Source organism: Physcomitrium patens, chromosome 4, assembly GCF_059467195.1.
Source record: "Physcomitrium patens ecotype Gransden chromosome 4, ASM5946719v1, whole genome shotgun sequence".
Taxonomy (NCBI): domain Eukaryota; kingdom Viridiplantae; phylum Streptophyta; class Bryopsida; order Funariales; family Funariaceae; genus Physcomitrium; species Physcomitrium patens.
The window spans coordinates 2,334,808-2,478,986 of NC_143413.1; the positions used below are offsets into that span (position 1 = coordinate 2,334,808).

Below are 144,179 nucleotides of genomic sequence, written 5' to 3' on the forward strand. Positions count from 1 at the left end.
GCTTGAATGCGAAGGACTTAGCAATTTGTAGCTCAATCAGGGTTTGATCGCTGGGCTACAGAGGTCTCGCTGTGGCCGGACTAGAGATCGTACATGTCAGCTCCGAGGAAATATCATTACATTGACAAGGACAAGGTGGGGTGCTTTGTAATTTTTGATAATGTATCAGCATGTGTACCATGTGGTGGATCATCATGGTTTAAACTTTATTTTACGGAATGACTTACAGAGGTTCTTATAGCACCGCACGGCGCGCGTGCGTGAAGGCGCGTTTCGGGTTCTAGGGTTGATGCGAACGAGGGAGTTTCAGCGTATTGAATGCTGTGCTATTTATCCGAAGATACTGGAGCTGCAGGTTGACATCTGACGGAATCTGAAGGAACTGCTGCAGGCATTTTCCATTTCACACCTTATTTTCCCAGAGTTGAAAGCTCTTTGGCAACAACAATGCTTGGACCCTCTTCTTTTGAAAGGGTTCAGTCCTTGTCAGAGCAAGGACTTCTGGAAGTGCCAAGCTCCTACATCCGACCTGCGGAGGAACGCCCCAGTATAAGCGAGCTTGTAGGGGAGATTCCTGTAATTGATTTAGCAGACGGGAGTTTAGATGTTACTGCACAAATTGGGCAAGCTTGTCGTGAATGGGGCTTCTTTCAGGTCTTTTTTCCCCTCTGATTCCTCGAATGGAAAACTCAATTTCTTTTTTTGTTTTGTATTTTGTATTGTTTGTTCTGTTTTTATTTTGTTTTCAAAGTAACAAATTATGTTGATGTTTTGAAAGATCTATATGGTTCATGTGGAATTTATGACTATGTTCTAAAATATATATAGTTGAGGGATAGTAATTCATTCGTGAAAACCTACACAGGTTGTGAATCATGGAGTACCGAAGGAGCTACTTAATCGGATGCTTGAACTTGGTGCACATTTCTATGCCAAGCCGATGGAAGAGAAGCTTGCATATGCATGCAAGGATCCGGGGACAGCTCCAGAGGGGTATGGTAGCCGTATGCTTGTGAAGGAAGAGCAGGTGATGGATTGGAGGGACTATATTGATCATCACACGTTGCCACTCTCTCGTCGTAATCCCTCTCGATGGCCTTCTGATCCACCTCACTATCGGTGAGCTCGTTGAACCCTCTCGTAGTGGTATCAACACGGGATTCGTCATTGATCTTGACTTGCATCTGGTTTTGAAACTACGGATTGTTTGCAAGTTGGCATTCAATTCTGCGACCTGCTCTAGTTTCACTGCTTATCCTTCGCTTACAACGCGGATGCCCTCGTTAACTGACTCGTGGCGATATTTTGGTTTCGTCAGGAGCTCTATGGAGGAATTTAGTGACGAAACTTGCAAACTGGCGCGGAGGATATTGGGGCATATTTCAGAGAGCCTTGGATTGCCAACCCAGTTCCTCGAAGACGCTGTCGGAGAACCTGCCCAGAACATCGTTATCAACTATTATCCCACCTGCCCACAACCACAGCTCACACTCGGTCTCCAGGTACTTATATCTTGTATGTCCAACAAATGGAAGAGCCTCGCAGGCCTTGATCCTTTCTTCTTCCTCTTCTTCTTCTTCTTCTTCTTCTTCATTGTAGCCTTTCGGCGTCTATTCATCTAGCTAAACACAGTTATCCACGCTTTGTTGGCAGGCGCATTCAGACATGGGAGCCATCACACTGCTCTTGCAGGACGATGTTGCAGGATTGCAAGTAAAGAAAAACAACGAGTGGTCCACTATACAGCCAATTCGCGACACATTCGTCGTCAACCTGGGCGACATGCTCCAGGTATCCCGTTCTATTGCACTCCAGTGTGTGTGTGTGTGTGTGTTTGTTTGTTTGTTTGTTTGTTTTTTTTTGTTTTTTGTTTTTTTTGTTTTTATTTTTTATTTATTTTTGTTTTTTTGTTTTTTCTCTCTTTATCGTCTTTATAGTAGAGATTTGCTTCCATGAGAATACCATAGTTACAAGCTCAGTAGTGAAAGAACCTAGAACTTTTCTGGCACCACAGATTTTGAGCAACGACAAGTACAGAAGTGTGGAGCACCGTACAGTGGTCAACGGCGAAAGAGCAAGAAAGTCGGTGGCCGTTTTCTACGACCCAGCTAAGAACCGGCTCATCAGCCCTGCTGCTCCGCTTGTGGACAAAGACCACCCTGCATTGTTTCCAAGCATTTTGTATGGGGATCATGTTTTGAACTGGTACTCCAAAGGACCAGACGGTAAGCGAACCATCGATTCCCTCATCATCGAATGATACAGGATTTCATGAAATGGAATGCTGCCTATGTATAGCCCTTCTTGCAGCCTGAAGTGGAGCCTCTTCAGTGGATTCGAAAGTGGCCAGGAGACTGGCATCACCATAGCCTAGTTTTTTGAAGCTGAAGTAAACACAGTTTTTTTTTTTTGTTTTCAAACTTGTGTAAGTTGTAATTTTCTAACCTCATAAACATGAGAACAATTGTGTGTTCTCTGCAGTGGGATGCTCAATGTGTAGCTAGTCATGCATTGGATTTGAAACCGTGGTTTTAGTGTGTAGTTTCAGTGGTTGTGGTTTAAGGGGCACTGTATACGTAAAAGCCCTCTTTGAAAGGCCGTCATCCAAAGGTTCCATGAAGGGCCCTTGCTTACTGAACAAAAACCATCCATTGGAGGTGTCTGCCTTTGGAGATAGTGGAAAGCAGTAGAAGTAATTGAAAGGAGAACTTCAATGTTTTATTATAACTCAAAATAGATCAAATTGTGCCAGATTTTGTTATAATTGCTACCCTTCTATTTAACTTTTTCACTCATGTAAAATCCATTGTAGTTTTGGAATGGTCATTTTTCTTTTTTCTTCTATTTTCATGATTTTGTTTTGTTCTGAGAAATTCTAGCACCATAGAGAAGAATTTGTTTAAAAGAGAAAAACAGAGAATTTGTTTTTGTGATGGTTATGTATTGATGCTTGTAAATGATATAAAAACTCATTATCGATATGTAAGCAGTGTGGTATATGAAGCATAGTCAAATATGACATCACTAGTGATATACATAATTTAGACATAAGAAATTGTTGTATTAGTTGGTACTAAAGACCTTGTGGTTTTATAGGTCAATTTTTATTGGAATTGTATACAAAAAAGACCTTTAAAGAGAAAACTTGTATTTCACATCTAACTTTCAGATTTTTGAGTGAAAAGTTAGGATTTGTTTTTGAATTAAAAAGATCCAATACTTTTTTTTAAAAAAAAAATAGTTGAACCAGAGTAACAATGCCATTATGTCGACTTGCAACTAGAAATGGATTGCATGGTATATGAGGATTATTTAGGACCATCAAAAATATTTCATTAGTATTCTTATACTCTCTCTATTTATTGGTGGTGAAGATTATTATTACCATAAATTATCCTATTTAGTTTTGTTATAAGGTATTGTAGATGTACATTGTATTTTTTGGAATTCTAGATTTTGGTGGATATGTAATCTTCATAATTAGATGGTATTTCAATAAATAAATAAAAGAACTTATATAGAAGGAAACTTTTTACAATATAAATTGATTGGAGATGTAGAATATCTAGTGAGGTTTTGGATGTAAAAATTATTTAAAGGATCAAGTAAAGGTTTTTTGTTGTAAGTATAAAATTAGAATTTCATCCAATCTTCTATTCAAATATGTGTAGAAAGAGCCTTTCAAATTTTAAAAAATTGATGGAGGTTCATTTTGAAACACATAGGTTTCTTGTTAAAAATAGTGTTGAATATTGTAATGGATATATTGTATTATATAATATACTACCAAAAACTTGTATTGTTGAATATTACAATCTTTGGCACATCCTTCCATTATCTTGTCCATCCATGCTTCCTTGTTCCTATATTTCTATGGTTTCCATATGCTTTGGTTTCTTTGTTTCCATATTCCCTAGTTCTCATATTCTCTTGTTCTCTCATTTGCATGTTTGTTCTCATATTCCTTAAGTTTTCTACATTTTCCACATTTCCTTCTTCACCGCCAATCAAAAGGCTTTTTTTGTCTCTTTGTGTTATATCCAAGCTAACATGTATAATAGATCTATTGTAAGTAGAGATAAATTCAATGGAAATTAGATTTGCAAAGCTAAGAAAAATCATTAATAAAATAAAATAAATAAATAGCTAGATTGTAGTAAATTAAAGACAAAGAAAGAGAGAGAGAGAGAGAAAGAGAGAGAGAGATGCAAGAATTACAAGAAAATCATACATCAATTGCTAAAAGAAAAAGTAGGATTTAAAATTTATATCCAAGGAGAGTTTTAAAGATTGAAAAAAATTAATATTAGAAATTTTTAGTAAAGAGTATAAAACAATAATAATAATAATAATAATAATAATAATAATAATAAAAAATAAAGGATATTTAATGCAAGAAACTACAATGAGCTATTAAAAAAATCACTCAATCTTTAATTAAATGTAAAACAATATTACAATCTTAATTTAAATTTTTAGATTCTAATGATTAAAAAGACATGTATGAACACATAAAATTTTTCTAGTATTATGCCATACAACAAAATATTAATTTTATAAAAATTTGTTAATAAATTCAAAACTATAATATTTTAAAATTCTTTCAATTTTTTTTTAATTCTTATTTTTGTAGAAATTAGGTTGGATTTATTTAATTTGTGAGTTATTATGATATGTAATTACTTTATACATTACTACCATCTTTATTGTCCTTAGATGCACTTGTTGGAATTCGATTTTAAACATAAGTTTTATCAAGATTCCAAACATTTATTTGGTCAAAAACTTGCAATCTTGATGCTAATTAGATCCTAAAATCTCATTAGGTTTTTTATAATTCTTATAATCATTATACAATATCTTGTATATTATATATTGTATTTATTCTTATATAACTCATGCACCCTATTAAATCTATATAAGTTGCTATTGTACTTATGGTTTGAACCAAGTATTTACTTCTACAAAAAAATCATGTATTATAATTTGGGTAAAATATAAAGACAAAAATGGTAAAAAAAAAAAATATTGTATAGGCCATAAAATACTATTAAAAAAGAAATATTATTCAACAATATTAATGAATAGATGATTGTGTTAATTAGATGAAAAAAAGACATGAAATATCAATTAAAATAATCCTTAGGTAGAAGGTAGGATGTATGATTAGTAGGTAGAGGTTTTAAGAACAAATTTGGCAAGAACATCTTACTTATTGCAAGTATTAACCCCACCTTCAAGAGTATAGGGGATCTTTTAAGACCTTTTTGGCTCCTAGAAAAGACAACAAAAGGCAACCAACATATAAGGTTTATTTTTTATTTTTTATCTAAAGTAAGAAAATTTTAGATTTTTTAGTTTCTAAAAGAATATATATATATATATATATATATATATATATATTGGTTTTCTTAAAAGTTTTTATTCATTTCTCTTCAAATAGTAATTAAAGGCTCTACCTCAAAATCTTTCTATTTCTTAGTAGTATTTTCTTCTTTTTATCATTTTCTTTTAAAAGTAAAATCTTCATAATTTATATCAATAAATAATTTTTTTTCTTTTTTTCTTACAATCTTTGTATTATTTGCTTTAATTGAATCTTATATTTTATATATATATATATTTTAAAAATACCTTCTATAATTTCTTTTATTAAACCATCTTTTTGTCTAATAAGTAATTTTTTTGTGGTAATTAATTCTTCTTCAACCATATGTATAATTTTTTTAAAGAATATATTAGTTTAAAAAAAACTCTTTTTACCTTCTTACAAATTTAAATCACTAAAAATAGGTATTATTATTGAAGAATCAAAATCTCTTGTATTTTCTAGACCATACGAATTTGACCTTTGTATAAACATAGGTGAAGAAGAGTGTTAAAATTCACACATTTAAGGAGAATTTTTTTTCTAAATTTGAGATCTAAATTTTAATGAAGTATAGATAAAATATTTGTATTATTGACATATAGAAATAAGTAGTTGGAGCCATTTTTAGGAAGTTTTTAGAAGTTTCTAAAATTAGAGCTAAATTGGTGGTCTATACAAGTCCTACCATAAAACATTCTAAAAAGGATTTAGTGTGGTTATGTAGGTGGGATCCGCCATTAGGAGCATTCAAAAAAGTTCCATAATGGTTGAACAAAGTATAAATAGGTACTACTTTGGGACTACCATAAGTTACTTGTAAGAAATGAGTTGGAAGAAGAGAAAGCTTTACAATAGCAAAGTTCAGTAACAAAATTGTAGCAATGGAAATATGGCAAAGCAATTCCAAATAGACTCAAATACAACACCTCCTAGGCTAGATAGATACTTTGTAAAGACAAATTGAAGTCTCTAGGACAAGGTAATTGATATCTATTAGGCTAAAATTGAACAAGCCCAATACATATTCTAGAACTTTAAGGCAAGAAGATGTATGCCAATGGCTCTTCAACATTCAACAATACCTCTATCAAAGATATTATATATGTAGCCAACTATTTGATAGGTACAACAGCCATTTGGTAGCAACATCAAGTTCAAAGCTATGGAGTTCAACGTGGATTTTGTGACTAAGAGGAATTTGAGACCAAGCTTAGGAGTCAATTTTGATCCATCAATGCCGAGAAGATAGCATGCAATTAGTTGGCTAATCTTACACAATCCAAATCAGTGCAAGATTATATCTCTCGATTTGAGTTCCTAGGTCTCCAAATTAACAATGTTTTAGAAGCAAAGATGATAGATTGATTTGTATAAGGGTTGAAACTTGTGGTCTAATGAAAGGTAGAATTAAAAGATTTAAAAACATTTGAAGAAGAAATTATGATTGCAAAGAGGGTCTATGCTATAGATTTCAAAAAATATGGAACACAACCTAAAGTACAAAGTCCTATGCTACTATCCAACATAATGACATAACAACCAATGCTGATAGAGATTGATGTTGTATAAGAATTATTAATACTACAAATATGACAAATGTTGGCACAAAAGAAATTATGTTTATATTATTGAGAGCTAGGCTATCAGTTCGAAAATTATCCAAAACATCAAAATTTAGGCACTAAAAAATCAAGGTGGATTTATAATCTCAAGACTCACTAACTCGATAGCAAAATAAAGTAGGAAAACAAGGCTCTTCAATAAAGGGATCAAAGGCTAGTATTAAGAATAATTGTTGTTTCTTAGAGACAAATGGCATGGCTTCAAAAAATTATCAAAAGAGTCAACTAGTGTATTTAATGGGTCAAATAAGAAGATAGTCATATCAAATGATTATAGATTGTCTCTCTACAAAAAATTATATCTTGAGTGGGATTATTGATTGATTTGGGATTAAAAATTAGGTAATCAAAGTACAAAGTATATATCTTATAGATGACTAAGAGAATGTATTGGATGATATATCTGAAGAAGAAATCTTGAGGTTGAGTGTCATCTATGCCTGAAGAAAAAAAATGATGATAACAAAGCTTAAATATGATGTTATCCTTCATATGCTATAGTTAAAGGTGGAAAATAAGTAAGTTGATTGGCTAGCAAGGATAGTCTCTTTCAAAGTTGGTGGACGCAAGGTGACTCTTTATACCTCCATATCAAATGAGGTAGAAAAAATGAACTGCAGCTAAAGGCTTATTTGTAAAGGTGACATTTATAAAGAAGCAAAAACAACATAAGCAATCGATATAAATATATTGTCATTCCAAATCTTGCTTCAATGGTAGGAAAGATAATTGAAGGAGTAGAATAGGCAGAGCAATTCATATGTAAATATCAGGATGTCTTTCCAATCAATTTATCTAGTGGTGTCCTGCTTGATCAAAGTACCTTCTTCTAAATAGAACTATTCTTTAGGGCCAAATTAACAAGTCGGCAAATTTATTACCTAATATTAAATAAAATTGAAGAGTTGCAAAAGACATTGGACAAACTCTTAGAAAAGGGCCTCATTTGAAAAAGCATGTTGCTATGAGGAGCTCTTGTATTCTTTGTACTCAAAAAAGATGGTAGACTTTAGCTTTGTATTGACTATTGAGGCCTTAATAAGCAAGCTGTGAAGAATGCATATCTATTTCTATTCATGGATAATCTTCTTAATTAACTTCAAGGTGTGACCATCTTTAATAAATTAAATCTTTAGAGTAGCTATTAATAAACATCTATTGCAAAAGAAGATATAAAAAAGACAACATTTTGTATGTACTATAGATATTTTCAATGGCTTTTTTAACCTTTTGGCTTCATTAATGCTCCAGTCTCTTTCATAGATCACATGAATAAATTGTTTTGAGACTTTTTGAATAAGTATATAGTTGTTTTCATTGATGATATCCTAGTCTATAATAAAACATTTGAGGAGCATGAACAACATTTATAGGAAGTGTTGTGTTGGTTATGAGATAGTCACTTCTATTATAAGAAATTAAAGTATAAACTTTAGAAGTTAAAGGTTACTTTTTTAGGACATATTGTGTCTTTTGAAGGAGTGCACATGAAGCAAGATAAGGTAAAAGTGGTGGAAGATTGGCCAACCTTCAAAGATGCTTTCAAAGTTCGCTCATTCGTAGGCCTTGTTAGATATTATTACAGTTTTGTTTGGCAATTTGCACATATTATTGCCTCATTTAAAAGCCTATTAGATAAGAGTACCCTACTTGAATAAAAACTAGAGCAAAAAAGGACCTTTGATAAGTTAAAAGAGACACTCATAACTACTCTAATATTGCAATCCTATGATCCCAATATTTCGTGCATATTTGACATTGATACTTTTGACTTTATTATTGGTACAATCTTTCAACAAGACTTTGTTAGGGGCCTTCAACATATAGTATATAAATTATGCAAACTCGAAAAGATAGACCACAATTATTCTACATATAATCAAGAGCAATTAGCAATTGTACATGCCACAAAAGTATTGCGACACTATCTATTGAAAAAGCTAGTGACTCTTTGGATTAACCATTAGCCCTTGCTATTCAATTTGCATCTAAAAAATATAAAATCACAACATCATTTTTGAAAAAAACAATTGTAGCTCTTTGACATTCACCTTGAGTATAAGCAATGGCGACAACACACCATATTAGACACCTTATCGCAAAGATCAGACTTGAAGCTCAAATCAAAGGACAAGGCAAAAGTTGCTACCATTATTAGTATCATTTCAAACCTAACCAGAGGAGTGGAATAGAAAGAAGCTATGCATTAAGATTCTTATTTCAAGATGATTATTAATTGATTGATTGAAGGTAGATAATAAACAATATTAAGATTACTATCTTATTGATGGCTTGCTCTATTTCAAGAAGCGGATTTATATACCTGACAATACTATACTCTAGATATGCATATTTTAAGAAGAACATGACATTCTAATATTTAGACATCTAGGGCATGAGAAGACTCTAGAATGGATCTCAAGGATATAGTTTTGGATAGGTTTGAATCATAATGTTTAAGATTTTATGCACTCTTGCAAGTCATGCCAATGTAATAAAGCACACAACATAATATCTCTTCGGTTATTGCAGCCAATTCTACTACTTATGACACATTGTAACTAGATAACCATAGATCTCATTATGTGTTTATAGTAGACGTCTCACAATCACATTATCGTTGTTGTTTTTATAGATTGACTCTTGAAATAACTTCACTTGGTTGAGATGCACTCTAATATTGATCCTCTAGCATTTATATGGATCTTCTTTGATATTGTCTTTTGTCACAATAGATTATTTTATATCATCATTTTAAATTGAGATCTACGCTTTACAAAAAGTCTCTGCCATATTTTATTCAAGCTAGTGGATACATGACTTCTCATATCTACAGCCTTTTATTATAAAACAAATAGAAAAATGGAACATGCAAATTGAACCTTGGAAGATATAATACATACATTTATGGTGGTTCACCATAATGATTGTAATGAATATTTGACATCCTTGGAGTTTATTTATAATGATAGTATTTAAGTAAGTACCAATCTTTCAACATTCTTTTTTAACATCATTCAATATCCAAGTACGCTAATAACTCTATATTGTCACATTGACACCAACAACTTGGCAACAGAAGAATTTATACAATGGCTTACAATGGCCTTGCAAAAAGTATGGCACTGCCTCATTATTATATAGAATCGATAGAAGCAATATGCGGATAACCATCGATAATATAAGATCTTTCTAGAGAATGACTAGGTATTACTCTCTAATGCCAACTTTCCACTTGTTACATCAATGCAAGTCCGTAAGTTGGCACTTTAATAGCTTGGATCTTTCTACATTCTTATAATGATTTTTGATGTTGAATACTGCTTTGAGCTTTCACAACATATTCAAGTCCATTTAATCTTCCATGTTTTGTAATTTAAAGAGGTTCATACTAAACGAAGGTACTTTTTGGACCAATATCAACCACCACTACTACCATTGGTTGTGATTGATGACTAATAAGAATATGAAGTAGATAGCATTTGAGAGCATTGCTACATTTTCTATTGCAATGGATGTCTACAACTTCAGTACAAAGTCCTCTAGAAAGGTTATTCCATCTATGATGCAATGTAGAAATTTGCACAGAATCTCATCTATTATCAAGAAAAAATTTGGAAATACAATCGAGAACAAAACAATGACATTCTGCATTAATGAAAGAGGATTAACTATTACAGGGTATAGATAAGATATTCATATTGTTGACGCATAGAAATAAGTGGTTGGAGCCATTTTTAAGAAGTTTCTTGAAGTTTTTAGAATATGGGCTAAATTGATGATATATGTAGGACTTACTATAGAATATTCTAAAATGGGCTTATTGTAATTATCTACATGAAGCTTACTATTAAGAATATTTTAAAAAGTTCCACAATGATTGGATAAAGTATAAATAAGACTAGCGAAGGCCATTTGGATATCTAGTCAAGTATATCTTTGATCTTTTTTATTAATAAAGTTTGGTTTTGCATTTATTTTTTGTTCAATTATATTCTATTATTTTTTATTTTTTTTGTCTTTTATGTTCTATTTTGTTTAATTATATTCAATTTTGTTTTGGTCTGTGTTGTCTTATATTGTGATTGGATTTATATTGCAATGGATCCAAAGGATTTTAGATCTTAGAAAGAGTCCAATTTGGTTTTTATATTGTAATTTTTTATAGTATGTAAAAATCAACTAAAATAGATAATATATTTATAAGTATTGATGTACTCTAGAGTGATTAGTAGATTAATATAAAGAGATTTGATGTAAGAAAATTTATTTTGAGGTTTACCTATGTTGATTATAGTATTTAAATTGTATAGGATTTAGATATTTAGTATAAAATTTAAGAAAAAGATTGGGACTCAAAGATGAAGATCCAAACCTCTAAATAACTTATTTGGAGGGATGAAAGTAAGGTATGGATTTATGAAGGCTAAAAGTAAAGATCTTCATTTTTATTGGTCAAAGGCCATATCCAATAGGCATTCAACAAGTTGTCTGCAACCATAATAAGGATTTTGGTGACTTCAAAAGAAGTGTTTGAGAATTAAGAGTAAAAATTGTAAGATTTAGGATTTGAACTACAATTTGTATACAAATTTTAGAGGATTTGGAGTTAGGGTGATGAAGTTATAGCCATTTGAAGTTAAGGTATCTTTTTAAGATATGTTATTGCTATTTTAAAAATACAAGGAATTTTATGAAAAATATTGGAAATTGAAAGATACAACTACAAGGGCGATTTCAAGATCTATATCTTTTATAAAAGAATTTTTACATTTGGAGTTTTTATGAAGAAGTTATAGAGCATTGAAGACAGTGCATGTAATTTATAGGAAGTAAGTGAGTCATTTTGTTGCTAGCAATGGTTGGAGCCATATCTTAAATTTTCAGAGCAGTTTTTGGCTCAAAATTTTTAGAAGTGTGTGTTCTTAGGTTAAAAAGCTATATATTAAAGTTTTATAGTATTTTAGTACTTAATTTTTGAGATATGAAAAAAATTGCACCCAGGTATGTGTAAGTAAGGGTTTAAAGCTACTGTTAAGATCTTAGCAATATTTCAAGATCCGTAATAAATTTGCAATTGAAACTTATTTTAGTAGTTGTTAAAAGTACATCAGTACTTCATGTAAACATTTGGTTTTTTTGGACATTCCAATTGTGAGATCTAAGCTGTTGAAATTTGGAAAAAATTCACCTTAAGGATATACAAGGTTTTATAATATTTTTATCACATTTTTCGTGACCTTTGGTACTTAGGGCTTATGTATTGATGTAATTGATCCTATAGGGACAATTTTATATATTGACTTAGTATTTTTTATTTTTTTTATTTTTATTTTTTTATCTAGAAGCTTGATTGAACAATTAGTGATAGCCAGAAGCCCATTGCTTTTTTAAAATAAATTTTGTCTACCACGACACCATTTCATAAATTCTTTCAATCTTATCTTTTGAGTAGCTATTTATACTAAAATCTTTCTAAGTAAGAAAACAGATAAAACAAGAAAAAAAAATTAAAAAATCTTAGAACTTTTTATGGTAGAAAACTACATAACAAAAAAAATAAAAATAGATGTTTTTTTTTAAAGCAAGATATCTTTTTTTAAGAAGGTTGTGAATAGTAAGTAAAAATCTAATCATTTTTTTAAAGAGAATTTTTTTATTTTTTATTTTTAAGTATTTTATATTGATTTCTAAGAATGCTTTTTATTTTTTTTTAAAAACCATCTCTTTTAGATAATTCCAATATGAATATTCAAAAATAACATTATTCATATTATGTAGGAAAAAAATGTATTTTACTTTACTTTTTCCTCACTCAGACATTGGACTAATTTTTATAAATATAAATCCAATTTTAAGAGGCTTCTTGATTTCAACCAATCAAAACATTTAAAACTAAGGGCCTTTCGCCCTCTCCCTTTCATACAAAGTACTCTTAAGCCATTGTACAAATTATGGCCTCTTATTCTTTAATATTAAAAATTCAAACTATAGTATCATTTGATATTATGGAAAAAGTAATTATGTATTTTTATTTTTTTCTTCAAAGAATATACTTAATTTCACATTACAAAGATAACTTTTAGAAACCACAAATCTAGAAGAATAATACTTGAAGCATCAAATTGAACAATTTTGGGGCATATAGAGAAAATAAAAATCATGCTTGCACATAAACAAATATGTACAAATTGTCATATTACAGAGCAAATTTTTCTTTGCAACCAATTGCCTTAAAAGAATCATACCAACATCTGATGGAACCGATTTGAACTTTGATTAATACTGAATTTTCAAAACCATCATTATATAGTATATTTTACATATTAAAAATATAAATAATATAGTATCATCAATTAAACACATTATCATACAAAGTCCATCAATTTTAAAATGTTATTTCAAAAAAAATGGCATATTTGTGTATTATTTTTGTTTTTTGTTTTTTCATTTAATTTTTACTAAACAAATGTTTTGAACATAATTTAAATTTTTGTATATAAAATTTTTACATACTATAAATATAAAGTTCAAATGTGTTTACAACATTTATATTTTTTAATTAGTGTATACAAACACAATTCATTTAAATTTCCAACATTGAACAAAACAATTATTTTTTATTTATGTTTTAATCTTATTTTTGTAGAAAACTATATAAACTACAAAATACACTAGATTTCTAGCCATGTATACATGTATATGTGTGTTGTAGATATATAACGTTATAATTAGAATATTTCACAATCATCTAAATTTTCATGTAAAAATTCTGTATCATACTTTAGAGATATTCTTAATCTTCTTAATACTTTTATGATCTTCCAAGTCGTTTATATAAGGAAATGTTAAGATTTTGAATCTTCTATACTCAAAACCTCCATAGTATTCAAGGGTCTCCAAATTATTATTTTAACAATTTTCATTCTGCTTTTATGTAGAGTTTTATTTTGAAAATAGAATATTTTGTTCGAAATTGAATTACAATAAGTTATTGCAAAATATCTACCTCTCAATGTTTCTTTTAGTAGACTTTTTAATATTATTTTTTACTTGGAATGATCATACACATTATTCAGAATATGAGTTGATCAAACCTTAGAAAAAACAAGCAGACATGCATTAAGTAAAGCTCCACCAAATTTAGATTCGCAGAAACTACTGGATATTATTAAAACTAAATTATTGCACCTGGACAGTTGTAGTAGTGGACAACAAGTCACAAGATCTTCCACAGATCTTCACAATCCAACATATTGACAGTATATGCCAGAAAATTGTACCACAACAATAATAATACTTCTTTATTACACAAACCCAAAAAAACATAACATATAAAACAGAAGTTACATAGTTGAAGATACCATGACTATACCTCTCTCAACAATCAACAACAGTAACACAAGCACGTAACTTACCTCGTCAAAACTATTCCACATATGTTTCCTTTTCCCTTTCCTTTCCTTTCCTCCTCCTGACAAGAGATCACACTCCCCCATACTGGAATACATCAAGCAGAGAACTCTAGCAGATCTCGTATACACTACCCCACACCCAATGACATTTCTATAACTCTTCTATGTCATTGTTAATTCTACAACAGAGCTTTTTTTTCCTTTTTTTTTTCACACGAAACGGTGTATATTCTAGAACTCAGTTCTGACCTCAGTTTTATTTTAAACAAACCTGTAAAAGCCAAAACAGAACGTCACAGAAACAAAAGTCTAGAACCAAGCCTTAAACGAGGAGTTGCAATTTTGGGCCTCATTGTCTTCCAAAGCCATTTCAATGGTGCTGCTAGGATCACATTTCTTTGGCGCTCAGCTCGTCTGCCAAATTTCTCAGAAAATCCTGGTATGGTGATGCATGCGAGACGTAGACACCACCGAAACGAATTGCTGGGTTGGTGGAAGAATCTGTCGTCTTCAAATCGTTCAAGAGTTGATCCCAGCACCTGTCCCGGTCGTTCAGATTCAGGGGAAGCTCGTTCCTCGGAGGAAGACATTCCAAATCTTCGGCCAGCTTCCGCAACACCCTGGATAGTGGATTGGGGAGCCGAAATACACTGCCCGGCCTTAATATCTCCCAAATCGGAGCCCGCATCCGCTCCATCCAATCAATGTAGTCTTTACGGCCTCTGTTCACCGGCATGTCCGCCTTCATGAATATGTTGGAAGAAAAATCTAGAATGGCTGTCATATCATTGAATGCCCAATGTTAACGACCAGGGAGCCGACAGAGGACGTGAATTGAGAACATGCAACAGATGCACACGTGATGCGAAAAGAAGGGAAATGAGTTGACTGGAGACGGAGTCTTACGCTGCTCCGCGACCCTTACGGCTAATGCTCGTAACGCGTGAGAGTATGGCCATGTAGTCTTCACGTACACGCGGAGATCAGTGACTTCGCGACGATTGTTCTCCAAAATGTAAGTCATTTCGCTAGCCAGCTCTCTTAACCACACAGAATCCTCGACGGTGCGAGCCAGAGGAGAATCATGACCTGGTGAATAGACATTCAGTTCATCAGCAAGCTTGACCAAAAGCTTATAAGCGAAGGTCCTGTTAGGCACCTGCATGAAAGGGTCGAGATTTCCTTGTATCCATTCGATATAATGTTCGGCTGATATAAAAGGTGGAATCTCCATGTCGACGCCTAGCAAAAGAGGAACAGTTTGGGCCTCTGCTCACTCACCAGGAAAACCAACAGTTGTGTTAATTAAATGCACTAAAGCTTGGCACTTGCCATGTTGAACCACTTCACATTAAACATGATCGCAGACAAATCAGGCAAACCAGTGGGTACTAGAAAAGATAAGAAATCATTTGTATATATATATAAAAAAATATATCTTCTCAAAGAAATTTGGGTTTTTCTCCGACTCTGTATGGGTTCTTAGGAGCAGCAAAGAAGAAACGCCTCACCTATTGCGCGGAATCGATGGACCTCTTCGTGGTCTTGATCGAATTCCGGGTAAATAGCTCCGGGCAACCAGAGGGAAAAGTTTTCCGTGCCTCTCAGTACTAAATCGACAGACTCGAATTCCGTGTCCATGGCACCGCACTAGCGCACAACGGAATCCCGCCTCTAAACAAAATACAAAGCGACGGGTACGCGAGCACGAAACATACCCCCAAACACAGAAGCACGCAACCGCAACTCACAGCAGAATGGGGAGACAATCTCAGACCAGATCTCCCAGTTCCTATGAACTATGACAAACTCGTCTACAACTGATCATTCAGCCGAGACCGCTCCCCGTTCCTTCGCAAAGCTTGAGACCAACTCGACAACGAAGAGAAAAGACAGTGGGATCGTGTGTCCTTGACTCCGCAAAGGCACGTTTTCGAATAAGCACACAGTGTGGCATAGCGAGAGAGCAGCAACTAGAGTGTCGAAGGGGAGGATCACGAAATCTGAAGAGCCCTCTTCCAGAACCCAGCCTCAGGGTTCTGCAACACTCGCACGCGCACACACACACGCTCGAAGAAAGTACTAAGCAAACAAGGGAGCTCTCTTCGTCATATTTGGAGCATGGGCGTTTCTAGCGTCGCACCCTTGACCGTGGCCCGTGCCGGCCGGCCCTTCGCCCCAATTAAGCGATGCATGTGCAACGTAACAGGATAGATAGCCCATTACCATGATGTTAGTGTGTTTGGTAATTGGTAAGTGAGCGTGTATTGGCTGTTTACAAAAAGAGGGGCCATTAAAGAGGGGCTATTGCAGTTTAAATCTCAAAGATATAATTTGACATGTTTTTTATTTTTTAAAGATTTTTATGTTTCACTGATATTGTGAACAATTGGACTTGGTATGTCTAAATTATTAGTTATAACAAGGCCAATTTAAGGGCCTCTCCCATACCTACCTAAACCCCTACTTAACACACCAACTACCACTCAATTTTTAGATGGTTGTTTTGGATTTTTGGTTCACAAAAAACAATTCTCAGTAAAATGCTATAAGATAGCCAAGCCATTGTCAATCACCCTCCCCCATTTCCAACATATGGGGTGTGCTATTTCTTTGGCGACTAGATTTGACATTGATCAAAAGAGAATCTTTAGCTAAAACATTTATATAAATTTTATTTTTGGGCCAAATTGTGTAAAAACACTAAGAATCCTCCTGATTTCTATTTCCTTACACAGGAGTATTTTTTTCCATTTTTTACACATACTAGATATATGTTGAAATGATTAAGTTATTATAAATAGATTGTCTACCTAAGTTTCATTCTAAAGGATGTAGTTTGGCATGTGATTAAAGTTTCTTTTAATAGGTTTTATGATAGGGTTGATAAAGAAATATGTATGTTTAATATAACTTTTAAAATTTTAAACTACGATGTATAAATAAAATGTCTACAAAACTTTGTTTAATTTATTAGAAATCCAAAAATATTTTTTAATTTTTATACAATTTTTGATTCTCAAAAACATTCTAAGAATTTCACATGAATACTGTTGTTGAACATGAATGTTCCTATTTGGAAATATCACATATTTGGAAGGAGAATTTACATGAAAAGGTTACTTCCTTTAGAAGCATTTCACGTCAAATAGAAATAAATAATGTTTAATAGATAAATAAGAATCATGGAAAAAATTACTTTTTCTCGTTGGATAGGATTTCCCCAATCACGTTCTCTTCCCTGCCCTTCCCTGTATCGATATTAACGCACGTGTACAGACATTTAAGGATGATAATTAATATTCATTCGTCAAAACCCAATGTTCATTCATTCGACACATTCATTCAATGCACGACGCAGCATCGTAACGAACCGCTGATAAACATGTGGCACGAATAACTTGAAAATCTCCTGAAACTCGGAAGAAAGCAAAAAAAAATAATAAACGGTAAACAACGTAAACGGTGAGGCACGACGGTGAGGACCAAACCCTAACCATTGACGTCGTGGGCCTTTGGGATCTGATCCCCTGAACACTGGACTGCGACAGAGAATGTCCGCGCATTACTGGTTGCTTTTAAAAATCGATGTATGAGTCTCAGATACGACAATGTTGACCTGGCGCATTAAAGTCACCCGAAAGTCACAGATACGACAATGTTGACTCGGTGTTGATTCAACCGCCGTGACTTGTGGGTTTTCTATTCTGAGCATGGAAGAATTCAATTTCGCAGTTCATGTTTGTGGTTGCTCTTGGTTTGTGTATGTTTTGTAAGATTATTTATTTATTTATTTATTTATTCATTCAAAAATTAGATGGGTTTAGCATAAATTAGCATAAATCATATGTTAGATTTGTATATTTTGAGAATGACTGGAGTTGCTGCACCGTGTTTTGGTAACAATTGTTAGTGGATTGGCATAATCTTTGGAATCTATGAACTTTATTTAAGCAGGAGATGTTTTCAGGAAGACTTTTTCTTCAAAGCTTCAATATTAAGAATCTGGTTATTATTATATTTATCACTTGCCTTGTATCCCAAGGGATTTGGTTACAACAAATTCAATTAAAAAGAAATTGTACATGCATAAAGTTCACTAAGCACAACTAAGCTCCGTGTATGCGATTCTGAATAAATTTATTTATTTTGTTGATTGACTCTCTAAATATAAATTGCAAAGAACTAACTAAAAAAACAAATAAAAAAATAAATAAAACATTCTTTTTCTATTCAAATTTGACAAGACCTAGTCAAGTACCTTTGGTGCTGAATTGGCATCTAAAGTCAAATGGAACCACATGCCTTCCTAATTTCAAATGTCTCTCTTATTGTTGAGAATGTTTTAGAGAGAGAAAGAAGAGTAGCTAAAAATAATGTGCAGACACATGTAAAACACACACACACAAAAAAAAGAGTTTATTGATATAGTTATCTTTCATATATAAAGAGAAGGGGAGAAGATAAACAATTTCCTCCCACTACATTCCAAACACTGTAGATACAATATTTATTGTAAACTACAAAGAATATTATGGAGAGCGTCTGCTACATTAAATGCTCTCAATACTCTTCCTTGCTTATCATAATATTTATATAACATAAAATATACATAGAATTATGATCTATACTATTCATCTCAAACTCACAAATAAATAGGTTAATAGCTGCAATGCATATAGATCTAGTACCTATTAGGTTAAGATCATCAACATATACAATAATGATCACAAAACAGATTTCATCTCATTTAATAAATAAACAAGAAATTAGTGGATCACTTACAAACTTATTTGTAATTAAATAATCATAGAGACATTGATACCACATGTATTCAGATTGCTTTAGACCATATAGGGCCTTATGTAATTTAATACCACAATATTGTCTTGAAGCAGGTGCATTTGGAGTTCTTGTTTCCAAACTAGGTGGAATTTTTATATAAATATTTGCATCAAGAGAATCATATAAATATGATGTCGTATTATGTGTTGTCATGTTTAGGAATGCATTGGGCATCTAACTATGGATGGTGGGATCTCTTAACTACACCATTAGATTTTTACAAATTTTCACATACACTTAGCACACCCAATTAATCAAGCATTGTCAAATTTTAAACCATAGATGTGACACCAATTTCACAAACTAGCTGAGAGTACTAGCCTTAATTGTATTGCATAAATCTCAAGTTACCAATATAAACCCTAATTTTGAACAATAATTGCTAAGTCCAAAAAAATCCTAAAAAAATAAATCTTACGTCTTTGAAAGAAGCTCTAAGCTAGTTCTTGACTTCTAATCTCTGATCTTTGAATGAAATCCTAATTTGTCCTAGGTCATTTTTTTAGTGGCTGAAGGTCTGATTTTGACCATGTCTCATAAACGGTTGATCCTCAAGTATCAATCTAATATATTCTAGTAATTTGTTAGCCCAATCCTATCCTCAACTTAATCCTAGTATCAACCATGCTAATTATTTATCTCTTCTAACCTGATTTTACTAATTTATGGTCTTTTTAAGATAATAAAAGAGTCTCTATGGCTTAGAAGATAAAATTACTAATCAATATTTAACCTACTAATTATTAAGATAAGAAAATAAACTTAGAGGCTTTCATAAAAGCCATATTTAAATATCTTGAATAAGTATTGAACCAAGACAATTAGGTATTTATCAAAAATTTATTTACTTCTTACTTCTTGATGGTTATCTACTCAATAAAATTAAAATGACTTCTAAATGGTTATCTACTCAACAAGTCATTTTAATTTTTGATGTTTCAACTTGAGGTATATTAATTAGTGGTATTTCAATCTGAGCAGATTCATTCTGAACTTCACTAATTGAAACTCTTGTAATCTAAGGCACATCATTGAAGCCATCAGGTATTTCATCTATGATTTGTTTTAGATACAAAATCTTGGTAGCTTCAATTTCAGCCAAAGATGTTCTTGAATCAAGATTCATTGTAAATATTTCTAGTATTCCAAATAAAAGTACTATATTTCTTTGTTGTTTAAATATTCTTCCTCAAAGAGATGGAAATATGTTTTCTTCAAAATGTCAATTTTTAAAAATGTCCACGTAATAATGTGCCAGATAATGAGTCAACAATATAAATAATGCTTAATAAATCAAAACCAACATGTATGCCCTCTTGTTGATGAACTCTAATAGTATGTTGTTGATGTTTTAATATTGAAATCCAAGCATAGCAATCAAATACCCATAGGTGAGATACATTTGAAATATGACTTGAAATGAGCTATTGTGATGTAATAATTTCAAGAAAAGAAGGACAAAGGCGTATTAATGTTATAGCATGCAAAAGTGCATGACTCCACATAGATGTAGATAAATTTGCTTAAAAAAAGAGTAGTCAAGTAATGAATTATATATGCTTAATAAATAAATCTACAAGTCTATTTTGAGCATGTTCATATAGAACACAATATGTCAATTCAATCCTTATTGCAATACAATAGTCTTCAAAAGACTTTGATGCAAATTCTTTTCTATTATCCATACGTAATATTTTGATAGGATAATCAAAAAAATATAATTAAAAAAATAAGCATATATATAAGATTGATAAATACCATATTTTGGATTGATAATTAGGAAATATGTGATTTTTTGCTTAATGCATCAATATGGACCAAAAAATAACAAAATGATCCAAATATTGGATTAATGGGACCACAAATATCACCATGCAACCTTTCAAGCATTGGTAGTAACTCTCATATAAGTTTCCAAATTGAAAGCCAAGCAAACATCTTGCGTAAATACATTCTAAATACATGCATGACATAATTCTATAAAATTTGCATCTGCAAGTCTTAAATTATATCTAGTGATATATGGATTTATCTTCTAAAATAATATAGATTTTGCATGTTCTAATCATCCATGGTAGAAAAAAATGCAGCTCTTTGTAATAGATGATGCAAAATTAAATATAATAGAAAGCTAGATTGCAATCTCATATAAATCATTTGCTATAACAATTTTTTTTTTTATAACTTTATGATTTTGTGAAAGAACCAAAATCTCTTGCATATTTAGAATTGCAGTTGAGAGGTGATACCATTGACATGCATATCTTAATAGTTGATCAGACTTTGAGGTATTGAAGATACAAACATTGCATGTTTATATTTTATGATGGAGCTTACAAGTAATTTTACCATCGTTGTTTCCTCTTGGAAACAAAATGTGTTCATTCTAGCCATAGTCATCAAATTTCTAATATGTCAAGTTGAAGATTTTTCAATAAAAATTATCAATCTTGCAAGATAGTATGTATTATTAGAGAATCAATGAGTAAATCATTTGATTTATTATTAGAGGTTTTGTCATTCATATAAGCTTCTAAATCATCAATACAAATTGAATCCATAGACACATCTATGGTATGAACTTCACGAGCCTCAACTTGAAGTTTCTTATTTTTTTTGGAACATTTTAACTAAGTAATTTGAAGTACAATATACATGTACCAGATGTCCAATCATTTGTCACGGACACAAAATACAGACTTGAAATCTAACAAGAAGTTCAAGAAGAAGTGGCAGAACTAGATTAAACAGATGAGTACAAGAACAACACCAGAAAAGGTGAGCTAGAACTCCAAGAGATGTGTTGTCGAGACTGAAGAACCCTTCAGTCTCGACTCCTATATATACTACTGAATAGGAAGCTTCTCGAGCTACTTCCGCTAACTAGGACGCTTCTCCAACAACTTCTACTAATTAGGAAACTTCTCGAGCAACTTCCTAGAATCTATCAAAATATTCTAGAACCTTCTAAGAGAATCTTTAGAGAATATTCTAGAAGAATATTCAAAGAATCTTCTAATGTATGTCCATGACATCACCTCCTCTTCTAACTTCGAGGTCTCCGAGAAGCAATGTTGTTATCAGTCAATACCAACGCAAGAAAATGAAAACCTGTCGCATCACATCCGCTATGAATTCCAATTGTTATTCGCGAGGCAAATGATTCATCGGCCCTTGGAGCCAACGATAGTGACCAACACCTTCAACCTCTGACCAAGCGTGGACTTCTGTGTCTTCATTGTGAAACTGTCCTCCAAACACACCTTCTGGCTGACCGTCGTAGGCAGGCTCGACCTCAAATACAATTACTAGCGATCTGTTGCTCGATATCCTCCGATGTCGTCGTAGTGCAGGCGGTTCTTCATCTCGCGGTCGTCTTCGTGAGCTAGTCGCTTGAGATGACATAACAAGTGTAGTATCTTGACTATCCATGTCCAAAGGCTAAAATGATGAGAGCAAACTATAGTTGCTAATAAAGTTCTACACTATCGAACTATGGATTTTGGAGGTGCCCTCCTCCCTTTTTATGCTACTTGATGAGCAAGCTTCAGCAAGAAGCTATCGTTGAATCGGCTTAGGTTTATGAGGATATCGTTGATGAAATTCTTGTACCTTTTTTGGTGCATTGGCAAGATTTTTGGCACGCTCCCACGTTCGTTCATTGATGTCGTATCCACTCCAATGCACTAAATACTCCAATTTTCTCCTATTACGCCGTGAATCTAGTACCTTTTCCACCTCGTATTCCTCATGGTTTTCAATTTCGATACTTGGTGGCGGACTTTGTACTCTTTGGGGAAAAGCTGACTCTCGATAAGGTTCCAACAAAGACACATGAAAGACTGGATGTACCTTCATAGTAGCTGGTAACTCCAAACGATATGCCACCGGATTGATCTGCTTCCCGATAACAAATGGCCCTAATCTCCGATAGTCCAATTTGTCACATGGCCGCTTGGTCTTGATATTCCGTCGAAGAAGCCATACTTTACTTCCAACTTTAAAAGTAGGAGCCTCATTTCGATATTTATCTGCAGAGGCCTTGTAACTCTCTTGGGCAGATTGCAATTGAAGCTTCAACATCGCTTGAAGCTCCGATAGTTGCTTCACAAATCCTTCAGCTGCTGGGTTGTTATTTGCTGAAGAACTCAATAAATCGAGCTTGGGGTGGTATCCGTAGTTGGAGAAGAATGGTGTTTGTTGAGTTGACGCATGAAGAATGTTGTTGTATGCGAACTCAGCAAGCGGTAGATATGCAGTCCAATCATCTTGTTGATAGTTGATGCTGCATCGTAAATATTGCTCCAAAACTTGATTCACCCGCTCCGTTTGACCGTCAGTTTGAGGATAAAAAGCCGAAGAGAGCTTAATATCCACCTTCAATATCTCAAAGAGGGACCTCCAAAACTTGGATACAAACTGAGTACCTCGATCCGACACGATATCATCTAGTAGGCCATGATAACGATATATGTTATCAAGAAAGAGTCTTGCGGTGTCTTCACTTGACGATGTTTTCTTGCAAGGCACGAAATGCGCCATCTTTGTAAATCGATCGACCACAACAAAGATGCTGTCAAATGAATTCGATGGCGGTAGGTCCGTAATGAAGTCCATAGAAACTGAAGACCATGGTCGGTGCGGAATAGGCAATGGCTGGAGAAGTCCATACGGACGATGTCGAGGGAACTTGGATCTTGAACAAACATCACAAGAAAGGACAAATTCCTTCACATCCTTCCACATTTGGGGCCACCAAAAATCTCGTGAAATGAGCTCCAAAGTCTTGTTGAATCCAAAATGTCCCGCAGCTGGAAAGTCGTGGCGAGATTGAAGTACTCGGAGTCGAGTTGGTCCTTTCGGGATATACAACCGCTCCTCAAAATACAGAAGATCTCCCTCCACCTTAAACTTGTCATTATCGACACGTTGTTTGATGTCAAGAGCTATAGAATCCTCAATGGTTGTAGTACGTACCTCGCTGAGGAAGCCGTCATCGATAGTTGCAACAGTAGCAAAAATCCTGAATTTTTCTGGTTTCAACAATGTTGTACATTGTTGATCAAACGCTGCTTCTCCAGCCTTTGGCGCAAGATACGATCTCCTCGATAATGCGTCAGATAATCCTTGCTGTTTTTCAGGGCGGTAGGTGATAATGAAGTCAAATCGTGATAGAGACATATTCCATCGAGCTTGACGACGATTCAAAATTCGAGCTGTCATGAAGTACTCCAAATTCTTGTGGTCCGTATAAACAGTCACTGGATGTGCAGCTCCTTCAAGGAAGTGACGCCACTCTTGGAAGGCATCCACTATAGCAAGCAGCTCTTTGTCATGGATCTCGTAGTTGATCTCAGCAGCAGAGAACTTTCGTGAATAGAACGCAACTGGGTGAAGCTTCTTGTCTATGCCCATCTGTGAAAGCACAGCTCCCAAAGCAAAATCTGAAGCATCGGTCTCTAAATAGAAAGCCTTTGCAAAGTCAGGGTGTACCAAGATTGGAGCCGTAGTGAATGCCGTCTTGAGATCTTGAAATACTTTTGCTGCTTGTGATCCCCATTCGAGCTTGTCTTTGCTTGTTAGACGCGTGAGTGGTGCAGCAACTTGAGAATAATTCTTGATGAAGATCCGATAGAAGTTAGCAAATCCAAGAAAACACTGAACATCTCTAACCGTCTTCGGAACTTCCCAAGATATAATTGCTTCTACCTTTTTTGGATCCATCTTCAAGCCCTCTGTAGTCGCAATGAAGCCCAAAAATTCCATCTCATTCTGGTGAAATTGACACTTCTCCAACTTGACGTAGAGTCCTCGTTCGCGTAGTTTTTCAAGAACCAAACAAACGTGCTTCTCATGTTCTTCTTCATTCTTGGAAAATATCAAAATATCATCCAGATAGATGACAACAAAGTCATCGAGGTACTCCCGAAAGATGTCATTCATCATATGCTGAAAGACCGCTAGAGCATTGGTAAGACCAAAAGGCATGACATTGTACTCAAAATGGCCATACCTTGTACGAAAGGTTGTCTTCCATTCATCTCCTTCTTTGATTCGCACAAGGTTGTAGGCTCCTCTTAAATCAATCTTTGTAAAAATCCTTGCACGTCCAAGTTGATCTAAGAGGCCGGAGATCAAAGGTAAGGGATAGCGATTTTTTCTTCGTCACCTTGTTGAGTCCTCGGTAGTCCAAGCACATCCGCAGTGAGCCATCCTTTTTCTTCACGAATAGGATTGGTGTTCCAATTGGCGACTTTGAATGTCGAATAAAATTCTTGGCTAGATTCTCATCGATGTACTTCCGCAATTCTGCCAACTCCGTCTGCGATAGGTTGTATATTGGACCAAAAGGTGGTTGCGCTCCTTCCTCTAAGTCTATGGCGCAATCATATGGTCGATGTTCCGGCAGTATATCGGCGTTTTTCTTCTGAAACACATCTTCAAAATCCCTATATTGCTCTGGTATATTCGATGTTGAGATATTCTCGCCGCTAGTTGGAGCTGCATAAATGACAAATGGTGCGCCTTCCTTGGACGATCTTAGGAACGCTCTCGCTCCAATAAACATGGATTTCTTCATGTAGGTTCTACCAACAGGTTTATTATTATTTTTTTCAGGAAATGTTATCCTTCGTAGCCTCCAATCAATGGACGGATTATGATCTTCTAACCAAGAAAGACCAAGGATAACAGGGCTTGATGGGGTTCTAATAATATTAAAAATAACGTGACTACTATGGTCCTTAAACACCACTTCTATAGGTTCTGATTCGTGGGTAACGTTGCCTGACAATAAGGTTCGTCCATCTATCACCTCTACGTGAACAGGTTTGAACTTCTGTACTAAACGGATCTTGTGGCATTTAGCAAACTCTTCATCTAAAAAACAAGTAGATGCCCCCGAATCCAATAAAGCTAAAGTTTTTTGTTTTTGAGGGCCTAAAAACAAAGGAATTGTAAAACAACGGGCAGGTTGGACAGAGAAGGAGGAACCTGATTGTTGTCGTGATATTAGATTGTCCAGCCGCACGGTTCCTACTGTGGCTGGGCGTCGTCGTTTTCCGGAATCATCGCACTTCTAGTCTTGACAAGGTGCCAATTTTGCTTCTTTGGGCAATTTCCAACCTTGTGACCTTCTTCTCCACAGTACAAACATAACCCTTCCTCCATACGCCATTTCTTCTCTGTTGGAGTAAGAGATCGGATACGCGCCGTGTTGATTTACATGTTTGTTGCCTCCGAATGTGAGTTTAAGCTATTTGCAGACATAGTCACGTCGTAACGAGTCATTTGGTGTCTTGGACGTTGGTCTTGGCGACGCTGGAATAGGCGGTTGTCACACTTTACATCTTGGCTAATAGCTTTGTTGAGCGTTTGAGGATCAGGAAGAAATAACAGCAAGTCCTTCACATCATCCTTCAAGCCCCAATAAAACTGACTCACCAACGCCTCTTCACCCCAATTAATGTCACTTGCCAATTGTCTGAAATCCGAGGCATAGACTGATGCAGAGCGTGTTCCTTGTCGTAGCGATCGGATCTTTGTTGTAGCCCATCGAACTTTATCATGCTCGCCAAATGCTTCTGCAAACGCCTCCAAGAACGTTTCAAAGTTGTTCAGGATTGGCGATCGCTTCACGAACAAGGGAGTAAACCAAAACAGAGCTTGTGCTGTAAGCAAGGTTCCAACAAGCCCAACACGCGCTTCCTCCGTCGGATAACGTTCGGGCTGTAAAATTGTTATCAACCTGATTTGGTTGACAAAACCTCGAAACTTGGAATGAGTTCCATCAAACTTATCCGGAAGACTAACTCGAGGCTCCTTTCGTTGTAGGACTACTCGATCTTGTTGAAATGGAGGTAGAACTGCTTCTTCTGGCGCAGAAGTTTTGAGGCTGATATGCTTTAGATGGCGCTATCCCAGATGCTCCATTGTTATGGAGTCCTACCATGACTCCTTCGATCTCTGTTGTCCTATGTGACAACGAGGCAAGAGCATTTATGATGGCGTCTAGTTTGGATTCCAAACTTTCAGCCATTTTAACGTCTTAACCTTCGGCTAACCTTCAGAAAGAAGAAAAAAGAGTTTTGAGAAGAAAACAATATTGGTTCAGAGGAGAGTACTCCGCAACCTCTAAAACGCCTTAAGACTCCAAGATGAGAGATAATCCACTCTCTCCAAGAAGAATAAGGCTCCAATATTGAGAAAGAAGAGATATCAGTTTAGAGGAGGGTAATCCGCAACCTCTAAAACACTAGCACACCTTCAAGAAGAGGGGTAATCCACTCTCTAACAAGAAGGAACTAGCTCTGATACCAGTGAAAATGCAGTCTCGACAAACTGTCACGGACACAAAATACAGACTTGAAATCTAACAAGTTCAAGAAGAAGTGGCAGAACTAGATTAAACAGATGAGTACAAGAACAACACCAGAAAAGGTGAGCTAGAACTCCAAGAGATGTGTTGTCGAGACTGAAGAACCCTTCAGTCTCGACTCCTATATATACTACTGAATAGGAAGCTTCTCGAGCTACTTCCGCTAACTAGGACGCTTCTCCAACAACTTCTACTAATTAGGAAACTTCTCGAGCAACTTCCTAGAATCTATCAAAATATTCTAGAACCTTCTAAAAGAATCTTTAGGGAATATTCTAGAAGAATATTTGAAGAATCTTCCAATGTATGTCCATGACATCATTCCACATTTATGACAAGAATATATTTCTAATTTTTATTTTGCATTGTAATTAATTATAGAACATTTATTCTTTCTATATGGGTGAAAATGGTTACAACTTTGATTGACTTGGTGCTTATGAATACTTTTCCAATGTTTGTATAATTTTTTTTTAGACTTTGAAATATTAAATGTATGAGATTCTGGAACCATGGTTCTAATAGGATGAATTTTTGTATTACACAAGAGTAATTTGTTTGTTTCTCTGCAAGAAGTAGATAGGATATGAGATGAAGATGACTCTGAAATTTCATGTTCTCATATTGTTGTACAAGCACAACAAATGTAGGAAGAAATGTAGAGAGAGATTTTTCAATCATTTTTTCTTTAGAGATGCTTTGTCCACATAATTCTAGTTGTGAGACAATACAACATATTTCATTGTTGAAAGCATTTAAATTTGGAAAATCCAAGATACATAAATGTATCCAATCATGACAAGCATGTGGAAGGAAAATGGTCTTTTGATGATCAAACCTCAATTTAAGATTCTCCTAAAGCTTGGCTAGATCTTTGGTTTTCAAATATTGATGTTGCAATGCAAATACAAGATGACAACAAAGGAAAAAAATGCTTTTTAATAAATAGTAAGAAAAATTGAAGTACTTATAGTAAGAGATTCTTCAAATAAAATTGCATCCGAGAGTTGTTTTGGAAATAAATTTGTTTTTGCTATTTTTGTCCATAATAGATAATTTTTTCTATTAGCAGCCAATGGTAGAAATAGAAGAGCTTCAAAATATTGAGATACAATGGCGATAGTTAGAAACATAGTAGAGGCAATTAAAAATATTGAAGCACTCATTATAAATAAATTTGTGAACAAAAATATAAGAATAAGTAGAAAAGATAGAATAAAATGTACCTTGAAATGTAAAGCCAAATAAAATGATAAAGTTAAACTTGAAATCAAAAATGTTAAAAATTTGAGGAGATTTTTTTTTTTTTTTTTTTTTTGTTTACAAAAATAAGTGTATGTAGTGGATTACTGCAGGATATGGCAATTCAATGGCAGAGTACTGCAATCAGTGGCAGGATCTAACAAACAACGGCAAGGTGCAGTAGATGACAATAAGATGTGGCAATTGGTAGTAAGATGCGACAAACGGTGGTAGAATGCGGAAATTGATAGCAGGGTGTGGCAAAGTAGCAATAGCAGCAACACAATAACAACACAATATAGTACTAGCAGTAGCAATTCAACAGCAATATAGCACAACAACAATGTAGCACAACAATAATAATTTAAAAAGAACACATAATATATGTTGCAACATTAAAACTACAAATTCAATAATACAAAGTAAGTTTGCATTGAAATGAGATATAGTTCCAAATAATGTATGTACTATGAGACTTTGTACTAATTTAATAGGATATTAGTGCAAATAACATCAATTTGGTAGAGATCTTAGAAGTTGAATCCAATAACACTAAGTAAGACAACATATGACAAGAAAGTTTTTATTCATACATTGAACAAAGACAATTATTACCAAGCATATTCTTGAGCTTATTATTGTTATTAAAAAAAAAATCAATATGAAGTATCATCTTGTGGCAATTTTTATTCTATATTTATTATTACATAGAATGGCAAATATCAACAAGACCAAATTTAGTCGAAGAGTCCTATATTTATATTATCTCAACTATTATTTATCTTGGAAATGCATAGAAATATGCTTTTAGATGGAGCGGAGGTAATATATAAAACTCAAAGATACAATTCGATTCAATTCAACCAAGGTGACTTAGAATTAATATTAAAGTTTATGTTTTTTTTATATTTTATTATTCTTTTATTTCTATTTTAATTTCATTGGTTTATTTTTTACATGTATTTCTTTTAAAACGATGTAAGATACCTTCTCACAATCAACATGATGGATATATCTTAGTCGTTTCAAAACAAATAATTAAATAAATAAAAACTCTTTGGAGATACTATTTTTTTGTACTCCAATACCTTAAAAAAATAATAACTGATTCAGTCAAACATGATATACAGACAATACATGTTACATTGTGACCATAAAAATACATTAGATTCTCTATAAATTATTTGGTTTAATTGAATAATATTTCAAAATAATAATAATTTACTCAGTTTTTAAAAACACACCTTTTTTTTTAATTTAATTTAAAACTTTATTATAGTGTAAGAAACTTGACCATGTCTTATGAGCTACATTTATTAATTTTGGATTCCCTGAGAGAAATTGTGGTCCACAATCTGCAAACAAATGCTGCTCTTTCACCCACTCACCCACCCACCCATTCAATAACAACATATAATATTGTTAATAATATTATAATCTATATTACACAAAATTTATTTAATAACACTGAAGTGTACTTCAGGGCCTTTCAATCTTCATGAAAAATTGTACCACAGAGCAAATCCACCTGCGATGTACACATCACCTTCCTTTTGGTTTTTGGTCAATTGTTACATTTAACATTAAAAATTTATTTGAAACCAAACAGCTTTAGAAGGCTCTTTTTCTAATATATTGTGCAGTATCCTTGATGTTGTGTCTTATTTGATTCGCACTCCCCCTTTCATTCTTACACAGCGAAGTGAATGAAATAGTTATTATTATTATTATTATTGTAATATTTCATTGAATTTAGTTTAATCTTAAATTTTTGTTTTTTTGGGAGAAGACCCTCAAAAATGCCACCTAGAAAACCCTATTTATTGAAGAGCCGGGATGTCAACTGGACAGTTTCTAGGAGCATGATTCACATGCCACAAACAAATATTATTAAAATAATAAATTAGTGGAGGGGGGGGGGGGTGGGGTCATGAGTTTGTGATGCACAAGTCACACTTTGTGGACCCTTCATTTCCCTTACAAGGGAGTATGATTAACATGATTCAAGCCTTTGCCCTCATGCCCTATTAAGGGGAATGAGGGCATGAAATAAATAAATAAATAAATAAATGGTTGAGTTCATATTGCCTTTCAATTGTTTGATTGACTGGGTGAATTCTAAGGAATATTTGTTTGAAAATACTTCAACATAGTGTACAGCATTGGTGGAAATAAATGAGAATAAATATGTAATTATATTGCAACTTCTTTAAGAATTGGGCGATTGATTGGTTGATTGAGTTAGATTAGATTTGGTTTTAAGATTTTAAAACAAAGAATGAAATTAAAATTTGAACAACATTATGTTCATTGATAACGAATTGCAGTCTACCATTGTAACATAATTCACTTTCCTAGTATCACTTGATAAATGCAGCCATACATTTTTTTACAAGTGTTTGGTAAATATATTGAAAAAAAAAAAGAAAAAGAAAAAAGACTGCTTAAATAAATTGAGGACATGAATGAACATGATGTGAAAAACATTACGTACAATTGAACTTTTCAGAGTTGCATTATTTCTCATAATAACTTTGGAGTAGAGAACTTGATCTCACGAAATTTTTGAAAAGTTCAACAAGCCATCAGTATTATTAATATTATTGTTGTTTTTTTTATTATGGAAAGTTGGTCACAAATCCACATTGCAACATGGATTTCCTTTGAATATTGCATCCCTATTAATAGAAGACGTGGAGAACATTCCTTTATAATATAATGAATAGAAGAAATGATGGCGAAATGCTTAATTTCAGTGGCTTCTGGCGGGTTTTTGATTTATTCATTCAATTCCGCACCATCAAGTTTGTATCATTCCAAATCAATTTTGTTTTTTTGTTTTCGTTAGAGAATTCGGTTACCTACCACCAAATTTGCGGATTTGAAGGCTTATTGTTTTAATGAGCCAGCAATGATCATCGTTGTCACACGTCCACAAGAATGAATAAATATACAAATTCTATATCATTATTATTTTGATAACTGTGCAAGTTCAAAAGGGTGAATTGAGGTGTACGATGGGTATTTTTTTTAAATGGAAGGCTGATAGAAAGACACAATGTGCCCCACAATGTGGATACATGAACACTGGAAGGGAATGAGGGGAAGGACATAATACCACTCATACAATCAGTCATATTTAACGTTGAATCAATAATAATAATAATAAGAAGAAAAAAATCCTCACTTCCTCCCCATCAATTGCTTTAGCTCATTCTGGCATGCAAGTTCCAAAGCAGCAAAATCAATTCTCCTTCCTTACCCCTTGAAAAAGTTGTAATCTTTGTGGAATTCACAGAGCCACGTCTGCTGTTGTTCCGTATATATAAAAATGTATCATGTGACGGCAAAGGATAGAATGCATGCATCGTATTCAGTCAGTCAGTCAGACAGTCTGTCTGTCAGTCCAGGTGTGGAATTCGTCTCATTCACTGCCGTTTTTTTTTTTGTTTTTTTTTTTGAAACTTTCAGAGGTTGAAAAGGGGCCACGAGAAAGGTATAAATTCTAAGTAAGGGTTCATCAGGCGTGATTGACAATTCACCATATGAAGTTGAATTGCAATTCTTTTGAGAGGTAATTCTACAACTTTGTACTCAACCTGCAGTTTTCTGTCGATTTCGGATACTCGTGGACCGACGGATTTGATTTGATTTTGAATCTAGAAAGGGCTGCACCGCTTTGCTGATAACAAAAACTTAGAAGATCGATTAACTAATTGGAAATAATAAAACTGGGGTGATGTAAGTGCCCACATCCAAAATAACAAAACAAAAAAACAATACCCATCAGAAAAAGAACAAGGACAACAAACAAAATGACAAAGTGCCCAGAATGTGTGCCCACGTCCCTCCAATCCTCTTCGATTCCGGGGAAGTAATGGCAGCAACAGTGTTCACCAGCGACTTAGTCTCCGCCAGCCATGTGGAGACAATGCTGAGCTTTTCGCTCTACACCATATCCAGCCCATACAGAATCCTTGTCGCAACGTGACAGCGAAAGATGTGCGCACGTTGCCACAATCGCGTGAATTTGGGGCTAAAAAAAGCAAACCTAACCAACAGATGGATTGAAAGATGTACTTTTCCATGTCGATCGTGAAGCTCGGACCCAGACTGTGGCTCATTGCTTTGCAGGGTTCCGCACTCATCGCTGGAATTTGTATATTTTTCTGCTTCTACAACTTCTATTTCTCCGCCTGAAAGAAGTTATAGAATCAACAAAAACTATCCTGATCCGAGCACTCGGTGGTCCCTATCGCTTTCGTTACTGCTGTCGAAATAACACAATTCAACCTGTTTGTGGGTATGCAAATATGTATGCATATATATTTAGATCTTCTCAAAGCCAACAATCGATAAATGTGTGCGAATATATATATATATATATATGCCTATCTATATACTTTACAGAATCTTTGTTTCCAATTGTACCGATGTTTCTGGCGCATTATGAACTATCTCGAGCCATCAAAAGCATGGCAATCCAAGTCAGAGGAACACTTTTTGTGTATCAGTTGCCGACTGCATTGTCTCATGAATGGGAAGCACCGAAAGAGCATACTGTTGGTCTACATTCAGTGCTTCCCATTCATGAGACATTCGCAGCTAGAAAACAGGAGATTTTATGAGAAGTATTTAAAAACTTGTTTTGTTTTATTGTTATTATTATTATTTTCTGAAAATGAGCTTGTGGCATGGATCTAACAGAAATTATGGGGGATAACAGTATTAATGCCATGTAGATGTTGGAAAAAGTGCATTTCTCTTCACTTTCTTTTTTTCTTTTTTTTCTTTTTTTGTTTCGTTTTTGGAGCTTTGGAGTAATTTTTCTAAACATTAAGCTAACTTAGTGAGGCCTCTCAATTGCAACTATTGTGGCCTCTCACCTTGTTTCCTAAATATCAAATTTCTCTTTTTTGTTTAATTAATTAGTGTTTGGTTAAAAAGCATAACACATTAAATATCCTAGCATCCTAGAAGAATACATATTGAAGCATAATCACAAACTATTGTAATATTAGTTGGTTGGTTATTATCTACAATTTTGTGAACAATAAAAATCACTTTGTGGAATTATAAACTTCCACCATATTGCCTTGTTTAGTTTAATTCCAAATTACTTGCTAGTAATTCATGATTTGTTTTAAATGTGCAATAGTAATTTTTAATTTTTCAATTATCTCTTTATTTATTCTTTTATAAATTTTCAGAAGGTAATTCATATTTTATGAGATATCAAAAACAAATTATTTGTAAAATACTGTTTATTCTAATCCTTATTTTAAAATGCATGTGCATTGTGTTGCATCTACATTAACCATAAGCAAGAGCCTTAAATGAGATACTATATTGTTTTCAATCTTTTAGAGCTTTGAAGAATCTCTTTTACAAATATTATCTACATACAAAATATCATTCTTTTTTAAAGATTACCATTATTTTTAATTACTAGCCAAAATATATAAAATTAATATTTTTCATCTAAAAAAAATTTCTAGCTTGATGACACATCCAAAACCTATGCGAATTTATTTTAAAAAGCGTTGTACATATCTTTGATAAAAAAAAATATAATTGTATTTATTATTAGATTAAGCCATGTAGATATTGATATTTACTTTTTTTATGATAGATTAGTAATGTTAATATCTATTCTTAATGTATCCTGAGTTTGAACCATGCATCATCATTTTTTCAATATATAATTTTAAATTTTTTACTTAGAAGTAATTGATTCTATAGACTTACATGTTTTTCTAGAGATTTTAACCTAGTTTAGATGTAAAGGCTATAATGTTGAAATTTATTTTTAGCACAATAAGTTCAAAGATTAAAATTTTAACTTCTAGTTATACCAAAGAAAAATATGTTGTCTTCTTACCTTTCTTTCTGATTCTGGACTTTAACACTATTAAAGCAAATTTATCAAAACTTTGCTTATAAATATTGTTTGAATAAGCTATACTTACATGAGAGGTTTTAAAAGATTTTAAATAATATATTATCATAATATAAGTAATAATTATGCCTCTTTTATGAAAAGAAATATTTTCATTGATGTAAGCATTTTAAATCGTATGTAATCAGTAACCATTAATAATACAAATAAATCTTAGTTTGGAATGTATAATCTAGTATCATGTTTTTGGAGGTTATATTCCTTCACCAAACTAGTACCTTCAAGATTTTGAATACCTATTTAATATATATTGCCAAAAGATTGTTAGTGGTAAAAATAATGTGAACATTACTTCTCTATTTAGCATAATTTATTGATTTATTAATAGTATATATATATATATATATATATATATGTATTTTAATGGCCCTATAAGATTTAATGTAAATATTTGTAAGAAAGAACATCATGTTCTGCCATATAAACCTATTTTATTCCTTAAAAGAATTAAAATGAGAATTTTTTAGTATGTACTTTGTCATCTTAGACCATGCTCCACCAATGTAAAGTCACACTTCAGATCCATTGTTTTTTATTCTTTTATAGTCAAGTATTGAAGGCCTCTAAAAATATTAATTCTTTTTAGTGAGAGCCATAAATAATTTCTTTATCAAAATATATTATAAGATTAGTTTGGATATTAGACTTTCATTATCTATTTTTAAAATAATGCCTTTGAAAATTATATTAAATCCATATTTTAAAGGATTATTTACTGATTAGTTTGTAATATATGTTTTAGAAAAATTTGGTAAAATTAATTAGATGTTTTTATTTGAAATTTTCTTTATATATATATATATATATATATATATATTTTTTGTAAAGTGCTCACATTATTATGATTGTTTTATAGATGATAGTATAACAATATTTATGATTACCTTGTTTTCTACATAAATCCTTATTATGCATAAATTCTTAAATTATTTTCACCTTAGTAATCAGGAATTGATTTATCACTTGAATAAAAATATATCTACCTAAAGATGAAATTCAATAATTTTAATATTTCATAAATATTTGTATAAATAAAATATCTTATAGTAACTTGTAGGTTTTTTTATTGATGCCAATATGTTAAAGATTTGGTCTAATTAATATTTAATATCTTAACTATCAATATTGGATTTTTGAAGAATATCTATTATACTAACTACCAATGTTTTTTTCTCTTGCAATAAAAATAGAATCATTTAAATACTAGCTAGTGAATTTTGGTTCTTCTCTTCTTTATATATTAATTTTTTATATGTTTTTTTACTTAAATATTTTTATTGGATAACATATTAGAATTTTCTCCTAAAATAAAGAAAAAATATAAAATAAAAAAAAACCTTGATGCATACTTCTTTGCTATATAAAATATATTGTTAAATTTCTAGTAACACAAATTGATGCCTTTTTGTATGTAAACAATAATTTTTCATGTTAATAATATTTCTGAAAAATATTTTCTTATTTTCCTAAAAGAAAAAATCTATACTATCTTATCATATATATATAAAATTTTCTCCTCTCTCTTTAGTGGGGTAATTTTTCTAGTCCAATTCATTTTCTCTAAGACTTTTACAGACACACTTTTTAATATATTGTGTATGCTTTCTAATATAATTTTTTATTATTAAAATCTTAAAATAATTAAGACTAAAATATGAAGCATTTTCTATTCCTAATATTATATAATGTCCTTTGTTTCAAATTTTTTATTCAAAATATGTTTAAATGACCTTCAGTATATTTTGATAATTTTTTGGTAAACTTGTTTTAGACATTATGTTAGAAATATGAATACACTTTTTCACCTAAATTCTTTATTCTGGGTATTTTTTAGTTTATGAAAATTAATGGTTTTTGTATTTTTTTCTATATTTTCTAATAAACTTTCTAAGCATATTTAAAAAATATCTCTTTTATTAAAATGACGCCTATATTTCACACACCTAAACTCAAATTATTAGGTCTTATTATTAGTATATGTTTTAGTTATAAAAAGATTATTTAGTGAAAGAAAAATAAGTTAATTTAGAAATTTTACTTAGTAGTAATGTAATAATGCACCATCTCTTTTTATGCAATATTTTAGTATATTGATATGATTAGAGTTCATATTTTAAACACAAAATCAATCTATTTTATTGAGATGATTATTCTAATTTTATAACTATGTTAGAAAAATCTTAAATGCCTATACAAAGTGAATTTGTTCATGAAGTTTATTTGTTTTAAGATCATATTGTAGATTGGCTTCTTTTATAACCATTGATTTCTTTTGATTAGATGAATTATCATCTACTTTCTATATTATATTTAAGTCACATCTAAATATTTAATTCATGCCATTTTTTATTAATTTTATTAATTTTAAAAAAATCTAGATTATTTATATCTATTTATAATGAAAATATTTCAAATTAACAAATCACTTCTATAAATTTCTTTTAAAGTCATTTATTATTTTTTATATCAATAAAAAATCATATTAACTACTAAATATTTTATATAGTGATAAATATTAATGCATATTTTTTATATCTATATCTTTATACTTATTTTCTTTAGAATTATATCATACTAATAAGATGCATTTAAAATATAGAAGTTTATATCATACTATAGCTTATTGCATTGTTCAATAGTATGGTTATAAAGTAAAAGAAAAAAATATGAATTATATCTTAAAAATGAATGGTGAAAGATAAGAAGGTAGTTAACACACTTGGTGTTAATTCTAAATTAGGATCTAAACCATACACCTTAAGCACAAAAGTACACACCTATAGTAATTCTTAGGTTCTTTTGTTGATCAAAGAGGAAGATTAGAGAGCAAATTTGCTAAATTTTTTTAAGTATTGATTTTGGATGATTTGAATTAATATAGAATTATTGAAGGTTTTTCAAATTTAGAGATGTTTAAAGTGATATGATATTTTAAGAAATAAAAAAATTACATATATAATTTTTTGTGAATATTATAGCAAATTAATTAATAAAAAATTATAGGATTTTGAATTTGCTTGTTTTAAATAGGCTTTGTAAGTTTGAGGTCAATCAAAAACTTAAATTAAAGGTTATCAAAATTCTATTGATTTAAGATCTCAAAAATTGGATTTCAATATTCAATGAAAATTTCTTTGATCTTATACAATATGCTAGTTCAATTGTGACAAAACTTTGTGAGCTTATAGTTATTTAAGATTGAAGAATTTTTGTAAAGTTTTGAAGCAATAAAAAAATAAAATAAAGGGATACAATTTCTAGTGGATTAACATCAAGGTTAAAGAAAGAAAATGCTTGACATCCAAGCAAATTAGAAGCTTTTATAATTTCTTTAAGCTTTTATTATAATTTTTGTAGGATTTTTTTAAGAAATTTTTATAGGATTGTTTTTAATGTTCTTTATAATTTTTTTGATGTTATTATGAATTATTTGAATTTTTTTATAGATTTTTAAAAAGATTTTAAAGGATTTAATTATGATTTGATTAGAATTTCTAAGTTTTAATTAAGATTTTTTAATAATTTTATTAAGAATTTTGGATTCTTCTTTTGTTGCAAAATTCAAATTTTACCTTCTATAACTAGATTCTTGGTGTGTTCTAAGACAAGACAACACATAGTATGACAATATAATTCTTCAAATTCCTTATTATAATGTTTGTATTTAAATAAGAAAAATAATATTATATGTTGATAATATACTATTGAACTAAATGTTTAATATTAAAAATATAAGAAAATTATTCAATATTTTAATATTATGTAATGAAATGATTTATATTATATATTATAAAATATAGAGAAGAATAGAAGAAAAGGAAAAAAAGAAAAAAGATAACAACTTCAAGTCTCTTATATATTGCCTTCATAGAAATCCTGATTTATCTTGATTTTTATATTTTAAGACATAGTTTAATGAAAACCATAGTTTTTAGATTCTAAAAACTATAAAATATATATATATATATATATATATATATATATATATATATTTAAAATAATTTTAAAATCTGAAATATTTATACTTTAATTAGGTATTAAAAAAAATTGAATCAAAGTTAAAAGAAAAAATATAGGTTATAAAATAACACTATTGTGTTAAAAAGAACCTTCTTAGGAAGAGACTTTGATAAGATTGATATGTTCTTTTGCTACTCCTTTGGTCATTGTTAGGTCATTTATATGCCTTCGTTATACTTAAAGTAGGTATTGAGCCTACTTCGTTATACCTAAAGTAGGCATATTTTAATCACAACATATAATATGTCAAGTATCAATACAACTTTGTATAGATCTAAAAGTATGTTTGGATGACAATCAACAAAGGATGCAAAATAGAAACAAGGACAAGGTTAGCTATGGTGCAACTTTAATACTAGTCATAGTAGAAATTTTTATAAAAAGAACAACATGTTTTTTAAAAAATAGATAATACAATGCATTTTTAAAGATATTAGTAAGTTAGAAATTTTTAATTAATAAAATTGGCATGTAAAAAATATAAATACCATATAAGAATAGCATCTTTTAATAGAAAGAATACATAGAGTCTTTTAAAAATCTAAATTATTTTTAGAATATTAAAAAATCTTTAAAAAGTCTTAAATATTTTCAAAATAATAGAATAAAAGGGCATTGAGATCTTACTAGATTTGTTTTAAATATATATAGAATTAGTTATTCAGCTGTAAGAATAAAATCTAAGATTATAAAATAAAAATTTATGATATTTTACTAGAATATTTGTCCATAGAATTGATAATTCAACTACAAAATTTATAGTTCAGAACTTCTACTAACAAGATAAATGATTTTTGTTTAGCTAGTTTAAGAGTTATATAACTAATAAAAATAATATAAACAAAAAAAATTTGAATAGATGCATTTATTATTAGAATAAGAGTATTTGTAAAAAATTTTAAAAATTGAAAATTTGAGTCTATTAAAGATTTAGAGATTACTTAGACTTTTAAAGATTTATCATAAAGGCTCATCAAAAATTTAAATTAGAGCATCAAAATCTATAAAATACGATTTTTAATAGACTTAAACCCATTAAATCAAGTTTTAAACTATAAGCAAGAAGATTAAAGAAGATTTATACACATTAACTAAAAATTCTTTAAAGATAGAAATATTCATAATTTTTAAATAGTAAAAATAACTCTTTATATGACCATCAAGAAGCAATCTGAGACAAAAATAACAAAAAAAAATTATACATATATATATGCACATAGCCTAAATATCTATTAGAATTATAATAAACAGATTATATGCTGATGATTCCACTGTTTCTTAATTAAAATTAAAGAAGCAAATGTGCATGTATCAATAAATTTAGTTTGAAAATTTAATGTACCATCTAGATTAGAAACAAATTATTTGAATTTTTTTCTTATTAAAAATATAATAAATTATAATTTTTTAATAAAAAAATTAGTAGATTTTAAATTCTTTTACTAATTTATGATTTTTTTAACGTTATTATTATTAGATAATCCCTAAAAATATAAAACATTGACCATATATTAATCAAAAGAATAAAGAATAAACTTAACTATTAATAATATATAAAATTTAGTTTAGATTGAAGTGTCATTATAGACAATGGTAATTTTTTAATTTGTTGTTCTTATTTCTTTGTATATTAATAAGTTTATTTAAAGCTATTATAAATTTTAAGAAATTAATGAGAATTGTTTTATGTTAAAGAATAGAATATTTTTAAGTAGTTCTAAATTTTCTTGATTAAAATACTAATTTTTAAATATAAAAAATTAAAAATTATTGATCCAAAGTAAATAATATATATAGGTACTTTCTACCTTAGAAAGTTAAATTTATAATAATTTATTAGATATAAAATGATGAACGATAAATTAAATATCTTAAATAAATAGTAGCTTGATATTGCATTATTTTAATATTTAATGAAAATAGAGTTCTAAGTTCACGAATTAGAAAAAGAATAGACAAAATATAGAATTTTGTATTATCTTTTATTCGTCTGAATTTTCTTATATAATTCTATGTAGCTTGGAATATATTTATATACTCTAATTGGGATTTTTTATTTTTAAATAGCCACATCTAACACAAAAGTGATTATTTATGGTCACAAAAGTTCTATAAAATTTAAAATGTGTGTAAAATATTTGACCAATATCAACTACTTTTATATGAAGTTGTACAAACTAATAAACTATTTTGATAAGATAAAAATTTCTAGAGAGTTTATTTATTATTTATTTTTTATATCTTTGATATAAGATAATAAGAGATGGAATTATACCACCTAAGGTCAATAATTTAACCAGACTTTATAAATTTAAAAATAATCATTTTTTTTTTGTAGTATTTCTTCTTTTACAACAATTAAATGTTAAAAAGATACAAGGTTTATTTTTTGTAGGCTTTCACATATTGAATCAAATCAAGTTGATATACAATCTAAATTGCCATATTTTAATTGGTCTATTTTTTTTAATTAAAATTATTTTTAAAACTAAAAAATCACACAACTTAATAAAATGCTTATATAATTTTTTTGAAATAGCTTTAGAACAAAATCTAAAAAACTATGTAAGGAGAATATCAAATTCTCATGTAACTATTAGAACCATTCTTATGGTCACAATCGGTCAAGATATACAAAAATAGTGATATATAGAACAAAAACTTGCAAATCTTTTATTTTTAGAAATTATCAAGTATTAAATCTAAGTACTACCAGATATAATATAATCAAAGAATCCACTTGTTATTTAAAATAGTAAGACAAATAATTTAGGTTTTAAGTACACACAAAAAAATGCTTATTTAGCTCATATGGCAAAAAAGAGTGGCTATAAATAAATTGAAATAATAATTTACCATTAAAATGTACATCCATTATTTTTTTTGCATATCTTAGAAACAAGTAATAAAATCAAACATGTTTTGGAAGTGCATATAGGTAAAAAGAATTCCAAATTCAACTACATTATTGTTTTATAAATTTTCTTCAATTCTAAAAATATAAAAGCCATTGAAGACATTTTTAAATAAAAATGAAATTTCTGTAAAATCTAACGAAAATAATTAACTTTTAAATTTCTACTTAGTTATCTAATTTATTTAAATATGAATAATTTAGAATTTAGATAGAACTTATAAAAGTAATAAGAAGATGAAGTTACGAAATAAAAATATTCTTCAAAATAAGATCAAATTTTTATTTCTTATTCTAATTGCTTATTATATATGCTAAAAAAATTTAAAATATGGATGCTTAAAAATTAATATCTTGGAAGAAGTCATAGTATCTCTAATTGTCAAATAGATAATAATATACTTTGAACCAAAAATTCCACATTCAATATTTTATAAAATTTAGACTAATAGTCTCCAAAATAACTACATTAGAAATATAAACTAATATTATAAAATTAAAATATAATGAATAAAAATAAATTAACCAATTTTATAAATTAAAATATGTAAATTTTACTTCTAAACTAATATAAAAAGAAATTTAATTATTTTAAAAATATTTTAAAATATAGATATGTAGATATATTATGATAGAATTTCTTGTTTTGTAATTAAGTTGCCTTTAGAGAAGTTTTAAGAAGTGGGAGTAAAGAAGGAGAGGGAGGTAGTGCTCTTGCAATATATTGTATATTCTATTTGATTAAACATGTTAAACAGAAGTTAGTTTTTTTTATAAAAAAAATCAGGTATTGGTTTAAGTAATATTTAAAAAAGAGATATAATAATTTGGTAGTTAAATTCAAATTTGGAATTATGAATTTTTTTAAGACTTAAAATAAAATTCACACATATCTCTCTCTCTCTCTCTCTCTCTCTCGATATATATATATATATATATATATATATATATAAGAATTTAGAAACATTACAAAAAATCAAATATAAATAATCATATTAGTTTAAAGTGAAACAAACTAAACTTAGTACATGTTTAAAAAGATAAATACTTGATCAAAATAAATCTTAGCTAAAAAAATATGAATAAATAAATTACAAATATAAAAAATAAAAGAATTGACTAACATCCAAAATTATTGAATTTATGAAATTTATATTAATGTTTAATTTATACAAAATTAAGTGATTTTAAAAGTTGTACACAAAGTAACAAAAATAGTTTATGCATGCTTTAATTCTCAAGCACAATCAACCATAGATGACAATAAAAAAAAATAGTTTATTTTTCATGAAGCATAATTTATTTATTTTCTTAAAATATAATGTTTAAAATTTTAATTTATTTCTACTAAATTCATTTTAAATTATATTATAGAAAATCATGAAAAAATTTAAACTAAAAATACTAGTATGTATATAATATTATTATTTCTGATAAATTAGTATCTAAACATTAAATATTTTGTATTTATAAATCATGATATTTTTTACATTTAAGTTATAAATAGTTTTAAAATGTTAATATTTAATATAAATTATGTTCCAAATACTAATAAATAAATATTCATATAATTTTAAAATTACTAGTATAAAATAATAAGATATGTATTTTTATGTATTTATAATAATTAGTTTTTAAAATCTTATAGATAATACACTATCAATTTATGTGCTTTTTAAATACTATGTGATAACTTTGTATTTTTTTATTATACAATTAGGTTAACATTAAAATTACTAATTTTGAAATCAATTGTACTTATTATTTTTGAATTATTTATTACTAAACAAAAAAATAATATATTTTTAAGATTTAATTAACAAAGCATTAGTAAATAATATGAGAAATTCAATTTTTAGTTATTAACATGTACAAATAGTGTAAAATCTATAGAATCAACCCAAATAAAATGACACGAATATTCATTCTAATTACCATATAATAAGTGTATACAAAGTAGATTGAAATGAATAAATAAAAATAAAACAAAATAATTTATGTAAGTAAAAAGAATAATAATTTTGCTAAGTAAGAATATTTTTTTAAATAGTAGCAAATGGAGTCAACGGTATATAACAAGTTCGAAACATTCAATAATAAATAAATTATTTCAGTGTTTCAACATGGTCTTTCTGGTAGAGTAAGTATATAAAAAAGATCAGGTTAAGATTCAACATAATGACAAGATGATGCCCTTCTAAACTTCTTATATTCAATGACTTCCGTCGAAATGCCACTCACCGATGTGTATTTTTATAAAAGATGTCAGAAATTACAATAATGTAAAGGGACTACCCTAAAAAGAAAAAAGTAGATATACACAGATATACATACACGAATGCAAGATCAAAACCAAATCCAACTGGTCTAACATTCCTTGAGAATAACAAGCATCTAGTAACTGCCAGATGTTGATGTGATCCAATACACGCACAATTTTGTCTGTTGAGCCGCCTTCCAAACCATTATATCCACTGTTAGATAAGGGATAAGTATTGTTATGAGTAGGTACAACCAATTTAGTACTTTTGTACTGATTCTTGCACACCTGGTTTCCACCTCCATTCTATTCTTCAACAGTCAGAATGAATAATCTTATTAAGAATGTCTGCAGCTTGAAAATCCCAACTCCCACGTCTGTGTCAGCCTCGCAGGAGCAGCAGAATTGTTGAAGTGATGTGGGTTTGATGCTGTTCCACCCTCAGGAGAAAAATGAATGTTTTGCTGTTTTTTGGTGCATTGGATAGATGGAAGGTAAGGAATGTTGAGGATGATCAGGAATTTCACACCAGATCACTCTAGCCATAGCCTAAAATCCGCAGTTCTATTGCCTGTTTTACTTCATCGATTTCGTGTTCATTGTTCAATCCATCTCAGACATCATGCTCCACTCTGCTTACAGTGAGCTTCCACTGATCATTAGCATCTGTATGTGACGTAGACCTCGACAAATGTTGCCGCATAGCAGTGTGTTGGGCCAGTATTCTTCGAATGTTTGAGGAAAAACCATAAGCCTCCATGGTTCAGCAAGGAAAAATTTAAGCTCGTAGTTGAGTACCAGGTAGCTCAGATGAGAATTACAAAATAAGTCGCACTTTTTATTCCAGACAAGAGGAAGCGAAGATTTAATAGACGAATACTGGTTTCGTATCGAATTCGGAAACATTTTGCATAAATTCAAGGACAAACGGTACAGTGAAGTGGGAATCTGTAGCACAAATAAATACTCTTCCTGGCCAAGGAAGTCATTCCTGCCAATGTTAAATGAAGCTTGATTCACCTCCTCCTTGGAAGATTTAGCTGAACATAGGATGTCACTAATCTGGTAGACACAAGGGCAATAAGAACACATCGACATTTCAGAAAGCTCGAAAAATGTGATTCTCGTGTTGTCGTTAGACGGCGGCAGCGGTTGGCGTGCCGTATGTGGTGCTGGTCTTGGCGTTGGCAGACCTGGTTTCGTCGTAACCCCCGTCGCTGGTTCCGAAGAGGCCTGCTTGCAACGACAGAAGATACAGGAGCTCGAAGAGAGCAAGAATGATGATAAACGCCTCAAGAGCTCTCTGTATCGCATGGAGAACAATGCAGCAGTTAATATGGGGTGTCACATTACAACTGTATCGGAACAAACCAAACTGCAAGTCAATCAACTACCATGAAAACTAATAATAAAGGCTAAGAACAGTGGGGCATGGAGTTTACAATTCTTTTCTGGCGGTTGCTACCGCCGGTGTGAATCTCCTTGCAAGCGACGCCCATGGCAAGAAGAGTGAGCAACCAGGCAATGAGGGAGGTGGATGCAGCTGAGGACAGACTGTCGCTGCGAAAGACTCGCAAGTGGTTGATACCGGCGAACACAGAAGCAAGACCCACCATGCTAGCAATGAGTGCCAGGGGTAGAAAGGTTGGAGTCACAATGTTGCCTGCAAAAGACATTCAAAGTTGCATCAGACTCGCTCAAGGTCCGATAACTTGAGCGAGAGCAAGAAGGCATTCATATGCACCCGGCAACGGTCATGACACACGTCTCCGAGACAGTGCCGTTTAAAGAAGCAAACCGCGACACGAGCACTGTAACTGAATGAGATTGCCGCACTGCCGGCCAACATACAGCAGCTTAAGAATCACATAGCTTCACAAGAACGCAAAAACTTACCAATGGGTCCGGCGCCGATTCCAATGGTAGCACCCAAGTTGCGGTTGAGAGCCCAGCCAGCCAAGCAAGCGGAGACGAGGTACAACATGAAGTTGATCACCAGCAACGGGGCAGACAGGGAACGGCCTATTCCTATCGCCATAATTGACGAAATTCAACTTTCAGCTACAAACCGAAGCTAGCGGATAACAGGTAGCCACAAGCTGCTGATGGCTCGGTCAGTGGAAGAAGGAAAGAAACAAAAAGGGGCTTTAGAAGTAGGAATGGCGGCGAAATATGCAAGCATGACAGACAGCTAGGGCGAGGAAACCTGGGTATTTATGAGCAACACATTTTCGTGAAGGGTGTTGTGCATCCAACGGGTCTGCAAGGTCCCAACGGTTCTATTGAATCGGTAACTGGCTCCTTTCGTACAGCATGTCAGGTCTGGCGGCCATTTTCGTGCTCCCCGCCTGAGCACATCAGCAGTGATAAATCTGCAGATGAGGGGGGAAGTAGTACAGAGGGGGTTGGTCCGCTTGTGCCAAAAGTCGTCAAACAGGGAGCATAGAAATCACAAGGAAGAGTGTTCCCACCTGTTGGCTCTGGCTCTGCGAAAGCGGAGAAAGAAAAGGAGAAAGAGATCAATGTTGCGACACTGGATTTACCGATAAACTGAAACAATTCCCGCGTGGTTTAAACGATTTTTACAAGTATTTCGACAGTTGTTTAAAATTTTCTTAGGCAAGTGAGGTACCACTGGGGATCCTCATGACTCGAATTATCGACTGCTAACATCTTCAGCGTGCGGTCTTGTTATTGGTTATCAAGCATGATGATTCTAATCTGCTGAGATAGAGGCATGTAGCTGATGTATCGTGCTATGGGGAAAAGGGGATTTAAATAAGACTCGGACTGCATGGTTTGCGAAAATGTAGAATATGGACCACTGTGACAAAGCGACCAACCTACCCCTACTTCAAACAGATTGAAAAGGTATTCCCCATAAGAGCATACTCAATGGCACGCGAAAACAACACGGAAAGAAACAAAAACGGAATACATAGATAAATAATAAGAATGAAAAATACAATCATGGTGGCAAACAAAACGTTTCCCTCACCAACAGATTGTAATCACCTATAAGACCGTTTTGTATCCGTTCTCAATTCGACGGACTGAGAACTATGAAGACGATAGCGACCTTGGATACTTTTTTCAGGAAGATCAACGCATCAGAAAGTACAAACTGGGAACGACCTCAGCACACATTCCAACGCAACATTTTCCAACAGCATTCAATATAAAATGGACAACATTGTCACGAAGAGGACAGTGAAACTGCTCCAAAACTGTTTTGTTTATTAACATATGATACAAATTCGTGAAACAAGGATGATCCCTGTGACTGTCGGCACCACCTATTCGCGCAGCTGTCCATACCGAGACGAGCGAAAACCTCGAAAAACTATGGCTTCGACAAGTTGAACTTCGTCCTTTTAGAACTACAGGTCACACATATACAGAGACGTTAACCATTCGGTGCAATTTCCATCTCGACTGAACGCCTGATCGGAGTGTTTGGAATGGTAGCAGAACAACAATTCACGAGTCCATCGATCGACGATGCTCAAACGGTGGTTGGGTGAGCAGGGTTGTGGACGTGGCCCACAGGAATTTTCATGTCAGTGTGACGGCCGTAGTCGACGTGGTGTTCGTGGTTGTGAGCGGGGATGGAAGGGTCATGGGAGCCGTGGCCGTGGCCGTGGCCATGACCCACTCCACCCATTCCAATTCCAGTTCCAGCTCCGTGGTGACTACCTGCCCTTCCGAATCCTAAGTGGAGGGAGAGGAGGTACAGGAGCTCGAAAAGAGCCAAGATGATGATGAAGGCTTCCACCACTTTCTGCAACATTTCATAGAAACATGCACAGATGAGAAATGATTTCTTTGTGCACAATAGCATTGGGGCGCTCAGCCATGAAACCCGACTATTTCAACTGCAGTAGTGGTGGGCTCCCAACACTATTGAAACGCCGAAGGTTGAATTCAAGACGAGCAGAGATTGTCTACAAATAATCCCAGTTGTCAAGGAGAATGCACAGACTCTGCTATTTCTCTTTGATGGAAGAGTACTTACCAATCTTCTAGGGCGGTTACCACCAGTGTGGATCTGCTTGCAAGCAAGTCTGGAGTCACACAATCAAAAAAAGACACCGACGATCAGTACAAAATGATTAGCTGCAGGCATCCTCACGACTACCATATCGGCAAGATAACCGGCGGGCTACACAAATGCTTGGAATATAGGGAAGAAAAGTCATTTAGTAAACCCTCAGCAAGAGGTCCGGAGGATAGAGAGAAAGGGTAAAGCATACCCCATGGCGAGAAGAACAAGGAGCCAGGCGATCAACGAGGTGGCAGCAGCTGCAGCGAGAGATTCACTCCTGAACACACGCATGTGATGAAGCCCAGCCAAGACTGACGCTAATCCCACCATGCAGGCGATAAGTGCCACCGGCAAGAAGAAGCCCTGTGTAACATTATTTCCTGCGCATGCGCAACCGTATTCCGACATCAATTTTAACAGTCGCTTCCAGACCAAAACTCCAAAAAATCCAGCGCCAAAAGAGTGTTCAACTATGGAGCTGCAGGGTACAGTCAAACAATGCAACTAACTACCAAAACGTACTTCCCGGCGACTTACACCTAAAACAGCTACATCTTAAAGTTGCCATTGATGAACGTACCGACTGCGCCTTCACCGCGGTTGATGGCCGCATCAAAGTTCCTGTTCAACGCCCATCCTGCCAAAATGGCCGCTACCAAGTACAAGGCGAAATTGATAGCCAGAAGCGGCGTAGCCAGCCCTCTGCCCAACCCAACACTCGCCATCGTTCCACAAGTCTCGTTGCTGATGCTTGTAAATGAATACACAACAAGCTACGTCGCAAACTTGAAATTTCGCTGAACAACCGTAACTGATTGATACCCCGGTTCTAGATGACAATAACCACGAGGCTATATATGAGCAGCCCGAGACCCCCAATGCCGGCATTGCTCCCTCCGATGTCCAAGGATCATTTGCCACATCGGCCGGTGCAGCTGGCGATGCGATGACGTGCTGCAGGAACCCACGGAAAAGCACCCACCTGTGCCACGCTTCGTCTGTAGAGCTCGCGAGAGCCCGCGACAATGTCACGCGGCACCTATGGCGAGGTGGCCACCAAACCAGTTCATCCGTCCTCTCTTGACAGGATAACTGCAACAAAACAAAAACAAAAGCAAAAAAAAAAAAAAAAAAAAAAAACTCCTAACATTTGCTCAAACTCCTTCGCTCCCAATGTTCATCTAACCGTATTTACTACTTTAGCCCAGTGCCCCCACCAAGACCAGCTTAATCGCTCCACGAGCAGGGGGCACTGTCTACGGAGAATATGCTTCTGAGAGGCGTGAGTTGTAACTTTCAAAGCCTGCTCTACCCAATCTGTAGTATTGCTTACTAAATGGAGATATACCAATCTAGCTTCCGCACACCGTAATATGATTATCATAACACCTGTTTCGTCGTTGGAACCCAAAATCTCCAAGAAAAATTCCTCTCCCTCCAGGATTTTCAGTATAACGGGCTTCTCGCGCTTCACCAATTTAGAAAACGTAGCATCAGTACTGGGGATTCGAGAAGCAAAGCATGGGTTCCTCCACCCCGGAACCTGAGTCACAAGGCAAGCATCTTCTCCCCCGTTTCCAGAGGCTTTTGATGGTTCTCTGCACTAAAAAGATAGAGGTAGATTTGTGTGTGGGTATTCCCTTTGCGGTGACCACACACAGCGCTCGTTGGATGCTGGCGGAGCGGCGTTGAACCGTCAGCGAGGCGAGAAGTCTTCCTCTGCGAAAGACATGTTGAAGTATTCGGATTTTGTGTCGTATTTACTTTACCTTTTCAACAAATGTCATTGGGACTCGACAAGTGGCACGAATAGGAGAAGTGGGTGGATTTGTTTATTCGTAGTCGGATGACTGCAAAATTTCTTAGTCCTCCAATCGTAAAGAATGCATTAGTTTACATGGCAAGAATTTGCATCCAGTGTATTAATTGTGGGTCAGCTCCGTAACCATCCCCATCTGGTGTTGGTGAACTCCTCCACCACTTCCAGTTGCTTCATCCAACTGATCAGAACACACCAAGAATTCGCCGCCAGGGTGCTCTCCAAACCAACACCAGAGGAACTCAACACCCCCACGCATTCTGAGCCACGTTTTGCAAAAAACTCACTGCTCATCACAACAGAGCCACCGCTGAAACGAGCTGCAGGATCAAGCGATTCCATCTCTGTGGACTTGCCAGGCTGCAACGCTACTAGCACAGACCACAAACAAGCGAACCCAACCTCACTGAAAAAACAAACAAGCCAAACTCAGCAGATCACTAGGGAGCTTCGCCCGCGATGCAGATCAGAGACGATATCGACGATCAATTTTCACCGTTGAGGTTGTCAGCGGACGACGATGGATCCGATTTCAAGGATCGGAGATGGACCCAGCTCACCGGGAGAGGAGAACACCAGAAAGTAAGTAAGCAAGTGGTGGAGAATCAAAAACCAACGCAGTCACGCTTCACGAGAAAGAATTTTAGAGTTTTAGTGAACCGAAGCAGCGGCAAGAGAAGGGTTTTAGGGTTTCGGGAAGCAGCCTTGTAGAAGCGGAGGTGATGGATCCCGTGCCGTGCCGGGTCCGATGCCAAACCACTACCGCGCACGCTATCAGGGCTGGCTTCTCCATAATGTCTCCGCATCAAACATAGTGTGTTTTCATTGTGTCGTTTCCGTAGATACCATAGGCGTTGGTACCTTTCAAAACACATCTACAAAAAAATAAAAAAGAAGTAAAGTTTAGCTTCTCTCTATGTGGATGTGTCGATATGATTTTTGCAATATTTTGATGTAAAAAAATGTTGCTAGATTCATGTTTGGTAAGACAAACATAATTATTTAAGTGTTTATTCTAAATGTTAATGGTGTTGAACAAAATGAAAGTTGTAGAATTGAGAAATGCTTAACAGCTTTATACGGAAATGTATTAGTATTTATTTTTGAAATTTCCTACATATTTTTCTATTTTTAATTTTACAAGCATGTCGAAATTACAAAAAAATAAATGCAAAAAAACCATAGTATAGAAGTTTAAAGTCTTCAATTTAGTACTGAAGACTAAAAAGCTGCAATCATAGTATATTTTTTCAAGATTTGAGTCTTTAAAATTAATCCAAATTTTCTTCTAAAATATAAAAAATATTTTATAATATTGAATTTATATTATTACTATTATTAAAAGTAAAAAAGTAAATAAATGAAAAAATATTAAAAAGATTAAAGTAAAAGTATATATTTTAAAGTTAACTAAAAGATAATGCTTTTGGAATAAGTGTTTAAGTTGTTAGATTTTTTATAATGGCTTTTTAAATCTATAAAAATTATAGAAGACGTTTTAATTACCACAAGTTGCATTCTAAAAATATTTTCATATACCCACATCCACACATATATTTTAAAGATGCTACACTTAATATTTTAAACAAAAATTATATAATATTATATTTCAAAAAAAATTGTTATTAATTTAAGAAGATAAAAAATTTGTGTTACAGATGATACATTTAACAAAAAATTTGTTATTTATCAAATTTTAATTTAATAAAGAAAAATAAATAAATAAATAAAACTATATAAATATATTAATAAAAAGAATTCTTGCTTGTAGATTGTTATTAAAGAAAAAAATTAATAATTAATATTATAAAATATGTACTAAAGAAAAAAATATATTTTAGAATATATATATATATATATATATATATATATATCCATATATTACATGTAAATATACACATGTAAATATATCCAAATATACATGTAAAATTGGTGTTTTACTTCTTTTATTTTTTATTTTTTTATATTTGTCTATATTTTCTTTGTGTGTTCTATGAAAGTAATTTGATTCATCTACAAATTTTATGATTTCATGATTATTTTATATATTTTTTTCTTTTTTTTGTTTCTATTTGTTATTGCCAGGTTATTATTCCTTTTCATTGTCCTCTTCTTTAAATTTTGCATTTTGATTTGATTTATATTTTACTTAGATCATTGGATCTTTGGCAAAATTGAAGACAAAAAAATCAGTTGTAAGTGGTAATTTCTTTGGAAAGGCCAGTTGTGTTTAGCAACCATAACTTAATCCATATACATATTTGGTCTTTGTCAAAGTTCCTTGCAATGCAAAAGAAATTTTTTATTTTTTTTATTTTTAATTTTTTTTTTTCATTTTTAATAGAGTTTTTGTTGATTATTCACCAACATGCTAAACATGAACTTAGATATTGGATGATTTTATTAGAATTTCATTTCACATTCAAATAGAAAAAAAAAAAAAAACGAAAAAACAAAAACAAAACAAAACAAAACAAAAAAAGACTTACATAAGAACATAAGCCCCAATTATAAAGAAAAAAGAACTAGAAGAACTAAAAAGAGGTTGATATACAAGATAGGAGGTATGTTTATGCTTTTGCATTTAGTTCTTGGAATTTTAATTTTTATAAAGAACTTGTGGTCAAAAACTTGCCAATTTTATACTAAACATGCAAATATCACTTATAAAAGAGAAGTGGTCATATGATACCATAATATTCTTTGAATATTCTTAATGGCATCTAAAAACTATTTATTAGATAAGATGTTGATTATAGTACTCCAACTAAGCCCTATTACATCAAAATATATAATTTAGAAATTTTTTTAACTAAAAAACGATTCTATTTAGAGACATTATTCTACAAGTTTTAAAATTTAAAATTTATGATCCAAAAGGCGAATAAAGTATAAAATAAAAAATAAAAAATTATTAGTAAAAAATAGTTTATTAAACAATAAATAATATAAATCTGTTTGATAATATTTAATACAAACATGATGGTAAATAAAAATTTAAAAACTTATAAGTTTTCTAAAATTTAATTGATTGCATTTATTTTAAGAATAAATATAAAAACATTTCAGTAAATAAAATAATTATTGATCTTCAATTTTTTAATTAGAAAGAACTCTCTTCACAAAACAATATCAAAATTATAGATTTTTTTAGTTTAGTATATAATTCCTAAAAATAAATTAAATAAATACAATACCATAAATTAAATTTATTTTAATTTATTTAAATTATATATAAAATTTTTATTTTTCTTTATTTATTATGTATCATTTGATGATATTTTATTGCAAAAATATTTTAAACATTATAATCTATTAATTTAAATTCATCATAGTCTGGTTTTGGACGAGTCTTAGTTTTACATAAAACCATAATTTCATTTTAGTTCTGAACAGAATATTTGAGAAATTTGAGGTGTTTAGTTTTAAATACACATTGCAATAAACTTGATAATTATTATTATTAATTTTTTTTTATATTATTCTTATCATTTAAAGTTTTAATTCTTAAATGACTTTTGTAATTTAAGAAATGATGAAGTATCTAAATGATTGTGATAATCATTTAGCTTGCTAAATAGGTTTCTTCATGTAAATATAAATATATAAAAATATATTTATGACTTAAATAAATAAATAGAAATAGATTTCTAAAATAAGATCCAGTATATAATAAATCCTATGATATTAAGATTTTTTATTTATTTTTATTTTTTATATGTCTAGAAGTTACAACTAAAGTTCTTAAAGATTATAATGCCTATTTTGTGAACCAATATATAAGAAATATTAATTTTGAAGATATTTAAAATTTATATTTTATAGTAAAAAATCTATATTAAGTATATTTATAAATTTTATTTTCACATTAAATTTATCTCTTTGGATATGTTAATAAATTTCATTTAAAATTATTGAATTCCTTTAAAAAAATTTGTTATTTAAAGTAGTTTATAATATATTTTATTTTATTTAATTATAAATTCAAATTAAAAAAATTAATTGGTTGTAGTAGTATTAGTTAATTTATACTGCCACATATTATGTACACATAAAACATTGAAATTAATTTATCAAGAAACTACATTAAAACTTAGAATTGTAATGTAACAAAGCATCAAAAATTTAAGTTTTAAACCTCTAAGTATATTAAATTTCAGAATAAATTTTATATTTTATTTTTATAGAATATTTTAAAGGTAATTTTGAATATTTTACATAGAATAATTTTTGCTAGTATCCAATTTTTATTCTTCTATATTGCTGTAAAAGTAGCATAATAGAATACTATATGAAACCATGATATTCAATAGGAAAGTATAGAATCTTTGATAAATTACTCCAACGTAGGAAATATCAAAAAATTTATAAGATGATAATAGCAAAATTTAAGATAGAACATAGTTTTATGATACATTTTCCAGTTCAATCTTTTTATAAAAAATAAAAAAAAGAAAAAAAAAAAGAAAAAAAGAGAGAAAATTGTGGAAACATATGAAGAATTATCTAAGTAAAGAAACTTGCTCTCATTTTAATATTTGAATATATTATTAAGATTTCTTTGTGATTTAAAACCACATTAATTTATTACTTACTTTTGCCTATTTGATTTTAAGTATGGATTTTTTTTTTTAAAATTACAAAGAAAAACCTAAAAACGTTTTATTTTCTGAATTGGTTATAATTAAAATTTATCCAAAGACGTAACAGACACACACACACACACACACACACACACACATATATATATATATATATATATATATATTATTCACAGAATTTTCATATGATTATTGTGTAATTGATAAACATTTTTCTACATTTTATTTTTTTAAGTTAATAATATTTGTATTGAATTGTTTATTAAATTTTAAAGTCTAACCAAAATATATCTATTAACGGTTAATTTTTATTTATTTAAAGTTACAAATAATGATAATTCATTTATTTTATAAAAAATAAATTGAAAAAAAAATTAATTCATTCAATATATATATATATATATATATATATATATATATTGTGTGCATTTCAATATAATATGTTGCTTACTAATTGCTATTTGAACTGAAAGTTAGTTATTTTAGATTAATTCAAATAAATTGATAATATTGATAAATTATTAAAACTGAAATGCTAAGTTTATTTCTGAAAGGCTAAATTTCTACATAAAAAAAATTGTAAATTCTTATTGTTACTTCTATACATTTTATTTATCTTTAAAAAATCTTTTAGTGGTAAATTTATTTGCAGAAATTTAATCAATTAAATATATAATTTTTTAAAATTTGTAAATTTAATTAATTAATTAATTTTTATTAAATATTTTAAATTAATCTATTTTATATTTATCAAATTTCAGTTTATTTTTTTAAAATAAGTTTTTATTATATATATATATATATATATATATATATAGTTGTCATTTTTATAATATTTTAATCGTTTTAACCTTTACATTTGTATTATTTTTAATATGATTATTTTTAGTATTTTTAAAATAAATGAATTAAAATATTGGTATTTAATAATATTTCTTTCAGCAACCTCAAGTTTTAATAGTGCCAATGACTGTTAAGTTTGTACTTTCTTATTAGCAAAAGTTGCTAGCCCAGGAAACAATATGCCTTTGATAGATATATAAGTCTACTTAGGTCTTACTTAAACAAGTATTTAGATCTACTTAGACCATAACTATAAAGGTTAGCATGCCTAATCAACTCTTACTCAGGTAAAAATTAGGATTTTCTTTTGCAATACAAACAAAGTTTGTCCTGCAAATGATAGATGTACTATTGTCCACTTAGCCACTTGTCAAAGATGTTTGAACTTTGCCCACTTAGAAATATAGATGTAATATTTTTATCTAAGTAGGGATTTGAGGGTGGATTATCATTTTCCAATAGAAAATGATTTGAAAAAGATTTTGATTATAAATCATTTTAACATACTTAAATCCTTACCAAAAAAATAAATAATGTCAATAGTGGTGTTTTGGTTTTTATTTATTCTTTAAGTTCAATTTAAGATGTGCTTGAAGTATCTTTTATATATTATTGGAACTTCTTATTTTAAAATTAAAATATATATCAAATAAGAAAATTTCTTCCATAAATCACTACATTAGATAGAAACAATTAGTTGAATAAATCCAACAATATATAGTTGTTTGATAAATTTAATCAAATCTATATACTAATACTTTCTAAAAGCATAAACTATAATATACTTATTTAGTTTTAATAATATCTGGTAATTATTTATTTTATAATATAAACCATAGATTAAAAATTAAAATAAATATAATAGTAATAAGATGAAAATTCTTACATTAAAGTTTGGTATAAAACTAAATTTGGATATAATAAAATATACATTGTGTCACGGACCAAAAATACAAACAAGAAATCTAAACAAGAAGTTCAAGAAGAAATGACAAGAACTAGATTATCAGATGAGTACAAGAGCAACGCCAAGAGAATTGAGCTAGAGCTTCAAGAGATGTGTTGTCGAGACTGAAGATCTCTTCAGCCTCGACTCCTATATATACTACTGGCCTATGGTTTTAAGGAAGCGCATCAAGAAGCTTCCCAAGAACTATGAAGCATCTCGAGCAACTATCCAAGAGCTAGGAAGCTTCTTAAGTAACTTCCTAGAATCTACTAGAATATTCTAAGAATCTTCTAGAGCCTTTTAAGAGAATCTTTAGGGAATCTTTAAAGAATCTTTGAAGAATATTCTAAGAGAATATTCAAGGAATCTTCTAGAAGTTTCTAGAAACTTCTTTCTAGAAGGTTCTAGAAACTTGTCTCTAGAAAGGTCTAAGGACTATGTCCCTAACTCATTGTGGATCAAACTTACTAAGTCATTTGATACCATGTAAATTTTTATATGTATTATAAGGAAGTTTGTGCATTTTAATATAATTTTTAATTCTTATTCTAATAGTCATAAGAAATAAAATTTCTAATAATTAAAAAATTTATGAAATTTTTAGTTTTGATCTATTTTTGTTATTTCTTATTAAAAAAAAATACCTAAGTCAATGTCACATTCTTATTCTACTTCTACCTTCATATTTAAGTATTTTTCTATTCATCCAAAAAAATATTTACAAAAAAATTGACCATAAATTTTTGGACATTTTTATTTTATTTTTGATTTATTTCTATGTTAGTTCTTTTTAATCTTATAAAACATGAAAAGTTCTAATTTGTACTTGCAAATCATTGAATATAACATTGTTAAAAGATTTTATACTGTCTTGAGTTTAAAATATCATATACATAGACTATGTAGCAAATAATAAGCGATATTGGAATTTTTATACTTGAAGTTTAATTAAGAAATAAAAATTAGTTTTTCTCATAAGAATGTACTTGAAATTCTTTAGCTAGAATATCTAGAGAAAATTCTTAATATAATGGAGGTTATCTAATCCAAAAACCTTCTTATTTACCTTATTGTTTTAAAATAAAATATGTAAATCTTGCTTTAAAAATAGATATTCATTGATAAAGCACAACATTTTATTTTTTAATATTTGTAATTGTAAAATCTATGATTTTTTGTATATTTATAAATAGATAAATTTGGTGATAAATTAATCAAATGGCTTTAAATATATTCTACTTATAAATTTTTAATATATAGATCTTATTAGAAATATTATAAGTCCATCTTTTAGACTTAAAAGATATAATTAATTGGCTTTTCTTTTGGCTTACATAAAAAAATTGTTAAAACAGATTGAATTGCATTTTAGGTAGATTTTTGTTAAAATAAAATAAAATAAAAATATTTCATTATAGATAGTTCTCTCAATTTGTATTAGTAATTATAATTCGAATTATTTTTGTCTTGCTATTCAATATTTTACTTAAATAAATTGATACCTAATCCAAATGCTTCACCAAATTTGTTAAAAATATAAATTTTATAGACTATTTGTCTTTTACTATGTCTATTAGATAATATGAAATTATTTTTGTGTTGATTTTAAAAATTTTAAGTTTTCTTATACATTAATTTTTATAATTAGTCGTTATTTATTTCTTCTTAAAATATTTAATTTAGTATTTAATCAATAATATTTATACAAAATACATAAATTTTATTTCTACTCATAATATAAGTAGCATTTGTACTTCTTTGTAATTTATTTTATCAAAAAAAATAGAATCTTAATTTTTCTATAACCATACAAAAAATTATCTTAAAACCTTATCAAGTTTATCTAAAAAAATAATTTTTGATAAGAAATTGTATTTGCATAAAATTATAAATAAATATTATATTAATATTATATTTTCTTTAATTATTAAAATTTTATTATTTTATTAATATATATTTATAGGCATAAAATTGGTCCAATTTAATTAAGATTCTCATGCTTTCATTTATATTATTCTAAGAGTGTCAAAGTTTTTTTGCCATAAAAGTATAAATCTTCTAAGTTTAAGCAATTCTAAAATGAATTTGATATGATATTATTTTTTCTTGTGTTATTTATTCTTGTGCCATAAGTTAGTAAGTTTTTTTTAAAATCCTCAATAGTTTTCAAAAACTTAATCTAGGTGGCTAATTTTGGCACCAAAAGTTTCAAATCCAACATTTATATTCTAAAGCATGCTAAAAAGAGAACCTAACTTGTGACTAGTTGTTGCACCATACTTTACATTCTAACATACTTCAATTAATTTTGGTACTAAAATTCTACTACACAAAAGATTAGTTTTGAAAAAATAATGTTTTAATCATATATATATATATATATATATATATATATATATATATATATATATATATATTTTTAAATAATGGTATTATTTGAAGGATGTTGGATTTTTTTTATTTTTTTTATTATATTTTATTTGTATTTAAACTTTCTTATTTGATATTATTGATAGAATTTTGTAAATTAATTATTTGCTTAATTTCATACATTTTTTGGAAGAAATAATGTATTACTTAGAGAAGGCTATTTGTAATTACAAGAAATTATAGAATCTCTAGTTGTTGCATAGTCACCATAATAAGAATATTATTTGTATTTCCGTTAAATTAATATATTTATTGTATTCTAGTTTTACCATTGTGTTACTTCTATGTTGTAAAAAATCATATCTTTGTACTAGATTGATTTATTTTCTTTTAAATTTTATGTACTAAAGCAATATTAACTTAGCCATCTTTAAGAGAAAATAGAAGGAACAAGAGAGGATTTTTTAAAAATTTGAATAGTGTAGAACTTGATAAGTGCTTTTCTATTTGGTTTGTATCTTTTGTCAAAGTATTTATCTACATTTATATTAAATTTATTTATTCATTTATTCATTATATAATTAATGGCTTTTGAATGATAATACTCCTATTTATTATTATATTTAGTATTTTTTATTTTTATTATAATTAAATTTATATTTAGACTTTGTTGCCATATTTAAGTGAGACTGTCTTAAAGGTTTCTAATATTAATCTAATGCTAGATTCTTATATATTTATTACTAAGTCTTTTGTTGTAGTTAGGTTTTATTGTTTTTCTTTCTACTTTAGATTATATATATTAAGTTTTTTTAGAAGATCTTATTAGAGATTGTTTTTACTCTTATTTAATATTGTATGATTTTTAATAATATGTTCTATTAATAAATAATACATATATTTAATTGAAAAATAATCATAATCTATAAGTATTTTATTTATTTATTTATCTAATTATTTTTATAATGGACTTAATTTCTTTTATTACCAACTTCCATTAATTTTTAAAATCTAATGTGGTATCAAATCTTGGCTCTACTAATTTGTCATGATTATGATAAGTTTCCAGAACTTGTCTTTCGGCTTATGAAATTTGATGTCCTATTTTTAAAAATTCCTTATATACTCTACAAATAGTTACATAGGTAAAAATCTTAAGATTTATAAGTTTTATAAATTTATAAAGCCTATTTTATCATTTATAAATTTAGGATTTTAGATTCTATTTTTATTAAAATTATATGCATATTTTAAAATAATATACAAATATGTTTTAGTATAGAAAAAGAGAGAAAATAAAAATTACTTTATAATTTTTATCTAAATCAATGTTCAACTTGTTTTTTTTATATATAATTTTTTAAAATAACTATTCTTCCTAATTTTACTTAAAGAGTCCAAACTGTACTTTAAGTTATTTTGGTTGTATTTCTATTCTTATAAAACATACTATAATAATATTTTTTAAGAAACTTCATACTGTCTTTGTCTATTGCTATCTTTTAAATTTTTGTTTAATAAGGAACTTTACATAGTTAATATCAAAGCCTTTTAGTAGGGGCTCTTGTAATGTTTTTTTTAGTTAAATGGAATTGATTCTTGTTACATCATACATTAAAGAGTTCTGCTATATTTTATTCTTCTTGTAAAAAAGCGATATCTAATTAGAGATATATAATTTGTATGTTTATAATCTTGAGACTGCTAATTGCTTGCTTGACTCTATTTGTTAACATATAAACTCATCTTTGTAATTCTAATCCAAAATTTGTTTTGAGTTTATGATCAAAAGTTTTTATTAGCTTATATATTCTAAACAAAGTACATAAATAAACTTATTATTTTTTTTGACAATCTAATTGTTTAAATTGCCCGACATTCATTCGTGGATAATTTTTTTTTTTAAATTACATGAGACGAGATCAGCACCTCATTGGTTCACCCTCTGCGGAGATGCTGATGTGTCATTTATTCTGCTCATTTGGATGATGGAAAGTGAAATTTGAGAAGGATAACGTCTTTACCTTTGAGGCTTTTGTCATTGATGGAGATTTTTACTTTGCTTCAATTCCGTAACAGAAACGATCCCAAACAAAGCCGAGTTAGAGCACTCAAGGAATCTAAATCTTCAAACAATGCTTCAAGGGTGGTACACAATCTAAGCATTGTCACAGCTACAGGACGCCAGGTGAGATAAATTGAAAAAGTACTGAAGTGCGTACTGTGTTTACTTTGCGAAATGCATCTTGTGTCCATCGCAACTTCATTCCTGACAATATGCCACGTTCCTTAAAGATATCAATACGTCCGTTTGAAGCTGCAAAACCTTTTTTTAGTCTTTTTTCGCAACGTGGTTGATTTCAAAATATATCGTTGGCTAACATCCTTCTGTTCCTCCAATGACATAGAAACAAACTTCAGCAATATACATAATAAGTTTCTGACGCATACATACAACCATTGGATATACGTCCATGGCTGCTTTGATGTTCGTTTAACTTCATTTGCAAGTACATGGCACACATTCAAAAAACACAATTATCAAAGTGAAACTACACTGAAGCACTGCAAAGAATGACTTACGAAAGAAAATCATAGTAGTCTCTGACTTGTCATACCAACTGATTTGGCACCAAAAGAACCTGTGATGTAACATAGGCAGCCGATAGAGGCCGTGATAACGCGCAATCACGAAAATGAAAAGAAGATGGCAGCAATTCAATATTATTAGTAACGATGTTCCAAAAAGCAGATCCCACACCTCGTCTCTAGTTCCGATCGTCGCCCTAACTTCATAACTAATGCACTTTACTCCTGAAGATAATGACCTACAAGCCCCATTGCAATGGCATTCTTAATATTCTAATTTTTTCCGGCACAACCCGCCCGGCAACGCAGACGAAACAAATTCTTAAGATACATCAGCGTTACCTTCACAGAGAGGCTACGAATCAATATACAAACCATTGTGTGATTCCTAGCAAATATTATTCAAGAACAAATGAAACTTTTCACAGGTGATATTGGTGCTCGCTGCTAATCTGGTGATATCAAAAGAGCACTTGCTGTGCATGATTGAGATCATTCCGAATGCAAGTGACAGGACCTTGCGGAGAGCGTCGACCTTACCTTAGGGATTCATAATTTCATAGAAAACATTTTAGATATGCTAATGGCTGGACATACAACTATGAGACAGGCAACCGCAGGAACCAGTCGGAAAGTTGAGACGGGAAGCAAATGTTTGAATGAGGATCTTACCTGTGATAGCCTGATAAAGATCATTAAGGGCAAAAACAAGCTAGAGCTAAGTGAACCAAATATTACTAAACATTTGGCAAGAATGCGAACCCCTCCATTGATTATGATGATGACACTGAGCCTCAATTGCGAAAGCCAGAGGCTATTTTAGTTAGATCCAAGCTAAATCTATGCACATAACAACTAACACACTGCATCATTTATGAAGACTACAATACCGGCCACCAGTTGTTATAATGATCCATGAGGATTTTTAAACAGGAGAGCTTGCTGAACTTGACGCAGCACCTAGTGAAAGTACAGCAATAAACAACCGACCTGTCCGTAGTTCAGTACCTCGGATGAAATATTGATCTGAAGGGAGAGGTGGAGCTCAAACTGCGAAAGTATGCTGCAGTAACAAGCAATGCTTACTCGCTTCTGCATCATTCTCTCTTCCCATACAACATTTTCTTCCAACTGTGACATTTCTCCGCTTATTAGACTGAGTATGTACAGTAGAAAACTCTCTGGAAATGATTGCCACTAAAATTAGGTTACACCGGGCCCCCGATAGCATCGATATGATAGAGCACTTTCACTGGGAATTCCACAATCAAGCATCACAATGGCACACGACTAACATTTGTTTTTAGAAGAATATAACGACCATGTGAGCTCATGAAATAAAGTCATCCGAGAAGGTAATAAGACAAAGTATTCTTCTCTTCACCCTAGTGAACATCAATGATCCAAAACATTTCTAGACTTTTCAAAATCTCATGAAATGCAAGTCATGCTAACCTCACCAGCAATTCAGAAACACGGAACATCATGAGTGTGTGCGAATAAAAATAAATTTCAGCAATCGGAAGCCTCTCGAGATGATTTTCTGTAAGTGCCGTGCACAGTGTTGACCTGCCGATACTCCATGCATTATAGCTTGGTAGTCTTCTAGAGTTGCCTCATCGTCAAGGAGTAACTGCATCGTCCTGACAATCGAAAACCACAGGCAGTCGAAAATCAATGAATGCCATGAAGATGCATGTCCTGAGGCGAAACTCTGCACTACATTCACTAAAGCCATGTATGCAACGTCCACCAGAACACAGACAAGTCTGGCTACGAGATTAGGGTTACCAAACATGAAAGAGAATAACTGAAAATATTTAAAATATATAAATTTCACAGATGATGCACCAAAATGTGATAAAAGCCAGTATGATCGATTCTTGAATGGTGCAGTTGTAACTTTTAAACAGGCAAATGATCCTATTTTACAAATGATGCACACATTTAAATTACTGCACAATACTGTGGCATCAATGTATAATTCAAAAACTTAAAGTAATGAAACTCTCATGAAAAAATAAGATGGGCATTAAATTTTATTTTTTTATTTGTCTCAATACCATATTCAAACAACTTAAAGTACCTACGTAACATGAAAATATGCCTAAAATAATGTAAGTGTATATTATTCCAGAAACTCAGTGTATTGTAACATAAATTTTTAGTTACATTTTGTGTGATTTTGCTGTAATACTCCAATAGCTTAATTCACAAATGTTAAAAAATGACCATCATGGATTTCGATTTTTGAATATGTAAGTTCAAAAATGTGAGTTGAACACTTTAATTACCATTGCCCACTAGAATAGAGGGGTCTATCATGTGAGGATTGAATAATGTGGACAATTTACTTCAAATGTGCGGTGATGATCAGTGTAGATGATATCTGATCTCAAATTACTTTATAGTTTTCTTCTATGCTACAGCAACAGTGTAATCCAACAATGGCTAATATATGCACAATTGTCTCTCTCTCTGTGTGTGAATATATATATATATATATATATATAATTTATAATTTTCAGTAGTAGTTTTTAATTTGAACTACATGTGCCAGTTATTGCCATGTTACACTGCTGTTGTGCAAAGGACAATATGAAATACATGGTATACAACAACAGAAAATTTAGTAATAAATAAATAAATCCATCTTTATACTACCAATTGAGGATTTATTTGTTGAAAAAATAAAATGCTATCACAGGTAGAGGTACAAAAACAGGTTTCTGAGGTGGCTAACATTAAAATATTGTTGCTCAAAAACAATGATTTGCCTTTGCCCCAATCTTTTTAAAGATTATGCAATACATTTTACACTAAAACTTTTGTATTTACACTATTATAATTTACACTCATCCTTATGATACAACACTATGACAGAAAAATGTTTCAAACTTGCACCCAATTTTAACATAATCTCATTTTTTCAAAAATGATTTTTTATAATCTATGGATGTAATAATAATCTATTTAGTAAAAAGATTGTAAGAATTTCAAAAAGAAAAAAAAGAATGAAAGGAAATTAAATTACATCAAAATTTATACACAAGGTGCATAATTTTGAACCTTAGGGTCTGATTTTGATCCAACTTCATAACTAGTCTTCTTTGGATATCAATTTTTAGTTTCTCAAAGTAATTTTTGTTAATTATTTTACTTAATTCCTTCCTAAATATGTCTATATTAATTATTTTTCTTATGCACTTTGATTTATTTCATTTATAGCCCTTCAAAGTAAATAAAAGTCCTTTTCACAAAAATGTAACATTAATACTTACTAATTTTTACTACCTCCTTGTTTAATATCTATGTTTCTAAAATATTTTTTCATAATATTTTTATGTAGGCTCTTCTATAATATAATATTTCTTTAAATATTTTACCAAATGACCATGTTATCATGGAACACTACAATATAATAGATGATATTTGGAGCAATGCCATTCAAAATGGTATTCCACATCGTAGGAAAATCTCATATTTTAAGTTTTATATCACAAAAACTCATCAATAACCTAATAGATACTACCTCAAAAATATCTACCTCTCAAAGACAAGATATACTCCTAATACATTACAATACTTGAAGTTCTTCAAATATTAATAGATATGGAGAACATAGTCTAATCTTTCCACATAGATGCATTCTAGTTTGTATGAAAAAGATAACCATCCAAAGCTTGTCCAATCTCAAGGATATTCTAATAACTAGCTCAAGCAATAAGCATTCCAACAAATAAGGCCACATTCTTTCCTGCAATTTTTATTCAAGCAATATTCTTTATTTCCTTTTCTAACACTAAAATCTTTCAATACAGACTCTTTTCAATTGTCTACACTACATCAAGTGATTTTTCAAAAGACTACTACTACATAGTATTAGCAAAAACAAGTATGGCAAGTTGGCAACCACTTGCCTTCTATTGTTGTATTATGTGTATTCTTGCTTGAGAATGCATTAGGCACCTAACTATAGAAGGTAAGTAAAAATATAATAATAATCCTACCAAGTCTAATAGAGTATTAAATAAAATTTAAGTAATCTTTAAAAATCCAATTCAAACTTTAATCAAGCTAAAGTAAATTTAAAAGAAGTTACAAAAAAAATACAAAGAAATTATAAATTAATCTCAAAAAATAATAATAAAAAAAATAAAAAAATAAAAAAATAAAATCTTAAAGAAATAACAATAACCTTAAAGAAACATTAGAAATATTTTTTTAAAAGAAACAGAAAATAATCCTTAAAAAATATTTAAAATAGAAATTTAAAATAAATTCTAATAAAATCCTAATAAAATCTTAAATTAACTTTAATTAAAATCTTAATGGATCTTAATCAAATCTTAGATCAGATCCTAATTAAATCTTAATTAAAAACCTAATAAATCTTAATAAAATCTTAGATCAAATCTTAATTAAATTCTAATTAAAACTTTAATTAAAATCTTAATGAATCTTAATTAAATCCAAGGTCAAATCCAAATTAAATCTTAATAAAACTTAATTAAATTTTAAATCAAATCTTAATAAAAAATTCATGAAATACTAAATCCTAACCAAATTCTAACCAAATCTTAGATCAACCTTAATAAAATCTTAAATTCTAACCATAATCTTAAATCAAATCCTAATAAAATTCTAATTAAATTTTAAAAAAATCTTAAGTAAATCTTAATCAATTAATATAATTCTTTATAATTCAATAAATATTAATTAAATTGTTGATCTTGACTAAAATTTCATCCAAACTTCAATCAATAAGCAATTATCAAGCATACAAAAAATGAGAAGAATTAGACTTATCAATTATGAAAAAAGCTCTTAGAACATCTCAATTGTTGGTTGTCATCCTTCTTTGACTTGAATATTCATCTTCTAACAAAGATTTCTCTTTGTTGAACCATTTAATTGCTCCAAAAATTAAATCCTATGAAATTATTCAAGTCTCCATTGCTCTCAAAAATTTTTGCTTCAATCGAACTAGCACATACTGCTAGATTGTGAAATCCCTCACTACTTATAAATTTCAATTATTCAAGATCATAATCTATAAAAACTCTCATATTCTTCAATCTAATTCCCTGATTAACCTTAAATTTTTTAAATACGTTTAAAAAAATTATAATAATAATTTTTTAAACTTTTATTTCTAGATATGCTACTAAATTCATAAAATCCTCAAATTTGTAAACTTATTTTTATTTCTCAAAATCTAAATCCACCAAGTATACTATTAACTTTAGAAATCTCTCAAAACTTCAATATTAATCTAAATAATGTAAAACTAACTCTTAAATATCTTTTCATAAGTCAGCTCTATAATTCCACTATCTAATTGATAAAAGAATCCTAGAGTCACCATAGGTGCATGATTTTGTGCCTTGTGGTTTGATTTTGATCCAAGCTAACAATAAGTTCTCTCTGAGTATCAAATTTTGATAATTTGAGGTAATTTTTGCTTAAACCTATTTTTAATTCTCTCCTAAAGATACCAATATTATTTACTTATCTTATTTATTTTGATTTGAAGTATTTATATCTTTACAAAATCAATAGAAGTTACTTCTATAAAAAATACCATTAAGACTAAACTTTTTACTACCTTCTTATCATTTATCTTTATTTTTCTACTATATTTTTTTGCTAAGCTCTTATATAATAATATCCATATATATATATATATATATATATATATATATTCACCATATAGTTATGTTATTACACAATACCACCAAGTTTAATAATCAAAGATCAAATAAAGTGGTTGTCTTAATAAGCTAAGATTTTCAAACTAAAAAAAATAACTCTTGATCTCTCTAAGGTAATTGTAAATATACACAATATCAAAAATCCCATTTGTAAGTAGAAGGACCTAGTTTAAGAATTTAAATGGAAAAATATTGATCATTAAATTATCCATTGTATTTGTGTAAAACGTAGCTTGATATTACTTTTGAACCTTAAGTTCCAAAAACCATACCAACATCTATAGATATCTTTTAATTCAATGCTCAAAGATTTCTTATCAAAAGGCTTTATATAGATGTTATGTCCATTTTTAATATCAAAAAAAATTTCAATAAAATCTTTGCTGAACAACAGCCAATATGATGTTGTATAACATGAATTCTTGCTTGAAAATGCTCTAGACATCTAGCTATAGAAGATAAATAGAAGATGTGACAACAAGATCCTACCAAGTCTTAAATAAACTCTAAGTAATCCTTAACCATCCTAATCAAACTTTAACCAATATAAAAAAATTAAAAGAAATTACAAAAAAAATATAAAGAAGTTATGAATTAATTTTAAAGAAAAATAATAAAAATAATAAAAATAATCTTAAAAAACATAAAATATATATTTATAATATTGAAGATAAAAATTCTAAATAAATCTTTTGTAGATCCTAATCAAATATTAATATAGTTCTAACTAAATTCTAAATCTTAAATCAAATCGTAGACTAAATCCTAAATCAAATCCTATAAAATCCTAAATAAATCTTAATCAATTATTATAGCTATTTTAAAATCTTAATAAATATTAATTGAATTATTGATCTTGACTAAAAATTTATTCACATTTCAATCCATAAGCAATTAACAAACACACAAATTTTGAAGAAAATCAATTTACCAATTCAAAAGAAAAAAAGCCTAAATTGCTTAGATGTTGGCCGCCTTTCTTTTCCAACTAGATATAGATATTCCAATAGCTATTTTTCTTTGTTGAGCCATTTAATTTCTTCAAAAATTAGCTCGTATGTATAATTCTAAGTCTAACTATCTACCAATTTTTGCTTCAATCAAACTAGTCCACATTGTAAGATTGCAAAAACCTTCATTGACCTTATTTTCTTTTTTCTTTCACCTAATAAATATATTACTACAAAACAATGGGCCCAAATCTCCACTACTAGATCATATATACTTCTCAATCTCTTCCTTAATGCAAATATTAACCACAATCTATTCACACTATACCTAATGTCCTATAAAAATAAGAGCCAATAACTTAGAGAATAATAATAAACTTGCTACATCACTTACAGAATAAATACTTGCCAAATCTTGATAGACTTGGATATCAATAGTTCTTTAACACATGACAAAGCAACTTCTGCATAGGGAGCTATATGAGCACCTTCTCTCTCTTAGCCACACGAACCAAGGATAATATCAACTATTGCAACCTTGTAAGACATGTCATCACCTTTGACTCAATTCTATGGCCAAGCCAAACACCACACCAACATCACATGCCTAGAGAAACTCCTTGCCCCAAGCCAAGGGTTCAAAGACTAAGGAGCCCAAGAAACCCCAAGCCTCACATTAAAATCCCTAGGAAATTACCATGCATGCCATGTGTCCAATGTAATTTTATCTATCTTTTTCAAATAAGCCAACCAAGCACATTTCAATAGCAGATGATAAGTCAAATCACTGTAGGGTGCAAGGTTCCAAGTTCAATCCTTGTGGTTGGCAGAGATTATGTTTTCTTTTTCTTTACCTTTGGATATTCATGGCAACACATCTTCCCAAGCTGCAAATCTGAGGGTTGCTTCTCCTTGGCTCTCTTTACTTGCTCATAACATGGCAGCAGTAAATGCATTGCATACATTTGGAAGCATAAAGAAGCATGAGTTTGGAGAAAAAGTGAAAGTAAAGAAAGTCCAGTGAAAAAGGTAAAGAAGGCGACACTGTGAGTGTCTGCCACCTCCGTTTTTTCTGAGTATCCCCTTCGCAATCGACATTGATTTCGTCAATGCAGTATGAGTGGCGATGAGCATGCCAAGTAAAGGTGATGGCGACGACGCTTCACCTCGACTCCTCCATGTTCAAACTGCCACACGCATGTCCAGTTCTTTTCCTAATAGTTCTTGGTCATCATTCGAGTGAAGATTCTAGATATCTGCCCTTGTCCGTGATTCGAGCTGTGGCGAGAGCATTTTCTTCATCAGGGATAGCTTCTCCGCGTTGCTGCAATTGCTGCTTACAGTGACTGTTCGCCATATTCATCATGTCCGTTCATCGTCCTGTGAGAAGGATGAATACCTGGAAAGCAGAGTAATCGTACAATGTGATGGCGCTCACACAGAGTGTCATGTTTTCACCCTGTGCTGAACAGCAGTTGAAGTGTTACGATAGTTTATGTGAAGCAGGATAAATACTTTCCGATTGCGCTCGACTAATGTACTGTGACACAACCATGTTGAGAGAATAGTGTATCAGTAGTGTGAATTTTTGTTCGAAAACTAAACCGGCACAACAGTTGCTGTGAGAGTTAGCTAATAATTCAAATATGATTTCAGAGTTAAGTTAGACACGCACACGGAAGATAGATCGTCAATTGAATGGGACATGTACTTAGGTCGACAAGAATGATGTCAACTCGACATCAGGTATGACTTAATGTTAGTGAATATACACAAGCCAGATAGTTTAGGAAAAGGTTGCCGATAGTGTGCTCAGATTGCTAAAAAATGAACAATCCTCCTCTGTTACAAAAGAGGATATGAAATTTGATTAACTTGTTATTACTTGTTGTTAAGCAGTCTACCAGGATTACCGATGGAAGGTATCAGTTCAGGTTTCCAAATCAAAAATACAAGGGAGCAAGGTTGACACGGAATCAGAGACAATGCTCGGAATGGTTGGTTACCACCACAAAAAACTCGGCGATGATGAATTGCAGTGATCTGAGAACAATGATCATCAGATGAATAGCAATATGCAGGTCAGTCCGATGATTCCCTTATAATCACTACTCTCGTTCGCCTAGTGTACAGAAATGCAAGAACGCCAGTTTTTAGGAAAGACATCCACACAAGGGGAATCCTATCCATGGGAGGTCGACAAGTGGTCTAGACAGTCACGCCGGAACCAGCCACAATCTCCAGAATCTCTCCAGTGATCTTGGCTTGACGCTGCCTGTTGTATGAGATGGAAAGGCTTTTCTTCAAGTCAGCAGCATTGTCTGATGCGTTGTTCATTGCATTCATACGAGCGGCAAGCTCACTCGCAATGGACTCCTGCAGAGCTCTCAAGAGCTGGCTGTTGAGGTAAAGGGGCAGCAGAGCGTCAAGGATCTGCACGGGCTCCTGCTCGAAGGTGAGCACCCCACCGAACTCAGCGGTTTCGGTCCTCACGGTTTCTCTCTCCACGGAGAATTTCCCGTCCTTGGTGGTCAACCTGAACATCTCGTCATCGGCGGCATCTACGCAGTTTCCACTGATGTCACAAACCTCGCCGGCTGGGGAGAGTGGCAACAGGGTGTGGATGATAGGGTCGGACTTGATAAGCGACACGAATCGAGTGTACAAGAGCTCCACCTTGTCAACCTCCTCCGAGACGAAGAGAGCAAACAGCTCATCAGCTATGGCCTGGGCTTCCTTGGTAGTGGGGGCGTTGCCGGCATCCAAGAACTTGTCCACTGGGATATCGGGCCTCCTCTTGAAGTAGCTGTTACCCTTCTTACCAATGCTCACTATGGTGTAGGCGACTCCCATGTTGCGGAGCTCAGCCATCCTCAGCTCGGCCTTCTTCAGCACGTAGTTGTTGAAACCACCGCACAATCCCCTGTCTCCAGTGATCACAACAAGCGCAATCTTCTTCACAGGCCTCACCTGGACAACCCATAACCAAAATTCAGAATGTCCAGAATTCAGCAGCTATGATGCACTGCAGACATGAATTTGGCAATCGCTACAGCAAGAATCCCAATAATCAATCCCTCACGCACGACAGTGGAATGTGGGGGGGGGGGGGGGGGACGAGTGAATCGAATCTTACAGTGGTGAGAGGAATATCAATATCGTCGGTAGAGATCTGCTCGTTCACATTGTACAACACCTTAACGAGGTTTTCCGAGAATGGGCGTCCGTTCACCACGGCCTCCTGAGCACGACGCACCTTGGCGGCAGCCACGAGCTTCATGGCATCAGTGATTTTCTGCGTGTTCTTTACGGTAGCAATTCGATCCCTCAGGTCCTTCAATCCGGCAGTCACAACAGAGCTGCCACGGCCGTCGCGCCGGACAGGGCTCTCCCCGATCAGCGTGTCAACGGCGCCTACAGGCTCCGCACCTCGAAGGCCCAGAGAGCGGGCAGACAGGCCCTCGAATGTAGCCATCTTGAGCGACGAACCACAGGCGACGGAGGACGCCATCGCTTACCAACCGAGTTCCAAAGGAGGAAACACAGTCGCTGAGCGGAATGGATTCACAACACAGGGAGTGGTGGGGGGAGGAGTGACAGGGCTGAAATGCTGCGAGTAAGTGGAGCAGATTGCCTGTGGTGCCGATTCCGATACTATTCGATGCCTTATCCAGCATCGCAGGCATCGAATGGCCGAAAACCCCCTATTCCACGCAGAGGCTGGCCTCTTCCCCGTCTCGCTCTCGGCCTCCCTCGGCCTTCCTTCCTTCCTTCCTTGGGCCTCTTCCACGGTGTGGCTCCGCTTCCGCTTCCACCTCTACCCCATGCGATCTTCTCCTGGTGTGGATAAGGAAGGCGCTCCTCCTCCTCCTCCACATCCACTCCCTTCGACCCTCATTCATCTATCTATTGTTCATCCATCCCCTCCCCTTCCTCCTCTGCCCTACCTTCCTTCGCGTTTCCTCTCGTGAAAGTGAAATTATTGCTGAATTGTTGTGGTGTGGAGCGTTTCAAATTCTTAGTATATGGAACATGTATTAAATGCAACCCATTTTTTTCTATTACTTATCTCTGATTAAATTATAATATAGGAAAAATAAACATGTGAAGATTTTAATTTTTGGGAAAAAAATTTCATGTGGATTTTGGTATTATCTACATGTCTGCATCTTAGTTTTTAATAAAAATATATTGATCCAATTTTTTTAATCGAGATAAATATTTATCAAAGGTGTTTATCAAAAATATTCCATTATCAATACTCAATTTAGAATGCTTTATTCTATTTATTTTGAGAATCTTATCAAATGAACTTTTTAAATATCATGATTCTTTTAAGTTTTCAGTACATAGTTTATAAAATTTATAAATAAAACTTAGATAGGATATAATGATGAAAGCATAGGTTTTTTTCTTATTCCATTATAAGTATAATAAAGTTGTTTTATTCTTTTATTTTATATTTTAATGATATTCTTATATTAATTAATTTAATATTTTATTTTAAAATAGCACATACATACATACATACATATATATATATATATATATATCACTTAATTTGATTTGAGAACATATGCATTTCACAACAATTCTTAAAAATTCAAACTATGAGATAGTATTGTTTTTGACATACTATCATAGTTGTTTAGGTTTTAATTCTTCTCTCCTTGAAGTAACTTGTTAAACTAGTTAGTTTCAATTAGATAAATTTTTTCGTAAGTAAGAATATATAATATAATCATAAAAATAATTTTATAAATATAATATATATTAAAAAATTAACTAAAATTAAATATAAAATTAACTAATATAATTTATTTTTAGAAATTATTCTACAACCTAATAAAAATATTTTTAAAAATTAAGCTTAAATATATATATATATATATATATATATATATATATATAAGTCTTCATCAATAAAGATTAATAAAAGCAATGTCTTTCAAATATTATACAAGAATTCTAGAATTATTTTATTTTATTTTATAAAATATTAATATAACAAAATATCTAAATTTTCATTAAAAAAATAAAAGATAGAAATAGCTAAAGAAAAGTTTAAAATATTAAATAAATTTTATAATTTTGTATCATAGATATATGTCTACTGTAATTGTTATCTAAATAGGTAGAATTAGGTAAAAGTAGATTTATTTCATAATACCTTTTACAGAAGCTTATTAGATGTTGTTTTGACTTTACATATGTTTGTAATTGATTAATAGATTAGAAACTTGGTCAACGAGCTACTCATGTACCATATGTATTGGTAGCTTACATAATAAGCTAATTATGTGGCAGTCAACTAGAAAACTTGTCTTCCAAGTCAAGATATATGTTATACAAAGTCAACATATTTTTGGAGGTCCTTTAGAACATTGGCACACAGATCTACATAGATAGTATATATAGAGGCAAGAGTGAAGCCTTCTTCACTCTTATTAAGTCTTTTCTTGCTTCTAGTCTAGATTCAAGAGTCTCTAATTTTCTTGTCTTTTAACAATATCTATATTAGTTTCTTTTTAATATATATATATATATATTATTTTATTTCTATTTTGTCATTTTTCTTTTGATACAAATTTCTTAAGTTAATGCATCTTTGTTTCACTTGATGTCTTTGTTAGAATGATAAAAGTATACTTACAATATTAGAGTTTTATCTTTTTTTAATTAAGAATAGATTACTCCTTTCTCTTAATAAGACATAAACATATTAAAAGTTACAGATTACCCTCTTTTAAATTAATATTATTCTTAATATCTTCTTTATTCTCAAGTCCTCTCTTTTACTTGTCTTGAGCGATATTATTTATATATATATTTTAAATGTCATCATGGCAGAGCTTCTTGAAATGAAGAGTGCAATCACACAAATAGAAGAGCAATTGAGGGAGCTGATGCTTTTGATGCATCAACTCAATTTATCTCCACTTACAACACCAAAAATATCAAGAAGTGAAGATATAGACATGGTTGGAATTGCTTGAGCATCTATGTCAAATGACATCTCTTTTTCTATAATAAAATATCTTTTTAAATTTAGAAAATCTAGAGTTAGCTTATTTGAGAAGTTTGATGGAATAAGATCCAAGTTTTGAGGATTTATCAATCAAATACAACCTATAATTGAACTTCAACTCTAAAGCTATCCAATTCCAAGATCTTAAGTTAGATTTATTAATACACTTCTTTCGAATTTAATATTATCATGTTTTTTATCTTTTTTTGAACAATAAGATTCAATACTAAATAATTTAGAGGTTTTTTTGTAACAATATATTTTACAAAAAGGCATTCAATCAGTGATATAATATGCTTCAAAATTTCAATAACTAGTAATTGATATTAAGTGGGTTGATATTGCCCTTATCAACCAATTTTCTTATGGATTAGAAAATGAGGTAAAGAAATTGATGCTCAACTTACTTGTTTTTCAAACATTAAGTTAAGCAATTGATTTTGCTGTGAATTATAATAATTGGATTTTTGAGTTTCAATCTAAGAATTGTGCAAAAAAATCTCTATGCTATTACAATTCAATGACAACATTGACAACCTTTTAATGAAGTAGAAGACATGCAAATTGATGTAGTATGTTTTAAACCTCTTATTGAACAACAAAAGATTCATTGTTGTCATAAAGGATTGTGTTTATATTGTGAGGAAGCTAAGCACACTACTTAACATTGTCAAAAGAAACAACACCACTACAAAATGAAAAATACAACTATCGAAGATGAAAAAATATCAAATAACAAATTTGTACAACTACAATAGGGACTATGCAGTTGGATGCTTGTACAAATGAAGGTTCTATCTTCTCCTCAGAATCCTCTCCTTATTTTACAATAGATGTAAATTTAGGATCTAATAATGACAAAGCCTCTGTCTTAATAGATTTAAGAGCTTTAGCTTCTTTTCTAGATGAAGACTTTATTAAAAGCTATAGAATATCATTAATATAAAAAGCTTAATCCGTACATGTAGAAGTTATAGATGGCCATCCGTTATCTTTTGGAGATATTATTCATAAAATACTTCTTATAGATGTAGAAATAAATGGTCATAATAGTTGAGTAATTTTTAATATAATTAGGTCTTCTTCTAATCCGGTCATTTTAGATTTATTGTGATTAGAAAAGTATAATCCTTTGATAGACTGGATTTCTTATAAACTTGACTTTCCTCAAAGTACTATTAAGAGTTTTGTGAAAAGCCATAAGTCTAGTATAGGCAAACCTATACTTGTAAGTGCAAAAGCTTTTTTGCATGTTACAAAAAAAAAGAATACTTTTTATTATTTATGCCACACTCATTTTTAATGACAAAAAGTCTTCAAGTGGCATTCCAAGTCAATATTAAGATTTTTAAGATATTTTTGAAAAGAAGAATGCAGATATTTTCTTGGAGCATTGTTTATATGATTGTTCAATCGACCGTAAAGAGAGAAGTCAGCCACTATTTGGTCTAATCTACAATTTATCACAAAATAAGTTGACTAAATTTAAGAAGTACATTGACGAGAATTTCTCCAAAAATTTCATATATCATTTTGTCAAGGACATACACTATGAAGTTGTAAAAGATTCTAAAAGGTTCTAGATAAGCTTTGTAGTTTGTGGAAGCTGCTTGAGAAGCTTCATAGATTATAGAAGCTACTTGAGAAGCTTCTTAGTTTGTGGAAGCTACTTGAGAAGCTCCCTAGCTTGTAGTATATATAGGAGCCGAGACTAAGGGGATTCTCAATCTTGACAACACATCTCTTGGAGCTCTAACTCACCTCTCTAGTGTTGTTCTTGTACTCATCTGATTAATCTAGTTCTTATCAATTCTTCTTGAGCTTCTTGTTTAGATTTCCAATCAATATTCTAAATTCGTGACACATTTAAAATCTTGTACTAGAGCTACTATCTTATTTGTAAAGAAAAAAGATGGATCACTGCAAATATACATAGATTATTAAAGACTTAACAAGATTACCATCAAGAATAGATATTCTTTATCATTGATATTTAAACTTTTTTATCAATTAAATCAAGCTAAGATCTATACAAAAGTAGATCTATGAGGAGCATACAACTTGGTGTGCATTAAAGAAAGAAATGAATAGAAGACTGAATTTCAAATAAGGTATGGATACTTTGAATATAATATCATGTCTTTTGGACTCATGAATGCATTAGTTGTTTTCAATATCTTATGAATGATATTTTTTACGAGTTTTGAGATGATTTTTTTATCTATTATTTCAACAATATTTTAATCTATTCTAAGAACAATAAAAAGCATGAAGTTTAGGTTCATCATGTATTACAAAAACTTAGAGATATATGATTCTATAATAAGTTAGAAAAGTGTATATTCCACACTACTCAAGTTGACTTCTTAGAATATATCATTTCTAACAAAGGACTTATGATGGATTTGAAGAAGGTTTAAACTATTATAGATTAGAATATTTTAAAAATAATAAGAGATGTGAAATACTTTTTGGACTTTGCCAATTACTGTCAGATCTTCATTAAGAATTTTTCTAAAGTTGTAGCTCCTCTTACACGTCTTACATGCAAATACAAACTTGATTGAAAGAAAGAAGTTGAAGCATCTTTTAAAGCTTTTAAGTTGGCATTTATTTTTGCACCAATCTTGTATCGTGTCAACTTTTTGAAGGCATTTTTTATGGAAATAAATACATTAGATTTTGCTATGGGTGTTGTTTTGTCATAAATAAGAGAAGATGATAAGCTCCACTCAGTAGCTTTTCATTTTAAGCAATTTTCAGTAACTCAAAAAATTCTAAGTTCTTTATTGTCGATCTCATAATTAATTATGAGATCTACAATAAGGAACTTATTGTAATCATGGATTCTTTTTAAAGTTGGCATCATTATTTAGAAGGCACTTTCAATTCAGCCATTCTATATATAGATCATAAAAACTTCAAGTATTTTATGTCAACACATATTTTGAATCATTGTCAAGCTTGTTGGAGCATGTCTTTGTCAAGATTTAAGATCAATATTAGTTATCAACTAAGAAAACAACAAGGTTTGTCTAATGCACTTTCTAGATGTTCTTATCTTATACTTAAAGAAAGAAATATAGCTTTTGATTAATAAAAGATAATTTTAATAAAGCCAAAATAATTTCATCTTCGAATAGTGAAATCAACATTAATTATTGATTCAACTTTATTCAAACATTTTCAATCAAATATGTCTTTTAATCTTCTTTTTCCTGATATCAAGAATACTTCTTTTAAATCTCATGATACTTCCAAGTTTGAGTTGAAGAACAACCTATTTTATTTTGAAGGATGCCTATATGTTCTAAAAAGAGAAGCATGTTTACGTATTCTTCAAGTATGTCACAACTCTATAGTAGCATGACATTTAGGATACAATAAGAATTTATACCTAATATCTAGATATTTTTGGTGGTTACAAATGTGGAAGGCTATAAAAGACTTTGTTCAATCATGTGACATTTATTCAAGGTCAAAAATTCCTTGTCATCGACCTTATGGACTTCTTCAGCCATTACCTATTTTAGAACAACTATGGTCTTATATTTCGATGGATTTTATTACAAATCTTTGAATCTTAGGTTCATTTGATTCTATATTTATGATAGTAGATCATTTTATCAAAATGGCATATTTAGTACCATACACAAAATCTATCACAGGTGAAGAAATTGTCAAGCTTTTTCTTGATAATATCTATCAATATTATAGATTACCAAAAGATATTATATTAGATAACGAGATTTAATTTGTATCAAGATTTTGGAAAATTATTTTTGAGATTCTAAACTTAAAAATAAAGCTTTCTTTGGCCTTTCATCATTAAATTGATGGACAAATAGAGCATATTAATGAAGTTTTGGAATAATACTTAAAGTATACTATTAATTATCAACAATACAATTTAAACTTCTTCTTGCCATTGACAGAGTTTGCTTATAATAATATAATGTATTCTCTTATACAATAAATACCTTTCTTTCCCAAGTATGGTTGCCATCCATGATTTGATACTTTTGACTTTTCAAAAGTTAATAATCCTACGACAAAAGATTTGGAAAATTCTTTGTTTGAGCAATATGCAATAATAAAGGTGTAATTAAAGGAAGCTCAAAAATGACAAAAGATCAATATGGATGCCTATCAAAAGAAACAACTACAATTTAATATAGGTAAAAAGGTATAGTTACTTCATCATAATATGAAGACTACTTATCCTTGTGATAAGATGAACTATTGCACACTTAAACCTTTTCCTATTTGTAGACAAATCAATCCAGTTTCTTATTGATTACAGTTATAGGAGTCAATAAAGATCTATCTTGTCTTTCAAGAATCTCTTTTTGAACCATATAGGATTGTGAACATACCAAGAAGAAGACAAGCTCTACTTCCTCCTATAAAAGTGAATAATAATGAAGAGTTCGAAGTAGAAGAAGTTCTAGACTCAAGGCAGTGCTAAAATAAATTAGAATATCTTGTCCATTAGTGGAGATATGATATTAGTGAATGCACATGAGAGCCGATAAAAAATCTTCCAAATGCAACAAAGACGATAGAGGCTTTTCATCAATGATATCTATCAAAACCAAGATAAAAGATAGCAAAACTTTGTTATAAATGAAACACAATTTAGCAAAAGATTGTATTCTACCTTCTATCTTTGTTTATAGTTTATGTATAATTATAGAATCAAAGAAATAGAGAAACAACAATTGGCAAATTCAACTCAAAAGCCATCATTTGTTGACTTACCAGATGAGACGTTGTAATTATCACTGCCTTTAAGATGACTTAATAGAAATGAAGACCCTCAAGAATGACATATTCTTTCTCAAATAAATGGCAAGACACAACATATTTGATATCACAACCTAGGAAAAGATTCTCAATGTTTGGTAATTTTATTGGAAGTAGGTACACCTCCTAATAGTGTTGCAAATATTTTATATGAAAGAAGTTACAAAGGTTTTAACAGTAACTAAATCATAAGATGGTCTTCTCTTTGTTGTCATGTTGTAATTTGGCTACCATGTGAAAATAATGTATTTATATATTTAATACACAATATACTAGACAATATGGAAAAAACCATGTTAATAGATTTTTGTTGGTCATAGCATATACATAGATTACTATCCCAAAAAATAGTTATTTAAAAGAGCTTCTATTAGAATTAATATAACTTTATTTTCTTTTGATAGTGACTTTTGAAGTTGATCTTATTAATAGTAACTTTTAAACATTTAGAATCATCCTTGTTAGATATTGGTGATCCTTAAAGTTTTACTTTGTATCTTTTATTTGGTGTTTATAGCATATAATATGTAAATCTTATATGAAAAGAGATTGAAGAGGGATTTTGGTAGCAAAAAAGGTAGTTAGGGCACCCATATGAATGAATGGAGATGGATGATATAAATCTCCATTCCTATTGGTCAAAAATCATAACCATTGGACTTCAAGGAGGCTGCCCGAGGCCATATTAGGTATTAGAGTTAGTCTTTCAGGGAGATTCAAATATCAAAAGATAAAGTTGGCAAGTTTAGATTTTTGACTATGGATTTGGTGCAAATTTTGAATCATTTGAAGTTTTTATAAAGGAGATATAGGTGCTCAAAGTCAAGGTGTTGATTTTGTACCTATTGTCTTTTTTTTTAGATATAATGCATGTGTACAGAAAGTAATTAAAAATCAGCAATTAGAATTGGAAAGAGCACTTTCTTGGCTATACTTTGCACATACTATTTGATGAATTCTAAGCTAGGATAAGGGAGATATTTGAAGTTGAAGTTAGTGCTTTGAATCTAAGGAGTAGTAAGTAACCTAAATTACTAGTGGTTGTGTTTTGAACTATATCTTGTGCAATTTGACAAGATTTTGGCCAAAAATTTCTAAAAATGTATATTTTCATGTTATTAAACTTTAAACATAAGATTTGTGGCATTTGGATTTTGGATTTGTAAGATATGAAGAAAATAGTACTTGGGTGCTTGTGAATAAAGATTTTAGAGTACTTTCTAGGAATTTTAAGATGCTAGACGATTGGTAGTGAATTCATAGTTGAATTTTTTTAAATTAAAGCTTAAGGATAAATTATATTATACTTGTGAATTTAAAAAAAAAATAAATAATTTGATCGAGAGATATGAATTTTTGAAGTTTGGAAAGAAGAAATCATTTATAGGAATATTATAATTTGAAGGAATTTTATTATAATTTGAACATTTTATACATGATAAAGGAATTTTTGGAAGTCAAGACTTTATATCTATATATATATATATATATATATATATATTGAAGATGGATATGTAGAGCTATTGTTAAATTTTGATATAAAGGTGAGCTTTTGAGAGAAGATTATGGATTTTCTTTGGAATTATTGAAAATCTAACTTATCAGCAAATGATTAGTTATGATTTGGTATATCCAAGAATGTTAGGGAATTTCTAAATATTTTGAAAAACTTTATGTATAAACCTAATTAAATATAAAAGATTTTACTACTATAATATCTTTTTGATATTTTAGTATTTATTTTTTTTTACTTAAAGAATAAATAACTTATTGGAGCTTGGCCAATAAATTAAAACTAAACTGTCTACAACTAAGTATCCAATGTATTTTCAAATAGAAAATCACTCAATATGACACTATAAATTAGAGTATTATCAATAGATGAGAAGACCTATCAATTACCTTCAAAGAGAACAAAGTTCAAAGTATGTGACAAATATAATTTGTTGCATCTTAGACTTCCTCAACATATGATTACCGCTCCTTAAGGAACTCGTCCCTAGAATAGGAGAGAATGTCATGGATATATATCTATTGTAATTATTACTTAGGTAGGTAGAATTAGGTAAAAGTAGATTAATTTCATAATACTTTCTACAAAAACTTCCTAGAAGCTTATTAGACATTGTTTTGACTTTACATATGTTTGCAGTTCATTGATAGATTAGAAACTTTGTCAACAAGCTATATATATGAAGTTTTAAATTAATTCTTCCTTAAAAATATGTTAGGTATTTGTTTGTGAAAGAAATTTATATAAACACCAAACTTCTTACAATCCAAAAAAATAAATAAAGTGTTTAAAAACACATGTTTTGACAATGTTGATTTTTTTAGATATCCTAAATTCAATCAATTATAGTTTTTATCAAATGTAAATTACAAATAAAGCAATCATAAACTACCTAAAAAAATGTTTAATCAAGTTTTAATGAAATCTTGAAAAAACCTTTAATAAATTCCAAAAACTCTAAATACATCCTAACAACTTTTAAATAAATCTTTAAAAAATAATTAAAAGCCTAGGTAATTGCTAAACAACTTCCAATAGAAATTTTTTAAGTATACATTATCAAATTATAAATAAATATTGAATAAATTTTATAATAAACTTAAAATTAATTAATTAATTAATTAATTTTACATTGTAAAGAAATTCTAACAATCTTTTTATAAAATCCATAATAAGACTTATAAAAAGAATATTTTACTTTATAAAAAAATTGAGCAAATTAAAACTTTAGAATCCTAAAATTATTTGGTTACTAATTAATTTTAAACTATATTCTTATTTTCTTTTAAATTTATTAATTATAAAAAAATTATAAATTAAGAGAAAATATCAAAATTCCACTTGAATATTAAGTGACCTCATTTTCTAACTTTGACTTTAAACTTTCAATAGTAAGATTTTTATTGTTTGGTTTTTTTTTGTATTCAAAATAGATATAAATCTTGTGCTTTAAGTCATATATTATTCTACAAACTTTCAGCTTAATATAATTAGCAAATCTATTAATTTTTAAACTAACAATTCTGATTATTATAATTAAATTGAATTTTGATAGCCTTAAATTTAACCTACAAACTAAGCTAAAATTCAAGACATGCATTGAGCAAAGGCAAATGTATAAAACTAAAAAATACCAACTATGGATCTATTAAAAAAAATATCATACTACAAAATATCTAAACTAAAATTAAATTCTCAAAGTATAGAATATTTATAATATAAAATATAACTTTAATTAGCCCTCAAAAAGTTATTACAAATCTTCTTTACATAATTCTAATATTTATAAAACCTTTTGAAAGTCTCTTCTCTCAATTCACTTTTTGATCAACAAATGAATATCTTTTTTTTCATGCATTGTCTTAATCTTATATACATTAAAAAGTAATAAAATTAAAAAAATATATAATTATTCTTTAAATAACCTTAAAATATTATTTAAATTTATTATTTTTATTTTTATTATTTATGCTATTTTTAAATTTACTAATATTACTAATCATTGTTTGTCTTTATTTTTCTTTAGGATCTTTATAACACAAAAACTACTTATTAAAATTATAAATTTATTAAATTTTAATTGTCTTACTATCTAATTTTTATGTTTTTTTTTGGTCATTAATTTTCAGCATGAAATAAGCATGTGTAAAATTCAAATTTTTTATAATACAAAAAATTATGTAGTTTTGGTATTACATGCTAAAATACATAAAAATATATATATATATATATATATATATATATATATATATATTTAAAATTTTGAATTCATAAAAAGCTCTAAAATGGTATCATACTTTCTTTTATTCTTTTAAGCACAAAAATAGTAGTACTTAATCTTGTCTTCATATCTTATTTTAAGAAGTTTTTAATTAATTTTTTTATTTGAAACCTCAATTTGGAAACATATTGATTAATTTACAGAAAAAAGTTAGTTCTTTATTTCTGTTCATGTTCTATTTTATGTTATTAAAAATATTCTATTAAATATAATCTTCTTTTAATTTTTAATTTTTTTATGGTATCTATTATATTTATTGTATGTATGTGTATATATGTATATATGTATATAATTTGGAACCATTTTTTATTTAATTTTAAATTTTTATCATGTAAGAACTTGAAATAAATGAGTGAAAAGCAATCCTATACATGCTGAAAAGTAAATAAATATATGTTCACATTTTATTTTAATTTAAATAATTAGATGAACCATATATCTTATCATTAAATAATCCTTTGAGTTACATATAATTTCAATTTTTTCTGACATTAAAATAGTTTATTCCTTTACTAATTTAAAAAACTATATTTAATAGACATTGCAAGATATATGTTTTAAATTTTGTTAAAAATAAGAATTTTTCTATTTTCTTTGTTTATATATATATATATATATATATATACATATACATATACTGGTTTCTGAAATCAAATTCTTTTCACAATATGATATAGTATATTTTACAATAATTAAATCCAATGTTTTTTGTACTTTGTTAAAAAAACTGGAGATTGATTGGTTTACTTACTTATTACAAAATGTTATGCAAATCTAAGAAATTAAAACAGCTAATAATTTTCAAATTCTAAACTTCCCTTGTGCCAATTTAATATTCTTGCACAATTTACCATCCACCTTCATTTATAGTAATGACTTTAGGTCTATGTTAATTATACAGATTTGTATGTCTTTTGATCCAAACTAATATTGTTCTTTTTGTGAACCTCTATAGATTTATGTATATATTTGTTTATTTATTTATACTTGTGTGAAATAAAGCTTTAAATAAATATACAAAACATCCTCTCATGCATATTCAAATTTAATAATCTAAAATATATTATTAATGATAGATGAGACAAGAGAATACAAAAATTCAACATTGTGTGTTAATTAAAGAAGATAATTACAATAAATGTATATATATATATATATATATATATATAAAGAGAGAGAGAGAGAGAGAGAGAGAGATAGATAGATAGATAGATAGATAGATAGATATGCTTTGATAATTATTGAAGTTCTTTAATATGTTTAATATCTTGTATAATAAACATGGTATGTAATTAAATTTTGTTTTCAAGGTTTTTATAACACTGATATTTGACATAATAAATGTTATAGTAGAATTGAGTTCTAGTTTTTTAATTCAAAGTTGAAATATTTTTGTGTTTATGTTTTTATATCCTATATATATATATATATATATATATATATATTCAAACTTATTTTTTAAAACAAATGAACAAGTAAAAAAATATTTGTATGAATTTGAGTAAGCCATTAATATTTTTAAAATATTTTTTTAATTAAACCAATTATCAAACTTGAATTAAATTATTATTTGAATATAGAGACAGAAATAAAAATATCATTGTGTTGACTTGGAATTGGAGATATATTGTGTAGTGCAGAAGAATCATTTGGGTTATAGAGAGGACACCAATAGGAATTGTAATGAATTTCGACAAAATAGTACCAATTAATATTCAAAGAATAAAATCGAATGTTATTCTAACAAAGCCAAATTTAGAATTTCAACAAGAGTGTTTGAAACTTTATATCACATATATTGCATTGTAGAAGTCAAATATACGTCACATATTCTATTACTTGCATTAACAATTGGTAATAAGGTTATTATTCTTGCAAGTTACTTTATTTGGTCATTTTTTTACATATCGTAGATTAAAGTTGTAATTTTAATACTATTAAATTATTGGAATGTGATCTTTACAATTTTATCACATTTCAACAAACAAGAATTTAAATAACTTTTTATAAGTAATGTATTTATGCTATAATTGAAATTGGTGTCCGGAAATGTGACACATGTGTTGTGTTGTACAATTGGTGTAATACAAGTAAATATAAGTTTAATAGAAGTTAGATTCATGAAGTTAAGAAGGAGTTGAAAGTTGTTAGATTGTGGTAAATTAAAGAAAGGACATGAATTGTGAGAAAGATGGGAATAAATTGTTGAAGTATGGAATTAAATTGAATTCTTAAATCTATAGGTAAATTTGAAGATTTAAGAAAAATTAATCATTGAAGCATTTAATATCAAACATAAAATACTTTTGATAAAAAGAGAGAGTAATAAATATTTATTTTAAGAGACTAAAATAGATTCCAATAAATAGTTATATTTCTACAAAAGTACACACATGCAATAGAATCTAAAAATGAGTTTTCAAATTTTGACAATTTGGATATTAGTAAAAGATATTTACAGTTTTTTTGAATATATTTCTGATTAAATTTATACTTTTTTATGAAAGAATAATTTCTTAAAAAATGTGAAAAGAAATAAAAATAAAAATAAAATGGAAAGAACTTAGTTCAGAAGTATATTTAGCATATTTTAAGGTTTTTTCCTTCAACTTTTGTTTAATTTAGGAATTGACTTGTAATATTTTCTGATATTGAAATTTCTTTTGTTTTGTTCTATCTTTTTATTTCAATTGCAACTTGTTATAATATAATTCTTATGGCATATTTTAACATAAACTTTTAACTATTTATTTGGTCAAAAAAACTTAAAAGTCCTAGGCTAAATTTTTAGATTTTGAATTTTTTTTTTTTTTTTTTTGTTTTTTTGTTTTGTTTGTTTGTTTGTTTGTTTTTTTTTTTTTTTTTTTTTTTTTCATTTAAGTAACATACATATGTTTTTGTAAATTTCTTCTTGTATGAAGGTTGTAGTATATTAAAGTTATACATTATTACAACCATTTATACTTTTATTTTAGCAATGTATTTACATGATTAAAACATTTCTATAAATGTGTGACTTTAAAATTGACACCAAATTTTTATAAAAACTAATGTTGATGCTTAAAAATTTCTCAGGAAAAAGATATTGGTGCATTTACGTAGATTTTACAATTTAGTCAAGTAAATGACTAAAAAGATTAATATAAATGTAAATTATAATATGGTAAAAAAGTACATATAATTTTTTGAACTAAAGCAATAGTGGTGTTGGTTTGAGTTAGCCATCTTTTCTTAATACCGACATTCCAAAATTTAAGAAAGAAAAAAAAAATGATTTTAAAGAAAAAATAAAATATTTTTCTACTTTTATTTATATGTATAATTTTTTTATGAATATATTGACTCAAAATAGATCTTATCATCAAAAAATTAAAAAAAAATGTATTTTCTTCACCACATAGGCTTGAATTAAGAGTATACATAGAAAATAACATATCTTTGGAATTTTCTCATTTATAGATGAAATTTATTCTAAGAGTAGGATTAAAATAAGTCTCTATTTTATAAAATAAATAAAACATATTAAAGTCCTTCTAACAAGTAAAGAAGTAACATTACAATAAAGAAAAGAAAAATAAAAAACTAAGTTAATAAATAGAAGAGAAAAAATAATAATAATAATAATATATATATATATATATATATGTATATACTTTTGATTAGCCCTTGTTGTAGTCAACTTTGTTAAAGTCAAAATCTAATTATACTCAAACTATTTTATTAGTCACAATCTATACCAAAGATACTATACTTCTATATAAAGTCAATAGTTTACTTGTCCTTGAGAGGTTGACAATAATGAGGGCCAGCAATATATATCTATTTAAGTAATAGATGGGTTTTTTTATTTAAAAAAAAAAGAATAAAAAATAGAAAATCTCAAACCATTCATTTTAAATATATATATTAATAAATTTTATTGAACATTCTACTGATTTTTGACTTTTCAAATTTCTTTAAAAAATTTGCCCAGAAAAAGACTTGATAAAAATTTCAAGTTACAATACTATTCATATCATGTAAGAATTAAATATATTTTACCTTTTTTTTTTTTTCTTTTTTTGTATTCAGATTAATTTTTCTAAGCACAAAACCAATCAAATCACATTTGATTAATTTTTTAATTTTTTAACCAATCAAAACTATGAACACTTGTGACTTTTGATCGTTTGTCCCAAAAGTCATAGTTTGTAAAGAATATGAATAAAATAAACTAAACTACTCCAAATGTCATAAGAGTATTATTAGTCTTGTGTCCCAACTTCAAAATAAGAAATTATAAAAACCCAACCCATTTCCCCTACTAGCATCAATCAATTATTAAATCAGTTCTTTTGCTAAGTAGCCGATAAATTTCTAAGAAACTTTTACTAGACCACATCATACTTGTCCAACTACCACAATTTAAATAAATATATATATATATATATATATATATACATATATATAGATATGAATAAAAGAATCATTTCTCTCTGTAACTATTTGGTGGAAATGTAACTGTGATGAGCTTCTGGTACTTACGCAAGATCTGCTTCCAGCTTCATGCATCAGTTTAATGAAACAAGTAGAGCTCAAAGGCGACAAACTGGAACACAAAAAAAACGCATGTCGGTGTGGAATAAAGCGTGCAACGTCGATCAGTTCCAATACCGACGTGAGCCCACCCTCCGAAGCTGTGCCGTCGAAGACGATACACATCGCAGTCAAGTTGCAAATCCTCTGCAAGCTTCCAAATTGTAATGTGGGTCAGCTCCCAGAATGTGGAGGCCAACATCTCATGCATCCATGCATGCAGTTGATCGATTTTTCAAGTCTGGAGAAGGATCATGTGACTGACGGCAACGGCACCATTTTGTGGGGCAGGATTGATAAGCCAAATTGGGGTGATAAGCCACCCACCTTCATTGCTCTACTCGGCGCAGCAGGTCAGCGAGCAAATCCCCCGATTCGGTGATTAACTGTCCACTGCTCGGTGATTTGCGGTGCCCTTGGATCGGCTGGAAGCAAGAGTGGGAATTATAATAAAGCTTGTCACCGTGACTGACAATCCAGAGCCTCATCAAAGCGCATCGCTTCATCCCCTCACGACTTCCCCTCAATTGTGGGTGTCAGCAGCATCGTACCCTCAACGGTTGAATTGAACGCTGTCTGCAATTTGTGGCTCCCCTCGTCGGTGGCCGTGTCGGTGGTTGAATGTCAGAAAGTGGCGAGTGTGAATCCATCCTTTGCAAGCAATTCACTGCTTGCCTTTTGACACTTTCTTTGTTGCACGGTTGGAGAGCGGTTTTCTTAAAATGATAAATAAATAAATGAAAAACACTTTTTGATGATGGAATTGTTCAGGTGTGTTTGACATATATCTGCCGCGTGTGAGAAGAATGAGAAAATTGATTGATTGTGTAAGAAATAATGAACACACAGACTTGTTCTTCAAAAAGGTTTGAAGTTGTATGGACTTTTACTTGTGTGTAGCAAAGATGATTTAAAAAAAGTCATTAAAAATTATGCATGTGTGTGACTATATATGTATATAAATATATATATATATATATACACATACATACATAGAGTGATATATGTATTGTGATTATGTCAGTTTGCAGAGGGAATAAAATCTTATTACTTATTATGCAAAATTACACCTGGAATGAGTGTTTTCAAAGTAATACTAAGTATCTTCTACGATGAATTGTTTTAATTTTATGCAGTTTTTATGTGATAAAATTTAATATAAAAAATCAGTTAAGTAAGTTTTTTTTTAAGCAGTAGCTTTCTGACCAAATAATTTTATTACCTTTGGTAACTATTGAGTTCTAAAATATCAAAAGTTAATGTGAGATGATTTCTGTGGACAATCACACTTCTTTGTAAAAACAACATAAAAATAAAGCAATTTTTTTAAATTCGAATGAAATAAATATGATTATTTCATTTTTTTTTTACAATACAAAATCAGATAACTGAACCATTGTGATACCCTCATGATATTCACTACTTTAAGATCAATAAAAGTGGACAAAATCAATCATTATATGGAAATGCATTTTTTAAAAACAGAATAAAATGAAGACTCTACATTACAAAATTAATGCAAGAACAAAACTTTCTGTGTTCCTTCGAGTTATATTGCTCCACTTTAGAAAGTTTCACATCAGAAAATACTCCTGACTTTTATGTTGTTATTGCTGTTTAATTCCAGAAATCAAATATTATACAATTAATTTTAGTTTGTTCTCATGTCTCATTCTTATACCAACTTTAAATCATGTTATGAAATGTAAAAATTATATATATATATATATATATATATATATATACTTGAATTCCTTAAAATATGTAGTATATTCATATCGAACCATCTAAATGAATTGGTGAATGAACTTTAATGAAGTTTAGAAGAGATTAGAGTTCTGTATTGTTTCAGTAGGAGAGGAAGAAGTTGCATCAAAGTAGGAATTGCGAAAAGGTTTTCAATGCAACTCTTTCAGCCAAACTAGAAGGTCATTGTTGACAAGTTTTAAATCTAATTTCTTTCTTTGATGTCTGATACGAATACATAAAAAAATGCATCTATCCATTAGAATTTTGAAATAAATCATAAAAAAAATTTATATTAAAAAACTTGAGAAATAATTCCCCTCTTATAAAACCACAGTTCCAAATTCAGTACCCATTCTTCTTATAATTTAAACTTCACTCGATTTATTCAAACACCGAACTGTATGTAACAATAAAAATAAAAAATATATGTATTGTTTGTTTTGTTTCATGGAAGTAGTGATTCAAGCATTCACACTTACACTCGGTCATCCACATTCATTCCAGCACGGTCTTGGGTGACCAAAGGCGAGGAGTGTGAGGAGGAGGAGGAGGAGGAGAAGCTCATACCCAGTGGGAAATAATGCATCGGGCAAAGATACCATTTTTTTCCCTGAAACCCTAACCCTAACCCTAATTAACTCATCCCATTATTATAATTCATTGCATTTCGCTTTCCCCAACGGCCATAGGGTGAGATCAAGCCCTGAGGCCATCCCCTAAAGCATGAATTTAATATATATATATATATATATATATATGTATATATATATAGAAATCACTCTTTCTTTTGTTCCTTCATCATTAAAGGCTTAGGAGAGAAGAAATAGGAAAAGTAGATAAATAAATAAATAAAATGTAGATAAAAACAACAACAACAAAATTATAGCAACAAAATAATACCCCCTTTCTTACCCATGGCCTATAGATACAGTTAAAACTTGCTCAATCTTTGTGGCACTAACTTAATATGTATCATTTACTTGAGGAAAACACCAATGCTCATTGTTGATTCCCTTTGATGTTCTAACTCAAAGTCATTTTTTGTTTGGTTAGAACTGAATGGACAATAATTCATGACACCATATATATATATATATATATATATATGTATAATACACCACCTTGATTTAAATATTAAATAAATAAAGAAATGTGGCAAGTGGGTTATGGTGGCAATAGCGAAAACTGTGATGACAATAGTAATATCGTTAATTTATTTATTCACTGATTTCTTTACTGCACTTGGAACATAAAGTATTAAACAATACACGAGATGCTGGTCATGTTTTCTTTTACAATATAGATTTAAATACCAGAAAGAGTTTAGCTTTTTTTAAAGACGACCTTGAATTCAACTTATGCTTATTTAAGAAACACGTTTTTACAACTCTTTGAAAGCCATTCAAACAGTGTTTCGAAAAGCACATTAAAAGAAATAAAAAACAGCATATTGATGATTATTGACATGCAAAAAGTGCACTAGCTAACTTTAATAATAAATACACTCTTTTGATATGACTGTTAATAGAAGAAGCTTCTAGATATATGTATGAATGCACATTTCTTAACAAATCATGGACTCAAAAAAGTCCAACGATAATAATTTGAGTTCAAGGTTATCTTAATTTTAGATTTAAGAATCATGTGATGATAAAAACATTAAATTAATTTGAAATTACGAATCAAAAACATGGGCATGAGATTTTGAAAATAGTTTGAAAGTGCTGTGTATGCTGTTACTCTTGCTTTTATCCAAACAAAATACAATAAATAAATTATATATTAAAGGTTTCATGAATTTATTCAACTAATCCAATTTTACCAATAATTTAACTTCATATTTATTAAAATTTTCAGATTTATTTTGTTTTTTTTTTAAATAATACAGTGCTAAAAATGTTATTCCTTCCCTTTCTAATATTAAATCCTTTGAAAATTAATCAAAATACATTCCTATACATTTAATGTTTGTTTATTTGTTTGTTTGTTTTTTTTGTTTTTTTTGTTTTTGTTTTTGTTTTTTTTTTTTTTTCCTTCAAATTTAAATGTTAAAGTATTGTCAAAGTATTTTGGAGGTTTTTTGCTTCAAAATATTTTACCAAATTTTGCAGTCAAAGTAATCTGAAGACTAGAAATAATTGATATTACAAATATTTAATTAGAATAGGAGCATTACAATGCAAAAAATCATGTATAAGCTATATTTCATTAAAAAAAGATGACTTTGAATATTTACAAATTCATTATTTGCTATTTTATAAAAAATTCTCCTAATGAATGTACTGTAAATAAAAAGTGTAAAATAATTTAGATGCGAGATTTATTAGTTATGTATATATATATATATATATATATATATATAACATAATAATAAGTTTGCAATAACTTTTTTGAATAATGATTACAAGCTATCATAAAAGGATTCTGTAATTAAAAATTGAACCAACAATCGTTCTATAATTCTAAAAATATCAATTTTTACAAGATTGGTTATTTTGATCATATTATATTGTAATGAACTTAATTTGACACTATACTTTATTTTTCTGAGCATGAAATCAAATTGTGTACTATTTGTAGCTTTTTGGTAGCAATACTTTTGTTACTTTGTGGAATCGTCACATTTATTTTGAAGCCTACTATTACTACTAGCAAACAAAGACTCTGAAAAATTGTTTTAGGTTTTAATTCGATCCAAATATTTAATACAAGAAATAACTAATGTTGTGATTATATTACAGAGATAGATATTAATTAGTTACGAACACCAAGAGTAATTTACAAATGTGGGAATATTCTTAGAAAACCTGAAAAGCTATAATACTCCTACAGAAGCAATAAAAAATATTCATTAGTGCACTAATTAAAAATGGATAAAATAATTTAATGTCATTCATGCACCACATTTTTTTTTTATTATTTGTTCAACTCAATCACCATATTTATTACTCTTTTTTTGAGCAAAATGACTTTGATGATTTGATCAAATTTTAAATCTTTCCTGTTATTTTTTTAGTTTGTATGGAGCAAAACAATTATGGGTACTCTTAGTTTTGACAAAATAAAAGGACTAATTTACCTAATTCTTCGACATTTTCTTAAGTATAAAATTTAATAAACTCATTTTCTAAAATAGTTTATTCTTAATCAAAGTGAAATCAAACGTGCTCAGGATTTCACTTGATTCTAAATTTTATAAATGCACTGTATGTATTTGTAGTTCTATAATATGTATCTATGCATTCGAATTAACATTTACTACTTACTTAAAAAAATTGGGTAAGGGATACTTTGAACATCACAGTTTATTTTTCTTAAGATCAATGTAATCAAAGGTCATAAGAATAACTGATTATACTTATTCAAACATTCTTGTTACAAATAATGAATTTATAAATTATATCAAACTTAAGTTTAATAGAAATAACACTTGGATTGATATTGTGAAGGGGATTTAGAGACAAAATATTTGTTCAACTATTTTTTTGTAATCTTATGTAAATTTTAATCTTGCAGAAGTAATTGCATTTTGAATTGCAAAAAAGTAAAAAGTAAGAAATAAAAAGTAAACAATGTGATACATTGAAATTAGTGTTAAACAGAACTTAAGATTCTGTTGCTAATAATCTGTGAAAGGAGTTCCAATAAAGTAAATTAAGATGTTTCTATATCAAGTAAAAACAAATATATGATAAATTACGAAGTTAATACAAAAGGCGTGTATATATATATATATATATATATATATATATATATTTAAAAATAATTATTCGATATTTTACTATTTATTGAATAAACAACCCATATTAAAATAGATGTAAATATTTGTTTTTCAATAAAATAACTCTGAATTTGAAATGATTCTTAATATCTTCATATTGTATTATTAAAAAAATTGCACCATTATGTATTTACATTTATATGATCATTATTTATCTTTCATGCTGCACATATATTGCTAAAAAGAATGGAGTTATTTCAGTTCAATTTTTACCATATATATACCAATTAAAGACATTCAAAGATTAATTTAAGGTGACTCTCAATTTTTGGTGATAATATCATTGTTGTTGTTTGTTTGTTTGTTTGTTATTTTCTTCATTTAAGTTTCATCTTATAGTTTATTATTTATATAAAAAAAATATAAAAAAGTCACCAAAACTCAGTTCTTACTCATTACTTAAGATGTGATAAAATTTTAACAATTTATTTCTTTATTTCCAGTATTAAATTTTATATTGTGACACTTTTTACAATGACTTTACCCTCTGCAGAAGTAATATTTAATCCTTGAAAACCTTCAACAAAGTATAGTATTTGATTGTTTAAAAGGATAGACGTAGATGCTATTTTTGTGCTGTTTTTTTAGATCTTGTGTACAAATTAATTCAATTTTTGAAGTGTTATGTCTAATGTCATGAAGGCCAAATCTGGTGATTGTAGTTATTTGTAAGAGTAATAAGTTTTATTCAGCAGAAAAAAGTGATATAATTTGTTATTCATTTGCTTGTCAGCAAAACAAATGAATATTTTAATACCAAATAATAAGACAGACAATTATGGGTAAATTTTAGTAAAAACGGCCTTTTATGTAATGAAAAACACAAGAATAATTAGATTGGACTTAGTCAATTTCAAATCATCAGACACCTTCTTGTGAAGAAATGTAGACTAAAAATAATCGGTTTTCAGATGATGCGGATACAATAAGAAAAAAACAAAAACAAGTCTTTTTAATCTTTAGACAATATCTTCGATTTTTGCGTAAGCCAATTTGAAATGTTCTAATAAAAGAATCCCATAGTTTTGAATGATCCAGTTGCTTAAGAAGCCACATGCCTAAAAACATGTTGCAATGCAATTTATTGGGATTTGTAGTGTTACTACTCCATGTGTCTAAAGAGATGTTGTGAATATGTTTTATAAGTTAAAATTTATTGAAACGATTATTTAATACATGATTAAAAAAATCATCAAATGCATTAAAATTTTGATGTAAAAGTTGGAATCTGAACAAAGAATGATCATTTTTGTATGCAAAATTAACATAAACTGTTAAAAACCTCATATTAATTAGAATAGCTTGACATGTGTGAGTTACAGAATTGTTGTCACAAAGTTCTAGAAATATTATTGTTAAGTTTTAAAAAACGTGCCACTCTTTTGAAATACTTTATTTTGCATATTTTTTAATATCAGCGCTACTTTATCAAAATGCTTGAATTTTTATGAAATTATAAATTATAATATTGGATACATTTTTGTTTACCTATTTACTCATGAAATATATGTTTTTGTTTGTGATACATCCAAAATATTAACAAAATAATGTAATATTTATTTTAAATATGTAAACATTCATTTTTGAAGCAACAAATTGTGTATTTTAAATATATATATATATATATATATATATATAAAATGAAAAGGGAACAAAATTGCAGGTTCTACAAACGCATGCCATGTTGAATGAAACGGCCTCGAAGACGTCGAAGAAACGAGGCCTCTTACTCTGCAACGGCTCACTCACTCACTCGCCTGCTTCGAAGGAGGAGGAGGAAGAGGAAGAGGAAGAGAAGGAATCGCAGGTTGGGGAAGTAGAATCCGGCGCCGAGGGAGACATGGAAGAGGAATCGTGTCATTGTGTATTTGTGTGTGTATGAATGAGAGAGCACAGACACACTACCACTCTTGAAGGTCTTTTCAATCTGATTTCGGACACCTTACGCAGCAGCATGCGACACAGCCCCGAAGGTGCAACAAGAAGCACCGCACAGTACTACACTACAGCCATTTCTGACCCGCTGTGGATGGGAACGCCTAGCTCGAATTTAGAAAGACCGGAAGCCAGTAATTCTTGTCATCCAGATTTGGTCGCTGCCCCCACACATCCAATCTGCCAGGACCATGCATCGAAAGTGTCACTTGGTCAGCATCGTGACCACCGTTTGCGCGGAAACGACGACGCGAAACTTCGAGCACATGGAGACCCGAGCGCCGGGCGCAAGGGCGTTGGTAGTGTCAGCAGCTACAGCCAAAATCCATTTCGAAAAACAGATGCGGAATAGATCTGGCGCCACCCAGTGGAACCCCTTGGCTGGCTAAACTTGCTCCCTTTTTTTCTTTTTTTCTTTTTCTTTTTTCTTTTCTTTTCCATCCCCGCGCATCAGCCACAGGGGACTCACTCGCGCGCGTTTTCCGCACCGCGGAATTATCCCCCGTGCCTCGTCCGCCGATCGAAATCCCTCCCGTAATTTGTACCACGGGCCGTGAATACCTCCCCAAGACAAGAGAACGAGAGAAACACTGTCGATCCAAATGTCGTTCATCGGTCGGCCGATCCGAGAATCTTCTGGAAGATTTCAAACACGGGGATTGTAATAGCAGACGACTGGCTAAAACTCGAGAGACCCAGGTGTAGGAAACAGTGGAAATCTGCTCTGCGAGCACCATAGCCAAGAATAGGCTACAAAGGAGAAACGTATGTCGCAGAGGGAGTACTAAACTGGGCTAGAAACTGGGTTGGCAAAAGACGTCCGCGACGGTTTCTGCGGAGGAAGAGTTGAAAAGCGGTAGGATGAACAGACTGCGATGAATGAGGGACGCAGTGAGCGAGAGAGTGAGGGACGAAACGAAACGTGAGGAAGTTGGGATCGGTGAGGACTCCACAGTTGCTAACCCAACAAGAGGAGTGAATCGCCACGCGCAATGAGCGGCGGAGGGCACTTACTTGCGCGGCTCGGCGCTGGGTGAACGAGCGATTGGTTCAGAGAGTCGTGGCATTGGTCAGACCTAAGGCCTTTCTCTTCCACCCTCCCCTCCACCCTCGCTTTGTGCCTGCATCGCGTCGTCCCCCCGCTGCAGTCTCTATTCTCTGCCAGACACCTTGCAGTCTTGCACGTCACCCACCTTCTTCCCCTTTCCTACCCTTTCCTATTTCCCTACTTGTGCAGGCTGCAGCAACAGCCGAGCCTTCCAGCTCCTGTGCGCTCCTCCAGACGCGGAGAGCTCTCGGGAGCTCTGGCCTTCTCGCCCTGGGGTGGCATCAGATCATAGCCTGGTAGGAGCCCCAACCGAACCTTTGGTTAGGCAATGCACGTCGTCCTCGACGTTGGGTTTGTATTGGTTGGTCTGCTGGACATGAAGGGGCTGTCTATGTGACGCCTTGTTGGAGGGTTGCTGAGGTATGAAGTTGTTGGTTCGGTCGCGGTGGTTTGTTTACTGTTGCTCTTGTGTTGCAGACGTGTAGAGAGCGGTGGCGTGGTGGTTTGGTTTCAGTGTACTGGTTAATCACATACAGAGCTGGTGAGCTTGTGCATCACTGGAGATAGAGAAAGAAGGGATCTTGCATTAGTATCAAAGCAGTAGATGACAAGGTTGTAGGTCGCTGCATTGGCGGAAAAAAGAGAAAGAGAAGCATGAATGGGAAGTGACGGCAATGTGGAGGAAGTTCTCGAAGTGGAGTGGGAGGGTGGAGATGAAGATCTAACGGCACTGTTGTGCAGTGACATACTAGTCGCAAGTCACAGATAGGTGTTATTGGAAGCATTAGTGGACCACAGGTGTCTGGAGCCTCGGCACGCCTTTGGGTTTCTATTGAGTTGCAGTGTGGTGCATGGCAGTGTGGAAAGCAGGCGCGTCGACCTGCTTTCAGCTTGGCGGAATGGGGACTAGTATGAAGATCTTATTGATGGCATCTGTATTTGTATCTCTTCTCGCGGCTGTTTCGGCCACTGGTATGTCTCTCTCTGGCATCCTGAACTACTTCCCGTTCATCAGGCTTAAGTCTTGCTCGACTTGCCTGTGTCAAGGTTATCCCTACTTAATGAAAGTAATCGATGTTTCCTTTTTGGAGACTCTGAAAGCATGGTGTAATCACTGTACGTCAAAGTCTGATTTGAGGTTAATCTGGACTAGGTTCGTGTGAAGTGGGTTGGACCTAGATTATTGCAGTGTCGGCATGTTTGGTTACGCATAGTTGGTTCGAGCATTGAGGTAATGCCAAGCAGGTCTTTTCCCTTTTCTCGTATAATTTGGGGACACAGATAGGAATTCCCTGCGTTTTATAAGTTTAGGTCTTCATGTTCTAATTTGGCACAACAGGCCCGCATGGGATAGCATACCACCCTTACATGTGTTCCCTTGACCAGATGCTCCTGTTCATCTCATGCTTGCTCATGATGGCTCATCGTTGTCTGAGACGTGTGATAAGCGCTTTCACTATGCATTTTTCCGTAACTTTTTGCCTTTTACTTGCCGACTATTTCGGCGAACTTCTTTTAAGTATGAGATCTGATTGCAGTCTGAAGTTCTGAAATAGAAAGCGCTCTAGACGCATCACATGGATGTTGAGTTCCACGTGTTTGCAACTTGTATAATCGTGGTAACATATTCTACTTCTATTGTGGATTCTGCAGTCAAGTCCGTTATAGACTGTTGTTCCTATTCTTATTTCATTCGGACCTGATGTCGTATTCGATTGTTCCGTGATTGATCTTTGGATTGTGTTCGCTTTCATGTATGATAACATATTTGAGATGTGGTTATAACTCATGCTTGCTTTCTGAGGACAGATGAGAATCCTTTCTTTGGTAATCGTCCCATTGGAAACCATCCACCAGGTGTGGGTCACCATCCTCCCGGAGTTGGTCGTCACGGTCCCGCGTGGAGTAAGTGGAGAGCCTACATCGCTCTCCAGGCATGGAAGAAGGCAATCGTCGATGATCCCAATGGTATCCTCGATACATGGGTTGGGAAAGACGTATGCGAGTACAAAGGAGTTTTCTGTTCCCCTCCCGAGGATCCAAATCTCTCTTATCTGGAGGTGGTCTCTGGAATAGATCTGAACGAAGCCGACTTAAAGGGTCCTTTGGTGCCTGAGCTCGGATTGCTTCGCGAGATTGGACTGTTCCACTTGAACAGCAATCGGTTCTACGGAACCGTCCCCGATTCATTCAGGTACATGAAGACCCTGTTCGAGCTCGATCTCAGCAACAACCATCTCACCGGAGAGTTTCCTCAGGTGCTTCTGGACATCCCCCTTCTGGAATATTTGGACATCCGTTTCAACAAGTTCTACGGCAAGTTGCCGAGGGAGCTTTTCTCAAAGCGTCTTGATGCTCTGTTTGTGAACAACAACAACTTCAACGGCGAGATTCCCGACAATCTTGGAGAGTCTACAGTCTCTGCTTTAGTTCTCGCCAACAACTACTTGCACGGGAGCATCCCCAAATCCATTGGAGACATGAAGAACTTAAATGAGATTGTCGCTCTGAATAACGACATCGATGGTCAACTTCCTGATAACATTGGTAACCTCAAGAATGTCACCCTATTCGACTACAGCGACAACCATATCACAGGAGGATTGCCGAAGAGCATCAAGGGCATGTCCAGTCTAGAGACTTTTGATATGAGCAAGAACAAGCTGGGTGGCATTGTCACGGCCGAGCTTTGTGAATTGGACAATATCAGCGCCATCAACTTGGACAATAACTACTTCACTGGTGTTGCTCCTTCTTGTGCTGCCCTAGGCGATATCTTGTCTCTCGACGGAAACTGTGTTCCTGGTTCTCAAGGACAGAAGGACGCAGCCACATGCGCAGCATTCTACTCCCCTCCATCTGGTGGAACTCCTAACCCAACTCCTCCATCCCCTGTTACACCCTCTCCTCCTCCACCCTCACCATCTCCTCCTCCCCCCTCACCATCACCTCCTCCTCCTACTCCTGTTACGCCCCCTCCACCTCACCCTGAGCCAGAGTGTCCAGAGGGTTACGCGCCTGGATACAAGTCTGGCACCTGTTTCATGATAGTAAAGGAGCCAAAGACCTGGTCTCAAGCCGAGTCTTACTGCCGCGAGCATTCTGATGGTAACTTGGCAGCGGCTGCTGATTGGGCGGAGCTTGAGGATCTTGGTGTCCTCTGCTTCAAGTCGAATGTAACAGTATTTGGCGATGCAAGTAACCCTCTGGGTCTTGGTTGCTTCTTGGGCGGGCGGAGGCCGTACTCACTCAATCCCGCAACCAAGGGTTGGAACTACCCCTTGTCTCCCTGCGTTGAATTCAACCAAACTTGGTGGAACTACGGTGAGCCCAACAACCTGGGAGGATACGAGGGCTGCCTCACTGTTAAGTTCGAGTCTGAGGAGCAGGCGAGAAACCCTGCTAAGCTTCCATACATGCTGAACGACCTGAGTTGCGACGTCCGGCTGCCGTTCATCTGCGCATTGACTAGGTGCGAGGATGTGGGATGCGATTTGCCTGAGACTTGCAAGACCTTCGGTGACAAGCAAGCTAAATGTTATTCGGACCACAGGAACTCGGTGGGCTACGGCTGCGACTGCAGTGCCGGGTACTATCCAGATGGCTCTGGAGCATGTGTCCCTCGTAGCTCATAATTCATCAGGGCTTGTGCTTTCTTTCGGACGTGATGTGGTTCAGATGCCGTAGATAACGCTGCAGTGCAGGTGGAATGGACCAGTTGGGCGACTTGGATTAGCAGCAGGTAGTGTATGTGGAGAAAATTGCTAGGGATTAGACAGATCTTGGATGGTTTATGATAATGGCTGTCGGAAGGTGGAGTGATGACATCTCGGTGAGTGTTGCATCATCTCTCTCCTCCCAAGTGGCAACTAGACAACAGGCAATCAAAGATTGCTGATTAGGTGGCCTTGGGTGCATTTACTCGTCCCACTGCCCTCCTTGCAGGTTAGGACAGAATGTCTTCGATGAGGAAAGGGTTTTGGTTAGATCGGGCATTTGTCGATTTCTATCCATTTAACTGCTATGCCAGATACTTATTAGGCGGTGGGATCTAGGAGGGTGGAAGAGCTCTGTGCACTTCATTGTGCTGGGCCTCTGGGTTTTTCTGAGTTACCCCTCTGCCGATTCTTTGACAGTGAATAGTTTATTCATTTAGAGTGAGCTTTCTTATTTTTTTTTTTCTTTTGTAAAAATGTGGTGTAACGTTGTGCTTGAGCCTACACTTCATTTGTTCGCTTTATCTCTTGTCACCTCATTATGTAGTTCTTCAATAAGACCTCAGTGACCATGTTTACCACTTTTTACTTCGCCACATTATCTTTCGACTGTTCGTATTGTTTGTATTATGAATACATATAATTACTTGTTTTGCACTCTAATTTCTTCCACGTCAGTCTCTTGCCGCCACGATTCCCCGCATGCTCTCTGTCATGGATGTCATGAAGCATATTATTCCAGGTGAATGTTTCAGGTACTTCATTGTCTCATGCGTTTGTATGCAATCGTCACAGTATCTGCAAATGAGTTTGACAAGATTCAAATGTCTCCAAGTCGAAATGATAAGACTCTGGATCTTTTCTGTTCGCTCCAGAGCGAGTCATTGAATGACCGTTAAGCTGACCGGTCTGCACTGTCTGGAACTATCTAGAGTGACCAGATGTGATTAAAGAACAATCCTTAGCTGAAGAACCGTTACTTCGGTAGTAAAGAAACGATGATCTTGTCGTTGAAACTGCATTTTCAAATACGTAAACGAACAAATAGAATCGTATGAGGAGCCTTGTACCTACCATGGCAATCTTCCAATATTAAATTGCATCCTTTCTAACTTTCAATCGAAACCCTAAGAAACTTCAACACTTGATCAAGTTTCTACATTAACAATAGCCGAGGTCCATTCATTGAAACAAAAAGAGAACCAACTTACAAACCATAAATCCCACTACTTTTTCAACAACTGGATTTAACAAAAAATCCAGTAAAAAAAGCTGCAAAAGTTTACAAAACACCGATTTATTGGCCTCCCACAGCTCAGCAACGCCATGCCAACGCTCATCGGATGAATGATATTCACACAAGACGATAAAACGTTCATCCATGAAGTGGAGCTCGACGAATGTCGTCCATGTGGTGGATGAGTGAGACTTCATCCGATAAATTCTGTTCTGACACGTCAGCAGAAAGAGGGAAGGGACGGAGAAGGTGAGGATGGGGGGACCTTCTAGGAAATTCCGCCTTCCGAGGTAGACAGAGAGAGCTATTATCTCTAGCTTCTGAGCACTGGCCATCTGCCAGAAAGGGGCATCAACAAGTGCCTCGAATCCAATCGTTGTTTGTTGTAATTGTTGTTATTTGTTGTTGCCGTGTTTTGCTCCTCCGAAATCCGACGTACCCAACTTCTTCGCCTCGTCGTTACCTTCGTATAGAACCATTATTCTTCAGTCAATTGCTGTGAAGGGGCGGCGGATACGCGAGAGCAGTTTTGGGGCTCTCCTCCTGGTTGCTTGCTTGCTTCTACACGAGGTGCTGCTGCTGTTGCTGAATTTTACATACAATCACCATGTTTGGCAGGTTGTTTGGCAAGCCCAAGGAGGAGGTCTCCACTCTTTCCACACTGGACAAGCTCAATGAGGTGAGAGAGAGATGGACCGATGTTTGTGATGTGGTGTAGCCTTGTGTGCTCGGAATCGTGAATTTTAAGTGTGGGTTTTAGAGTTGGCTTGGAGACGGGAGTGTGGGTGGGTAGTGTGTGTGTAGGGGGCTCTGGTATTGCTGGGGTTGGGGTAGATCGTGGGGGTGTAATGGGTTTGAGACGGCTGAAAGATTGCTGGCTTGATGGCGACGACAGACCCTGGAGATGCTAGAGAAAAAGGAGAAAGTCTTGCAGAAAAAGATAGCTATGGAGATTGAGAAAGCTAAGGAATTCACGAGATTGAAGAATAAGAGAGGTGAGCAGTTGGGTTTGTGCTGTGTGTCTGACGTTGGGGATATTTTCGTTTGGGTTGCATGATAATTTAGGGTTGTTTCAAACGAAGGGACGTGAGTTCAAACGCTTAGGTTTGCTGATGAGCGCTGTGTTTGTGATGGGTTTGACAGCTGCGATTCAGTGTCTAAAACGGAAGAAGTTGTATGAAGTCCAAGTAGAGCAACTCGGTAACTTCCAATTGCGTATTCACGATCAGGTCTGATCCTCCGCCCTCTCCCCGTTCATTTCACAATGTTGAATCTGGAGTACATGCTGAGAATTGAAATTTGATGATTGAATACCGTCAAATTGCTTCAGAAATTCCGCAATTTCAGACCAAATAGTGTCTATTCAATTCTTCGTTCATCTGTAGTTACCATCTCGCGTCAAATTTTTGTGCAGATGATTATGTTAGAGGGTGCTAAAGCAACTACAGAAACTGTGGACGCCCTACGTAGTGGTGCCGCAGCTATGAAGGCGATCCAGAAAGCCACGTACGTGCTTGTCCTTTTACCTCAGCTGTCTCTTTTGTCACTTCGCGTTTTTCGTTGTTCTTCGAGTTTGTTTCAAAAGAGAATTCTATTGTCGATTGTGGTTAACAATGATCATGCCTCATGAGTCGTTGGAAACCTCTCGAGTCAATTCATGTCAGTGACTTTTTGTTGCACTCATTTTACTTGCTCGGGCTAGAGTGTGCACATTTGCTTGGTCCAACATGAGCAGCTGTGGCGGCCATCTGTAATTTTTTTTCTCTGTGAATATGTGAACCGTGGACCCTAATTTGCTAATATCGTGTCCCACAGAAATATTGATGATGTAGACAAGACCATGGATGAGATTAATGAGCAGACCGAGAACATGAAGCAGATTCAAGAGGCACTCTCAGCTCCTATTGGAGCAGCGGCTGATATTGACGAGGTGAAATCCAACTTCCAATTATGGGTTTCTTTGCTGGTGGTGGCATCTCGGAAGAGATGCTATTCAGCAGAAATACTGACACCAATAAGCTCATTAGAATTGAATTGTTTCCCTTCTCTTTTTAGCAAATGGGAAGAGGAACAAATTGAATTCAAAAACTAGTTGGTGCCAGCGTGAGTTGATATAATATCAAATATTCATAATACCTTTTCTTTTGTAAACACATTAAGAATTAGTTGGATTGATCATTGTTGATAGACTTACGTGCACCAAGTCGCTTTACTCTTGGCTTTTGCATAGAATGGATTGCCCTCATGTTCTAAATTTGGTTTATATCTCAGATATTAGTTTAAGCGATTTTACATGGAATGTTATACAGTTTGTGAGACCGTAACGGAACGGCCTTGGATACCAGCTCACTTAGTTGTGGTCAATGCTTTGCAGGACGAGTTGGAAGCCGAGCTTGAGGACCTTGAAGGAGCCGAGTTAGAAGAACAATTAATTAATCCATCTGCCCAGGAGCTCCCACAAGCATACCGGCCTAATCCAGTTCCTGCTCAGAAACCCAAACCAACTCAGGTTAAGGAAGAGGAAGACGAACTTGCAGCTCTTCAAGCTGAAATGGCTCTTTAGAGACTTGACGCCTCCAATTGCTGCTTGAATCTGAATTTTTATGATCACATCAGGTCAGGCTTCTATCCGCTTTCGCTTCAGGTTTGTCCCAACTTGATACCCAAGGGCATTGTCGCTACAACGAATATACCGATAACTGAAAATCACAATGAGAACCGACTCGTTTTCCAGAATTCTGGATGCTGGGCCGGGTGGTACTTGACACCGATGATGGATTTTAGCCTCAGCACTTCTTCAGTCGTTTGGAATGGTGAAATAACTCTTAGAAATTAACTCAAATCTCGGCATGCCCTGTAGAGAAATAGTTTAACTATCAAGAATTTGGCATGGATTTCTCTTCTCCTTTGCGCCTCATGAGATCAGCAATTGGGTCGCTACTGATTGCTTGTCCTCCTGTTGCTGCTTGTGTATTACTGTAACTCCTACCTTCTTCATATTATTTTTTAAAGCTACCTTGACATATACCATGCGCACAGGTTACAGCAATTTACTACAGGATCTAGTGAAACGTTAGCATTACTACCAAAGTGATCCTGCTGATTGTACTCCAATGTGAGGATTGTATTACCAAAACATTAGTTTTTAAAACCATGACGATGACGCTTGTATTTTCGTTTGTTTTTTTAGCATTTTTTGAGACTTGTTGAAGCACTTGCATCTCTGGATCTGTCTTGTGCAACTGTTAAGCAATTGGAGTTATCAACTTATTTCTTCTAGTTGTGATCATTTGCTGTTCTTCTGAAAGTTAACAATACATCATGAGAAGTGTTGAAAGCACACATTTAATGAAGGGGATTGATTGAGATGATTATTGATCAGAAAATTAAAGACCACAAAAGTAAAGAAAAAAAATGGGGTTGCAGCAAGTTAGTGGTTCCGAATTGTCAACTACACACTACAATGTAATGACTTTTGAAAGTCCACAACAAACATGTAATGTGTTTTCTTACACCTTAATTGTGGGGAAATAATAACAAATATAATTTTAAAAATTATTTCATCATCTCATCATATTCAATCTAATTTGATTGTATTGTTTGACTATTTCAAAGTTTTATTTGCTTTTGATGTAAGTTCAACATGTTCTCAAAAATTGTGCTAAATTTAGATTTGTGTATGTATAAATCCTTCTAATTTAGGACATTTTGCTATTTGGGCTATGGTAAGTTTAATATAGGACACAACTAAATGTAAGTGGAGTAGGTTTTAAAATGTGTACATGCTAGAGTATTTAAAGTGCAATAACTACTTTGACATCTTATAGATGTCTTCTTATAATTGCAATTATAAGGTGGCAAAAAATCTTAATATGACAAATGTCATAGATTAAATTGAATTGTCTTAAATTAAAAGGACATATGCATGTATAAAATTGCTAAACATACATAAAAAAAAAATTAATCAATGTTATCATTCACAATTTAAAAAGCATTTCTATTGGAATTCTAAAGATTATATCAAGTTGATGATAAGAATAAATTCATACATCAAATATTACACAAGATTTTTTTTTTTATTATTATTTTTTAATTTTATTTCTTTCTTTACATTTTTATAATGTAATTATATTGATCATATTAAGATTTGTATTTTATACTTTTTGAAATAAAATTAGTGCATAATTATACTTTTACATGCAAAACTAATATATATCAAAAATCACAATTAATATGTATATAATTTATAATTTTTTTTAACTTAACTTGAATTAGTTTAAGTATAATTGTTGTTTAATTCAACTTCTTATGCTTCTCAATCTTAACCTTTAACTTTAATAAAATCATTAAATTCATTAAATAAAAAATAAATAAATGAAGCTTATTTATAAACTAATAATCTAATTTTAATTTTAATCAATAATATGAAGAATAAAAAATAATTAAAAATTTATCCCAAATACAACTTAATAGACTATACAAAGTTAATGATTTATTTTAATTTTTTTTATTATTATAAATATGGTTATGTTTGTTTTGGAATAGATATATAATAGATATTAGAACATCATGACATGTGAAAAATCACAATATTAAACAAAATTATTTGGACCAATCTTTGTAAAAGATATTAGGAGAATTTTGACACTTCTATAATTGTAAAAATGCTTAAAGGAAAGACAAAGAACCAAGAATTTCTTAAAATTAGTTACATGTGCACAATAGCAAAATGCAAATATTTTGCTATTATCTTTGGTTGAGGCATAATTGAAAGAAATAAAAAAATAAAAAATACAGAATAGATGGGAGAATTAATCTTTGTTGTTGTTTAACAAATAAATATTTCTTGTGAGAATCTATAGAGAGATATGTCCTTCAATCCAAAATTCTTTAAAAATACAATAAAAGTAAAGATCTATTTAATCAAACTACTATAACACCTTCTAATGATAGACTTAAGCATGTTATCTCATGATGCCAAGAGTGAACTCCAAGCAAAGACAAATAAAAGTGGCTCTTTGTAGTTTAGCACAAGTTTAAACTAGAATTCTTTGATGAACTTTTTCAAAAGCTTCAGTAAGAGAGCTTGTCCTACATTCTTCTGTGTACTACTATGATATTTATATGCACTCAAATTCCTCCAAAAACCATTAAAAGTAGTGAAACCATTTTGTCCTTGTAGATTTAACTTCAAATTGAAGTGAGGCAAATTTGCATTCATCTATATTTATATTGCAAATATCCATGTGGATATATAATAGAAATTCATTCAGAATTTGTCGCAATTTCTCAGCAATCGTTTGTAGCAGTTGAAGCCAACGTGGTGATTTCGGTACTAAATTTGCTTGATTCGACGGAATGATCACGATCTTTCGTCTCGAGCACGAAACGTATGGGGCGTCGCTGGCGATGTGGAGGATGAACTGAAGTCCAACTTGCGGAATGTAGTGGTCGTGCGTCGATAGAATCAGTGAACGGTACATTTGATTCAGTTGCCACAGCCGCGCATTCCCTCGATTCCACCGATTCTTGCTGCTCACGATATAGTCGTGGTAAATGAAGCATCCATTGATATGGGGTTTGACTTGATTAGAAACCCTTCACGTCTGATCCACCATCTCAAACCCAACTTTCTTTCTGGCAGAGAAATCAGTTTGGCTTCAAAATCCGACGTCTTCTGTGAACAACTGCCTCGAAGAACTCGTTTTTGAGACGAATTCGTCGTCAGGTTGCTCGATTCAAGTGGTGGAGATTAGAGAAACGACGAGATGGCCCGGTTCGATTGAGCTTCTTCACGTTGATCTTCACTGTCAGTGTGGACGCAAAGAGATCGATTCTGGGTCCTAGTTCCAGATCTGCTGCGGCTGTGCGACCACTGCTCCTGGTCGCAAAGGATCGAACAGAACGAGACCCATCTGCAGAATCACGTTGTGGGTGCAGATCGTTGGGTCCCGGAGTCTCGCGGTGCCGACACCGTGTCGAATGCCTGCATCTTGTCGTCACCCTTTTCTCCGTCTTGTGAGTTCGGTGGAGGACATCCCTTTTTATTGAACATACCGAAGTGCAAAAAAATGTCCCATGACTTGCTTGTTAATTATGGTAGAATCGGTTTCATTTATTCAAAAAATACACACTAAATAGGTAGTTGATTACTTCAAATAACACAAGAAGCAAGAAAATATTGAAGGTTAGGGATTTTGAGGGTTGGATGGACGGGTTTGATTGTAAAAGGTTCACGATAGTCCATTGATTTTATGCATGTTTGTGGAAGTATTTGCCATTGAATTGAAGAATAGTTTAGATTTGAAGATTCTTAGTTTAAAATTTTGATGATTAATATTTACCTCTATTGAGTTATTATTTGTTAGATTATAACCTCTTTAAAGTTATGAAAAAATAATAGAATCCACATGATTCTATAGTGATAAATTATCTCTTGCTAAGTTATAACCTCCCACAAGTTCTACTTTAGTGAGTTAATATTGTATATATATATATATATATATTCAATCTTGGTCTTACTAAAACCATCTCTTATCATATTGTGGAATATAACAAATTTACTGTGAAAATCATTTTGGCACCTACAATCATAAAAATATTTATACAATTTTTTTGAAACAAACAAAAAATTTGTTTTCAAAACTCTAGAATTAATAGTTTACATTTGTAGAAATTAAAACTTGATTTTGATTAAAAGTAATCCAAACATCTTGTTTTAGAAAATAAATAGAAACAACTAAAAATAATTGAATACTTACAAGATACATTTGTGTATGTTAATTTCTATTTTTTCGCTTTTATGTGCTTTTATGTTCTTATATTTTTCTATTTTTTTAAGACATATGTCCATTTTCTTCCCAATCTATTTTATTTTTTTATCATTTATAATTTATAACTTTGATAAGTACAATAATAAACTCTAACTCCATGTTATTCACAAAACCAAATTACCAATATATATATATATATATATATATATATAGGAGAATTTTAAATAGACTCAAATTTTTATTAAATCAACCCAATGAAGCTGAAGAATATGGTAATCATGATGAATGTGGTTAGTTTTCATTGGTTGCATATGTAATAGTAGAGAAATGAATTTAGAGGATATTTTTATTTTCATGATAGTTAGAATGGGTGTGTCAATTTAACATTCTATAAATATATATATATATATATATATATATATATACATTTCATTATTTGCATATGACTTGGCTTAGCATGTCACCACTTATGTTACTTATAACCATGGTCACTGTTTGACAATCAAAAATCTTCATTAACTCAAATACCCACACTTGATAATAAGCACTCCTAAGTGACTAGAAAGAGTTGGAATGGAAACATGGACTCCCCTCACAAAAACCAATGGCCTCTTTATTTCCATGAACCTTGTGTCCATAGTCTTCTAAAATCTAAGCAAAAAAAATGGTTTTAGAAACAAAATCAAATAATGGAGGTCCATTATTTAAAAGCTCCACCATGGCCTTAGGAGTTTGAAGTGGTGGTTGCCTATGAATGGCATGATAAGCTCATCAATGATTGATGGACCCCATGGCCATGGTCAATTATAATACAATTTTCTTGTTTAGCTTATTCTTCTTTTTAGAATGGCCCCCCAAAGGCTTTTTTGTACTACACATTTGTCCTACTCTTTTCTCCCTTAGTTTTGGTTTAATAGAGTACTCATCCATACTGAATACTAATAAAGATTGATGACTAACATGTTCTCCTTGACTGCACTTGTGTTCCTACACGAAGCCTGAATTGTTGTTTTTTATTATTCAGAATTTGAATAATCCAGGCTTGTAAAATGTGTGTGTATTTTAAATAAACACACACATTTTCAACATTTTCAACATAAAGAAAAATCCATCAATGGCATTGTGATCATGTCTCAAGTGAAATAACAACACTAAATTCTCCCAAAATTATAGTCCTTCCCTTGCACACCAACCAAGTGGATTTCTACACTAAATAGCGAAATTTAGAAGCTATGGGTAATTCGTTCCTTTGCGACTTTCTCTTAAAATGGGTGTAAAATCTTTGTCCTTAAGAACCAACAAGAATTGAACTTATTCTAATTTTTGATGGTAGAGTGCGAAATTCGAAACGTATTCACAAAAGAAAAACATTTGGAAGGGAACATCAAGCCGCAGCATAGCCATTCCTTTATTCAGTCTGATAAGAAAGCCTAAACTTTAAAGTAACGTCAAAAAGGCGATGGAGATAACGGCCATGTACAGAAAAAGCGCTGGGAATGTAAATCCGGCAGCTCTGGCCTCTATTTGCGGCACATTCCCGTCTATGCCCTAACGGATACATAAGCCTCAACGGACGGACGCTGTCCGGTTTTTCGACGGAAAAATGGAACGGGAGTTCAGACTGGACGGCTCCGTTCGTATATTATTGCCACCCCCCAACCGCTACTTTGCCCTTCTGAACCAGGTCGACATAAGATGGACGATATCGTTCAAGATTCGACGATATCTGTCCGTTCGGTGGACGCGCGGGGCCCACAACGGCCGTGCTCCTCCTACTGCTCTTCTTCATCAAGAGTGTGCGCAACGCTTATCGATGCATTGCGGGCTTCTTCGTAGTTTTCTCTCCCATTACTGCTTTTACTGATTGGTGTCGAGTCTCTGAGCTTGCGACAGATGTACCCAGCTCTCATTTCGGCTTTGTAGTGCAGGAATTGCTCGCATTTCGTGGTTTTGCAGGGAAACGCATCAGGCTGAATACATCAGGAATTGGTGAGTAAACCAGCTCGTTCTGTTGATTTTGGCTTGGATTCGTGGTTTAGTGTCGTGGACGATTGATGCTGCAGCGGTTCTGCGGATGTGCTGCAGTTCTTTGTTGGATTACTGTCTCTTGTGACGGACTGCGAGCTGGTTTACGTGGTCGTACGCCTCATTTCGCATTGTCTCGAAGATGGGGCGTTGGAGTGAGAGGTGTTAGTTCTTTCTGGAACTCGGGAGGTTCTCCCTGTGGTCCTTTGGGTCTCACATGGAGACAAAAGCGTAAATGTCGATGCTTGTAGCTATTCCTCGGGTGGTCGAATGGCACTGCATTGAATCTCAGCGTGCGAGTCCAACGCTATGGTAGTGCTCGTGCCCTTGTCGATGTAGACCCCACGAATTCCCTTCTTCCTCTTTCGGAAAACTGATTAGCGGTCGAGAGTCTGTTAGACAGATGCAGAATTTAGATCAAGCTCCTGTAATCCGAGATTGCCCTTTCCAGTGTATACTTGTATTCTCTAGTCGGACGCTGAAACACCATCCCCGATGATCCATGACAGTTACTTGCGTCTGACATAGTGGGAAATCAGTTGATCACACTCTGACTGGCTTGTAGGGATCTTGTGGCGCAACTTTCACCTCCTAGCGAGGCATTTATTGCTTTATTTGGACATTTGCTGCTTCCTGAAACATGGATACCGTTTACGTGAAATCGGGTCAGCACGTCAGATCAAGGGCCGTTCTCATTGCCGTTATTAATGTTATCGCTGTGGTAAGTAGGTGCTCTCTCATTTCGTTTTGTGCGTTGCAATGTTTAAACTCTTGAAACCACTAGGTCCACCTGACCTTCTGGATATTTGACTGTTCGACTTATCTCTTCTGTTAGATACCTTCCCAGATTATACTTCCGTCACCTGTACGACATACTTTCAGTTTCACCTTAGAGAGCAGTGTCAATTCAAGTTCTCTAAATGAGTAACAAATCTCTTACAATTCTGCGTGCCACTGTGTTACAGCTAGCCGCGCTAGCCCTCATATCATTAGGTATATGGTTGGCAACGAGACCTGGTGATTGTGAAAAGTATTTGACTGTCCCAGTGTTTCTCCTTGGAGCTTTCTTCCTACTTGTGTACGCTCCATATCCCACATTAGCTTGCAAACATCGATGTTTTCTATTCCTACTAGTGAACAGTTCTTCATGCAGATTTCAGAAGTGTCTGTGCCGTGCGATAGTGCCTCATGCTAATCATTAACTCCACGTTGTGTGTTCAGGGCCGTGCTGGGTGTCTCCGGTTCCTGGTTCGGATTTGTCCCTGTCCTGTATACCGTATCCTTTCAGATGACCAAAAGAATGGGTCCCATGCTTTTACATGCTTTCAATCATTGTAGATAGTGTCATCAAAGTTAGGTCATTAGTTGACCCTCCCCATCCTTTTGTTTTTTTTCTTCCCTTCAGATCCGTCTTTTATAAATTCGTTTACTTCCTCTTCTCTGTTAAAGGAATTTCTGAAATTCAATCTATGGACGTGTCAACCTGGCTTGAATCTACCCTTGACTGGATTCTTCGCAGTACTTGGTGCTGATGTTTGTGGTGGCACTCGGGTTTCTGGCCTTGTCGATTTTCATGTGAGTTTCTCAAGCATTCTACCTCACTTTTACAGGCAAAATTTTTTGTCTGGATGTATGTCATATCGTCTCTTTCTTATTTTAATTTACAAAGCGGTGTAGACACACTCTTAGAATAGACTAGCCGTCCAATGTAGATGACGGACAGGTCTTGCATGTAGCACGAATCTTCTTGCGTATATTTCCTACGATTATATACTGTCCCTGCTGGAATACTGGGTTTTGATGCTGTCACCAGTCAGCGTTCTATATCTGTTGTGACCCGGCCTTTTTGCGAAGATCTTGCACTCTGTTGAATGGGGTGGCAATACTTTCCAGTAGACGAGCTATCAAATTGACATTAACCTACTTTTGTGATTCAGATTCGCTGTAACTAGTCCAGGGCAGGGCTACTATGTTGCAGGTCAAAAGTGAGTGTACATTCTCAATCCATTTTCACTCCCTCTCGGGACCCTGAGTGACTACCGTGATGGGAGTCGCAGGAAGCATAAGTTTTTTTTGTTGAACGTAGTGATCATCTAAGTTAAATACTGTCGAAGGAGTGCGTCATATTGCGGCAACATTCAAAAATTTGTCTTATTAGTATATCTCATCTTTAGTCTGAATACGCGATCCTCCTATCGAATTTTGGCTTGACATTCATGTTCACTGTGATTTTGTGTACTCCAGCTTCAAAGAGTACAGGATAAGCGACTACTCACAGTACATGCAAGACAGGGTTAGTGATCGCTTTTGATGTCTTTTGGTGATCCTGTGCACGCTGCGGATCCCAATGCAGTGCCCTCCCTCTCAGTTATTGAACTGTTCTTTTTGGATATTCTTTCTACCATATCACCATTCGCTGGCCAGTGCTACCATCTCATACGAGTGTTTCCCCCACTCTGATGCTACGAGCACTGTGTTTGTGTGTCTATGCAGTTAGACAAGGTCTCCAACTGGAACCATCTGAAGGCTGTCATTGCATCCCACGATACTTGCGCTTATTTCGACAACCTCTCGGTATGTGCTGTTTGTCCCGTGGTGTGCAGTGACTTGAAGTCTGTATCGCCCTGTCGAAATCTTTCATGTCTTTAGATTAGCTGGTTTTCCCAATTTCATTTCTATTTACTAGTCCCTTCGTTCTAAATTGTATATTGTCGAATCTTTTTACTAGGTTAATTTGCATTGGCTGCTTTTGTTAAATGTTTAGCTGGGTTATGATATATGCCTGGAGCCTTTGTTGACTTCCGATGTTTTTATTTGCTCCATGTAATGATTCTGTGTTGTGGTTCCAGCCAGTAGATTATCCGTACGCGCAACCAAGTCCGGTACAGTCTGGCTGCTGTCGTCCTCCTGCAGAGTAAGGATGAAGATTGTTTGAGCATATTAATGTATAACTGCTGGTTGTCCCTGCTTTATCGTAAAGTTCAGAGTGCGAATTTGTCCTATCCCTGCCTCGACTCTTCTCATGTTGCTGATCTATATCATTGTAGGCTCATGCAAGAGCCTATACCGATTTTGTTTCCTGTGCACTGCCTTGAACCTTTTTCACCTTACACCCTATGTCCGTGTTCAGATGTGGCTATGCGTACACCGGGAACGGTACCTTCACCACCACATCTGTGCCGCTGTCCGCCAACCCAGACTGCGTTAGATACACAAATGACGAAACGATTAAGTGTTACGACTGCGATTCTTGCAAGTAAGGCCTACGGCTGTTCCCATTCACGCACTATGTTGATTCTCTGAAGATCATTCCCCAGTTCGAACAGGTCGGGAAAGGTGTTCCGTTCACATTCATGTTTTAATAGTGTTTGGATTGTAGGGGTGGAGTGGCAGAGGACCTAAGGAAGACTGGAAAAATCGCGGGCATTGTTACGCTGGTGCTCTTCGTGATTCTGGTAAGCGTCTTGTTGTACTCCATCAATTCCTTTCCAGTACATGTCTGTTGTAGAGCGGTGAGTTCTATGCCCATCTACGGATAACACCTTCTGTCTCATCTTTTTGTAAGGAACGCGAGGCCCTTATTGACCACCTCGTTTCAAATTCACTGTTCGATGGGCTTTGAGTTCTCCAGCTCGTATTGTGAAATTGTGGATTGGGTGCACGAGGTCTATGAGCGGATTGCAGATTCCTTCTGTATCTATTATTCACATATCTACCGTGACATTGCGCAGGTGGCCATTTTGTTGGTGGCTTGTACTGTGGGCCACCACATCCGAAGGGAATACTGGAGCAGAGTGTAATCTTAGCGGTCCACATACGTGACTTGCGCACCCGCCCGCAACATGTATGCAATAGATGACCCATGATCACTCAGTTTTCACTTCTTATTTTGAGCAATCTCTGATCTACGGGTCGTTGTGACATAACACTTTTCTGAACCCTTCTCAGGATCTCTGTCGTGGCTTACACCTAGCGTTCTGGTCCAGGATTGTCGGGTTGGTATCGTGGAGGAACGCCTACAAGCTTTGAAGTATGCTTGTGTGCGCCACCTCCTCAAATTTCAGGTCTATTAGACGGCTTGGAATTTGTGTCTCAATGCTGAGATCTGCCACCGGCCTCCAGAGCTTCCACTCTTTCACACTAATGAGGTTATCAATAATCTTATCCTGATGTCTAGGTTTCGCAAGGGACAATATGGCATCCTCAACATGTATACTATCACTATCATAGAAAACACGTTTTTTTGCCGTGTAATTTTGAGTACTTATCGTAGCAGCTGTGCATCCCTCATTGAGTTGCGTGATACTTACAGTTTTAGCCTCCATCTCACTAGTTGTGCAGCGTACACATCGGTTTCGATCTTTGCCCTTGAAGGCTGTACATTTATGCAATGAATACACTTAGTTGCATGGCGAGGCAGTTGCAATTCCTTGCCTTTGGTCAGTTCTGGGTTGATAATTAACTTCAACTGTCGAAGAGCAACAAGTGCAAAATCTTTACATCTATTTAAAATCTTAACACCTCATGTTACATTGCTTCTTTCTTGTGCCCAATACTAATAGAGTGACTGCTCCAAAATCAGATCATTCATAGTAATATTCTCAAACCTGTGACAACCCCTTGACATTTGGCGATATTTAATTATCTATGGTGAGAACTCTTTCTCCGGTCTTCTACACCCACCTATTACTAAATTGTAAGTTAGTTGGAAATATAACAAATGATGTATTGTAGAATGTGTGTATCCACCATATCCTCTCAATTTTGTATTTTTGTTTACTCATGAAGTAATGAATCTGATTAAATGGCACGAGCAAATGTGAGCATCATTTACCAAGAGTTTTAAGGGTGCCTGAGAATTGGCAAAACGTCACAGTTCGGCCTTCTTAAAACAGCACCCTATAAAAACAAAATAACAACCTTTCCCCACGATCACACTTTAACAACTCCCAATGAACCAGAAGCTTCCCCCTTTTTGAACACGTCAATGAATTTAAATTACTGAGTTTGAATTGCTCGCAAACCTGCATTGCAGTCATGGAGACGTACCTTCCATCTTCACACTACTGATGCCCAAACCCTGCAACGGAATTTGCACAAGATCACTGCACCAACTAGATTCAAGGGTTGAATGCTGTTCACTTCGCGCCATGAGACGCAACAGGCTTGAAGTCGAGCAGTCCAGATGGATAGTCTGACGTTTGCGCGACGGGGAACCACTACGGATCTCATTTGCCAGAGCCAAGCACCAGTTGTGACCTGAGCTGGAGCTGAGGACCGCGATGACTCTGACCTACGCTCGGACAACCCCGACATCCCGACTCAAAAAATTAGTCCCATATGCACTGGCACTTCGGATTGCAGAATGCATGTGATAGTAATTGCACTAATTTGACTATTCTTCACCTAGACGAGAAATGCCTCTGCAAAAGTGATTCTGGTGCAGGCGATTCCGGTACTACAAACCTGGCTAGAGTTGTTGGGGGAGGGGGTGCGAATTCTGGGCAGGCCTCAAGCATGTCATCGGACGTGTTGCGTTGCGTGTGAGCGGAGCTTTCTGGGGGCGGGTGTGGAATTGGAATCGTGCGGGAAGTGAGGGTGTGGTTCACCATGCCTTGAACACATTCCCATCCTCGGCGCTGTTTCCCTCGTGTTCTGCTCCCCCGTCTTTGAGCCGTCGTCTTGCGCTTTCGCGCAAGGTCAAGGAGCATGAAGATCGTTGACAGGAGTTCAGGAGTTGATTCGTGGGCTCGTTGACAGGGGTTCTGTTGCCGATCGGTAGCTCTCACACCGAAGTATTCCCAGTATTTCTGATGGCCCGTTCGTGATGGCCATCTCGAGCATGAGTGATCGCCGAAGTTGCACACAAGGGCCACGAACCTCATGCCGGATTTCTCGTGGACAGAAATCCAGTTGCAGCCTCCGGAGATGGGGTCGGGTGGGCGGAGAGGAAGTGGTTGCACGCTGGGGCAACGTGCAGGTTTGTTGATACGTGGGCGGCTTTGATGAACGATGCAGATCATCGGAGGGAGATTGGTGACGAGCCTGTTCTTGCGGGACGCCATTCAGCGAGGCATCGCGAGTTCCACGAGTGGGAGGGGGCGCATGACCCGGGTTGTTTAGAAGCTGTTGAAAGTCATGTTTTGCACACAAGGAGGGACGCAGCTCTGAGGTCCAACAATCAGACTCTGCAGGTCCTGGAGACATAGTCCAGTGCAAGACATGCTGAGGCAGCTGGTATGGAGTGTTGGCATCGCATCCTGATCGCTCGGGGCCGAAAACCGGTAACGACGAGGAAGCATGAGCGACAGGCGCAGTTGGAATGCATGGACAGCTGGTATGGAATGGAATGCATGGCTGTGGAGATAAAAAAAAAAAAAAAAGAAAGAAAAAAAAAGAGGGCAGGATTGGTATCGAGGAGAGTTGGTTTGAAGAGTTGCAAGACAGTAAGTTGCAGGGAATGAGTTGCCGAGTTGAGGGTTGATCGTGTCTTATTCCATATTCCATACGAGGAGAGTTGAGTGAAGTTGCCATGTTCCACTGACTGAGTGGTTGTTGTGGGTGATGAACGAGTGCAGTTCACAGTTGCGCAGCGTCAAGAATATTTTGATATAAAAGACGAGGTGATTCCTGGATCGGTTTTCAAACATCCGAAGGGGCGGTGGCGCAGTTGGCTAGCGCGTAGGTCTCATAGCTACGAGGAATCCTGAGGTCGAGAGTTCGAGCCTCTCTCGCCCCACGGAACCTTTTTCCCCTCCGGCTCTACTTCTATCTCCATCTCCCGATTTTGTCCTGCTCTGAATCGGTTCCAACGCACTTCTCGAAAGGGGGAAAAAAAAGATGAAGCACCAATTATGAGATAAAACATGGCAATCCACAATCTCTTTATTTTAACCTTTACCGTTATCATTATTACTCTTTTCTCAAATCACTAAAAATATCATCCTTGTTTTATGATTCTCATGTTCCAGTGGCCTCAACACCAAATTCTTGTATTTCAGTCATCTGAAGTTTCCTTTTTTTTGGTGCACCCATCCAGAATTGTACCAAAACATGTGAGACTTTGACGTTCTTTCTTGGCTTGAGTCAATTCTTTTCTTTGGTATTTCATTAAACTAATCTGACCACACCTATCAGTCTGCCCTTGGTGCATTGCAAGTCTGGATAAGTATGACCTTCTTCACCTATTTCTTGTATGACGCGCCAATGCAAAATTATTACACTGTTCACCAAGTCGAGGGAATCCTGTCCCAAACCAAAGCCAAGCGCGAGTGGTCCTGCACCAAACTTTGGGTTTGCAATGCCATTTTTCAAGGATGGTAGCAACACAGGGAGAACATTTCTTATTCCCAAGTTGAAATCCCATTTTTCAATGTAATTAGATCGAAACTACACTATGGGTTATGTGGGGAAAATGGACATCCAGGAATAGAAATGTGGACAATCAGGGAAGTGCACATGATTTCCCCCATGTCCGTTTTACCCACTTTGCTAGTGCAGTTTTGACCTGCGACTTGCAGTTGGGAAATGGAGATACTTCCCTTGTGCAAGCTCTTGGCACTACAATTTTTGCTTTGACCTTATCTTTGTAGGCTTGGACATTGATGTTTTTGTTGCCTTGGCCCAATAACAATTTCGAAGAGCTCGGAGGAAGATGCATGTTCTCAAATTTGATGTTGGTGGGATGCTGATCGGTAGGAGACGCGATTTGCATTGGTGATTTTTTCCTTTGGGTTATTTTTATCAAACAGGAGATCAACCTGTTGGCGTATCCTTCCAGCCTTAACTGGTGGAGAAGCTCTTGTTCCGAATTCGAAATTTAGCCTCGACGCCGACAATCAATAAAATCTTCTCTATATTGTTAGACGTTGCCCTCATCCTGTCGTAGGAATAGTAATATCGTCCACAGAATTCTGATAACAGAATATTTTTCATGGACAGATTGTTCTAGAAGGACCTTCGCGTTAGTATTTATTTTCTGCATTATTCTCTGGATGTTGGACTCGAGTACCACACTGTAGTGTGCTTAACTTCTGGCATATATTTTACATTATATGTTGAATGTCGGCACAAAAGCCTCGATTGCAGACATTCAATCTTCTATATATGTCGTTGAGGTTTTTCTGTATTTCATTAATTAATCGGACCACACCTAACAGTCTGCACCATATACATTGCCAACTCAAGAGACTGAACTTATTACAAGGTCGTGGACTAAAGTGTGCACCCTCACCACTCCTATACAAACTCATCCTCAGAACCTCATTACAACACAGCTTCACATACTAGTCTTGCAAGTTATGCAAGTACGCTCGGATTAGAAGCAACGGCCCTTTCGTAGCGAGCCTTACTGTTCAGTCGGGTGAAGAGTCTCCGACGACATGACAGGATGTGATCTGCACCGGCCTATGGTTGCCCTTGTGGCAGTGGCAGCTCTTGTTCTGAGCTTGGTGCAAGGAGCTTCAGCTGCGTGGTCGACCTTCATAACCAAAGCTGCCTTTGATCAGACCTATTTCCCAGGTCATATTGCGTTCTACACATACGACAGCCTCAAGGCCGCTGCAGGGGCGCCTTTCACTCAATTCGGGAATTCGGGAACTCTGGACGACCAGAAGCGAGAGTTAGCGGCATTTTTTGCGCAAGTTAAGCACGAGTCTGGAGGTACTGATATTGTAGCTCCACACCACTGCCATTTGCTATTCATGGTTTAGAAGCCCATGTGGATTCACAATCATTGTACTCAATGAACATTGGCTGCTGCAAATCTATCAGTCACTAAAAGGATAAAGTGCGTGTGTGCAACAGTATGTGTTTCATTTTCAATTCTTTGCAGCTTGTTTAACTATATTATGCTTACTAAAATGCTTTCGCACAGGTTTGAAGCAAAAATACGAGCAAGGATGTAATATACAGTGTCAGCAAAGTTACTGTGCTTCATCACCTACCTACCCATGTTCTAAGACACAACCTCCCTACTACTTTGGACGAGGTCCCATTCAACTGTCCTGGTGAGTGAAGTCTACATGAAACACAACACAACAAGGGCAGAGAGAGCATGTAGCAGGAACTCGAATATTTTGCTGACTTTTGGTAAATTACTAGATTATAGACATCTGATACTTGAATGTTTTATCTCCGATTGAAGAAGTTAACAAGTTACGATTTGCTATGTCCTTTCGTTTGCTCGTGCAGGAACTACAACTACGGTGCTTGTGGCGATTACATAGGCAAACCCCTTCTTAGAGAGCCAAGCCAGATTTCCAATAGCGCTGTAACTGCATTCCAGACAGCACTCTGGTTCTGGATGACCCAAGGTCCCCATCTTGCCAAATCATTCTCCGGCACTACCAAAGCCATTAACGGTGACATCGAGTGCAAAGGAGGCGCCCACTACTCCGAAAAAGGGCACGAACAGATGTTAAGCCGGGTCCAGTATTACAAGAGCTTCTGCTCCGTACTTGGGGTCGACCCCGGCACCGATCTCGAATGCTGATCGCGTCTGGTCGGCATCAGGATCCAGTGATCCACCTAAGTTGGGTTAAAACCCCCAGTTAGGCATGTATCCAATGTTGCACCATAGCATGTTGCTGATGTCGCAGGCACTGTTTGGAGACACCGTTTCCTGCACAAGCAGTAGCTTCCTAATGGCTTTTAATTACCATGAGACGAGTGTGAAGTAATTCTCGTCCTCGAGAGCTCTATTTCTTGGTTATAGTTGTTGTGTGTGTTTCTCTTTGTAGACAGATTCCTTTTGATGGCGTGAGCATAATGTAGTGCTTAAGGCAAACACAGTGACTGAGTCGTGAGACCCTGCTGCTGGAGGCACAGCATCGGAGTACTCATCCATACTGAATATGAATAAAGATTGATGACAAACATGTTCTCCTTGACTGCACTTGTGTTCCTAAACGAAGCCTGAATTGCTGTTTTTTATTATTCAGAATTTGAATAATCCAGGCTTGTAAATCATGCAGTATGTTGAAAATGTGTGTATATATATTTACAAATTCATTCTTGTTTTATTTTTGTTTTCATTGTTACATATTTTGTGGTGCTCTGAATGTTAAGATTCTAAAACAATTAATCAAAGTTTAAGCAAAAAATCACTATGTAAAGGAATCAAAAAGTAAGTTGTTTGTTATTTTTAGCTATGTGTGTATGTGTAAGTATATGCCTGATAAGAAAGTGAGTTTTGATTTGATGAAAGAATTCGTATTTGATGGAAATTGACATTGATCTTCCCATCAAGTTTTAATTAATTGCAAATTATTTTAAATCTTGGTTTTGAATTACAATGATTTGTAAAACATGTATGAAGATAAAATCAAAGAAGTAAACATGGCAATAAAAACTTGGATAACAATTGTTATGTAATTTGTAAAATTACCTGGAACTCATTGAATCATCATTTGATTTACTTATTCAAAAACATAATTAATGTTATTATAGAATGGATAGGATTTTTTTGTTTTGTAATACATAGTATGTAGAGTTAAGAAAAGCTAGTAAACTAATGAATAGATAGTTTAGAAGGTAGGATGGATGATTCAATCAAAAAAAGTAGTTATCATTGTATTGTGTAGTGGTTGGCATTTTGAGGTAAACATAAGTAGGTTGAGGAAGAAGTAGGAGAGGCCAGACTATGAAAGTTATGAACCGGAGTAAGCTTGGTGCTACCTCTTTGTTTCTTTGTACTTGAAGAGTAATAGATAGTTTCTAAATAATGTGAAGTAAAATTCTAGAATGAAAAAGAGATTTAATGTTGTATATGAAGTATAGAATTTATTGTGTATGAATACAATGGAGAATTGTAAGTGGACAATTGGAAGTATTGATGAAGAATGGATATGGATAGAAGAATTATAATACTAAGATTTGAGAAGGAGTCTTTGGAGTCTCGATTTGTGTGAAGAAGTGTAGAGAGAATGATAGTCAAATGTGGAGGATTCCAGTGATTGGATTATAGAGTGATTGTATGTTGTCTTTTAAGATAGTATAGTATTACATATCGTTGTCATAAATTAAGAGAAGAAAAGAGACAATGAATGTAAAGATAGAATTATCGATTGTAATATTTGATAGAATGTGGGGGACAATGTAGCATTCTTGGATGTTTTTAGTTGGTTAGGAGATAATTAATTGTATGATCCTAATATATAAACTCATGTGGATAGTCTTTCCCTGTGTTCGAATTCTCCTATATATGTTTATTCTCATTAAATTAGTTTGGAGTAAGTAAAATGACAATTATATTTTGGTGGCGCTACTAGAGATTGATAATAGTATTGAGTGTTAGGAATTAAGTATGGAACGTGTGATTGCAGATGTCATACGAAGAGGTTACAAAATTAGTATTGGTTTGAAAGTGAAGCAGAACGTGTAGTTAAAGTGAAGCAGAACGTGTAGTTAAAGTGAAGATGGAAAGTAATTTTAATATTATATGATGAAAGATTATGATTAATAAGAATGAGAATATCACATTGAGAAAAATATGCTAATTGAAAGGAAGATAAGGAAGAGTGTAAGGAAGAAATTTATTGCTGGACAAGCAAGAATGGAATCTAAAAAGGAAGCATCGATAGAGTTAGATTAAACCATGGTTGCATGCCTGTTGGCATATCCGAGTATACCAAAAACTTGACAGACCATTAAAATTTCAGTCATATATACCATTAAGAAAACTGCCAAGAACACTCGTGGAAAATTTTATCAACAATGTAGTGTATCCCTTGAGTCCATTAACTAAAAGTGAAGGAAGCTAAAAGGAATTGGATACTCCATTGGATTCTTTCCCAATAGTGGGTACAACCTATTCTAGCCAATAGTTAGTTCTTCAAAATGGCACAAATTGCTTACCAATAAGAACCAATTTAGAATGTTTCAAAATTCTTCTTTTTTATCTCCAATTCAATCAATAAAATTATTTGTGGATAATAATAGTAAATTGAGGAGGTTTGAAAGTCTAAAATAGATAATTGGAGAAGGTAGTGATTATTTTAAAAGAAAATTAAGTAGAACATTGACATCTTTAATGGTGACGGGAGAACTAGCAGTTCCAATTGCAGTTCAAATGGGTGCAATGGATGATTGCATAACTAACATAGCTCCATTACCTACTTTTAGAAGTTTGTCAGATGCAGATCCAGATCAATATTTGTTTCAATTTCTAACTGCATGTGTAGCCAATAATAATAAAATTGAAGATATTTGGTTGAGATGGTTGCCAACGACCTTAAAAGATACAGCATTTGAATGGTATAAATGCCAATCTGTGTTCCAATTTTTTAATTGAGAGGTATTGAAAAATATATTTTTAATCCATTTTCGATCAATTGGAATTGAAGAACATCTCAAGGAAAAGTTAGTGAATAATAGAATGGTACTAAGAAAAGTGATGTAATCATGTTATGGACGAGTAGCAAATATTCTTCAAAAATGGCTAAATAACCAAATGCTCAAATCGTTTTTTTTGTCTGTGTTGATTAATGGACTACATCCATTAGAACTGAAGATGTTTATGGACGAGGCCCAACTAGCCGCTTTGCTTCCTCACTTGATTGAGCAAAGATATAGGAAGAATGTCATTATGACCAATTCCTTACTACAGGAGCCACAATGATTCTATCTCAAAGAGGTTATCAAATGCCAGTTTGGAATGAAACATCAGTCAGTTACCTGAGAATGATTGATTACAATACAAATATTAGTGCAAATCTATAGGGAATAGTATATACTGTCCTATTACAGGGTGTACCACCAATAATAGTAGTTCCAAATTTCCTATACTTTTCTTATCAAAAATGAATACCTATAAAAGAATTACCTAATGAATTAGTATCGAGAGATCAAAACGAGGCTTTGTTGTTAATTTTGATTAAACAAGTCTGGATAAGTATGACCTTCTCCACCTATTTCCTGTATTCTAGTAATCTGAAGTTCCTTGTTTTCGGTACATGCATACACAATTGTGCCAAGACATGAAATGTTCAAAATTTATCTTCTCCAAAGGTGCATAGATGTTGACAAAGTCATTAAATTGCCACATAATTATCTCTTGTCAACATCATTTATGTTTGAAATTAAGAAAAAACATTGAAAATTTAGAAATAATATAGTAAGTTTAAATATAATTATAAGTTGTGTTTTGATTTATGATACTATTTAATAAAAATTCTATATTTACATGCAAAGCTATAAATGTTTGATTCATTAATCTTTATTTTTTAATTACCCAGTAGAAGCTTTGAATAAATATCACCTTCTTTCCTTGTTTTTTGGTACTGTACAATTGATTGGTTGATAGCCCCAAATGTATATATTAATCCACTATTTCTATTTTCAATGTTGTGATAATAATCAACTGTCACTTTATTCAAACATGAAAACAATGAATGGCATAAAGTCTGCAAAACATCAATATTTTTGTTTTTTTGTTATGTTTGTATCTATTTTTTTGTTGAAATTCTGTAATATTTGAATAAAAATAAATCTAGATAAAAGTGAAGGAGAAATGATTAAATTAATTTACATTGATATATCTCAGTGCTACATATGATAACTGTAATTATCGTTTTACTTACTCCAGACTAATTTAATCAAAATAAACCTATTTAGGAGAATTCGAACACAAGAAAAGACTATCTGCATGATTTTATACATTAGGGTCACATAATTAATTGTCTCTTGATCAACTAAAAACACCCAAGAATGCTACATTGTCCTCCATATTCTATCAAATATTACAATCGATAATTCTATCTTCACATTCATTGTCTCTTTTTTTCTTCTAATTTATGACAACGATATGTAATACTATACTATCTTAAAAGACAACATACAATCACTCCATAATTCAATCATTGGAATCCTCTACATTTGACTGTCATTCTTCCTATTCTTCTTCACACAAATCCAGACTCCAAAGACTCTTTCTCAAACCTTAGTATTATAATTCTTCCATTCATATCCATTCTTTACCAATACTTCTAATTGTCCACTTACAATTCTCTATTGTATTTATCCACGATAAATTCCATACTTCATATACAATATTAAATCTCTTTTTCATTCTAGAATTCACTTCATATTATTTAGAAACTATCCATTACTCTTCAAGTACAAAGGAATAAAGAGGTAGCACCAAGCTTATCCTAGCTCATAACTTTCATAGTCTGGCCTTTCTTACTTCTTCCTCAACCTACTTATGTTTACCTCAAAATGCCAACCACTACACAATACAATGATAACTATTTTTTTTGATTAAATCATCCATCCTACCTTCTAAACTATCCATTCATCAATTTACTAGCTTCTCTTAACTTTACATACTATATATTGCAAAATAAAAAAATCCTATCCATTCTACATAGCTCCACTCCTAACTGTGCAGCGTCCTCACACACTATTATTTGGGCTCACTAGATTGATCAATCCCAACATTGTGCATAGATGGTTCCACAGATTTTGGTTCTAATGATAAGTCTTCATCCTCCTACAATACTTCTATTGAATCTTTTCTCAATTGGACTGATAAAACTTCAATATATGCTTCCAATTCATGAATTTGAGCTTCCAATTATAGAATCCTAACATCATTTGCTTCCAATTGCTCCTGCTGTTGCCTCACCTTCTCCTTTAATTCACCAATTGTTGAAACTAACAAGATAGATATCCAAGACTGACCAATATTAGCTAAATCATCTTCCAATTTTTTTACTAACTCTTTCAGAGTTTCAATTTCTATCCTTAGCTCTTCCATTTCAATTCTATATTGGTCACCTAATTCTCTCTTTTCTTGTTTTAGTAATGCTATCTTTTCTCGTTCTATTTCCAATTGATACTTTGCCTTCTCTTGTTCCAAAATTAATGTACTGTAGATCTGAAATAGGTCTTGCCTTTGGCCTTTCACAATACATTGAATGATTTTTTTTTTTTTTTTTTTTTTTTTTTCTCCCTGAATTTCTTCCTGAATTTATGCTCCAATATCAACTTGAATTTTGTATTTTTCTTGATCATGCAATCTTATTCCATCATTTTGTGGCTTTGCTCCAATAACTCTTTTCTGCTTGCTTCCAATTGCTGCCTTAAATTTCCTTTTCCATCCAATTTACTCATCGAGAGTTGCAATTGAGAAATTTGAGCCAATAAAATCTCCTTGAGATTCATTTCTTCCAGTGTCATATCATAAAATAATGCTAACTAGTTTATATCCATTGAAATTAGAACTTCAACTACCACCTCGATTGCCAAATAAATTAGAACCCACCCTAGTGTAAACACTAATATAGCCTCATGTTCCATCAAATTACTTGACTCCCGAATTTCATGCACCACAACCCTTGGACCAACTGTCACTGCCATTAAATTCTAAACACTTTTTTCAGATATTGGAGAAGATATATTTTTCTCCTTTGCTGGTGGTGTTTGACTTAACGTATACACAATCACAAAATGCACATAATTGGAGCAAAGCAACAATGCAAATTTCTCTGTCTTCCACTTGGCTTAGATAGTATATATAGAGACAAGAGTTAAGGCTTCTTCACTCTTGTCAACTCCTTTCTTGCTTCTAGTCTAGTTTCAAGGGTCTCTATTTTTCTTGTCTTTTGGCAATAGCCATTCCAATTTTTCTTTCAATATATATACTTATTTATATATATTTTGTTACCTCTCTTTGAGTGAAGGCTCACTTGTCTGAATTATTTTTTCATCGAGTTCTTGTCCTTGACATCTACATGAACAGGTTTAGTTTTCTTTACTAAAGATATGCTATGTCTTTTAGTAAATTCTTTATCTAAAAAATACGCTGAGGCTTCCGAATCTTACAAGACAGAGACTTTGTAATGTTTAGGTCCTAAAATAATATTTAATGTAAAACAAGGAGAGGGCTTTGAGGAGAGAATAGGACCTTTACTAGATGTTGTGCAAGGTTCTAGCCGCATGGTCCCTATTATCGCTGGACAAACTTGTTTTCCGACATATTGTCTTCTTTCATAGCTATACTCCTCATTTTGTGATTGCGTCGTTTCTATACTATCTAAGTAGTGGCAACGTTCTATAGGACCTCCAATATGTGTTGACTTTGTAGAGCACATGCCTTGACTTACAAGGCAAGTTTTTCTACGCGTGGGCCACATGGTTAACTTGATCTTCAAGCTAACAACATGTGTGGCACATGGCCAACTTGCTGACCACGTTTCTAATCCAAAAAGTCAATTAAAGATACCTATGAAGTCAAAGGAACGTCTAAGAAGTTTCTAAAAAGCTTCCATATTAAATATTATAAAATTAAGTTATTTTTATCTACTTTTACTTACTTCTACCTATTTCTATATGTAATTATTAGCTTACATAATTATGACTGTGACATTACCCCCCCTTCTAGGGACGAGTTCCACGAGGAGCGGTCATCATATGTTGAGAAAATCTATGATGCGACGAATTGTATTCACCACATACTTTGATCTCTGTTCTCTTCGAAGATGATTGAAAGGGTATCTCAACCATCGGTAGTATCCCATACTAGGGCAAGAAGACCACCCAGTTATTTGATCATTGTTGAGGCCTTCATAACTTCCTTCGAATAGAATATTTGAAACACCATCAGCACTTATTCTACCTCTAGCAAAATCACCAAACATCGGGAGTCCCTTCCCAAATCGTGATACCAAAAGTGTTGTATCTCACCATCTATTCAAGGAAGAACATGTCGTTCTTGAAGATCTTCATCTCGATTGCATCGTCTTAAAGGTTGTGACATTCGTAATGTCTCGTCCGGCAGGTCAGCAAATGAAGGCTCTTGAGTTGAATCCCCTGGTTGTTGGTTCTCCATCTCCTGAGCACCACTACTACAACGAAGCTACGAACAAGGATTGAAAGTAGAATGTTATCTTACCTAGATGTTGTTTCTTTTATAAAGAAGGTTTTCATCTTGATTTTGATAGATGTTGTCGATGAAAAGCCTCCACCACCTTTGCTGCATTTGCAAGATTCTTTATTGGCTCCCATGTGCGTTCACTAATACCATATCCGTGCTAATGGACAAGATATTCTAATTTATTTTGGCGTCGCCTTGAATCTAAGACTTCTTCTACTTCAAACTCTTCATTATTGTCCACTTTTATAGGATGAGGTAGAGCTTGTCGTCTTCTTGGTATGTCCACTGTCTTGTATGGTTCAAGAAGAGACACGTGGAATACTAGATGGATTTTCATTGACTCTAGTAGATCTAAACGATATGCAACTGGATGGATTTTTGCAGAAATAGAAAATGGTCCCAGCCTTCGATAGTCCAACTTGTCACAAGGACGAGTGGTCTTGATATTGCGACGAAGTAGCCATACCTTATCACCCAAGACGAATGATAGTTGTTCCTTTTGATAGACATCCGCATTGGCCTTTTGTTGTTTCTGAGCCTCTTTTAACTACGCCTTCATCGTTGCATGTAGCTCTGATAAATGAATTGCCAAATCTTTCACAGCAGGATTATCAACTTTTGAAAAGTCAAAAGTATCAAGTCGTGGATGATAACCATAATTAGTAAAGAAAGGTGTTTATTTTGTAGAAGAGTGTACCGTGTTATTGTAAGCAAACTCTACTAATGGCAAAAGAGTTGTCCAATCATCTTGTTGGTAATTAATGGTACATCTTAAATATTGCTTCAAAACTTGATTAACACGCTCCGTTTGTCCATCAGTTTGAGGATGGAATGCCGAAGATAGTTTTATATCCACTTTAAGAATCTTGAAAAGAGTCCGCCAAAATCTTGATACAAATTGAGTTCCTCTATCTGATATAATATCCTTGGATAATCCATGATAGCAATAGATATTGTCAAGAAAGAGCTTAGCTGTTTCTTCACCTGTGATAGATTTTGTACATAGTACAAAATGTGCCATCTTGATAAAACGATCTATTATCACGAATATAGAGTCATAAGAACCTGAGATTAGAAGATTTGTGATGAAGTCCATAGAAACAAAAGACCATGGTTGTTCTGGAATGGGTAATGGCTGAAGAAGTCCAAAAGGTCGATGATGAGGAGTTTTCGATCTTGAGCAAACATCACATGATTGTACAAAATCTTTAACTACCTTCTACATTTGAGGCCACCAAAAATCCCTAGATATCAGCTCTAAAGTCTTATTATATCCAAAATGTCCTGCTGCTGGAAAGTCGTGACGAGCTTGAAGAACATGTAAACGTGCTTCTCCTTCTGGAACATATAGGCGTCCTTCGAAATAGAGTAGGTTGTTCTTGAATTCAAATTTAGAGGGATCATGAGATTTAGAAGAATTATTCTTGATATCATGAACAAGAGGGTCTGAAGACATACTTAACTGGACTTGCTTAAGAAAAGTTAAATCAACAGTCACTATTGATTTTATTACTCGAAGATGAAATTGCTCCGGCTTCAAGAGAACCGTTCTTTGTTGCTCAAAAACTGTATCTCCTTCTTTTGGTGTAAGATAAGAACGTCTAGACAAGGCATCAGATAAACCTTGTTGTTTTCCTCGCCGATAAGTGATGATGAACTCGAATCTTGATAAAGACATGCTCCAACAAGTTTGGCGGCAATTTAATATGCGTGCTGACATAAAAGTTTCGAGGTTCTTGTGATCCATATATACGGTGACTGGACTAGAAGCGCCTTCTGGATAATGATGCCATTCTTAAAAAGAATGTACAATTGCAAGAAGTTCTTTGTCGTGGATCTCATAATTGATTTCTGCTACTAAGAATTTTCTTGAATGAAAGGCTACTGGATGAAGTTTGTCATCTGTTCCCATTTGTGATAAAACCGCACCCAGAGCAAAGTCTAATGCATTTGTTTCCATAAAGAATGCTTTAGAAAAATCAACACGATACAAGATTGGTGCAGAAACAAATGCTGTCTTCAAAGATTCAAAAGCAACTTCCGCTTCTTGATTCCATTGGAGTTTGTCTTTACAAGTCAAACGTGTAAGTGGAGCTGCAATTCAAGAGAAGTCTTTGATGAAGATCCGATAGTAGTTGGCAAATCCCAAAAAATATTAGACATCTCTTACCGTTTTGGGATCTTCTAATTTATAATAGTTTGAACTTTCTTAGGATCCATCATAAGTCCATCATTTGAAATGATGTAACCTAAGAAATTGACTTGAGTAGTGTGAAATACACACTTTTCTATCTTGGTATAGAGTCCTACATCTCTTAATTTTTGTAAGACATGACGAACATAAATTTCATGTTCTTTTGGATTCTTAAAATAGATCAAAATGTCGTCTAGATAACAAACCAGAAAATCATCCAAAAATTCTTGAAAAACAACATTCATTAGATGTTGAAAAGATATTGGTGCGCTTGTAAGTTCAAAAGGCATGATGTTGTATTCAAAATGTCCATACCTAGTTCGAAACGCAGACTTCTATTCATCTCCTTCTTAGATGCCTCCTAGATTGTATGCTCCCCGGAGATCTATTTTTGTATAGATCATAGCTTGATTTAGCTGATCAAGAAGTCTAGATATTAAAGATAGTGGATACCTGTTCTTGATGGTAATCTTGTTGAGTCCTCGATAATCAACACACATCCGCAATGATCCATCTTTTTTCTTCACAAATAGAATTGGAGCTCCTATCAGAGATTTAGAATGGCGTATGAAATTCTTGGCTAGATTTTCTTCAATATACTCCTTGAGTTCAGTCAACTCATTTCGTGATAAACTGTAGATTGGTCCGAATGGCGATTGTGCTCCTTCTTGAAGGTCAATTGAGCAATCATAGGGACGATGTTCCGAGAGTGTATCCACATTCTTTTTTTTGAATATATCTTGAAATTCTTGATATTGGCTTGGAATGCCACTTGAAGTTTTTTTACCAGTAGAAATATGTGTGGCATAAATAATATATGGTGATTCTTTCATAGCAGCATGCAAGAAAGCTTTTGCACCTATAAATACGGATTTAATTGAACTGGACTTATGACTCTCTACTTGATTAACTACACTGTTAGCTATATTTTTAGAGAAAGTAAGAGTTCGGGAAATCCAATCTATTTGAGGGTTGTATTTTTCTAACCATGATAAACCTAAAATGACTGGATTAGAGGGAGATCCAATGATATTAAATACTACAAAACTATTATGACGATTGATTATTACTTCTATAGGAAGGGTTTCGTGAGTAATATCTCTAAAAGACAATGGACGACCATCTATGACTTCTACATGAACAGGTTTAGTTTCTTTATGTCTTTTAGTAAATTCTTCATCTAAAAAACACGCTGAGGCTCCTGATCTAATAAGGCAGAGACTTTGTAATGTTTAGGTCCTAAAATAAAATTTAAAGTCAAACAAGGAGAGGGCTCTGAGGAGAGAATAGGACCTTTATTAGAAGTTGTGCAAAGTTCTAGCCGCACGGTGTCGTGTGACGTGTTTTTCAATCTGGGAATACACCGAGTATCTAGCTGTAGAGAGTTTAGGTTTCCTTTGTATATAATGCCTTAGCTCCCAAAAAAAAAGCTCTTTGTTTTGTATAAAAACTCAAAATATATTAAAATTCTTCAAAATATATTTCTTCCCGCCAAAGACTTTTTTACATCAGACTTTGGAAATTTATATATGTTGATCCAACCGTTCACTTTGTTTCAAATTTCTACCTAAGCTAGATGCTATACTTAACTTGTACCACAAAAACATTGAACCGTACATCTATCACCGATCGATCGGAAATCCTAGCAGGTGCACAAAACCCTAACTTACAAGCACCCGAAAACTATTTTCCTTATATCTCTTAAACCCAAACTCCAAATCACACAAAACTTATAAAGAAAGCTTTATAACAAGGTTACACACAATCTTGGAAATTTTGAGCTAAAACCTCATCAAATTGTTTAAGATATAGCTCAAATCACAAGCACAAGTAATTCGGGCTACTTACTACCCTTAGATATCAAGCGCTGACTTCAACTGCCAATATCTCCTTCATCAAAGCTTGGAATTCGATAAACAGTATGCACAAACTGTAGCCGAAAAAGTGCTCTCTTCAAATCCGGTCGCCGATCCTCGTTTGCAGTCCGTACGCGTGCGGTATGCTCAAAAGAGTGACAGTACGTCGAAAACTTACACCTTAACTTTGAGCGCCTATAACTTCTTCATATAAACCCCAAATGACACAAAACTTGCACCAAAACCTTAACCAAAAACCTAAACCTTTTGACCCTAGCCTCAAAAATTCGAATGGCCTCGAGAAACTAACCCTAATCCCTAATATGGCCTCGGGCAGCCTCCTCAAAGCCCATTGGTCATGATTTTTGACCAATAGGAATGGAGATTTTTATTTTTCATCTCCATTCATCTATATTGGTGCCCTAATTCCTCCCTTTGCTACCAAAATCCTTCTTCAATCCTTTTTCTTATAAGATTTACATAATGTATGCTCTAAACACCAAATAAAAGAACCAAAATAAGTTTTTAAATGTCACCAATGTCTAACAAACGTGACTCTAAATATTTAGAAGTTACTATCAACCAAAACCAATCTTAAAAGCCACTATCAAAAAGAAATTAAAGTTATACAAATTCTATAGTAATTTTTTTCAACAACCTCTTTTCAAAGTAATAATCAAATTATATCCTACAACCAACTAAAATCTACTAACATGGCTCTCACCATGTTACTTAATAAATTATATATTAAGTACATACCGAGCTCTTTAATAAATATATAATTTATTTAATAAATATATAATTTATTAAATTATATATTAAGTACATTCCGAGCTCTTCGAAATTGTTATTGGGCCAAGGCAACAAAAACATCAATGTCCAAGCCTACAAAGATAAGGTCAAAGCAAAAATTGTAGTGCCAAGAGCTTGCACAAGGGAAGTATCTCCATTTCCCAACTGCAAGTCGCAGGTCAAAACTGCACTAGCAAAGTGGGTAAAACGGACATGGGGGAAATCATGTGCACTTCCCTGATTGTCCACATTTCTATTCCTGGATGTCCATTTTCCCCACATAACCCATAGTGTAGTTTCGATCTAATTACATTGAAAAATGGGATTTCAACTTGGGAATAAGAAATGTTCTCCCTGTGTTGCTACCATCCTTGAAAAATGGCATTGCAAACCCAAAGTTTGGTGCAGGACCACTCGCGCTTGGCTTTGGTTTGGGACAGGATTCCCTCGACTTGGTGAACAGTGTAATAATTTTGCATTGGCGCGTCATACAAGAAATAGGTGAAGAAGGTCATACTTATCCAGACTTGCAATGCACCAAGGGCAGACTGATAGGTGTGGTCAGATTAGTTTAATGAAATACCAAAGAAAAGAATTGACTCAAGCCAAGAAAGAACGTCAAAGTCTCACATGTTTTGGTACAATTCTGGATGGGTGCACCAAAAAAAAGGAAACTTCAGATGACTGAAATACAAGAATTTGGTGTTGAGGCCACTGGAACATGAGAATCATAAAACAAGGATGATATTTTTAGTGATTTGAGAAAAGAGTAATAATGATAACGGTAAAGGTTAAAATAAAGAGATTGTGGATTGCCATGTTTTATCTCATAATTGGTGCTTCATCTTTTTTTTCCCCCTTTCGAGAAGTGCGTTGGAACCGATTCAGAGCAGGACAAAATCGGGAGATGGAGATAGAAGTAGAGCCGGAGGGGAAAAAGGTTCCGTGGGGCGAGAGAGGCTCGAACTCTCGACCTCAGGATTCCTCGTAGCTATGAGACCTACGCGCTAGCCAACTGCGCCACCGCCCCTTCGGATGTTTGAAAACCGATCCAGGAATCACCTCGTCTTTTATATCAAAATATTCTTGACGCTGCGCAACTGTGAACTGCACTCGTTCATCACCCACAACAACCACTCAGTCAGTGGAACATGGCAACTTCACTCAACTCTCCTCGTATGGAATATGGAATAAGACACGATCAACCCTCAACTCGGCAACTCATTCCCTGCAACTTACTGTCTTGCAACTCTTCAAACCAACTCTCCTCGATACCAATCCTGCCCTCTTTTTTTTTCTTTCTTTTTTTTTTTTTTTTATCTCCACAGCCATGCATTCCATTCCATACCAGCTGTCCATGCATTCCAACTGCGCCTGTCGCTCATGCTTCCTCGTCGTTACCGGTTTTCGGCCCCGAGCGATCAGGATGCGATGCCAACACTCCATACCAGCTGCCTCAGCATGTCTTGCACTGGACTATGTCTCCAGGACCTGCAGAGTCTGATTGTTGGACCTCAGAGCTGCGTCCCTCCTTGTGTGCAAAACATGACTTTCAACAGCTTCTAAACAACCCGGGTCATGCGCCCCCTCCCACTCGTGGAACTCGCGATGCCTCGCTGAATGGCGTCCCGCAAGAACAGGCTCGTCACCAATCTCCCTCCGATGATCTGCATCGTTCATCAAAGCCGCCCACGTATCAACAAACCTGCACGTTGCCCCAGCGTGCAACCACTTCCTCTCCGCCCACCCGACCCCATCTCCGGAGGCTGCAACTGGATTTCTGTCCACGAGAAATCCGGCATGAGGTTCGTGGCCCTTGTGTGCAACTTCGGCGATCACTCATGCTCGAGATGGCCATCACGAACGGGCCATCAGAAATACTGGGAATACTTCGGTGTGAGAGCTACCGATCGGCAACAGAACCCCTGTCAACGAGCCCACGAATCAACTCCTGAACTCCTGTCAACGATCTTCATGCTCCTTGACCTTGCGCGAAAGCGCAAGACGACGGCTCAAAGACGGGGGAGCAGAACACGAGGGAAACAGCGCCGAGGATGGGAATGTGTTCAAGGCATGGTGAACCACACCCTCACTTCCCGCACGATTCCAATTCCACACCCGCCCCCAGAAAGCTCCGCTCACACGCAACGCAACACGTCCGATGACATGCTTGAGGCCTGCCCAGAATTCGCACCCCCTCCCCCAACAACTCTAGCCACATCTGGAATCCCTACTACCGCCATCTGTGACAACTCAGTAGAAACCATATGATTTACACCCATCTTGGAATTGAGCTGCAACTGGTCCAAGGGGACCTAGATTGTGGATTGCAGATAGAGTGAAGTGGTTGGGTGGAAGTAAAAACCTAAATAGAATGTTAGCTTGGGAATTGTGAGAATCTTTTTTGAATATAAAGATTAAGAAACAAAATTTTATTCAGAAATTAGTCAGTGGATATTTAGTTGAATAATGAGAAGATATTTATGAATTGAACCTTGAATAAGTGTTAGAGGAAGAAATGATGGTCGTTGTCACTAGCAAGTATTAATCTAAGTGCATGTTGGATGTGCATAGTTGCTATTGTAACTTAGTGTATAATATGGATTGTTATAAAATGTATAAGATAATTATGTATGTAGTAAATGTAGAAAAGAAACAATTTAGGCCAAATACCAACTCATAAGTGTATATATGCCAATTGTTTTAAGTAAAGATATTGGAAATATTTTGGTTTAATAACAATTCTTTTTTTAATTCTAATTTGGACTAATTTTTTAGTATTTTTGTGCTTGGCTATGGCAATTGTGATTTGTAGCACTTTTTTTTGTTGTATAATTGACAAAAAACATAAATCTAGATAGACTTATGATATGACATTCTATTCATCTATAATTTAAAATGATGAAAGTAAATTAAAAAGAATTATAATTATAAGATAGATATATATATATATATATATATATATATATATATTAAAAAAATTTAAGTGCAAGATTTTGGTTAAAATTAAAGTATAAGAAAGTCATTGAGAAGATTGAGATTGCCTTAGTCTTACCTCTATTTTTACTATTTACGAAGAAATATTGAAGCTTTCTAAAGACTATAAGATTTGTTGCTTAACTCTTAAAGTTATAGGCTAATTCTATGTTGACTTCTTAAAATTAAAAAACTTATAGATTTTTAATTTTTTTTTGTTGCATTTCATATTTTTTAAAAATAAAATTCTAATTTATATTTTATTTTATTTTATTTATTTTTTAATTAAATATAATTTTATATAATATTAATTTATTTATTTCAACTAACTTCAATTTAGTCCTATTTATTTAGGTAATATTAATATTTTGTATCAAATAATATTGAAACATCCATCTTGATGGCTTAAATAGAAGTATGTTGTATCTCATTAAATTAAATACATGACATCAAATACTTATATTTAATTGGTTCTTAGGGCTTATATATATATATATATATATATATATATTTGAAGAAAGTAAATATGATTAAATAATTTACTATAATATATTATTTTAATTTGACCAATCTATTATATAAGACAACTTAGATATAACACAAAGAGACAAATGAGTTTTTTGATTGGCCATGAAGAAAGGAACAAACATGAGAACTAAAGAACTTGGATGAATAAGGAAGTATGGATGAAGAAGGAAATATAGATAAATAAAGAAGTATGGATGAACAAGGAAGTATGGATGAATTAAAAAATAGATGGATGTACCAAAGATTATAGGATCCAACAACACAAGTTTCTACTAGTCTATTATATAAGATAATTTTGATATGATACAAAGAAATAAAGAAGCCCTTTGTTTGGTTGTGAAGAAAGGAATGTGAAGAAAGACAAGGAACTTGAGGAATATGAGAATAAATATGAAAACTAAAAAACCTAAAAATTAGAAAATTTAAAAATCAAAAAACATGAGAATAAGGAAATAAGAGAATATAAGAACATGGAAACCAAAGAATATAAGAACATGGGAACAAGAAAGTATAGATGAATGACTAGGATTTAGGATTTAAGATATAAGATTTAAGATTTAAAATGCTATATAAGTTTTTTAATTTTCATAAATTCAACCACCTTGAATAATGTAATGAAGACAACTCAAATATTTGAAAACTTGAGAAAATCTTCTAAGAAGACTATTAAACAAGATAAATCCTAAAAAAAAGAGAGACAATAGAAGCACCATTTGAAGTACAATACTTTGATGGAATAGAGTTTGAAGTCATTTTTTGTCCCTTTTGAAGAAGAAAATTTGAAAAATGAAAGAATTCAAGAAACTTTGAAAAATCAAGATATAACTTACAAGATTTAATGATAAGAATTTGAAGCTAAAAACTAAAATTAAGATAAAAAAAAGTAAGAAGAGTAGGAAAAATCAAAGCTCAAAAGACATTGAAAGCAATCACTAAAACAACAGAAGTTATCAAATTTAAGTTAGCCAATGGTTGCATGATTCAAAAGGCTTCATCTTTAAGTTGGAAGAAGGTTTGGTCTACCAAATGTGAAACCTCCAAATACTTCCAAAATAAATGCCAATTCTTTTATTAAAGAAAGAATCCATTTAATAGAATACGAAGGTAATCTTTACTATATTATTAATAAAAAAAGAGATGAGAGCTTGTATTGAATCACTTCCAAACTAAGATTTAGAAGGATCCAAATGGTTCTTCAAACCATACACTACTAAATAAGAGGGTCTTTGAATGAGACCACTAATTCTTTGGTATGAAGAGTGCAAAATATTAGATACGGAGAGAATAAATTTGGCATGTACTGGACCTATAGTGCCTTAGATCATTACTCTAATAATTAATAGAAGAAGGATAAAATGTTCAATTTTTATGTGAATTTTAAGCAAAGAAGTTACACAAAATCAAACTCTCTATTTAATAAAAGAATGAAATTATATAAAATAAAAAATACTACTAAAAAAAATCCAAAAATTACCTTATAAGAAAAAAATTCAATCAAAAAAATTAGTATGCAACAAATAAATTTAGACCAAATCAATAGTGAAGAAAACCTCCAACTTAGTAGATCTAAATAAGATGGTTTAGAATATTATTGCCAATGTTATTTTTGAAGTAGAAGAGAAGAGTCTATGACATGATTAAGATTCTTAAATGAAAGAATATTAATTTGACATGGTCTCAATAGTCATATCTCTAAGTTAAGAGGATGTTCAAATTGACAAATAAAATTTATTGGCCAAACTTTAGAAATGAGAAGAATATGTGATATTTGGGCAATTACTTCAAGATAATCAAATTTATCAAAAGTTATTGCAAGAATTATGGAAGAAGAAGAAAAAAAGAGAGTACAAACACCCTCTTCTAGTTGTAAATTTTTTAGTACTAGAAGACTACAAAGGCCTTGAATTCACCATCAATATTGATAGCTATTTGATTACGTATGTTTCTATGGATAGAGGTTTGGGAGTCAATATAATATTAGAAAAAATTTAATATGACCTTAGATATATTTTATTCAAAGGCACTCTACAAATTTTGTATATAGTGGATTAGTCACGAAATATACCAAGGAAAAAAACTATCTATGATATCAACATGAATAAAAAATACTATATATGTATTAAATTAATAATTAATAAAATTAAAATTAAAAATATTTTATTTATATATATTTATTAATCTTTTATAGTTGGATATATTATCAATTTTAGACAATTTATCATAATGGCCTACAAAGAATCAAATAGAAGTAAGTAATGGAAATAATTAGAAATTAACTTGATCTTTATTTTAGGATGTTTTTAATTTTTTGATTTCTTTATTAATTAAAAAAATATCTAAAATCATAAATTTATTCAATAAATTAAATTTTATAATAATAATAAATATTTAATAAAACTTTAAAAAGATTAAAAATAAATATTAATATGAAAAATACAAAGTAAGTTTGAATCAAAGATATAATTCAAATTATTTATATTAATATATAAATTTAAGCTTAAGGGTCTAAATTTTGTGGAATTAATAAAAATATTTATAAATATAAAAATATAATTAAAAAATTATACTAAATATAAAATAACTCATTAGATATAAGATATATTCGACTTTATCTAAGAGTCAACATGATTAAAAAATAATTCCTGGTTTTACATCTTTGGTATTGTAAATAAATCTAAAATCTTCTTGGCTTAGATTTTAGTATATGTTTTGCTCTCATTGTAGTATAAATATTTTTTTTTAAAAGATTAAAATAAAATTTATAATTATTAATATAAAAATATATATATATATATATATATATATATATATTACATATTGATTTATCTATTCAAGGTCTTTTTATCATTTTGATTTTTAAAAAACAAGTAATTTATTTTATTATAAAAACATCTCAATCTATCATATTGCAACTACTACTTCTTTTATTAACTCAAGTAAGTAAATTTTAATATTCTTAAAATTTATTATGGTAGGATTTTTAAACTATGAAAATTATAAAATATTAATAAACATAAATATTTTAAAATAGATAATTTACATCCTTTAAGATCTTATTATAATTTATAGATACAAAGATATATTTATTTTTTAGAAATTAAAATTAAAAGAGTGCAAGATTTTAAAAAATATTTAAAAAATATTTGTAATACATTATATATTAAAAAATCTTTAAAAATATAGCCATAAAAATTAATATTTAATAATAAAATATTAAATATCTAAATTTATTCTTCATATATTTATATAATTATTAATATATATATGTATATATATATGCAGATATATATATAGGAATGATAAAGAAATTTAAATTTTTACTAAAGCAATCCATCAATCATTATAATCATGAAAAAATAATTACCTCTGGATTAATTTTTCTATCATTTCATCCACAATCAATGAAAAATACTTTCATCTATAATCATGATAATTTAATCTTTATTATTGCTGTCAACAATGATAGATATAATAGTTCTTAATTATAGAATCCTAATTATTTGTTAAAAAGAAGGAGGGACCTACGACAAATTTATCTCATTGCTCCGCTTCTCATTGAGATGAGAGATAGATTGGCATGTCCTTGCCACATTCTTCTCTCTGCATGGCTTTCCTGCCACCTTCATTTCTCTGCATGGCTTCCCTGCCACCATTACATTTCAATGCAAGATCTCAAAAGTATATTACAATAACTTCTGTAATGATTGTTGTAAAGATTAGCTTTTGGAAGCCTCTCAATGTTTGTATGGGATTGGTGAAATCTTGAGGCTTATCAATTGTTGTCAAAATCAACCTAGAGAGCTAATGTACAATTAATGTTGTGATTCATGGATAAAAAACAATAGCAGTTCTTGTTTTAGAACATTTATATATTGAATAGTGAGCTTTCTTCTTAAGTTTGCAATAATATATATTCCTAGAAGTTGACTAGGTAGTGGTTGTTGCAACCATGATGAGCGTCTTTTTTCTTCCTAAAATTAAAATTTTGTGATTGTGGATTGAAAAAATATAGAATCATTGTTGTAGCAATTGTATATTCTCTATCTCTTTGAGGTACAATGTGTGATGGCTTGCTATGTGCAATACTTTGGCATAGAAAAGATAGGAGGATGGTGACAGCATCAAAGAAGTCAGAATTTTTAAATTTCAGAAACCTCATGAATGGCATTTAGATTATTACACAAGTACACTATTTATTCTTAGAGGTGAAATATGTAGGATACACAAAATTTGATGCTATGCATGTTAATTACAAATAAATCAATTGAAGGGAGGAACTTGGATATGGCGATGATGCTTTTTACAATCATAATGGAGAAAGATCTTGATATTACGTCTCAACCATATACTTGGTTTTTTTTGTACTGAGTCTATTAAATTGTAGTCCTTGTTGTCTATGATTTTTTTTTTTTTTTTTTTTTTTTTTTTTTAAATTTTGAATCTAAGATTTTAAAATTAGATAATTGAGATATTTGATATTCTCAAATTATAGTATAATTTTTCTAAAAATGAATCACTCACCTTAAGTAGATGTCTTACTTCAATTTGGTCATATTTCTACCACAATACATAGTATGCATATGAATTGCCTTATGTCTTTTAAATAGAATAGAAGACTTATTTCATAATTCTTGTCAACATTGTTTGTTCATCAACTAGATTCTTTTATTTCAATATATTTGGTTTATAGATTTAATATATATATATATATATATATATTTTTAATATAATTATGTATATATATATATATATATATTTTTTAATATAATTATGTATATATATATATATATATTTAATATAATTATATATAATTATATATATTTTAATATAATTATGTATATATATATATATATATATATATATTTCTTTTAGAAAAAAAGAAAGAAAAAAGTTCAGTTTTGACATGTCTATGAATTAATCTATGTATTGTTCATTAGAAGGTGTGAAATAGGACCTTGTTCTGATATTTCAAGGCAATGAATTTGATGTTTTGGATCTTGGAAAGAGAATACATGAATGATTGCAAGATCTTTGTCAATTGTTGAGGATATAAATGTATGAGATCTTAGATAGTATGTGATAGAGAGCAATGGAGGTTTTTCTATAAATACAGAGGTTAGCTCTATTGTCAACATATGTGTTTGTGTATTGTTCATCAGAAGTTGTTGTCTGTTGGATAATATTGCAAAGCTAATCAAAGATCAAGTTGTACTTTTTAGTAGGCCGTTTCTTCACACTTATTACAATTGCAATCCAAATTAAATGTTCTTTGTATATAGTGCTAAGGACATGAATTGAAAAAAGATGTATAAATCTAAGAAATTTGTATAAAAAGAGAAGTGACAAAATAAAAATAAAGTAGTATATATATTAAAAAGAAATTAGAATGACTATTGCCAAAAGACAAGAAAACTAGAGACTCTTGAATCTAAACTAAAAACAAGAAAAGAATTGACAAGAGTGAAGATGACTTTACTCTTGCCTCTATATATACTATATAACTAGGAGCTATATGATAATATTCTATAGGACCTCTAATATATGTGAACTTTATAGGACACATATTTTAACTTATAAGGCAAGTTTTCTATGTGTGGACCATATAGTTAACTTGTTCTTTAAGCTACCAATATGTGTGGCACATGGTTAATTGGTTGATTACATTTCTAACCTAAAAAGTCAATTATAGACACCTATAAAGTTAAAGCAACATTAATGAAGGTTCTAAGAAGCTTCTATAGAAAATATTATAGAATTAAACTATTTTTATTTATTTTTATCTAATTATATAGATAATTATTGATTTACATATATATGTCCATGATATAACCTCCTCTTTTAGGAACAAGTTCTATGAAGAGTGGTCATCATATGTTGAAAAAATCCAAGATACGGCAAATTGTATTTGCCACATACTTTGATCTTTGTTTTCTTTAAAGATGGTTGATAGGGCCTCTAAACCATTGATAGTGTCTCATATCAGGGCAGAAAGATTACACACTTATTTGATTGTCGTTGAGAACTTCAATACTTCTTTTAAATAAAACATTTGAAACACGATTAAGAATTGTTCCTACCTCTAGTAAAATCATCAAACATCTGGAGTCTCTTCCAGAACATGATACCAAATACATTGTATCTTGCCATCTATTTCATGAAGAATATGTGATTTTTGAGGATCTTCATCTCGATTGTGTTGTCTTGAAGGTTGAGAAAATAGTAATGTCTCATCTGATAGGTCAACAAATAAAGATTCTTGAGTCAAATCCGTTGGTTATTGATACTCCATTTCCTTAATATCACAAATACATAAAAACTACAAACAAGGATAGAAGGTAGAATGTAATCTTCCCTGGACCTTGTTTCTTTTATAGTAAAGACTTATTATTCTTCACCTTCATTTTGATGGATATTATCAATAAACAGCCTCCACCATCTTTGCTATATTTATAAGATTCTTTGCTGATTTCCATATATATTTATTAATATCATATTTGTTCCAATAGACAAGATATTCTAACTTATTTTGATGCCACCTTGAATCTATAACTTCTTCTACTTCAAATTCTTCATAATTATCTACTTCTATAAAAAGAGGTAAAACTTATTTTTTTATTGGTATCTTCATAGTCTTGAATGGTTTGAAAATAGACATGTGAAATATGGAATGGATCTTTATTAACTTCATTTGATATAATCAATAAATAATTGATCTAATTTATCCACAAATAGAAAAAAAGTTCAAGCCTATGGTAATCCAACTTATCACAAGGATAAATAGTCTTGAAATTATGATGAAATAACCATATCTTATTACCTATGTTGAATTATGGTTGTTTTTCTTGTAGGCATTTGTCTTGAACTTTTGTAGTTCTTGAGTTTCTTTTAATTGTGCCTTCATTGTTGTATGTAGTTCCAACAAATAATTCTCTAAATCTTTTGCTATAATATTATCACTTTTTGAAAAGTCAAAAATATCAAGTTGTGGATGATAACCATAATTGAAAAAAAAAAGGTGTTGTCAAGGACAAGAACATAATAAAGACAAATAAACAAGTGAGGCTTCTCTCAAAGAAAGATGACAAGATAGAAATAACTTGATATATATATATTAAAAAAGAGATTGGAATGGCTATTGCCAAAAGCCAAGACAACTAGAAACCTTTGAAACTAGACTAGAAGCAAGAAAGGAGTTGACAAGAGTGAAGAAGGCTTCACTCTTGTCTCTATATATACTATCTAACTAGGGGCTACATGGCGACGTTCTATAGGACCTCCAATATGTATTGACTTTATAGGACACATGCCTTGACTTACAAGGCAAGTTTTTCTATGTGTGAGCCACATAATTAGCTTGGTCTTTAAGCTAACAACATGTGTGGTACATGGATAACTTGTTGACTACGTTTCTAATCCCAAAAAGTTGATTAAAAACACCTATAAAGTCAAAGCAGCATCTATAAGCTTCTAAGAAACTTCCATGCCAAATACTATAGAATTAATTTACTTTTATCTACTTTTACTTACTTCTACCTATTTATACATGTAATTATTGGCTTACATGTGTATGTCCATGACATTACCCCTCCTTCTAGGAACGAGTTCCACGAGGAGCGGTAATCATATATTGAGGAAATCTATGAAATGACGAATTGTATTCGCCACATATTCTGATCTTTGTTTTCTTTGAACATGATTGATAGGGCCTTTCAACCATCGCTAGTGTCTCATACCAGGGTAGAAAGACCACCCAATTATTTGATCATTATTGAGGCCTTTACAACTTCCTTCGAATAAAACATTTGGAATACCATCAAGAGTTGTTCCTACCTCTAATAAAATCACCAAACATCGGGAGTCCCTTCCAAGGTCGTGATATCAAACGTGTTGTATCTCACCATCTATTTGAGGAAGAACATATCGTTCTTGAAGATCTTCATCTCGATTGCATCGTCTTGAAGGTTGTGACAATCGTAATGTCTCGTCTAGCACGTCAACAAATGAAGGCTCTTCAGTCGAATCCACTGGTTGTTGGTTCTCCATCCCCTGAGCATCACAACTACAAAGAAGCTACAAACAAGGATTGAAAGTAGAATATTAACTTGCCTAGATCTTGTTTCATTTTTAAAGAAGGTTTTCATCTTGATTTTGTTGGATGTAGTCAATGAAAAGCCTCCACTACCTTTGCTACATTTGCAAGATTCTTTACTAGCTTCCATGTACATTTACTAATATCATATCCATACTAATGGACGAGAAATTCTAATTTATTTCGATGCCACCTTGAATCTAAAACTTCTTCCACTTCAAACTCTTCATTATTGCCCACTTCTATAAGAAGAGGTAGAGCTTGTAGTCTTCTTAATATGTCCACTGTCTTGTATGGTTCAAGAAGAGATACGTGGAATACTGGATGGATTTTCATTGATTCCGATAGATGTAAATGATATACAACTAAATTGATTTGTGCAGAAATAGAAAATGGTCCCAGTCTTCGATAGTCCAACTTATCACAAGGACGAGTGGTCTTGATATTGCAATGAAGTAGCCATACCTTATGACCCAAGATGAATGATGGTTGTTCCTTTCGATAGACATCCGCATTGACCTTTTGTTGTTCTTGAGCCTCTTTTAATTGCGCCTTCATCGTTGCATATAGCTCTGATAAATGAATTGCCAAATCTTTCACATCAGGATTATCAACTTTTGAAAAGTCAAAAGTATCAAGTCGTGGATGATAACCATAATTAGCAAAGAAAGATGTTTGTTTTGTAGAAGAATGTACCATGTTATTGTAAGCAAACTCTGCAATGGCAAAAGAGTTGTCCAATCATCTTCTTGATAGTTAATAGTACATCTTAAACACCGCTCCAAAACTTGATTAACACGCTCCATTTGTCCATCAGTTTGAGGATGGAATGCCAAAGATAGTTTTATATCCACTTTTAGAATCTTGAAAAGAGTCCGCCAAAATCTTGATACAAATTGAGTTCCTTTATCTGATATAATATCCTTGGATAATCCATGATAGCAATAGATATTATCGAGAAAGAGCTTAGCTGTTTTTTCACCTATGATAGATTTTATATATGGTACAAAATGTTCCATCTTGGTAAAACGATCCAGTATCACAAATATAGAGTCATAAGAACCTGAGATTGGAAGATATGTGATGAAATCCATAGAAATAGAAGACCATGGTTGTTCTAGAATGGGTAATAGCTGAAAAAGTCCATAAGGTGAATGACAAGGAGTTTTTGATCTTGAGTAAATATCACAAGATTTTACAAAACCTTTGACTGCTTTTCACATTTGTGGCCATCAAAAGTCCTTCGATATTAGTTCCAAAGTTTTATTGTACCCAAAATGTCCTGCTCTTGGAAAGTCATGACAAACTTGAAGAACACGTAATTGAGCTTCACCTTCTGGAACATATAGGCATCCCTCAAAATATAGTAGATTCTTTTTGAATTCAAACTTAGAATTATCATAAGACTTTGAAGGATTTTTCTTAATATCACGAATAAGAGGATCAGAAGACATACTTGACTGAACTTACTTAATAAATGTTGAATCAACAATTAG

At 32.5% G+C, this 144,179-nt stretch overlaps 10 protein-coding genes, 1 long non-coding RNA gene and 2 other non-coding genes across 25 annotated transcripts in view; 6 read left to right on the top strand and 7 right to left on the bottom strand.

Moving 5' to 3' along the window:
• Positions 1-2,764, top strand: part of LOC112281745 (jasmonate-induced oxygenase 4) — a 3,326-nt gene extending 562 nt beyond the window's left edge. For both annotated transcript variants that reach the window (XM_024518599.3, XM_024518598.3), the window contains exons 2-7: positions 1-135; positions 230-654; positions 866-1,119; positions 1,319-1,502; positions 1,654-1,791; positions 2,015-2,764. The exon at positions 1-135 is cut by the window's left edge and continues 18 nt beyond it. In XM_024518599.3, the coding sequence (XP_024374367.1) occupies positions 448-654; positions 866-1,119; positions 1,319-1,502; positions 1,654-1,791; positions 2,015-2,260 (1,029 nt within the window). In that variant the 5' untranslated portion in view covers positions 1-135; positions 230-447 and the 3' untranslated portion in view covers positions 2,261-2,764. The remainder of the gene's footprint in view (positions 136-229; positions 655-865; positions 1,120-1,318; positions 1,503-1,653; positions 1,792-2,014) is intronic.
• An 11,506-nt stretch (positions 2,765-14,270) lies between these two features.
• On the bottom strand, positions 14,271-16,483 carry LOC112281920 (uncharacterized). Its single transcript, XM_024518955.3, has 3 exons — positions 15,920-16,483; positions 15,315-15,677; positions 14,271-15,185 (listed from the first exon to the last, which is right to left on the bottom strand). Exons 1-3 carry the CDS (start codon positions 16,047-16,049, stop codon positions 14,797-14,799), a joined length of 882 nt encoding a protein of 293 aa, XP_024374723.1. The 5' UTR covers positions 16,050-16,483; the 3' UTR covers positions 14,271-14,796.
• Positions 16,484-44,908: 28,425 nt separating this feature from the next.
• Positions 44,909-46,202, bottom strand: LOC112280830 (membrane protein PM19L). Its single transcript, XM_024516701.3, has 3 exons — positions 45,922-46,202; positions 45,468-45,688; positions 44,909-45,328 (listed from the first exon to the last, which is right to left on the bottom strand). The coding sequence occupies exons 1-3, from the start codon at positions 46,061-46,063 to the stop codon at positions 45,161-45,163; spliced, it is 531 nt and encodes a 176-aa protein (XP_024372469.1). The 5' UTR covers positions 46,064-46,202; the 3' UTR covers positions 44,909-45,160.
• A 1,040-nt stretch (positions 46,203-47,242) lies between these two features.
• LOC112280828 (membrane protein PM19L) lies at positions 47,243-48,887 on the bottom strand. The gene is made up of 4 exons (XM_024516700.3): positions 48,651-48,887; positions 48,279-48,450; positions 48,041-48,089; positions 47,243-47,806 (listed from the first exon to the last, which is right to left on the bottom strand). The coding sequence occupies exons 1-4, from the start codon at positions 48,793-48,795 to the stop codon at positions 47,531-47,533; spliced, it is 642 nt and encodes a 213-aa protein (XP_024372468.1). The 5' UTR covers positions 48,796-48,887; the 3' UTR covers positions 47,243-47,530.
• Positions 48,888-59,945: 11,058 nt separating this feature from the next.
• On the bottom strand, positions 59,946-65,692 carry LOC149989343 (uncharacterized). 5 transcript variants are annotated; one of them, XR_016502472.1, is made up of 5 exons: positions 63,414-63,972; positions 62,702-62,884; positions 62,250-62,372; positions 61,236-61,480; positions 59,946-61,040 (listed from the first exon to the last, which is right to left on the bottom strand). It is a non-coding gene; the product is annotated as an uncharacterized LOC149989343 (long non-coding RNA). The 5 variants fall into 5 exon arrangements; XR_016502474.1 differs by lacking the exon at positions 63,414-63,972 and adding an exon at positions 63,985-65,692 and having other exon boundaries at positions 62,250-62,884; XR_016502476.1 differs by lacking the exon at positions 62,250-62,372 and having other exon boundaries at positions 63,414-63,964.
• A 4,199-nt stretch (positions 65,693-69,891) lies between these two features.
• On the bottom strand, positions 69,892-71,473 carry LOC112281398 (ATP synthase gamma chain 1, chloroplastic). Its single transcript, XM_024517873.3, has 2 exons — positions 71,042-71,473; positions 69,892-70,875 (listed from the first exon to the last, which is right to left on the bottom strand). The coding sequence occupies exons 1-2, from the start codon at positions 71,414-71,416 to the stop codon at positions 70,114-70,116; spliced, it is 1,137 nt and encodes a 378-aa protein (XP_024373641.1). The 5' UTR covers positions 71,417-71,473; the 3' UTR covers positions 69,892-70,113.
• Positions 71,474-95,513: 24,040 nt separating this feature from the next.
• Positions 95,514-99,933, top strand: LOC112281197 (uncharacterized). Of its 3 annotated transcripts, none has more exons than XM_024517448.3 (3): positions 95,514-95,917; positions 96,099-96,593; positions 97,431-99,933. In XM_024517448.3, exons 2-3 carry the CDS (start codon positions 96,473-96,475, stop codon positions 99,254-99,256), a joined length of 1,947 nt encoding a protein of 648 aa, XP_024373216.1. In that variant the 5' UTR covers positions 95,514-95,917; positions 96,099-96,472; the 3' UTR covers positions 99,257-99,933. The 3 variants fall into 3 exon arrangements, with proteins under 3 accessions (XP_024373216.1, XP_024373218.1, XP_024373217.1); XM_024517450.3 differs by having other exon boundaries at positions 95,733-95,917; positions 96,480-96,593; XM_024517449.3 differs by having other exon boundaries at positions 95,816-96,041; positions 96,480-96,593.
• Positions 99,934-100,922: 989 nt separating this feature from the next.
• Positions 100,923-103,745, top strand: LOC112281888 (vacuolar protein sorting-associated protein 32 homolog 1). The gene is made up of 6 exons (XM_024518877.3): positions 100,923-101,253; positions 101,470-101,569; positions 101,718-101,803; positions 101,989-102,080; positions 102,390-102,504; positions 102,949-103,745. Exons 1-6 carry the CDS (start codon positions 101,182-101,184, stop codon positions 103,135-103,137), a joined length of 654 nt encoding a protein of 217 aa, XP_024374645.1. The 5' UTR covers positions 100,923-101,181; the 3' UTR covers positions 103,138-103,745.
• Positions 103,746-109,169: 5,424 nt separating this feature from the next.
• LOC112280860 (tetraspanin-10) lies at positions 109,170-113,815 on the top strand. Of its 6 annotated transcripts, none has more exons than XM_090249473.1 (14): positions 109,170-109,336; positions 109,433-109,684; positions 109,938-110,093; positions 110,338-110,450; positions 110,594-110,648; positions 110,892-110,947; positions 111,310-111,357; positions 111,617-111,665; positions 111,866-111,946; positions 112,222-112,286; positions 112,503-112,628; positions 112,752-112,827; positions 113,104-113,216; positions 113,321-113,815. In XM_090249473.1, exons 3-13 carry the CDS (start codon positions 110,013-110,015, stop codon positions 113,170-113,172), a joined length of 819 nt encoding a protein of 272 aa, XP_090105599.1. In that variant the 5' UTR covers positions 109,170-109,336; positions 109,433-109,684; positions 109,938-110,012; the 3' UTR covers positions 113,173-113,216; positions 113,321-113,815. The 6 variants fall into 6 exon arrangements, with proteins under 6 accessions (XP_090105599.1, XP_090105598.1, XP_024372518.1 ...); XM_090249472.1 differs by having other exon boundaries at positions 113,359-113,815; XM_024516750.3 differs by having other exon boundaries at positions 113,104-113,815.
• Positions 113,816-114,346: 531 nt separating this feature from the next.
• On the bottom strand, positions 114,347-115,312 carry LOC149989344 (uncharacterized). Its single transcript, XM_090249475.1, has 2 exons — positions 114,839-115,312; positions 114,347-114,665 (listed from the first exon to the last, which is right to left on the bottom strand). The coding sequence occupies exons 1-2, from the start codon at positions 115,255-115,257 to the stop codon at positions 114,431-114,433; spliced, it is 654 nt and encodes a 217-aa protein (XP_090105601.1). The 5' UTR covers positions 115,258-115,312; the 3' UTR covers positions 114,347-114,430.
• A 715-nt stretch (positions 115,313-116,027) lies between these two features.
• TRNAM-CAU (transfer RNA methionine (anticodon CAU)) lies at positions 116,028-116,111 on the top strand. Its single transcript is given in 2 exon segments — positions 116,028-116,065; positions 116,076-116,111. It is a non-coding gene; the product is annotated as a tRNA-Met (tRNA).
• Positions 116,112-117,605: 1,494 nt separating this feature from the next.
• On the top strand, positions 117,606-119,262 carry LOC112281181 (endochitinase 4). Its single transcript, XM_024517420.3, has 3 exons — positions 117,606-118,033; positions 118,248-118,380; positions 118,565-119,262. Exons 1-3 carry the CDS (start codon positions 117,754-117,756, stop codon positions 118,863-118,865), a joined length of 714 nt encoding a protein of 237 aa, XP_024373188.1. The 5' UTR covers positions 117,606-117,753; the 3' UTR covers positions 118,866-119,262.
• A 12,774-nt stretch (positions 119,263-132,036) lies between these two features.
• TRNAM-CAU (transfer RNA methionine (anticodon CAU)) lies at positions 132,037-132,120 on the bottom strand. The gene is given in 2 exon segments: positions 132,037-132,072; positions 132,083-132,120. It is a non-coding gene; the product is annotated as a tRNA-Met (tRNA).
• Positions 132,121-144,179: the final 12,059 nt, after the last annotated feature.

Coding starts and splice junctions, on each gene's coding strand:
- LOC112281920 (XM_024518955.3), bottom strand. CDS start 16,049: ATGGACACGGAATTCGAGTCTGTCGATTTAGTACTGAGAGGCACGGAA. Junction 15,678..15,919: donor CCATCGATTCCGCGCAATAG/GTGAGGCGTTTC, acceptor GTGAGTGAGCAG/AGGCCCAAACTGTTCCTCTT. Junction 15,186..15,314: donor CGTAAGGGTCGCGGAGCAGC/GTAAGACTCCGT, acceptor ATGATATGACAG/CCATTCTAGATTTTTCTTCC.
- LOC112280860 (XM_024516750.3), top strand. CDS start 110,013: ATGGATACCGTTTACGTGAAATCGGGTCAGCACGTCAGATCAAGGGCC. Junction 111,358..111,616: donor TACTATGTTGCAGGTCAAAA/GTGAGTGTACAT, acceptor TGTGTACTCCAG/CTTCAAAGAGTACAGGATAA. Junction 111,947..112,221: donor CTTATTTCGACAACCTCTCG/GTATGTGCTGTT, acceptor TTGTGGTTCCAG/CCAGTAGATTATCCGTACGC.
- LOC112281888 (XM_024518877.3), top strand. CDS start 101,182: ATGTTTGGCAGGTTGTTTGGCAAGCCCAAGGAGGAGGTCTCCACTCTT. Junction 101,804..101,988: donor AATTGCGTATTCACGATCAG/GTCTGATCCTCC, acceptor ATTTTTGTGCAG/ATGATTATGTTAGAGGGTGC. Junction 102,081..102,389: donor AAGGCGATCCAGAAAGCCAC/GTACGTGCTTGT, acceptor CGTGTCCCACAG/AAATATTGATGATGTAGACA.
- LOC112281197 (XM_024517448.3), top strand. CDS start 96,473: ATGGCAGTGTGGAAAGCAGGCGCGTCGACCTGCTTTCAGCTTGGCGGA. Junction 96,594..97,430: donor CGCGGCTGTTTCGGCCACTG/GTATGTCTCTCT, acceptor TTCTGAGGACAG/ATGAGAATCCTTTCTTTGGT.
- LOC112281398 (XM_024517873.3), bottom strand. CDS start 71,416: ATGGCGTCCTCCGTCGCCTGTGGTTCGTCGCTCAAGATGGCTACATTC. Junction 70,876..71,041: donor TTGATATTCCTCTCACCACT/GTAAGATTCGAT, acceptor TGGGTTGTCCAG/GTGAGGCCTGTGAAGAAGAT.
- LOC112281181 (XM_024517420.3), top strand. CDS start 117,754: ATGACAGGATGTGATCTGCACCGGCCTATGGTTGCCCTTGTGGCAGTG. Junction 118,034..118,247: donor AGTTAAGCACGAGTCTGGAG/GTACTGATATTG, acceptor GCTTTCGCACAG/GTTTGAAGCAAAAATACGAG. Junction 118,381..118,564: donor GGTCCCATTCAACTGTCCTG/GTGAGTGAAGTC, acceptor TTGCTCGTGCAG/GAACTACAACTACGGTGCTT.
- LOC112280828 (XM_024516700.3), bottom strand. CDS start 48,795: ATGGCGAGTGTTGGGTTGGGCAGAGGGCTGGCTACGCCGCTTCTGGCT. Junction 48,451..48,650: donor CCGCGGTGAAGGCGCAGTCG/GTACGTTCATCA, acceptor GCGCATGCGCAG/GAAATAATGTTACACAGGGC. Junction 48,090..48,278: donor CTTGTTCTTCTCGCCATGGG/GTATGCTTTACC, acceptor GTGTGACTCCAG/ACTTGCTTGCAAGCAGATCC.
- LOC112280830 (XM_024516701.3), bottom strand. CDS start 46,063: ATGGCGATAGGAATAGGCCGTTCCCTGTCTGCCCCGTTGCTGGTGATC. Junction 45,689..45,921: donor AATCGGCGCCGGACCCATTG/GTAAGTTTTTGC, acceptor TGTCTTTTGCAG/GCAACATTGTGACTCCAACC. Junction 45,329..45,467: donor GCAACCGCCAGAAAAGAATT/GTAAACTCCATG, acceptor CATGCGATACAG/AGAGCTCTTGAGGCGTTTAT.
- LOC149989344 (XM_090249475.1), bottom strand. CDS start 115,257: ATGAGGTTCGTGGCCCTTGTGTGCAACTTCGGCGATCACTCATGCTCG. Junction 114,666..114,838: donor CCCCCAACAACTCTAGCCAG/GTTTGTAGTACC, acceptor GTCCGAGCGTAG/GTCAGAGTCATCGCGGTCCT.